The sequence below is a fragment of the Limanda limanda genome, chromosome 17 (genome assembly GCF_963576545.1).
Source record: "Limanda limanda chromosome 17, fLimLim1.1, whole genome shotgun sequence".
Lineage (NCBI taxonomy): Eukaryota > Metazoa > Chordata > Actinopteri > Pleuronectiformes > Pleuronectidae > Limanda > Limanda limanda.
The window spans coordinates 454,327-557,500 of record NC_083652.1 but is presented as its reverse complement, the minus strand read 5'-3'; the positions used below and the strand labels follow the sequence as shown (position 1 = coordinate 557,500).

The 103,174-nt window shown below is 41.6% G+C and overlaps 1 protein-coding gene across 1 annotated transcript; it reads left to right on the top strand.

The window, feature by feature from the left end:
- The first annotated feature begins 3,202 nt into the window (after positions 1 to 3,202).
- On the top strand, positions 3,203 to 102,894 carry smg1 (SMG1 nonsense mediated mRNA decay associated PI3K related kinase). The gene is made up of 64 exons (XM_061090893.1): positions 3,203 to 3,405; positions 10,689 to 10,837; positions 11,585 to 11,737; positions 19,040 to 19,173; positions 20,072 to 20,130; positions 20,863 to 21,076; positions 21,367 to 21,492; positions 21,609 to 21,681; positions 24,151 to 24,248; positions 26,466 to 26,639; positions 29,698 to 29,919; positions 30,186 to 30,287; positions 30,965 to 31,255; positions 36,006 to 36,136; positions 36,834 to 36,995; positions 37,848 to 37,966; positions 38,073 to 38,160; positions 38,420 to 38,521; positions 38,716 to 38,856; positions 44,061 to 44,287; positions 44,870 to 45,069; positions 51,566 to 51,727; positions 51,957 to 52,111; positions 52,242 to 52,375; positions 53,140 to 53,448; positions 53,686 to 53,827; positions 54,223 to 54,373; positions 54,977 to 55,097; positions 55,766 to 56,011; positions 56,285 to 56,436; positions 57,038 to 57,173; positions 62,396 to 62,540; positions 62,735 to 62,873; positions 64,457 to 64,675; positions 64,764 to 64,944; positions 66,245 to 66,406; positions 66,988 to 67,205; positions 67,682 to 67,836; positions 68,596 to 68,818; positions 71,229 to 71,475; positions 75,525 to 75,754; positions 75,954 to 76,199; positions 76,384 to 76,522; positions 77,995 to 78,104; positions 78,723 to 78,941; positions 79,451 to 79,644; positions 81,021 to 81,193; positions 85,329 to 85,608; positions 87,503 to 87,775; positions 88,032 to 88,266; positions 88,447 to 88,658; positions 89,728 to 89,884; positions 90,882 to 91,071; positions 91,329 to 91,609; positions 91,980 to 92,189; positions 92,594 to 92,731; positions 96,458 to 96,610; positions 96,731 to 96,910; positions 97,336 to 97,563; positions 97,852 to 98,063; positions 98,157 to 98,257; positions 100,619 to 100,795; positions 101,316 to 101,422; positions 101,688 to 102,894. The coding sequence occupies exons 1-64, from the start codon at positions 3,329 to 3,331 to the stop codon at positions 101,763 to 101,765; spliced, it is 10,962 nt and encodes a 3,653-aa protein (XP_060946876.1). The 5' UTR covers positions 3,203 to 3,328; the 3' UTR covers positions 101,766 to 102,894.
- The last annotated feature ends 280 nt before the right edge of the window (positions 102,895 to 103,174 follow it).

Below are 103,174 nucleotides of genomic sequence, written 5' to 3'. Positions count from 1 at the left end.
TGCAGTTGCCGAGGAAGAAACCTGTGTGTGGGACTGTGTGATTGTGAATGTGTGTATTTTGACATGTACCTGACTAGTTCACTGAATGGAATTAAACTAAGAGCAATTACAAAATTTTTCAGGTGCAATTGTTTTTCAGGGTAATTCTATATATATATATATATATATATATATATATATATATATGAGAGAGAGAGAGAGAGAGAGAGAGAGAGAGAGAGATTTGTTTGTTTGTTTGTTTTAGTTTTTTTACTTGAAAATATTGAATATATTGAATATGAATCTTGAGTGAGAGAGACTGAACAATGAAGAATCTTGTGTCTCTAGTCTATGGGTGATGTGATTATTGATGCAGTGGACTAAAAGATAAACTCCAAAGATAAAGTTGCTCATACTGTTATCAGTGGGCTGTTATGATGACCTTTCATTTCAAAGAAGAGCAGAATATTACAAATCCAGGAGTTCTTCACTACTGAAATCCATCACCACTTCCTTCATTTTGGAAACACTTCACTCAAGAAAACACATTTTCTCCAGGTATGAAACTGCACATAAAAAAAAGACTCCAATCAAATGAAATATTGACAAAAAAATCTTTACATATATCAGAATCGTATACCAGACTTTAGTGGAATGACAATGGAAGGTTACCACAGCTATCTGGTATGCTACTTCCTCTTTGTCCCCACTGCTGCCCCTCCCTCATTGCCTAGCATGCTCCATTCATGTGTTGTTTTTTTTTCATTCACTGTGCTCCCAAGCAAATCTAAGAGCAGGGATGCAGCAGCAAACAGGCCCAGATAACCCACCCACAGCAGGCTTCTCCTCCACACAGAGCCCTGTGTGTTTGGTTGCATTGACGTCACGGCTGACGCACAGCAGCCTTGAGTGGCCAGCTCCATCAAAGGCCTGTATACTCAGGCTTGAACAGAGGTATTATTAGCCAGTAGAGGGAGAGATACATGGAAAGAATGAGAAGGGCGGGAGGAATCGGGTGGGGGGTGGAGGATGCAGGGGGGAGTGTGGACGGGGTTGTTTAGAACAACAACAGCAACTAAACAGAAATATATTTTGTAGGAAAGTTGACCATTTCTATAAATGCAGTGGGGATAGGTTGTTAATTTACATATCTAGCATGTATGTATGTTTGCATGATATTGAACATGTAATGAACAGTTTGTATTCCTTCTGTTGTTAATCACAAATCATATGGTTTAGGGTTGTTGTGCTCTCATCCTAATTTCACCTCATGGTCCATTTAATCATTTTATTCTATCTAGGTAACCTTATATCAAAATATCAGTTTTTACTACATAGTAAATAGACGAGAAAAGATCTTGATGTTAGCCATTACAACCAGGACTTTGCTCCTGCATCATACACATGTCCAACATAGACACAATATAATTCTAGGAAAAGCCCCCCAGGTCCCTTATATTTATCTCAAAAAACAAATAAAAACAAAATCTATAAATAATTAATAATAAAGTTAAAAGTAGAATACTGAAACTAATAGGTGCGTTGATATAACATCACCATAACTGCAGCAATGATAGTAGCATCAATAATTAATATTAACAATAATTACAATAAATTATTGTTTAGTGACAGTTCCAGATCTGGATCCTGCAGCTCTGAAGGCAGATACCTGCAGAGCGAGAACAGTAAGACAGGATATCATATTATTCATTGAATGAAAATTTGATTTTTGATCGTTACATCAATCGTTTCATCACCCTGAGCCTACACTCATTTACCCATTACCTGAACAAACTTTTGTTTCTGTGAACACAGGGATTTACAAAATTATGTACTGAGAAATTGAAAATCACTTTTAGGAAAAGTGATGTTCCCAATGATATTAAGCAACAACAGAGAGTCCAGACATCAACAACCAAACCAGAAAATAGCTTTTCAGGGATAAACAAGAACCAACAAATAAATAAATCAGTTCACATCACTTTGTGTCTAAATCTTTCCAAAACTGCAAATGTTCTGAAGTTCAGCTTTTCCTCTACTAGTGATGCATCTTCCCAAACAGATCGATAGAAGATTTGTTATGAAGAAGGACACTCCTCTCCAGAGGTGGGCGCCATCATGAGTTTGACTCTTTCTGTTTAAAGTAAGGAAGGCTGGAGAAGGTCAGAATCTTAATGGCAGAACAAGAGCTGGTGTGGTTGGTCATTGGTGCAGTTGTGTCATTATTCAACTTAATATGCTACAGAAATTACTACAAATATAATATATATTCATAATCAGTCACAGCCGCCACATTTCAATTCATGCTTTATCATATTCATTGAGCGCAAGGACTGCAACTGAGAACAGGTGTCCTTTATATCTGCATAAATAAAGCCATAATTAAGACTAGAAAAGCCCTGTATAAATACAGATCATTTACAATTTAGCCATGTGATGGGTCATTGTTAGAATATTTTCCTAACCTAAAGTGGGTACCTCGAAAAGTTAATCCAAGTTCTTATTGTTTATATTGTTATTGTTATTATTATTATTATTATTATTATTATTATTATTATTATTATTATTATTATTATTATTATTATTATTATTATTGCCTGGCATCTTTCCTGCGGGACTGGTGGTGCTCCATACTAGCCTTCGTTTGGATGCACTTCCAGCAATCAGTTTATATATGTATATATATAATATCAGGACACAGTGTATCTAGATCTGAGGCACACAAGACACTTTCTACACCAGGTATTTTATATCTCAATGAAAATAAAAGAACATATAAACCATTTATTTATGTTGCATATGTATATATTCAATGACTCATGTATCAATTTAAGTATCTATTCGTCTATTTTTCTAATGTTACCATCCCATTCTCTTGGCTGTATTTTAAAATATTTACTTTAAGTTCCAGGACAAGTGTCTGCCTGTTTACTAGCATTAAAACAATATGGAAATTAAAAGAGGAGTGCCTTTTTTCGATTTTGTCATTATTAAAAAACTACTCAATTTCCCGTTTTATCATGAAAATATAACGTATTTTGTTTTTTTGATTAAAGATTATGTTTGATACCCGGGGCTTTATTTACGCCCAAAATTGGAATTTCGGATACTTGATAGATGTAGACAAACCAGACGCTGTAGTGTGACACTACCTCCACATGGTGTCAGTAATATAATGTCAAGGATGTCACATGCCGCACTAACTCATAGAAGAAGAGTACCTTCAGCTAGCGATAACGCCGAATTGCTAACCTTTTCGCTAGACTTGACTAAAAACAATAGTGAAAAGTCATCTTTAGGATAGACACGGTAACTGCTGCCAGCGGGTCATGCAGCTCTCTCAAAGGTAATGAGCCGTAAAACTCCAGGGTCTCGGCTCAGCGGCGCCCACAAACTGCAGCCACAGTGGAATGACTGGGAGGCCAGGTTGGTGTTGGGCTCCCGGGGAGGCGGTCTACTACTAAACGGTGACTCTGTGGGCCTGTGTCGTGTTGCTTTGTGAAGGTTCGGCCGCATGGGAAGAAATACTCTGTCTTTACATAGCATAACGTGCCCATGAATGTTCACCTGCACTCTCTTTAAATCGTAATATCGACGTAGCTCGTCACGAAGTATAATGGGAGCCGAGCACTGGTCCTTTATGGACCGTCTCGAACACAGCTAACTCTAGCTAGCCTATTAGCCTACATGTTAGCAGAGTGCTACTGTCTCAGTAAATGCTCAGGATCAACAAACCACACGACAGACATTACCAAAGCTGTGAAGACTTTCTGTGAGCCTCAAATTAATAAATCTGAAGGTGATACGGATACTTGGCGAACTGCTTTAGTCGTATGTGGGCTACGGTGCTAGTCTAGCCGTTTAGCTTGATCACAAAACAACCTGCGCTGGCTAACGAGAATTAGCAAGCACTTTTATCAATTTATCGAAAAAGGTCTATATTAGGTTTTACCAATATGCATTGTTAAAAATGACGCCACCGCTCGTGTCTAGTTCCGAGCTCACATCACACAATTACAAAAGTCGACACAGCAGGAACTGAAGTAATAGTGTCCAGAGTTAGCATCACGTGTTAGCCCATTTCATGACACTCAAACATCAGCTGTATGTCCAGTGTCCCTTTTTAACGGGGCAGCTGACCCAGGCTTGCTTTGTTTGAGGCAGTTTATTTCCCCAAAATTTGATACATTGATAATTCGTTTGACAACATTCTAAATGCCTCAGAGCCACGCTGCATCTCCAGGCCCTATAATGATAACTGGATGCTTGTGACAACAAAATTGCTTTTAATATCGAGTTGACATTATGGTCAAGTTTCGCTTGGCTATAATGTGAACCTGTGTAGGCCATTTTGACCGACTACCTGATGTAGGCAGCCACATGTACTGATTTTATATGTAATATTGGAATACTATTTGAAATCAAGGGCGTGGGTGCAGTCAAGGTAAAAGTGGAATCAAAATAAAAAGATTACGCACACCTTTTTAACTTGCATGCAATTTATTAAAAAATAGACAACGCTATGATCCAGCACTTTGGTAATCTGCTTATGCAAGTTAACACAATATGACTTTCAAAGTTGTTGGACCGCTTTGCAGTTAACAAGAGATGGTGACAGGGGGTCATACTGTACACAGTCTTTCAAGAGCTGTTTTTTAGAATTGTCTTCTGGAGGAGCTACAGAGAATTGGATCAGGACTTTCTTCAGAGATTTCCTTTCACACATTAACAACACAGCAGGAGTTTCTCTGCTCAAGACACGTTCATAACAGCAAATATCACCACAAACTCTCTTGACATCTTTGTAGGTGTCCCAGTGTCTGGCGCTGCTTTTTTGTGCGAAAATGTTTGTTTTCTATTAGTTATTTTCATGTTTGCATCTGTCACATGTTGTAAGTGTCATCAACATCCCACTTGCTGAATTTTGCAGAGGAACTCCTGCTGTGTTATCACATCGGATCCTCCTGACTTTCTGCAGACTTTATATTTGGTGTCCAGGCGGAGAAATTCTGCAGAAACTCAGATTCTCCCTTTGACATTAGTGTTTACACATACAACTTCTCTGGAGAATGTTTGGACTTCAGTATGTGTCTGAAAGCAGCTCAGGAGAAACCCTGACTAGAATGTCTGGCAACCAAGCTACATTTTATCATGAAAACACACGAGAGATATTTTAGCTGATTTCAGACATGCACTGAACTCTGGATATACTCCTGGAATTAGATTGCAGTTTAATTTTTCAAATGTGTCATTGGACATTCTCTGGAGCAAGTGTGTTTTTTTAACTCAAAACTGAAAATAAATAGATAAATACAAATCTCTGAGGATGAAAATGTGTAGCAATACACATAGAGGACAGCAACAAGGATTTTTTTGATAAGATTAATCAAAATTCCTCAATATTTCTACACAAAACTTTAATAAATGAAACTTAGAGAAAGTCATATCCATTATGTCAGGGTGTTAAAGTTTCATGTAAGGGCATGAATGCAGATTTGTGCATGTGAGATTTTTTTATATATGCTTCTGATATTCTGTGTTATCTGTGACATCTACTGTACTGTACCGAAATTTGGATCCATCATTTTGGTTTCTCTCTGATATTTTTGCGGGAAGAGGATAGTCACACCTTGTGGAGATTGTTGTTAAATGGATAGTTTACTATTACACTGTTAGCAGAATTAGCCATGCTTTTGTGCAAGAGCTTGAGTGCGGTGTGTGCGTGGCTCTTCTATTCTCAAGAAAAAAACAAAAAACCTCTACCTACCCCTCCGTCAGCATAGTGGTGAATAGATTATGAGGGAATTGAAATTTTCCTTTGAACTACCCCTTAGTCCTCTGTGGCACATTGGAATTTTTGAATGGGCTATTCGAATACAATGTTATTGATTGAATATAAATGCGCACGTCCCATGGCTATGCACAGTAATATTGTCCCTTGTGAGTTGATATTGTTAGAAAATGCAAAACTGGGTAGGGTTGTATTCGAGATGAACTTCTGGTAGTTAAATAATTTGCCAGGCTGATTGACTTGAGTATGTACTGCTTGCATACAATCTAAACAATCAAACAATGTCAACATTTAATCTACTGCATAATGTCGTTCAGTTCATGCTGCTCCTGTGCTTGTAGTCTGTTTTGGTATCTGTCGATTTGCAAATTCCAGTGTACTCTGTGCATGGACTGTTATGTTTATTCATACCATTTGCAATGCACGGTATATGGACTCTGAAAAGCAGCAATTTCTTTAAACTGTAACTGGTCAGAGACATTAGCTGAGTCAGTGTCAGTTTGTCTGTTAGTCAGTGAGAGTGAATGTAAGAAAGTGAGCGAGCGGCGCTGGGATGGACTGAGTAAATGAATATAATATAACATATTAGTATGTATAAGAACTACTAGTTCTTTAAAAAAAAAAATTAAATTAATTTTTAATGAACTCTCAAGGAGGTGACCATCAGTGAACTGAAATAAAATTTTAAAATGAGTAGAGCCCTTCGTGAAAGGGCTGGGGCGCGGCCTGATTTTTTTCCCCCCAACAAAACGTAATGAATGATTTAAATATGACCAACACAATATTAGATACATTAAGTGTTAAATAATATTTAAAATTATAGGTGCCTTACTGCTCCCAAGTCAGAAACATTTCACACAACTGAAACATAGAATTTGCCTCTACTATACTTTGAAAATATTTTGTAAAATCAAAGTAAATAAAGTTATAAATAAAAAACGGAGAAATTCACAGGCCACAGAGTCAAACAGTACAACTGCATGTATGAACAGTTTCCTGAAGCTAATGAAAGGGTCCCACTCCTCAGACTGTGATTTTTAACCCTTTCGAACACAAGTCACGTAACAGAGTGTGTGTGTGGAGCCACAACACAGCAGACATGAGGCGCTGTAAAGCCTTGAGCATCCCGTTCATGTCCGGGTGGTCGTGCAGCGGTACGGAGGCGCCGGGCCTCAGCAGGAAGACCCCCATGCTGAGCACCTCCGTCCCGCAGATGTGCGTGTAGGTGACCGGGGGGCTCCGGAGCCCCGGCGCTCGGCTCGCCGCCCCGGAGCTCGGCTTGCTTTTCTGGGGAGCGATTTTCAGGTCCGCCGCCCGCAACGCGATCACCAGCGAGATGAGCTCGCTCTATGTTTGCGCCACGTAGGTAACGCAGGCCTGCTTCGCTATCTTCTGGATCAGCGGAGTTGTGTTGTCCCGCGGCATTCTGGCTGCGGGTGCGGACGGCAGCCCGGTGCGCTACTCTCGTTCGCACGTGATAATCGCGCACGTTGCGATTAGGAAATCGCGTTTTATCATATCGCGATTAAATCGCAAATGTAATTAATCGTTCAGCCCTAACTGACATGCAGTTCAGCAGGTAGGTCGAATTTAACAACTGTCCTCTGTCCCTTGGTCTTAGAGGGTTTGCATGTTGCCATCTTTATGTAATCCCTTACAGCAGCCATTCCCAAACTTCAGAAGGCTATCCCAATTTGAAAACAGAAAAATTTGTGCGGCCCACCAACACCTTTTAATCAACTTTATGATCCACACACAGGACTAGAATCATACATATTATTAATTTGATAGGAAAAATAATTGTATATGAACGCAGGCATATGCGGTGCAAATCCAATAACATACACATTTAAGCGTAACAATTTGCAAAGCAACCAATGTAAAAAACATTAAGTGCAAATAGGGTATTGTTAAAAATATATTATTACTGTTTGTATAACAGAGCACAACGAGAATATCCGGGAGAAGAAAAACACATTTGAGGCATAACGGCGTTTCAGCCTTTCTGAATCCCCTTCCGCTCGAAACACAGCAGATAAGAAAGTTCTCCCTCACCTATGATTCCCAGCTAATGATGTGACTCAAGTGTTAACGTGACGGTCAGCAAATACGACACCTGCTGGGTAGGTCAAATGACATAAGAACAATTTAAATCTCATGTCTTTGTTTAATTATGTGACAACTTTTTTTTGAATCTATCATAAATGTTTGGTGGTATTAAACGCTTACTTACAAATCCGAAACTTTTATCTATTTATTTTCTGATTACCTCTCACGACCCACCTGCAGTGGCTTTACGGCCCACCAGGGGGCCGCAGCCCACACTCAATTTTCTTTCTACAACAAATCTGACCAATAAAAACTTAGCAGACAAACAACTCTTCTCTTCAATTTACAGTTTATTCAACTATAAGTCCAAAACAATTTTTAATAAGTTATAGAAAGCATCCAAGATCTATGGAGTGCTGCTGAATCATCAACAGTATAACCAGGTAAAGAACACTTTATCTCATCATTCTCATATGGAGGGATGGGTAAAGTGTTTGAGTCCACAAAACTCTTCTGGAGTCTCAGGGGTAAACTTTGTTGCAGCAGAATCCAATACAATTGAAGTCAAGCGACTTAATATAGCAACAGAAAAATAAATAAAATGCCTCCATACTGCTTGAGTGGTGTCATCCAAGTGTCCGCTAGCCCAAGTTTTAGCCTAAATGTTCACTGACTTCCTACTAGGTGCATTCACGGACCATCGGACACACCATCGTATGGCTACGTCTGCTAGCTTAGCCACTTTTAGTGGACTTTTGGGCTAAAACCACAGTGTAAATAACCTCGTTTCGAGTTCATGCACAACAATGCTCCTCTCGAGTGGCGAAATGATAGTTACGGCGTAATTGGACCAACAAGGTGCAAGTGCAACAGCTTACGTATGAGGAAAGCACATTAGTGTGTGCCCTCCCAGAAGTCTTAGAGATTGCATTGCAGTGCCTGCAGTTTGTAAAAGAAACTTCTTACAATGAAAATCTATGAGAGCGAGTGTGGGCGATTTTCAACCACGCTGAAATTTCTGACTCTATTGAACAGGGCTAAACGCTGCAGCTGATTGGACTATGATATTCAGAGGCAGCAGGCAGGACAAACTGTCTTTCAGAATTTGTATAATTTTATACATTTTAGAAATAATAATAACGATTATATTGGTAATTAACTAAATTCATCACTATAACCTATTTTTCCTTTTTTTCTTTGGGAGGGCGGCGCCCTATCGCCCCCTGATTGGCCAGCTACCCCGGTTTGAATTCAAAAGTGTGCATCATTTCCTGATTTCCACAATTGCACTCTTGACTTTGTTGCTTGGACACCTGTCCTTATTTATTTGAGCATCTCAGCAAGTTGTCACTCCCATTGCATCATGACCCTTTTTTTAACTGCCATCTTCACCACTCAAATCAAACTCCTTGAACTTCTTGGATCAAAGTTTTTCTGTAGTCAGAAAAAGAACTTGCGACTAACAAGTTCCAACTCTAGTTGACTATCTGACCACTATAAAAGCTTTAAAAAATCCTGAAGGTGTGGCTGCTTTGCTTTGATCGAACATGGATTGCACATCAGCCATGATTGGCAGAGGCTGCTTCCATGACAAAAGTCTTTAAAAGTGCTTGTCAGGTTTCATCCTTGCAGAAGCTGTTTAGTGAGTCTTTTTGAATTTTGCCCCACACTCAAACACAACTGGCACAATTTCCCGCTCAGATCACTACAGCTGATGCTCCTGACGTTTCCAATGTGTGCTAAGTCAGGCCATTACAGATGAGAAAAGTTTTCTGCATGTTTGTTGAATTTTTGGTTTGATGTTCTTAAGTTCATGTCATCTCACCTTGTTCACTATGCGACTGCTTTAATCACTGTGTGAGTGCGCGCTAGGGCAAGTTGAGTGACAGCTTTTATGTGTGTGTGTATGTGTACTTCTTTGTGTTTGCGGAGAAGGAGATGAAAATCGGGGCGAATGGGAGAATCGGATCATTGATGGGGATATATAATAATGAGAGGAAATTTCAAAGTTTTCAGTTACAAAGTGTTTTTTTGGAGCGTGTTAGTTGGCATCATTAAAGGGACTCTTACCTTTGTTGCATTTGAGAATTACAGCACATTCAAATCATCCCGCCTTCCTCCAATGCCCCACCCCCTCGTTCCCATCCGCGGTGTTTTTTTGAAGAAACTTTATTTACACTTAAAACCTACTGCCTCCGCGCACGCACGTGAGTTTTTGTTTACCAAAGCAATGGATTCGGATTCAGAAGCACCGGTAAATTACATACATTGCCTTGATGACGCGGGCCCGAATGCGGCACAAGAAGCAGACGGAAAACCTGCATGTCCATGCAGCAAACAGACAGGTCTGTCGGCCAATAAGGTCCTTCGGTCCGAAGAATTTTATTGGTTGAAGTTTTCACTAAATATTATGAGAGTGAAATAATTGTTTGTTTTTACTCCTGGTGGGTCTGTCTTGCATTTTAGAGTGTCATTACCTTATTAATACCAATTTAACCTTATCCAAAAAAAGTGTAAAAATGCAACAAAGGTAAGAGTCCCTTTAAGGGTTCCGGGCACCGATATCCCGGTTTCACGGAGGAATAAGACACGCAGCCGTCATCGGTGTTTACCTGAACCGGAAGTGATTCACTTTATTGCGCACGCTCCAGTCATTTAAAGAATAAAGCAGACTTCAGAATAAGGGCACATATTAATAATTGTTTGTTTAATCGTGATTTGATATTGTCCAAAATAATCGTGATTCAGATTTTTTCCATAAATGAGCATCCCTAGCACACATCTATATTTAGGGGCAAATGTTAGTAAAACCTTGCTGTGACTTTGGTTAAAAAAATGTTGCCTGTGTGTTTATCTATCATGTATTCAGAGTTGACAGCGTGTCATCCAGCCAGGACGGAGTGAAGTCCAAAGAACTTGGTTCAGAAGTGTTGTATGACGCATTACCCTCCAGCTTCCCTAAACTGCCTGCAGTGCCCAGTGATGCCTACAATGCTGAAGATCAATACCAGGAAGAAGGTGAGGCCTCTGGTAGCACCTTTGGCTCATGTAGAATTTCTTAGAAAATTAGTGCTTTCCATTCATTGCTTTATGAAAGGTTCTGAAGGAGAAGAAATTAAGAATGCTGCTTAAAGGTTCTTTCCACCTCGACATTCAAACAGTATCTACTCAGTAACAAAATCTACTCACCACTAAGCCGATGGAGGTGTGAGTGAAGAGTTTGAGTCAACAAAACACTTTTGAAGCGTTTTCAGCATTGCAGCCAAATGCTATACAATTAAAGTACCTGGTGACCCCTACTTCAGATCCAAAAAGACAATAGAAAAAAAACGAATATGCCTCCATACTGCCTCTTTGGTGTCATCCAAGTGTCTGTAAACCCCGTAACGAAAACGAAACGGTGCCATTTACACCATGTTCAGTCTAAATGTCCTATACTGGAAATCCCGGAGCTAGCAGAAGTAGTGATGCTACCACGCTCTCCAGAGGCAAATATCCTAGTACATTTAGGCTAAAAACATGGTATAAATGATGCCGTTTTGAGCCTAGCTGGCCTTCATGCAAGCTGAGAGTGTGCTGGTCTTCCGACCTCAAGAGTAAGCTTAGTCCGAAATAAGTTTTAAATAATTGCAACCAAAGCGTCTGAAACAGAGGCTCAGAAGTGAGACATTTTGCTCCTTTTTGCTTATTGGTATGTGAGACATGCTTATGTCTATCAAAACATTCTAACTCATGATTTAATCCAATGTGGTTTGTGTCCCTAAGGTGGATATGAAGCTGCTCAAGGTGTCTGTGATACTGCTTTTGGTTGGAAGTCGCTGGGGCAAGAGTTGAGGCCTAATGACGTGACAACGGATTTGACTCCTTTTCAGCATGGAAACCGTGCTTTAGCTTCAAAGGAAATGAGGAAATCACAGGGTAAGTTCTCTGACAAGAGGTCAACTTTATGAAATAATACATTAAGGGCAGCAGCACACATGGCATGGCATTAATTTGGAAAGTATTCATCTCACTCTTGTTAGGCCTCATTCATCAATATCTTTAGCTTTTTCTTTAATTTGATCAAATACCAGTGTTTCCCCAACCATTCTATTAGGGGGGCGCTGCGCCCCCCCAACGGGACCTCCCGCCCCCCCTGGAAGGTCAAGTTAATTATTTATTTTATTTTTTAATATAGCGCCAGATCTCTACATAAATCATTTTAAGGTTACATTTCCTATAAAACAGGTCTTTAGCTTGCATTTCTGTCTCGACATGATCGCGCGGTTAGATTTCTCCTCTGCTCTCTGTATCGCGCACGGCGGAGTTCCATCCAGATGTGCGCACACACAGACACGTGCGCGCACACACAGGTGAGCAACCTCCCACCAGCGGACAGAGAGCATCCATCTGAAAACATGTCGCATCAACCACCTGGCAGTTAAAAATATCCGCGCTCCCTGGTGGTAACAGCCACTCTGCTGCGAGGAGCAGCTCTCCTGCTCCGGGTCCGAGTTCAGAGAAGAGCCTGAGTGCTGCACGCCCTGCCCCAGACAAGCATCGGTTCAGTCACCACCGGATGACAGGTTCTGACCCAGCTTGGCTGTCAGAGGGGAAATCTCCCCCTGGTTGTACAAGACTGATCTTGATAACTTAAGTATTACACCGGACGCAATTCTCCAGCGCGCAGGCGCCTGGCTGTTAACACGGGACGCGCATTTCTCAGCGCCGGTCAGCCCGCGATTCTGCTTTCTCCGCTTGTTGTATTTAACTGTGAACGCACCTCGCCTCGCAACTTCAGCATGAACCATTATTAATCCCGCTGCGTCACTTCCTTCTATCACTGTTTAACAGGCAAATCTGACGTGAAAATATTTTTATTATAGACGGAAGTTTCAAAACGGTAACTTAACACAAACGAGGGTTATGGCGAAGTGCTCTATTCTAACTAGTCCTGTTTGATTGCTGTGGTAACAGTGGTTTCAGGTGCAAGTCGTTATGGGAAGATTGCTAGTAGGATCTCGACTTTTGTCTTCTTTCACTTAATGTGCATGCTCCATGACGTCTTTACAGCGATTTCAACCACTCCACTCCAGTGTTTCCGTGTTTTCGCGACAGGGCTTCGTGTAGACGCGATAAACATAAGTACCGGATCCAAAAAAAATTCCGGATTCTGGCAATCCAGGTTACGTATGGAAGTCAGTGAATACATATATTACATACATACATATATACATGCATGCATAGATAAATAAATAGATAGATAAATTACAGTTCATAGAGAATGAATAGGGGATTATTTCAGATTTCTTTTTGGTTTTAGGAATGTTCTGTCGAATACGTAGACAGCATAGACAGAAACACATTAACATCATGATTCCTTTAAGTTTTTGTGTCCCTGTCCCTGCCCCCCACCCCCCCCCCCCGCGACGCTCTGCCGCCACCGTCGCCCCCCCCCCAAGCTGTAAACCTAGGGGAAACACTGAATACCATTGCAATTTGTGGAATGTTACTTCCCTCCTGAGCCATCAACGGATAAGAACCGCCTGCCAATGCACCTTCATGTCTTTTTAGAGCTGACGTGAACATGGGACACTGTCTACCTGCGTCAAGGTGCCTGGCTATGGACAGGTTTCAGATTTGAATGAATCTGAGAAGACTTGGTTAGTCAACTCCTCACCTATGGAACCATCTCTAGCCACTTATTTGGCCCCATCCCACAACCAGGGTGCAGGCAGCCCCTCGCCCCTCTCCTCCAAGCACTTTTGGTTCTCTGATTTGCAGCTGAATAACATTTATCAAGTTCAGGCTGGCACTGCTTGCGTACTGACTACTGAGCAATGGATTTCAAGCATTTAATAACTTGATCAAATTGTTTGCACATCTGAAAAACGGCAGCAGAGAAATCTGGAAAAATTCTAACTGACCTCCCAGTTTTTCATTAGTTGACTGTTTATCTTCATCTCCCTCGCTGCATTCATCACACAATGTGTATCCACATACTTTGTCTGTGAGATTTTAAACACATGTGAAAGAGGAGCACACTAATTAAACAAACATTGTCATCATATTTAGGCTTTCCATACTGATGTGCATTTAAAATTTGTTCAAAGCTTTAGCTTTGAGTTCAAATTATCTGTCTAACGCCGGGTTTACACCGGGCGCTGAAGCGTCGCGTAAGCGCAGCGCCATGCCTTAAATAACAGCTGACTCCCATCCACTCTCATGTTAATCCTCTGTGCCGGTCGCACAGGACGCTGAAGTGCAGCGCTGCGCCAAGGCTGCCTCGCGCAGTGCAGCGATTGTTTCGGCGTCGAGTCTATTTTTTGCGCTTGACGCGAGCGTATCGCTGCAGGAAACACACTGAAAAATGATTTTAAACGATATTGATGACATATTTTATATGATATAAATGATCAAATATGCATCCCATGGTTTGTATTCCCCTTCTGTTGTCCTGGAGTTTTAAGTTTACCAATTTTACCAATGACATTATTAAATGTCCCCCTCTGCCCATCCATACAGACACACAAGCAGTCATAAAGATAAAAAGAGAGGGGTGTGTGTGTGTGTGTGTGTGTGTGTGTGTGTGTTCGTGTCTACGTACTCTCCACACAGGCTTGAGTGAAGAATACGTAATTTACACTCGACACCCGACATTGAACGGAGCAAACAGCGGAGAAGTTCTTGAAGATGGATGAAATTAATAATTTAAGTGGAGAAGAAGTACAGTGAGCTGTATGATCCTCGGCACATGTTGTATAAAGATAACATTAAAAAGGACAAATGCTGGGACGCCGTTGCAGTTAATGACAAATATCAGCTGTATGTGTGATCACGGAGAGGAATCGCAGGATGACCGCCGCGGAGAAAAGCGTGTCTGTTTTGACCAGCCTGGCGCCTGCGCACTAGGGATCTACGCGGCGCTTACGCGAGGCTTCAGCGTCCTGTGTGTCCAGCCCAGCGCCGGCGCCCTAGGGCGCTGCGCTTACGCAATGCTTCAGCGCCCGGTGTAAACCCGGCGTAATTGTCGCCTATTCATTCTGGAAACACAGTTTATATCTTATTCTGAGACGAGCGCTGACCCAGGTAATGCAACTACTCACACAACACCTAGGTTGTGTCCATTTTAGAGCGGCTTAGGTTGCATTTGTGTGTCTGAACCTTTCTGATCACAAGAGAAAACTATCATAGGCCCTTAAATGCTCGTGCTTCATACAAGTGCTTCTAAAATATCCTTTTCAGTTTCTGTGATTTCTCTCTGTTCACACAGAACTGCAGTCTTATTTCCTTTTATGGCCAGTGGCGTTTACCTATGCAAATTAGAAACTTACGAAGACCTGGTATTCATCACTATAAGAACACGGATTCAAACATTTCTGCAGTTTAAGAACGTGTCATGAATCTGATGTAGAGTTTTCTTGGGAAAATTCTTCAGAACAAATTAAAGGCAGGCATATATATTATGAAAATTCCACTTTTGTAGTGCTTCTACACGTTAATTTGGGTATCTGGCATGTCTACCGTCCCAAAAACTCAACCAGAACACGCGTCATTGTCACACCATACCCATGTAGGGAGTCTCGCTACATGGCCTTGGACCACCATCGCCATCATCACCACCGTAGCCAGCGTTAGCTCGCAAACTAACGCTAGCTGCGGGGGCTCCCCGGAGCCGGTGAGATGATGGTGGGGGGTCACCATCATCTCACCGGTGACCCCCCCCACCGGTGAGATGTTGAGTCAGGTGGGCCGAAGCCTAGCTGCGAGAGCCGCAGCACCCCCTTGTTAGCTGGGAAGCTAGCCGAGGGGGGAAGCTAATCAGCCGGGGCACGGGGTGAGAGGCGGAGGTCTGGCGGAGGAGCAGAGTTGGCGACCGGGGTAAGTTACGAGCCATAGCCCCCTTCTCAGCTCGGGTCGTTCCTGTCACGGTGCCCTGGCTCGCTGGGTGCTGTCCTAGGGCTGCTGGCTCCACGTCAGCGGCTCGCTGCTGGTGGACGTGTCGGTGTTTGATCCGGGGATGTGCCGGTGAGGGGACAGTGTCTCTGCCGCTGCGGCTACTTAGATGTCTTACGGGTAGCAGCAGCAAGCTAACGCTAGCATGCTGCTAGTTTGTGTTTAAAGTTGCAGCACTTTCTGGAATGGTTGCTTGTGCACGTGTTTACAGCAGTATTGCAGGGATATGTGGCACCCCACCCGGGAAGCATCGGACTGGGAGGTGGGGGGAGAGATCCCACTTTGGGTCCGGTGTGGACGAACAATGCTCTCGGAGGCTAACCCGAGTCGTAGCTTCTGTGTGTCCGTGTCGCCCCCGGTTGAAGCAGCAGGTATAAATAGAAAACAGCTGTTTGTGGGGAGCTTTGTTAGAAAATAGCACAGGAACATGTTCCATGAACCCCCCGGTCTCCGGCTGCATTGTACCCGTGCTTGGGCGCTCGCTCAGCAGACAGCCTCTCCTGCGATGCCCGTGCGGCGAAGCGGAGGAGGAGGAGGGAGGGGGGGGGCAAGGCACTCAAAACAAGTCAATATGAGTGTCATATCCATTAACTCTACAGAGGTAATTGATAGATACATTTTAGACAGGGTAAAAAGGGTGCTGTTTTAAATTATCCTTGTGGTAGTTTGACCAAACAAGTTAGACATATCATTAAGTCCCCAAGGAACCGTATCAACTGTGGTAAAATGGGTATAATATGTCCCCTTTAAGATATTGGTGAATGGGGCCCAATGTTTCTACTGACAAGCTACAGGCATTTTTGTCTGTCTGGGCTTCAGTTGCAACTCTATCAGTGTAAAAAACTGACGTTTGAAAGACTGAAGACTAGGGGAGAGGCGGTGGACTAGTGGCAGAAACTTGGACTATGGGCAGAAAAGGTCTCTGGTTCGTATCTGGTTCTCCGAGTACTCCACGGAGAAACAACAAAAAGACGAACCTGGATTGATCTGTCCAAAAATCCAAGAGGATTCTCCCTACCCTGTCTAGTGCCCCTGAGCCAGGCACCTTACTCCCCCAACATCTGCTCCCCGGACGCCGTACATGGCTGCCCACTGCTCTGTGTGTCCTGCACCAGATGGGTTAAAAGCAGAGGTTAAATTTCCCTCCTTGCATGAGTATGCTTGTGCATGGGTTTGGGACAAATAATTGAATCTTATAAATTATCTTAATCTTAATCGTAATGAACCAAATAGAAAGCTGACACCAGTGGATAAAGGTATGATCAAAGGAAAATTGTATTGTGCAGTTTTAAATGATGCGCTACAATTGAATGCTGCATTTTAACTATTTCAAGATTGGAACCAGAAAATTGGTTCCAAATTGGTTGATTAGTTTGTGGGTCAGTGGTAAAGCATTTAAATTTACCAGTAAGAATGTAAAGGCATTCAAATATAACAAGACTAGGGCTGCCGCGATTCGTCCATGTCATCAATTACGTCGATGCTGAAAATGCGTCGACGCCTATAATACGCCTAACTTTTTTATTTTGATAAGGGGTTAAATAGAAACTTTGATATCTTTTTGAGTTGCATTGCTGACTTATAAGCCCACAGGGTTTCCCCCAGAAAACTTGCTAAGCCTGGTGGTAGGGCTGCTAGAAGGCACCCGCGGGGGGGGGGGGGGGGGGGGTGTTGAGTCTTATACTCTAAACATGTTGCACTTTGTTTAATATGCACACCTAACTTTTTTATTTTGATAAGGGGTTAAATAGATACTTTGATATCTTTTTGAGTTGCACTGCTGACTTAACTTATAAGCCCTCTTTTTTATTTATTTTTATCACGTTGGAGTTGCTAGTTTAAACCTACAGTTTTGCACTTTAATATTTGAGCCTTTGTTTACATTTTGTTTTGTGCTGCATTATATGGTGACATACAGTTTGTTATCAAAATAAAATTAACTGAATTGAAATGGTCAATTTGATTTTTTGGGAGGAAAATTAATCGTTTAGATTAATCGATAAAATAGTCGTTAGTGGCAGCCCTACTTAATATTAAAAAAAATTCAAGTTTGCTGTGAACATAGCAGTCAGGCCTCTTATTTCAGAAACAATGAACCGTAACAGTTTGGTTACCAATAAAAGATAAGCGTACTACTTCTTTGCTTTCAGCCAGCTACTCAAACAGACAAGCAACAAAATAACAAACAAACAAAATACACAGGCAAGTGTCGGCCTACTTTGAAATAAAATAAACACAGAACTTTGTAGGGCTATTTGAGTCCTCCCCATATTTGTGGAAAATGTATGAAATAAGAAGTACCCTATTTTTAAATAAATAAAACCAAATAGCTGCAGCCTAATCGTGTAACGGACTAGGTTTATGTTTATGTTCGGTTTTGACTTATGTTCAGTAAAACACTGTGTTGAAGGAGCGTTCTGATGTCTGAGGATCAGTGAAGGCGACGTATGTTCAGTAAAACACTGTGTTAAAGGAGCATTCTGTTGTCCGAGGGTCAGTGAAGGCGTCTGGGTGGGACATGTGACTGTTTGGACCAATAGGATGGTTGCTTGGGGATCGGGGCCATGTCTGTGATCGGGGCTCAATGAGGAAGTGAAGTGTTGTTGATGTGCGCGAGTGACGGATTTTTTTTTTTTTTTTAAATAAAAAAACCATGCAACGCTTAGCCTGGCAGGGGGGGAGTAAGGCCTGGCGGCCCGCCAGGCCTTACTCCAGGTGGTTGTTCATATCCATTAGTGGCTTTAAACACAAACTTAAAATGATTGTGATCCTGGTTAATACATCTCTTTATGAAAAACATCAATAATACCCAGGTTGAATAGGAATTCAGGCTTGATTTCAACTACTGGTGAGACACAATAATAACATCATATTAATCAACTCATCTACTAACCACTGTACCGATGGAGGGGTGGGTGAAGTGTTTGAGTCCACTAAACACTATTGGAGTTTCAGGGATAAAAAGCATTGCAGCAAAATCCAACACAATTGAAGTATTGGTGACTCCTCCGAACGTTAAAAACAACATAAAAAAAACATAATATGCCTCCATGCTGCTTCTGTTGTCATCTAAGTGTCCATAAGCCCCGACATTCAAATTCAACTCAAAACAGCGTCATATACACCATGTTTTTAGCCTTGATGTACCCTGATATACATTTTTAGGATGAACTATCCCTTTTAATTCCTTGTACTGAAATCAAGATGAGGGCACTGGTCCTCATCATGGCTCAGGTGCGCCCAGATGATTGAAGTTGTTCCTGACATGCAGCATTGTTGTTACAGACAGAGGTGCTCACTCAGAGGAGTCTCGGCTGGCCAACATCCTGCGCCGCATCTCCAGGGAGGACGATCGGGACCGCAGGCTGGCCACCCTCAAACAGCTGAAGGAGTTCATCAACCATGGAGAGAGCAAAGTGGTCAGTCAGGAATCTGTACTTCAAAAACCCTCAAGTTAATTAACCAACTAGAAAAAAGTAAACTTCAAACATGCCCATAACAAACCCACATTGCATGCTGTGCCAGCAAGCCTGTGTGTGGGATACTGTTGCTCACTGCTATTGATACTGGACAATTTAGGCCATGAGCTCTACTCCATGGTAATCAACTGTGGTTACCGTGGTTAATTGTGAAACTGGTTACCCTTGCATCCCTTATCACTGTTGCAAATAATGTTCATGATCATTCATTGAAAATGCACACATTCTGCTAAATCTTTACCTTATTTATTGTATTGGGTTGTGCATTCCCAATTGACCAATTGCAAAATAAAACTGCTTAGTAATTGCATCAATACCTGTTGTCATTTCAACAAAAGACAACTGCAGCTGGTTTATCTGATAACACAAGTGAAGAGTTTCCAACCTAGTAGGGTGGCTGGTAATGTGTTTTTTATATGGGCTTACCTTTTTCTTAAGGAGAACAATTGCTCCTACGATTAAATATTATCAAAGCAGAAAGAACTTAGGTGCACAATGAACGCCAACTTGATCTGACCTAAGAGATGATGTCCCACTCAAATTGCATTTGTTGGAACTAAAGAAACACTCTCTAAAACCATTGTTCAACCATGACAAAACAAAGTAGAAGTTGCTCTCTCAGAAACCCTCTGACAAGTACTGACTATGGCGTGCATTTATAGAGAACACACTGTTTAGTATAAGGTTATTATGCAGGCTGGGAAAAAAAACAATACATTTAGCACCACTGTAAAATGACATCGTACGGCTGAAGATGATACAAATTAAATTGGTTGAATTAGAAGCAAAGTATTGCCAAACACTTCACTGTCCTAATTTTGTATTTTCTCACACACAGACCCTGGTCAAACAGTTGGACAACATCCTCAGCATCTTGAATGACATATTGAATGAGAGGTAAGAGGAAACTGTGTGCTGTTGGTTAACTGACTTGTGGAACACTCGCCGTCAAACTGGAAGGAAATGCCTGTTCAGAAGGTTCAACAGTCCATGCTTGGAAAGGTTAATACGTGCTTGAGTTGGGTGATATGCTACAATTTTCCATCAGCCACTGTCTTCTTTAAAAAAAAAATACATTCAACAATTTATTCGTAAAGGTGTGTGTGAGAAAGCTGAGCATGCATGGGTGCAAGCAACTATCAGGGAATGCATTGAAGAGCTTGTTGCAAAGACTACATATATTCTCACATACATGGGATACAAACATGTAGTGCGGCAAAAGATTCACACTGAATTTCCCACTCTTTGTATTTATAATGCAGGGGGGGGGTGTGAGCCTGTTCATGTGTGTTCGTGCGTGTTCGTGTGTGTGTGTGTTTGTGTGAGCGAGCCATTTAAGAGAAGTATCAGTCATTATGTGTTGACCGGTGTTGATGTTGTGGCAGATATTCACTTGGAATTCGATTTTGGTGGTCAAACGTCACAGTGACTTCTCAAAACACATTTTTAACCTTTTTTGAAGGTGATATCTTTGTCAAGGAATACTTTCACATTTGGCACAAACATTCAATTGGACAAAAGGATTTAATCACTTGATTAAAGGTAGCAAACGGTCAACCAAAACCTATATTGCCCACCACTGTCTGCCCTCTAACGTGGTCTCTTTGCCCATGTTCTCAATGTGTGTAGCAGTAAGCTCCTGTGGGAGTTGCGACAGGAAGCAGCAGCTTGCCTTGGGCTCCTCTGCACAGTGCTCAGCTACGAGGCTGAGCGCATCTTCAAGTGGCTCTTTATCAAGTTAACCTCAAGCGGCCGTGACGAGGTTAAGTTGTTGTACCTGGTGGCAGCACAGCATGCTTTGGAGGCTGCTGGAGAGAGGAAGGCCTTCTCTCATGTCATGCAGGTAACGTATACAGAGACTTACATTTTTGTACAACTCAGAACTGAGCTGTGTTGCAAAAGCATTTTTAGACTTGAGATCTCATTTTTCATAGACATATTTTATTATAAATAACTCATCCCATGGAAGGTTGTGTTTTGTAATGCTCCAACTCGTTTTACGAGGTTACAGGCACCAGATTCCCTAAAACCCATCTTGGTAGTGGAGAGAAAGGAAATTGGAAAGGGAAGGGTGTTCTGTATGGTGCCTGGTAGGTGGGTAATTTTCTGGACTGAGTGTGTCATGTGTTTCAGCTGGTGATGAGCAACCTGCAGTCCATCCTGGAAAATGTGGACACACCAGAGCTGCTTTGTCAAAGTGTAAAGTGTATTCTTCAGGTGGCTCGCTGCTACCCCCATGTCTTCAGCACCAACTTCAGGGTGAGTGTTTCAGCAGCGAGTAGTTATTGTTGAATATGTTTAAAGCTCACAGTTCAATAAAGGATGAACTTAGCCAATACCAGTTCCACGTCATTTGATGTTTGCTGCTTCCACAGGACACAGTGGACATCTTGGTGGGCTGGCATATTGACCACACACAGAGGCAGGCACTCACTCAGCAAGTCTCAGGTCAGTTTGATTTTATGTGGGCACTCTTAAGGTTTTCTAAATTTGTCTCTGGTGTTTGGATTGCATGCTAGAAATTGTCTTCTAATTCAGTGGTAAATATTTGTTTGCCACAAACATCTTCCGCTTCACATTTCACAAACTTGTTTATGCCTAAGGTGCCGAATTAAAACCTACTCTAAAACCTAAGCATTGTGTGAAAACAACCACGTAAAAACTGAGGGTTGCGGGAGACTCTGGAGATTATGAGACATGTAACGTATCGTGACTCACAAAGTGAGGATGTCAGTATTAAATTGAGCAGAACAATCTGGAGTCATAATAACATTAACGATTACTAACTAGATACAAGTGATTATCAGTTTGTGTGAAGAGTAACGAAGATGAGCAGACAGACACACACACTCCTGAGGACAGAAGTTGTTTTCCTTAGATTACGAAGCATCGCAGTTTTTTAACTTCATTGTTGCAGAACAAGCGATGCCCCAGAACATAAAAATGAATTCAGCCGGTTTTTATAAAAATTATTCCTAAGTGTGAGTGATTAGAATACCCTAAGAGTCACTTGTTGAACTGTGGAGTAATGCGCTTCAGTCCAGTGGCCCTGCTCAGGGGGACCAGGCGGGGCCACCTTGATACAGTAAAGGCTATAATCTGAGTTTGTCATTTTAAACCCAAATGGAGCACACAAATCTAAACTGAATGATTGTTAAATCAGTGTGGCGAGAGCACTGACCACTGACATAGACCTACTGTTGTAGCCTGATTTTTTAATTGTCGAAACCTTATTACGAAAATTCCGGCACAATTGTAATAACCATAACAGTCGATAATATTTTTAAGGCAGTTCTAAATAAAAACAGAGTTCATGCTTGTTTGACGAATTGTATTAATTGATGAAAAAGCAGCAATGTGCAGTAATATAGAAAATTGTGTATGTGATTCATCGGAATGCATCGAATCAGCTCTGGCTCATAAAACAAATTAGTGCTGAACAGTCTTAATTTCGTTTTTTCCCATGACTATGACGAGACGAAGACGTTACGAAAACGGATCTCTTAACTATTTAAACTCTCGTTGACGTGACGAAAATGTTGGTGGTTGACTAAGTCACAATAATTTTGTCATGAAGTATCAGGAGCGTGTGTGTGCACGGGTGGGTGCGTGCGTGCGTGCGTGCTCCCAGTTAGCACCACACACTGGTCTCGGGGCTCCGCCCCGCGCACTTGCTCAGAGACGCAGTGAGATCAGAGCTCGTTCTTGTGAAGCAGCTGGTCACTGACTCACTGGCTGCTTCTTAACAATGGAAACAGTAAAAACACTGAGTTTCTACCGAGCTTCTGTTTCTGTGTCTGCCTCCAGTCTTCCGTTGCGCCACCTACTGTTTGGAGGTTAATTGTTTTCAAACGTACAGTTGTTGGAAAAGCAAAAATCAAAAAGAGTCCGTGGGATCCGTCCATCTCTCCGCGCGCCACGGACACGGAGAAGCATAATGGAGCTTTTATGCTAGTAGGGATATCTCATAGACAACCTAAGTACTGCAAGCTAGACTAGTATGCAGTTGTAGACACAACACAGGGGGTCCCTGGGTTTGAGAAGGGAAGAAAGAAAGTTTAATGTGGCTATTAAATGTGACTAAAACTAGACTAAAATGTAATTACTTTTCATCGACTAAAACTAGACTAAAATGTTCTGAGTTTTCGTCAACGAAAACTAGACTAAAACTAAGAAGGATAAAAATGACTAAATGTGACTAAAACTACGCATTTTTGTCCTAAGACTAAATCGAAAATAGCTGCCAAAATCAACACTGGTGCTGAAAAATAAACAAGCCCATCCATTCACTCACCTGTCAGTTCACAGAAAGTCAGCTGTTATATGGTTCTGTTAATGTACAGGATTCTTCTTACTGTCAGCAAGTTATCCAATAGACCTCTGTAAATGGCGATATATCAACATCTTGTTTCTCTATGGTGATGAGGGACATACTATTAAAGTTGCTTTAGTTCATGTTGTTTGGGTTATTGGGATTCAAAGTGTCAACTTACCACCTTTTTCCTTTTTTTTTACCTTTATCTTGTAAAAGCAAGTCTTGTCTCATGTCTTTGCAAACGTCTGATTTATATTGAGTGAACTCGTAATATGAGATGAAAGTGTAATTTCAGTCAGTGTGTATATGCAGTGGTAATTGGATGTTAAAATTAAAGAAGGATGCATAAGGACAACACAGCAATGAGTATACATCTAACCAACCCAACCTTGTCACCATCACCACCATTTTTCAATTTAAAAAAAAAAACTTTTGTCAAGTTTTATTTTGTTACTGTTCTCCCATGTATGCTGCCTATGGATACCAGACTTTAAACCATTGATATATCATCTTAGGGGTACCAATACCTCCGATTTAATCTTAAGAGCATTAGGACAGTGGAGAGGTTTTCATCTGCCATTCTTCTCTTCCTGTCTGTTTAGGCTGGTTACAAAGTCTGGAGCAATTCTGGGTGGCAGACTTGACCTTTTCCACCACCTTGCTGGGACAGTTCTTGGAGGACATGGAGGCATATGCAGAGGTGAAGTTAGTCTTAAAGCAAAGTCCACAGTGAATTGCAGCCATTCCAAAGCATGCTAATGATAGATTAGATAGATAGATAGATGGATACTTTATTAATCCCGAGGGAAATTCAGATTTATCAAATAGTAATACAATATATGTACTATATGATTCAATCAGACGAGATTGTGATTAAAATGCCCATATCAAGCTTATAGTAGTTTTCACTTTCCTTTAGGATGTAAAAGCTTTTATGTGCATGTGGTAGCTCTGTCAAGTTACTGAGTTCAATGTCTGCTGCAATTTAATTCTGTTGAATTGAATCATTCAATTGCTTGTCAACACAAATAGCTAGCCAATCACATGGCAGCAACTCAATGCATTTAGGCATCTAGACGGGGTGAAGACGACTTGCTGAGACTTGAAGTTCAAACCGAGCATCAGAATGGGGAAGAAAGGGGATTTTGGTGACTTTGAACGTGGTTGTTGGTGCCAGACGGGCCGGTCTGAGTATTTCAGAAAGTGTTGATCTACTGGGATTTTCACACACAACCATCTCTAGAGTTTACAGAGAATTGTCCAAAAAAGAGAAAATATCCAGTCAGCGGCACGGTGCCAATCCTGTCAGCCAAGAAAAGGACACTGAGACTACAATTCGCACAGGCTCACCAAAATTGGACCATATAATATTGGAAAAAACGTTGCCTGGTCTGATGAGTGTCGATTTCAGCTGTGACATTCAGATGGTAGGGTCAGAATTTGGCATAAACGACATGAAAGCATGGATCCATCCTGCCTTGTATCCATCCTGCCTTGTATCAACGGTTCAGGCTGGGGGTGGTGGTGTAATCGTGTGGGAGATTGTTTCTTGGCACACTTTGGGCCCCTTAAGGCCAATTTATGCTTCAGCGTATTCTGTAAAACGGATAGATAAGACAGCCCTATCCGTCGTGAAACGCCTTCTCCGAGTGCTTCGGACAGCTTTTCGTACAGGTCTGATTTTTCTAACTTCTCCGTGTTGTGTCGGAGACCCGACGGACAGCTCTTGGCTGTGATTGGTCCGCGAACGACATCATTTCCGTATGACGTCATTTCCGTACGACGTCATTTCTGTTCGACGTCATTTCCGGACCTCTAACTTCCTGATTCACAATAAACACATACACAGCTATGATTCTACGATTAGAACGTGACGTGTGTGTTAAGCCAGCGGAGTTGTCCGGCTGACGGTGGCTCGTTCGAGCACTGACGACATGTGTGCACGGTCACAGACGGTTATAACGAGCTTTCAAAACGGCGCTAGCATGCTAGGCTAGCCACCATGCTAACTGCGGTGGTAACAGTGCATAACCCCGCCGTCACGACTTTAATTCCACTTCTATCATGACACTGTTTCTACAATACCGTCAGGTTAGAAGCAAACACTGGGTAGTAGTTAGTGTCGGGAGTCCCTGCTGACTGTGTGTGGAAGCTGGGGGAAGCTAGCTGGGAGGGAGCTAGCTGGGAGGGGAGCTAGTGTGGCTACACGGAGCTTCAAGCTGTGGAATCAGCAACACAGTTCGGAAACAAGACCTGTGAACCGCTGCGCTAAGAAACGATAACATCAGCATCTTGACCCGCTGGGTGACACTTTATTTAATTCTGTTAGTTGCCATGGTTCAGTGTGTGGGAGGCAGGCTGACAGAGAAATATAAACACAAGTGGACTTCTTCTTCCGATAATTGGGGTAGGCTTCTCTGAGCTCGTCTTCCGTTGCGCCACCAATTAGTTTGGCAGTGAATTTTATTCGACGTACGTAGTCGGACAAGTAAAAATCAAAAAGACACTTCGTCTCCCGCTGAGCCCTCTCCGAGAAACGGACACGTAGTAGTATATAAGAGCCTTTAGTACCAATTGAGCATCGTTTAAACGCCACGCCTTGTTGAATCTATGCTACGAAGAATTAAGGCAGTTCTGAAGGGAAAAGGGGGTCCAACCCGGTACTAGCAAGGTGTACCTAATAAAATGGCTGAGTGTATGTCACCAAGTTAAATATAATATGACAACCTACCAGCTAGTTTGACACATAAACCTATTCTAGATCCCAATCCAAAAGGATGAATATTGAAATAGCAAAAAATTACACTACAAAAAGATTTTCAAGGAATCGTTTTTTAAACTATGTTCTTTAAGAAATTAAATGTGGCAGTATATAATGTGTAAGTGCTTGACTGAGTTGACTGATTCTCCTGTTTAGGATTTGAGCCATGTGGTGTCAGGCGAGGTACTGGATGAAGACATCCCCCCTCCCTCAGTGTCTCTACCTAAGCTGGCAGCACTACTCAGGGTTTTCAGCACAGTGGTCCGCAGCATCGGAGAGCGATTCAGCACCTTCCGAGGTCCACCCATCACTGAAGTCTACGTCACAGATGTAAGAGGCACGCAAAGAGAACCAGACGGAGGGCTGAGCAGTGTTTCTTCTTTGTAATTTAATTTTTATTCATTTTTTAATATGTACAGACATAATTAAGCAAAAACGTTTTACTCAATGAAAAATATGTAACACATTGAAGTGAATAAAGGTAAACAAAGTGGAGAGATATACAAAATATTGGTACAAAATTATTAGGTTCAGTGGAAAAAAAATATGGTAAATGTAGAGACAAATGAAGTGTAAAAATAATAGGACACCATGAATCAATAATTGGGGTAGGACAAACACAAAAACAACCGAAACAGTCTCCCCATAGGATCAAGCAGTGTATTAGTGACTGTAATCTGAGACACACACACTCATACTGTGTTCTGGACAAGATGTAATAATAAGTTCAGCTCAATGGAAAGCTACGAGAGTTGCACACTATCACAACATATACCAAAAAAATTTACCTTGTTTTAAGGGTGTTGTCTTGGGTGATTAATTGTAATCGAATTTCTCTTCCCAGCTCCATATGCAAATAAACACAACAGGGCTTAATCCTGCTCAGAATTTTGTCATATTAAACTCCTGTATCAGCACCACTTTTCACCTCCACTGTCAGCAGCTGCATGAGTGACGCTTTGCAGGTTTTTATAACTGAACAATGTGAGCAGGACACAAGTTAACCTCTTTCATATCACATTTTCAGGATTAGTTCTTGTAAAAAAACAAACTACCTAAGTTAGAATACCAACTTTTTACTGGAAAAAATTATGAGTGAGCTATCTCAATTCCCTCCGATCTCTGTTGAGAATTGCCCTTCATTTGTTTTGCCTCATCTGATTGGCTCCTCTGATCGGCGTTTATAGAGATCGCGGATCAAACTAATTAGAGGAATTATTGGCGGCCGATCAATGACATTAATCACATCATTATTGCAGAACAGGGTTGTCGCACTGCAACAAGGTAAAAAAACAAGGTAAAGCTGTATCAAATCAACCAGACCTAAAATAAAGTGACACTGCCTAATTAACCTGTACTGGCTCTACGGGTGTGCTAATAAAAGTTTGGGGTGACATGAAACACAAACAATAATTGGACATTTCAGTCACCTTTGCTTATTGACCAAAAATAAATCATCATCCTAATGGTGTCCTTAATTCACACATTTCACATCAATTACATTGTTTATTTTCACCTGAAATTAAACTAACCTAGGGCTGCAAACAGCGTTGCAAAATTCCGAGAATATTCAAAGTTGGAAACTTTCCATTGATATACGGGAATTAACAGGAATAAACTGGAAATGTTGTGGGTAATTATACTAACTATTAACCTTGTCATATACAGACATACATATGAACATTTTGTTTTGTCATAGGCTGATTTGAGCCCTGAGGAAACTTTGGGCACTTGAATATATGCTTCTGCATCTTTGTGTCATTCTTAACATCGGTCTTTCCACAGTATTTGCAAATGTACACAGCCTTTCCTTCTACATTGGCTGGGGTGAAATGTCTCCACGCTGCGAGTGCACGTGGCATTGTGTGTAGAATAAGATGAGAAAAAAGCTTGTAAAAAAACACTAATGCAACGCCAGAGATATAAATAGTTAGCCAAACCATTGGAATCGTCTGTAAAAATATTTTACAATTGATGGATAAATTAAAAGAAATGGGCTAGATGAACAGATGAACAATCCTCAATCAGCATCCGAATATATTTTCCCCATTTATATCATAGAAACTTACCTGACTTGTCCTGCACACTACAGCAGGCCTCAATAGCCCTGCTGTAGTGTGCAGGATGCTGGGAATTATCTGTGCATGTGATGGAAGAATGCACTGTACATGTGATGGAGAAATGCACAGTGGAGGGTTGAAATTCAACGTGCAGCGTGTGCTGCATTCGATACATCTTTAAAATAGAGTTTTGAATGACGTTTTTATTGCTCAGCGTTTAATTTGCGTAATTTTTTTTTCTTCAAAATTCCCCAAATTCCCGAGCTTAATTTCCCATGGAAAGTTTCTGGAAAGTTTCCGGAAATTTACTGGAAATTTTCCACCCCTTTGCAACCCTAGCTGCTAAGCAGCACTGTGTGGGCCCGAGAACTTGCAACTCGGGACGTGATACAGCGGTGGGGGAGGGCGGCCGGGGACTGGGTGAAAAGGTTCTGTGTTGCGTACTCAGTTTCCATATGCCTACATCATCAATGTCTTGAGGCCCTTCTGACAAAGTTTTACATGGTTTTGGTCAATGGACGAGGAGTACATCATAGTGTAAGACATCCAAAAAAGACATTTCCTTCTGCCACCAGGGGGCGCAGTGATTTTAAGTCATGATTTTGCGTAGATGTCATCAGGACGGGACTTTAGTCAAACATATCCAATTTGGAGTATATTGGAGCATGTATATCCTAGATACAACAACCTCATGTTTGGATGGCGAGTAATAAATACTTGACACCGTGTTGCGAAAACTCACTATTTGAGTTAGTTTGAATTACCATCTTGTTAAAATGACACCCACAGAATTTGAAGTTGATTGGATGAAAGCTCTAGGATGAGTTTGTTAATATACAAAATATTTAATTTCAATAATTATCCTAATTATCAACTTTTTAATATTTAAAATTTGAATTTATGTAAAAATGCTTACATATTAATTCCTTGGGTTTCTACCCTTTGTTTTGGGTCAATGCCTGTTTAAACACACAGACATGTAGACAGACAGCTTAGGAATTAGAGAGAATGTAAGTGACTACAATATATTGTCGACAAAGTGACATCCTCAATCACTCTCCTGCATCAACTCACTGTCTCCTTTAAATCCTCAGCTTTCATGTTTGAAGCAATTGTTAAGTCTTATTAGCCATGTAACTCAAAATCAAATGTGAAAATGATTAATACATGAGAGTCATGGTGTGGGGAAGGGGCAGTTTCCCACCTACCTTAATGCCACTTAGACGTCATTGGAATGTGCATTTCTGTACATTCCAGATAGTGACTTTAAATGCCATACCAGAACTTTGTGTCATTGGAATCATTTTTCTATGTTCTTTTTTCCGAAGGTTCTGAATCGGGTTCTGGCCTGCGTGACCATGGCTAAGCAGGTGCAATTCTCTGAGGCAGTTCTCACAGCAGGAAACGAATGTGTGGGTGTGCTGCTGGCCAGTGTGGAACCCTGTGGTCAGCTGATGGAGGCAGTCCTAACTTATGGGCTAGACCAGCTGGACTGCTGCCATGCCTGTGGAACAGACTATAGTCTGGCTGTGCTTAGCCTTCTCACTCTGGTACAGTCACTCAGTATTTCTGACAGTATTCGATTGTGTGTCCATGGGTTGAAGAGTTTTGATAATTGTGACTTGCAAGAAAGCAGAGGTCCCTGCACCTTTACTGATGATTGGTACCCTGAAGAATTCACTGTCAAGCTGGGCTCTTACTCTTTCCCTGAGAATTTCTACCAGAAGTCAGGACATTTATCATGTGAGCTTTAATGCTGTAAAAAACGAATTCTGTAACATGTTAAAGTCATTGTTGTCTCTGCATATTCTTTCAGATTGTGGACCAAATCAACACTAAGTTGCCTGTGTTCTTTGTTGAGAAGTTGTTGGCACCTGACTCCCATTTGCTGAATCTGCGCTTTCACCAAGAGAAAGAGGTGTGTGTGGACTCTTGCGTTTGTGTCGATATATGTTCATGTTTTCTTTTCTCCAAAAGAAAACTACAGAACAGGCTTTTCAGCAGTTCTGGGAAGCTCTACAAACTCACACGTCTGCATTTACTGTCGTCATATGACATCTGAGCTATTTCTGAGTTGATGGTGATGACAGCACGACCACTTTTATGTCTTGTCACTTTTATGTCCTGTCTTACACCTGTAAGTTTAAGTATTTGTGTTTGTGAGAAAGGAGAGCCTGCCCACCGCCTATTAGCCTAAGTCCTTCACGTTAAATTTTTAATATAACTGCACCGTTTGTGAGATTTCTGGTATGACGACTGTATTTCCTTGATAAGAAGTAGTCCTAGGTCCAAGTAGTTGGTGGGGTTGGGCCGGGAGACGAGTTGCGTTCCATTCAATCTGTTTGAGAATTGTTACAGCTCCAATTATTATATGTGGTAGTTGAAGATTTAGTATTTAGTAGTTCAAATTATTAATATGCTGCCAAAGCAACCCCACTCTTCTGGATATGTTTGAACTTAGCTGCAGGAATTTGCGCATTTGTGAGACCAACTTGTTGGGGTGAAGCATGCCATCTGCTACAATTGAGGTTAACTCCATAAGAATAAAACACATGATATCAAGCGTGAATATTTCTGTGTTTCTGCGCTTTACAGGTGATGTCAGCTGTTCATGGTGTGTACCAGGTACTGCTTGGCCTGAAAAACATTCCAACACTGGAGGCAGCTTATAAAATGGTATTGGGTGAGATGGCATGTGCCCTATCCAACCTGATGGTAAGCCTGGGACCCACTGGTTGGGACCAGGTGCAAGATAACCCATGTCCCACCATCCAGCACCCCGCTTTTGCTTCCCTCGCCCTACCGCTGGAAAAGGCAGAGTTCTCCCTCATCTTCAACCTCAGCACCCTCACCACCATTGGCAACACCAAGAACTCGCTCATTGGGGTGAGCCACTATGCTTTTCTGTACTACTAATAATTAAATATAATCTTTAAGCAGTACCCCTTTGTGATGTAAAAACAAATATAGTATTTAAATGATTTTTTACCTTTAGTACCTATACCAGCTCCTAGCAGACAACGTCTAAATCTCTCTTCTCCTTTCTGTCTTTTTAGTGACATAAACATCAAAATGTTTCATTGCCAATACGAACACACCTCCGTCCTCATTGTTTAAAGAATGCTTAAGTAGGTTAATTATTCTTGTGCAACCTTGCAAATGTAACAAAAGGAGCATAAGTACCAACTTAAATACAAGGTTGGTCTGAGATTGAGTCAGAAGAAACACTTCCTACCTAGAGCCAAACTAGGTGCCATCATAGGAAATGCAGCAGGTGTGATCACAAACGGTTGTGAGTAAATTGTCGGAATTGTTGTTTTCTTTACTCTAGAATGGCACCTTTATATTTTCACATCGGGAGAGGGTCCTCTCTGCGGAGGCCGCCATGTTTTTTACAGTAGCCCAACTAGGACAAACTAAGCACCTTCTCTGTCATGTTTAGAAGGGAAAGGGAAGGTGAGGGGTATTCAGCTGCAACTTGCAAACTACACCACTAGATGTCACTAAATTCTACACACTGAACCTTTAAAGCTTCAAAGACAACCTCTGCAAAGCTGATTTCACATAGCACAAGGTATGAACCTGAATGTTGTTTGCAATCTACCAGTGAACATAGAGAATAAGAAGTCCCCTTCACCCATGGCCCCAACATTTTTGCTCTTCAGCTGCTTGCGAAGTGATGGAGTGCAGCTGTGCAATGTGAAATTAACTTTGTGCATTATACAGGCTTCTTTGAAGGCAACTTTTTATATTTTATTTTAATCGGTTATCTTTTGCAGCTCTAGTGTGCTTACCTCTGAAATTAGGTCAAACTGTAGTAAGCACTGATTGGCCAACCTAATAAACTCGCTGTAGTTGTCACAGCTGAGACACAAAAGGTTCCACTTACGGTGGGAATCTCTAGGCACCTCACGATCCGATTCTGATTGAGGGCAACGATTTTATGATAAAACGATTATCGATGTATCTCAGTGAATTCTATTTTTATACATGATTTATTTTGTATCTTGTCTCCAGAGTTGCCTGTAACTTCATGAAATGTACTTTAAAAAGTAGTTTTTTAAAAGATTTACCGTTATTACAAGTGTGTTTCAATTTACAAAAGAGGGGTTTCTATTAGGGCTGGGCAAGTTAACTCGTTTTAATCGAGTTAACTCAAGTGATGAGTTAACTCGATTGTTTATCCGCCAATTATTTTCTTTTTTCCTGTTCTGCAGCATTATTTTCTTTTTTCCTGTTCTGCAGCAGTCAGCAACAGACTTTCACAAAATAAAAGCCTGACTTTCACAATAAAACAATAAATAATCAAACCTGAGTGAATGCGAGATAAAATAATTAATCGAGTTAACTCATCACTTGAGTAAACTCGAGTTAACTCCATTGAAACGAGTTAACTTGCCCAGCCCTAGTTTCTATATAAAAGTCAGTCTGTAACAGTGGTCAGTGCTCTCCGCATTGATTTGACATTAAACCCTTTGCTGTATCAGGTGGCCCCTCCAGGCCCCCCTTAGCAGCATTGAGGCGCATCCACTGGCAGTGGTGTATTAAGTACTTGAAAGCCATACTTGAGTAAAAGTACAGATGTCTTACCTGAAAATGACTTCGGTAAAAGTAAAAGTCACCCGTCAGAAAATGACTTGAGTAAAAGTCTTTAAGTATCTCATATTAAATGTAATTAAGTATCAAAAGTATCTGGTGTTGAAATGTACTTAAGTATCAAAAGTAAAAGTACAAGTAACAAAATTAAAATTGCGCAGTGCTTTTTATAGTAGGCCTATACAGACACAAAACAACCCAAAATGTTTCTCCTCAAGATGTATTTCAACTGACAACAACAAAATTATAACAACAATATACATATAATGTATAATTTTACAAGTTTGGAACCCCAGAGGATGAGGTTCAAATAGTAATGGACTAGTGCATCTGAACTTCCAGAGACAACAAAGAATCAACTACAAACAAGTGCCTCTTGTGTCTGCCTAAGATCACTAATATACCACAGTATAACCACTAAAACATTCTGTAAATATCACTAAACATGGACCTCTCATCAGAAGCAGGAATGATACACAATGCCCCTTATGATAACTCAGCAAAGGGAAACAAGGTCTAGGCACACAAAATAAGATAGTTTCTCTTTTGTTAGCATGCACTTTGCTAGTACAGAGAAGAAAAACTCACTGGACACAGTCTAGTTTTGCTGCCAAATTTCAGACTGAATACTAAAGACTGAACTAAACGGAGCTCCTGTCTGAGCACCTGGATCATTCTAAAGGGAATAAATTGATGTGGAATGTGCTCGCGTTGATGAAGTCCCTGCCCTTTGTACACACATCGCTACTACCCATTGGATGGTTTAGGGAGGTCCTCGGATCGGCCCTGCCAGAGTCGGTCACGGCCCTGGCGGGGCGCCGAGAAGACGATCAAACTGGACTCTATAGGAAGTCAAACTCGTAACAAGGTTTCTGATGGTGACATCCACGGAAGATTTAGAAGAACGAATATGGACCAAATAGAAGAGCGCTTGGCAGAAGAGATCCTAAAGTACGATCACTTGTCACTGAAATCCGCCAGAAAAAGGCTGCGAGGAGCCGCAGTGGCAATGTAAATAAACAGTCGACGACGGCCACACACAAAGAAGGCGTCTCTATGGCCGTCTTCGACAAAACACGTTACTCTGCCTAGTGGCGGGGAATTGCTTTGCAACACGCGCAACCCTTGGGAAACCATAAACCAAAGAGAGGCAGTCGATGCAACTGCGTGGCCAGCTGCAGTCGCAGTACTATAATTCGGCCTAGAGAGAGAGAGCGGTGCGCCGTGCGTTAAGGTGCATGTTGTGCCAACCTCCGCTGCTAAAGTAACGAGACAGCTTTGAGAATATACGAAGTAGAAAGTACAGATATTTGTGTTCAAATGTAACGAGTAAAAGTAAAAAGTTGTCTACTTGAGTACAGTAATGAAGTATTTCTACTTCGTTACTTCCCACCACTGTCCACTGGTCAAGAGATTCTGCTCCTCTGCTTTTTTGTAATCACTTCCACTTAGAGCTGATTTACTAAAGCCTGTTGAATTCATATTTGTGTTCCTGCACAAGCAAGGCATCACAACTTTTTTCCAAAAATTGAGTTAACAAAACTCAGTCTTCTGTGATAATCTGTGGGTAGAACTCTCCTGTCTGCAGCCTGTTTGTTTGTGTTTGTCTTCCCGCCTCTGTTGGTCTTCACACAAAAACCTATAACCACACGTATTTAGTTATTAATCAATGATGTCAGAAAAATAATCCAGATTGTTCCGGTCCCTCAAATCCTGATGTTCTGGCTGTGCAGGTCTTGTGTTGTGTGAGACAGCTTAACTACGTGCACACAGTGCACCCATGTTTAGATACGTGCCTAAAACTCTAAAGGGAATCTAACAAACAAAAAATTCTGATTAGTGTTGGTGTTTGTTGTTAAAGTGTAAGGTGTGCAAGGTGTGAATATTTACTAATTTCCACGCAAACTCTGACCCGTGTGTACGAACATTTTTGGAGACGGAAAAGTGGCGTTGCAGGCGTGAGGTGGTGAACTGAAGACAGATTATTGATCCACTTCATCATTTACATTAAACCATCAGCTTTAGTTGTGCTCACTCAACATATCTGATCCACAGGAGCCTTTTTATTGACAAAATATATAAAACAACTTGCAGCAAATTACGTTTCGGATTCCATTGAAGAGCGGATTTGCCGAATCAACAGTTTTTAACAATATCTTCTAACACTGCGTGTATCATCAAATCACTGCAGTGAACGTGACTGTGCCATGAGGCCAAAGAGCACACAGAGCGCACTAACAAAACATGAAGAAAAACGATTCACTTTCAAAATAATATCCTAGAGCGGAGGTCCGGTTGCTCTAAATAAATACTGCCGTGACACTGGTGCGTGATCCTGTGTGATGGATTTACACGATGGAAGGATGAGGACGAAATGAGGGTTCAGCAATGTCTGGTCAGCTAATAAAGATTCTATTGATTTGTTCTCATTGCTTGATGCCGTGACTCTGTCATGACTCACCGTGGAAACCCATTGGCAAAATTGAATATTAATGAGGTGCTTTGCTTTGACCATTTATGGTTGAAAAGGGGCGTGTAGAGGACAGAGTATGAGGCAGATTTATAAAGCGAAAATTGCATTCAGGTGTGCGTGCGCATGGTTTTATATATCAGAATTTGATTTTGCGTACGCCATTTTGGCTTTTGTGCGCACGTACACTTTTAATAAATGAGACCCCTGATCCTTAAGCACCGGTAGTTACGATTATGCAGTGGTGGGACATCGCTTAAAACATTTCCATAGCGGAAAACTTTAATTGTTTATGTTCTGTTTCTGCATTTATATAAAGTCATCTGCATAACGATGAATCAATACATTTCTGACACCAACTTAAGGGTTCCAAGGATGTAGCTGTTTAGTAAGCTGTGTGTCTGTCACTGAGGTCACAGGAAAGGAAAGCTGGCTCACATCAGTTTGCTGGTGAAAAGCTTTAAATGTCTATCAGCATCAGGATGTTTTGGATGATGGCACTGACTGAAGATGAACTGCTTTTCTATGTGGCCATGTGTGTTCATGTTGTTATTTGTTTTATCTCGATAGATGTGGGCTTTGTCCCCTACTGTCTTCGCTCTTCTCAGTCACAATCTGATGCTGGTTCACTCTGAGTTAGCTGTCTACTACCCTGCAATCCAGTATGCTGTACTCTACACCCTCTTCTCCCACTGCACAAGGTAATACACACACCTATACTGTGTATTGTAAAATATAACAGGTAACTTATGTACTAACTGTCCATTGATAATATTAACATGTACTGTTTATTATATATAACTTTATTTGTATTTTGTCAGAATATTATTGATACAAATGCTAGCACAGATCACACTGTAACTATTGAATCTTAGTTTTGTGAGTTTTTGTTATGCTTCTATTGGCAAATGAGGAATTGCCAGTTTATTGATGTTGATTGTTGTGTTTGTGAAGCTCTGTACTATGAATCTCTTTAATTTCTTATCTTGGTAAATAACCATGGCAACTTATGCTGAGCATTTTACCTCCTCCAGAGTAGGTTAAGTTGAAGATAAAATACTGATATCATTTTATAATAGAAATTGAATAAAAGTGAGATGTGTAATCTGTTGAATTCTTCAACCTTCTTCTTTAGACTAAATCTTTTAGTTTTTTTCTTTAGTCCCAGGTGTAATTGAGCCCACAATGATTACATCTGAAAGAATAAGGCTAAAACTGCCATATACACAATGAAAATATATGTAAATTAGCTTAATGTGTAATATCAGTGGATTGGTACTTTATTATCCCTTATCTTAGTTCAAACAAGTATTTTTGTAAGTAACAGTCATATGTTGATGTTATTTCCCTGTTCTGTGGTTGCTCTTAACCCATGTTGTTTGGTTTGTTTTTATACAGACACGACCATTTCATCTCATCCAGCCTGTCATCATCTTCTCCCTCCCTGTTCGATGGCGCCGTCATCAGTACCGTGACAACAGCGACTAAGAAACATTTCAGCACACTGCTAACCCTTCTGGGAGGTCTACTGTCAAAGGAGCACCTCTACCACGAGGCCAGGTTCATGTTTTTTTATGATGTCCAAAATAGTTCAATTGTGAAAAGGGGTTTTACGTATCTCCAGTTGTGTTGAATTGGTATGAAGACACATGGCCCCACGAACATTCCTTTTGTGATTCTTACGCACCTTTTTTTCCTCGTGTACATAAGCCTTCCCAATAATTTAAATATTCAGTTAACAGTCATATTAACGAAAAGGTACTATAACATGGTAACTAAACACAATTTTCAAAAAGCATTTTGGTTGGAGCTTAGAAAAAATATATTTTAGAAACTTTGAGAAGCCAGAAAGTTGCTATTCAAACCTGTGTGACAAGTACATTAAGGTAAAAAGTCTTTAATGAGTCATGGTTGCCATCTGTATGTGGATAAAGTCACAGCTGAAATCTCATTTTGAGGTGGTCTGAAAGGCATGTTTCCACATGCTTTTCACTATGTGAATGCAAATCCGATGCTTTTAATCGCTTCCTAGTGACCATAAATTGATTTGTTAGTGGCCAAAATATCAACACAGACCACAAAATGATTAATATTTTCCCTAAATTGGTCAAATCTTTCTTCATAGCACAGCTTCAGAAGATTTTTAGCTCCCCCTGATTTCTCTCTCTATACCCTTCTTGCTTGCTTGTGACAGCACAAAGATAAACACAGTGACTTCAGACACATCTGTGTACTCAGACTGGGTCAAAACAACATAATTATGAGTTCGAGTAACATTGAGAATTGTAAAAAGTACATAAAAGGGCCAAGACCTATGAATGTGTGACAAAATTTCTTCAGCAAAACTAGATTTGAGCACGACCCAAAGGTGGCAGATACAGTTGCTGTGACGCTTTTGTGTTTGTGTGTTAGGAGGCTACTACTGACCTGGGCTCAGGAAATCTCTGTGCTGATGAAGAAGTCAGACACTAACAGCCCCCTTTTCTCCCTGCCCTCCTTCAACAAGTTCTGCAGGGGCCTACTGGCTAACGGTGAGCACAATATGTCCGCCATTTCCAACATCGAATTTTCAAGTCAAGTCAACTTCAAAGGTATCTATTATTCATCAGTTTCACTCCTTTTTTCTCCTCTCGATAGCTCTTAATGAAGACCAAAGTATTTGCCTTCAGACCTGCCACAGTTTACAGGTCCTTTCTTCGTCTCTATCCACTGAGATGCTGCAGAGGTGAACATCTCACACACACTTTGGACGTGGGATAAAACTATAATGGCACATGCCTGTTTTTAACGTGTGTGTGTGTGTGTGTGTGTGTGTGTGTGTGTGTGTGTGTGTGTGTGTGTGTGTGTGTGTGTGTGTGTGTGTGTGTGTGTGTGTGTGTGTGTGTGTGTGTGTGTGTGTGTGTGTGTGTGTGTGTGTGTGTGTGTGTGTGTGTGTGTGTGTGTGTGTGTGTGTGTGTGTGTGTGTGTGTGTTCTCATCCATTAGATGTGTGGATGTGTGCAGAGTGCAGTTGGTCCACTCAGCTGTTAGGGTGAGGCAGGCCTATGGAAAGCTGCTCAGGACAATCCCCCTTGATGTAGCTCTTAGGTAAGACCTCTACTGTACAAAGGCTCTGTTGCCCTTAAAACAAATCTAACTGTACATAATATCTTGACATAGTATTCACATTTGGGCAAGAAGTCAGTCGTCCTTACATATTTCAGATTTTGGTTTAACACATTGTCGACTCCAGTAAATTAATTCCTTATTGTTGAAATGTATATTGTTTTATTTTTTCACAGTAACCACAGCCAATCTGAGATGAGGGAAATTTCACTGGCAATCCGCCAGCACATGAGCCAAGCCCCAAGCAGCACCTTCCACCCCCAGGACTTCAGCGACCTCATCAGCTTCATCTTATATGGAGTTCTGCACCGTGGAGGGTACATGGCACAGTGACACGGGAATCAATTGCAAAGATTTTACATAAGCTCTGTAGATGGGGTTTTTGCTTTTACAGTTGTTGTTACAGAGACTGATGCAGCAGGGGCCAGACTTTGTGTAGCAGCTTATGCTTCCCAAATTTTCTGGCTGTATTATGTATTTCTGAAATTAACAGTGAATTAGTAATAATACTGATATCTTCAATTGACATTTACTTCTCTAAATCTGAAACATTGTTAGAAAGCCAGTGGCCATTGTTTTCATGTTGTCTGGCCATCCCATTCTTGTGAACATGTCTCATGACCTTTAGAGAGTTTCTTCAAATTTGATAAATATGTTTAGTTCGACTCAAGGATGAACTGATTAGTATTTGGTGGTCATCGGTTACCATGACCTCAGAAAACTCAGTTTTGCCATGCTATCTAAAGAACGTCTTGAGGGAATCCTTTCAAATTTGGATTAGAATCGATTTCAGTGATCAAATGTAAAGGTTACAGTGACCTTATATGAAGAACGTATGCAGAAACTGGTTGGTGGAGACATATAATCACGGGGCAGTAATTCTGTTCAAATCTGTTAGTGAAATTAGAGTATTACACACATGGTTTCACAGTAGACAGAAAAGATAGATGTGATATTTAGGCTGTAGGGATGTCACGATATGAAATTTTGGTGCCACGATTATTGTCAGAGGAAATATCCCAGTTTCAAGGTTTTCACGATTATCAATACTATAGAGTAAGGGGTGAGTGTCAGCAGGTCAGCTGCTGGTTAGAAACTAAATGTAGAAAAAGGATTTCTCCTCTAGCCATGACATCTGCTGATGGAGTTTTCTTGGCCAGCGTTGAGGGCTGTCACGTTAGTTCAGTTAAGTGGCTAGGGCACACACACTTCAATCACGAGAGGAGATCAAACAGAGCAGTGCACACACAAACGACGTGACTCACAAGTGATTTCACCCTGCGGCGCACATGCAAACACCATAGTTGGATATCGTAGTTTAGGTTTTTACAATTCTTGCGGTTATGAAACTGCGGTTATGGCAAAAACAGTTATTCCTGACATCCCGAGTAGGGTTCAATAGCTAGTTCTGAATAAAGCTGCTTTCAGACATGCACTGAGCTCCGGAGATGCTTTGTAGGTTCTCCGAAGGATATGGAAATTTTCAAGTAAGAGCCCCTGGACTTACTGCAGACTTTCTCTGCCTGGCCCCTTTGTAAAGATACTGATGAAGACGTCAAGAGGGAGAGTTTTTGGTGATAAGGGTCAACACTGTGATCTCTGCCGCGGAGTTGTTGCATTACCTCATGTCTCTGTCTGCTGTACCACCCCTTGCTTGAATCCTGCGGCTGATTTGTTGCTATTGTGAACAAGTTTTGAGTGAAAGGAAAACTCAGGAGAAAGTCCAGACCCAAATCTTTGGAGTTCCTCTGGAGGACATGTCTGAATATGTCTCATGTGTGTCAGGAAAATATATTCTAGCTACAGTTTCAATCAGAAATATTCAGCCCCCTCACCTCAAAAGACATTATAGTGATGTGGATGAAAGATAATGACTTATTTTGACAACAGAAGTTGAGTTAACTTTGAAGTTCAAAGGAAAAATGTAACTTAATTAGGGATGCACCGATCCGATATTTGTGTCGGTACCTATATTGAAGACATTTCTAGATCGGGTATCGGTGACAATGGGCCGATCCATATTGGCTGATCTATTCAGTGTAATTCTATGCTGTGCGCTGTGAGTGACGTCATACGCAAGCAACACGCCGTGCGGAGCCTACAGTGTTTACAAAATGGAGCGAGCGAAAGGATTGGCAACCCCGTGTCACTTTTGAGTTTAACAGCACACGCGTGTCGGGCCCTTCTCGCGGATCACCTCAGCTACGGCGCCCGCTGGGGGAACCCTCCGTTCGCGCGGGGCCTACTCCAGCAATGCGCCTCGGCTGGCGCCTAGCAGCTGACTTACAACTAGTGCGGACCAGGGGAATCCGACTGTTTAATTAGTATCGGTATCGGATCGGTATTGGCCGATACTAAACCTCAGATATCGGTATCAGGGGTGAAAAAAGCGTATTGGTGCATCCCTAAACTTAATACAGTTTTCATGTGCAGTATTATTCAACAACCAGCTTCAGTAGTTTGTTGTGCATCCTCTAGCCTTTATAACTTCTTATAGGGCTGCTCGATTATGGAAAAAATCATAATCACCATTATTTTGGACAATATCGAAATCGAGATTATTCAAACAATTATTATGTGCCCTTATTATGAAGTCTATGCTTTATTCTTTAAATGACTAACCAAAAGTGTCACTCGCTTCCGGTTCCGGTAAATAGGGGTAAACATCGGCTTATTCCTCTTTGAAACCAGGATATATCGGTGCCCGGTTATTCAAACCCTTAGTGATGGCTACCCTAACACTCTCCAAGCAGAGAATCGCGGGCTGACCGGCGGGTGCGCGCTAGATTACGGACGCTGCACAGCGCCTTTGTGTGGGGCTGCTCCTCGTCAGATTCTTCGAATCCGAAGTGTTCCCATACAAGAGAACTTTTTCTACCCTTTGTGTCAATCTAACGGGGCTGCTTTCCTTCTGCCATTTTCCACTCGCGCTGTTTTTTAAATACCGCCGGTCACCACACACACAACTCGCCTCCTTCACTTCACAGCTGCTTGAGAATGAGTGCCAGTCAGCTGGGTCGCGTTGAATGCTGTGAGGGAAGGACTGAATTGCGAATGCCAACTCTTTCGAAAAAAATGCCAAAAATTGTTTCAACTCGATTATAGTAGTTTGGAGATCGTTTGACCCCATAATCGAAATCACGATTAATCAAGAAGCCCTAACTTCTTACAAACATTTCCAGTAAGTGCTGACAATCTTCTTACACCACTTGATTGGAATCTTTGCCCATTTTTCACATGCAAAAGCCTCTAGCTCAGTGATGTTTGATGGCTTCCGTGCTGCAACTGCCTTCTTTAAATCCCACCAAAGATTTTCAAACTGATATAAATCTGGTGGCTGAGAAGGCCCCTCCAGGACATTCCAAGATCTTTTTCTCAACCAAGCTTTGGTTGACTTTGAGGTGTGCTTGGGATCATTGTCTTTGGAACATTCCTCTTTAAAATGGCCTGGTATTTCTGGGAATCCATGATGCCAGGTACACGATCAAGATTGCCAGTTCATGCCGCAAAAAAACAGCCCCACATCATCAATGACCCACCTCCAGGCTTGACTGTGGGGATGGTATTCTTCTGGTCATAAGCTTGGCCTTTCGCACGCTAGACATACCGCTGGTCCATATGTCCAAACAGTTCCAGTTTGGTTTCATCAGTCCATAGACTGTCACTCAAAACTCTGTAGTCTTATCCAAATTCCTCCTGGCATATTCTAGTCAACTTTTGATGTTCCTTGTGGTCAAGAGTGGAGTGCGTCTTAGAGTCCTGCCATGAAGTCCTTGTTTATTCAGTACACGTCTTATAGTTGCCACTGAAGCACTTGTACCAGCCTTCATCAGGTCATCCTTAAGGTGTCTTGCAGTTACACAGGGGTTTCTCTAAGTTGTTCTGACTAAGTTGCTAACGGCCCTTGATGAAATGTTGGGCTTTCTACCACGTCCAGGCAGGTTTGCAGCTATTCCATTAGTTTTAAACTTCCTTTTAATGCTCCCAATGGTGTTTCTTGGAATATTACATTTTTTGGAAATCTTTTTATACCCAAGTTCCTGTGATGAATACCTTCATGGGTGGGGTTTATATACAGTGCTGTGAAAAAGTATTTGTCCCCTTCCGGGTTTCTAATTTTTGTGCATGGCCTACCAGAATTACTCCAAGAGCACATCGACGACTCCTCCAAAACAACATCTAAGGAACTGCAGGCCTCACTTGCCTCAATGTTCATGATTCAACAATAAGAGAGACACTGGGCAAAAATGGCATCCATGGGAGAGTTCCAAAGCGAAAGTAACTGCTGACCAAAAATAACACAAAGGCTCGTCAAAAAACATCTTGATGATCCCCAAGACTTTTGGGCAAATATTCTGTGGACTGATGAAAAAAAAGTTGAACTTTTTGAAAGGTGTGCGTCCCGTTCTATCTGGCGTTATACTGACACAGCATTTCATAAAAACATCATACAAACATGATGGTGGTAGTGTGATGGTCTTGGGCTGCTTTGCAGCTTCAGGACCTGGACGACTTACCATATTGATGGAACCATGAATTCTGCTCTCTACCAGAAAATCCTGAAGGAGAATGTCCTGCCATCAGTTCGTGACCTCAAGCTCAAGCGCACTTGGGTTATGCAGCAGGACAATGATCCGAAACACACCAGCAAGTCCACCTCTGAATGGCTCAAAAAAAAGCAGGTTTTGGAGTGGCCTAGTCAAAGTCCTGACTTAAATCAGATTGAGATGCTGTGGCATGACCTTTAACACGCCATTTATGATCGAAAACCATTCAATGTGTCTGAATTAAAACAATTCTGCAAAGAAGAGTGGGCCACAATTCCTCCATAGCGATGTGAAAGACTCATTGCCAGTTATCTCTGACGCTTGATTGCAGTTATTAGGTTTAGGGGGCAATTACTTTTTCACATAGGGCCAGGTAGGTTTGGATAGCTTTTTTCCCTTAATAAATTAAATCATTATTTAAAACTGCCTTTTGTATTTAATTGGGTTATCTTTGTCTAATATTAAAATTTGTTTAATGATCTGAATCATTTAGGTGTGACAAATATGCAAAAAAATCAGGAAGGGTGAAAATACTTTTTCATAGCACTGTATGCATCACAGCTGAAACAAATGAAAGATCATTATAGAGTTCCCAAGGGCTTAATTATGTTTCAACCCCACTTAAGGTCATAAAAACTGTTAGACAGCTTTAAAAACAACAATATTATATAGGGGTTGAATGATTGCTATCTTAAAAAAATTAACTGTTACACACAAATACTACATCATTTTCTGTGTTGATTAATTGATAAATCCTTTAAATCTTTGAGGGGTTGAATATTTCTGATTATAACTGTAGTCCTCCTGCAGATAAATGACCCCCTACATTGACCTTGGGTGTGTGTTTGTATGTCTGTGTGCACCATTACAGAATTGTATTATCCCGTCAGTCTGTACCCATTCTCTGCCTATCTAATAATGACTATCAGGCATCACTGTAATGCAACTCTAAGCTTCACATTTCTTCCTCCCAGGAAAGATCCCTGGATGGAACGTCTATACTACAGCTGTCAACGGCTTGAGAAACGGGATGCCAGAGGAGGTGTGAATGGCAGTAGGCCAGGTGTACTGCCACGGGCACTGCTGAAATCTGAGGTGGTGCTGTGGCAATGGGCAGTGTGGGAGGCTGCGCAGTTCACTGTACTTTCTAAACTTCGAACGCCGCTGGGCCGAGCTCAGGACACTTTTCAGACCATTGAAGGTACAGGGACAAGATCCAATTTGTGTTGTTAATGAATGGAACATTTCACCTGGGTTTTAAGCCTCTTCTGCCACTTTTTTGTAAGATTAAGTAGTGGACATCGTAGCATACATTTTACGTTATCCATTTTTTCAATATGGGGACCCTTCAGAACGCATTTGCTGTGGTCTAGTTTTAATTTTATTTGCTATTTTAAGACTTTGTTGTTGTCTTTGTCCTGAGACAAAAGTCCGCTAGATTTCGTACATTGTTTTATCCTCAATTTATCTGCTGTTGTGCTACATTCTGTTGCACCATTATATGAGGTTGTAAACCAGCATTTATGTAAATCTGTAAAGAAACGATTGGAGCCTCTTGGCAATTCTGAATTTTTTTTCTACATGACATACTGTGCACTTTGATAACCAGTACTGGTTGCATATAGACCACATTTACCTGTCACAGACCCATTCCTGAAATGTTGAAGTTGTGTGCATTAGCATTGATTGCATGTGTAATACACCAAAACAAACATAAGTAAAACATAAGCCAACATTGCTGACTTTAATTACCTTGTTTTTCTTCTGCATCTCTGGGTTTCAGGTATGATCCGGAGCCTGGCTGCCCACAGTCTGAACCCAGAGCAGGACATTGGAGCATGGGCTGCTGCCGGAAGTGATGGCGATGGTCACCACTCCAATCAGTTACGCCTCGCTTTGCTGCTTCAGTACCTGGAGAACCTGGAGAAGCTAATGTACAATGCTTATGAGGGCTGTGCCAATGCTCTCACGGCCCCACCAAAGGTATGCAAGTAAAAGTATAAGTCCCCACAACTAGTTGATAATTTGAGCATCTAACATTATGACAATGAAGAAGTGCTGAGTCCAGGGGAAATAAGATGGGCTAAGAATGATCCCAAACCGGCAGAAATTCACTTGTTACAGCAGCAGATTGTAGGAACGCGGTAGACACCCTCATCTAGTTTTGCATCCACCAAGTAGGGAGCCTTGCAAATCTCCACTAAGCACACTTACAGTGTTAATTTGGAGTTTTTTCATCTTTTGCAAGATATATTTATCGCGCACGTTGATATCGCGGTGATGATATATCGTGCAGCCCTACTATTTAAGATACATGATTACTGTTTCAGACTGGACAGTCTACAATGCACATTATATTTAGGGATGGACGATATAGATTTTTCAGGGCCGATATGATAACCAACATGCTTCACACAATTATTTCACGTACAAAGAAGTTCATAGCCTGTAGTTTATGCACACCTGAGGGTAAAATTGCTAAATATAGTAAGTAATTGAAGGAGTGGTGCCCAATGTGGGGCTCCACGCCACAAGAGATGCGGACTGGCAAGCGGAGACAGTGCTGGTACGGTCCACGGAGGACTGGGAGCAGGCAGACGAAAGCAGATGGTGGTTGGAGGCGCTCCAGAGGCATGCGGAGAGAAAGATGGCTCTAATGGTGCGTCTGCTGGCCCAGTCGGGGCGCGCTCCTGCCTAACACACCGAGCTGAAGTCTGATTCTGCTTCCCCTCGCTGCACTGCTGCACTGACACTCTCTTTGACCCTTTGTTTCCTCAGTAGCACTGGCTGCAAGTGCCTCGTATTCTCGCCATACATTGTCATCGCGATGACGGACTCTAAGGTTCAGGGTCAAATTTGTCCATCGTCTTCGACAAAAAACGTTACTCCGCCTAGTGTTCTGGTGGTGATTTGCTTTGCAACACGTGCAACCCTTGGAGAACCATAAATTAAAATGAGTCCATCTACACAACTGTGTGAAAAGTACCAGTACCACGCGCTGGCCTTAAGTTGCTTGTTTTCCCTCCCAGTGAGGGATTGGCAGATGCGGAGTGGGCAGGCTGGTGTGTAAGATTTTACCATGTCCTGGATGTACGGCAGCTGTGGCTGAGGGGTAGAGCGGTCGTCCTCCAACCTGAAGGTCGGTTGTTCGATCCCCAGTCTTTCCCATCTGCATGCCGAAGTGTCCTTGGGCAAGATGCTTAACCCTGATTTGACCCTCATAGAACAACAAAAGTGCTGCTAATAGATGCACTGTATGAATATGTGAGTGTATGGGTGAATGTAAAACTGTACTGTAAAGCGCTTTGAGTGGTCATCAAGACTAGAAAACGCTATATAAATACAAAACCATTTACCATTATGTAGACTGGGCTCGTTCCGTTCACAGCAAGGTACGCAAGTACTAGTGTGTTGAAGCGAATGTGAGCAGCCACCATTAACCAGTGTAGGAAGTGGAGGAGTAGTGTGAGTGAACTTAGGTAGGTTGAAGACCAGTCTAGCTCCTGCATTCTGAATGCATCAGCATGTATCTACACAAGCGGGTTGTTGCAGTGATCTTGGCGTTCGGTCTTGTCAAGGTTGATTTTCAGGTGGTGTGCGGACTACCACTGAGAGATGTTAGTCAGACAGGCAGAGATTTGTGCTGCTACCTGCGTTTCAGCTTGGGTAAAAAAAAAAAATTGTTGGGTGTCATCTGCGTAGCTGTGGTAGGAAAAGCCATGTGAGTGAATGACAAAGCCGAGAGAGTTGGTGTACAGAGTGAAGAGGAGAGAACCCAGGACGGAACCTTTAGGGACCCCAGTAGTGAGAGAGCAAGGTTCGGACACAGATCCTCTCAAAGTAACCTCTTAAGTGCGGTCTTTGAGGTAGGTTGAGAGCAAGAAGAGTGCAGAACCTGAGATACCCAGATCCTGAAGGGGGGAAATTAATGTCTGGTGATTCACCATGTAAAATGCAGCAGAACGGTCTAGAACAGAGGTCTTCAACGTTTTTCAGGCCAAGGACCCCCAAACAGGTGGAGAGATGGAGCAGGGACCCCCTACTATATATATTGCATAAAATTGTGTTTTATATTAAACTGGACCTAGTGCCATGTTCAACATAACTACCCTGATATTGTGCATTCAATACTAAGCTATTCAAATATTACACGGGTTCATATATTCATGTTTTTAATTTAAACATGTGCAAGGTACAGGGTGGCCATGCCACTGCCATTTATAAACATACAGTGGGTACGGAAAGTATTCAGACCCCTTTAAACTTTTCACTCTGTTTCATTGCAGCCATTTGCTAAAATCTAAAAAAGTTCATTTTATTTCTCATCAATGTACACTTAGCACCCCATCTTGACAGAAAAAAAACAGAAATTTAGAAATTTTTGCAAATTTATTAAAAAAGAAAAACTGAAATATCACATGGTCATAAGTATTCAGACCCTTTGCTCAGTATTGAGTAGAAGCACCCTTTTGAGCTAGTACAGCCATGAGTCTTCTTGGGAATGATGTAACAAGTTTTTCACACCTGGATTTGGGGATCCTCTGCCATTCTTCCTTGCAGATCCTCTCCAGTTCCGTCAGGTTGGATGGTGAACGTTGGTGGACAGCCATTTTCAGGTCTCTCCAGAGATGCTCAATTGGGTTTAGGTCAGGGCTCTGGCTGGGCCAGTCAAGAATGGTCACAGATTTGTTCCGAAGCCACTCCTTTGTTATTTTAGCTGTCTGCTTAGGGTCATTGCCTTGTTGGAAGGTGAACCTTCGGCCCAGTCTGAGGTCCAGAGCAGTCTGAAAGAGGTTTTCTTCCAGGATATCTCTGTACTTGGCCGCATTCATCTTTCCTTCAATTGCAACCAGTCGTCCTGTCCCTGCAGCTGAAAAACACCCCCATAGCATGATGCTGCCACCACCATGTTTCACTGTTGGGATTGTATTGGGCAGGTGATGAGCAGTGGCTGGTTTTCTCCACACATACCGCTTAGAATTAACGCCAACAAGTTCAATCTTGGTCTCATAAGACCAGAGAATCTTATTTCTCATAGTCTGGGAGTGTTCTCCATGTGTTTTTTGGCAAACTCTCTGCGGGCTTTCATATGTCTTGCACTGAGGAGAGGCTTCCGTCGGGCCACTCTGCCATAAAGCCCCGACTGGTGGAGGGCTGCAGTGATAGTTGACTTTGTGGAACTTTCTCCAATCTCCCTACTGCATCTCTGGAGCTCAGCCACAGGGATCTTTGGGTTCTTCTTTACCTCACTCACCAAGACTCTTCTCCCACGATTGCTCAGTTTGGCTGGACGGCCAGGTCTAGGAAGACTTCTGGTCGTCCCAAACTTCTTCCATTTAAAGATTATGGAGGCCACTGTGCTCTTAAGAACCTTGAGTGCTGGAGAAATTCTTTTGTAACCTTGGCCAGATCTGTGCCTTGCCACAATTCTGTCTCTGAGCTCTTTGGGCAGTTCCTTCGACCTCATGATTCTCATTTGCTCTGACATGCACTGTGAGCTGTATGGTCTTATATAGACAGGTGTGTGCCTTTCCTAATCGAGTCCAATCAGTTTAATTAAACACAGCTGGACTCCAATGAAGGTGTAGAACCATCTCAAGGAGGATCAGAAGAAATGGACAGAATGTGAGTTAAATATGAGTGTCGCAGCAAAAGGTCTGAATACTTATGACCATGTGATATTTCAGTTTTTCTTTTTTAAGAAATTTGCAAAAATTTCTACATTTCTGTTTTTTTCTTTCAAGATGGGGTGCTGAGAGTACATTAATGAGAAATAAAATGAACATTTTTGATTTTTTAGCAAATTGCTGCAATGAAACAGAGTGAAATATTTATAGGGGTCTGAATACTTCCCGCACCCACTGTACATCTTGCATACAACACTGAGCTATTAAAGTAATTCACAGATTCAGGTTTTTATTTTAAACATACATGTAGAAGAGACAGTGAATCCTCATCTGTGGATGGCACACATACTCCCACATTAGTGAGATGTCGGACCCTGATGGGTAGCACACAACTTATCTAATCTTGGATGGATGGAGGTTGTCCGGCAGACGGTCAAATCAGCCTTACAATATGTTGGATGCATGTTAATGTGTATTGAAAGACAATTAAATTTGTGAAAAAAAAAAAAAAAAATTATAAAAAATTAAAAAAATTGTCTAATCAACCAAAGATTTCGCGGACCCCCTTCAGTACCTCCGCGGACCCCCTAGGGGCTGCAGACCCCCTGTTGAAGACCTCTGGTCTAGAAGGATGAGGACAGAGGAGACAGAGGCTGCTCTAGCAGTGTGAAGTTGCTCAGAGACAGCAAGGAGGGCAGTCGAAGTTGACTGGCCTGCTTTGAAACCAGTCTGGTGAGGATCAAGAAGGTTGTTCTGGTGAAGATAGAGGACAGTTGATTAGAAATAGCATGCTCGAGTGCTTGTATCCTAGCTCATACAATTCAAGGTAAGAAAAAACAGCCCAAGCTAGTTAACCTATGTCAGCAGATACAGTAGTATTCTATCAGAGAAGCTTACTGTTTGTGCTTAATGTACTCAGGCTAAATCCAAGCAGTCTGGTAGTCTGAACCCCCCCCCCCCCCGCCACCAAAATAGTGCAAATACTGTAGTAGGAGATTTTCTGCTCAGACGCATTCAAAACGTCAATAAAGCAGCGACTGAGCCGCGCTGCTCACGCCGTCAGTTTGGACGCCTGGCACTGAAATGAAAACCAAGATGATCATGCTGCCAGTGTGACCAGGCGCATTCACTGCTGGTTGATGTTCAATTGCAAAGTGACATACTGGTGAAAGTGGCGACTGAAAATGACACAGGGCTGAAGAAAACACGTCCAGGGCTACCAGCCAGGCGATGCCCATGATTACACCTATGGTCTTTAGGCTATAACTTCATCAGTAACAGCTCAGCACTGCTGCAACCAGAGGTTAATGTCTACAGACCACTCACATATAGTTCCCATTCATTTTATAGGGATGGTTAACCCACAATAAAAATTCGCTTAGCATATACTCAGCACTATGCCTATGTAGGGATGGTTGAAGTGTTTGAGTCAAGAAAACACTCTTGGTGTGCATTGCAGCCAAATCTACTACAAGTAAATGGCAACTACTCAAAAGAACACAAAATGCATCCATACTGCTCATGTAGTCATCCAAGTGTCTGTAAAGACTTGAACCGGCTTAATTTACACCATGTTTTTAGCCTAAATGTCCGTTGTTTTCCTTGTCCTAGTTACTTCTGCATCTCTCATGAGAACTTCCAAGTATCCATGCTATTGCCACAGTATGCACTGACAGTCTGACAGCAGTGTTGAAGTGTTTCTTCTAAAGGCTGATATATGCTTCTCCGTTTTTACTGAAACAGAAACGGACAGAGAAACGCCCTCTCCGAGCGCCTCGGAGAGCTTTTCGTGCCCCTTTGATTTTTCTAACTATCCGTGGGCATTTCGGAGAGCCTAGGGACAGCCCTTGGCTGTGATTGGTCCGCTAACGACAGCATTTCGGAACGACATAATTTCCAGACCTCAAACTTCCTGTTTAATCCCTATATCACAATAAACCCAAACACAACTATGATTCTACGATTTAAGGTGGCAAGTGTGTTAACAGAGTTGTCGGGCTGACGGTGGCTGGTTAGAGCACCCTCGGCACATACAGTTAAAACGAACTTTCATAACGGCACTAGCGTGCTAGCCACCATGCTAACGGCAGTGGTAGCAGCGCAAAAACCTGCTGTCACGACATTAATTCCACCGCTATCATGACACTGTTTCTCAAATACCGTCAGGTTAGAAGCAAACACTGGGTAGTAGTTAGTATCGGGAGTCCCTGCTGACTGTGTGGAAGCTGGGGGGAAGCTAGCTGCCTCCGTCTAGCCTCAAGCAGTCTTGAAGCTACACAGGGGAAGCTAGCTGCCTCCGTGTAGCCTCAAGCAGTCTTGAAGCTACACGGGGGAATCTTGCTGCCTCATTGTAGCTTCAAGCTGTGGAATTAGCAACGCAGTTCAGAAACAAGACAGGGGAACGCTGCGCTAAGAAACGATAACATCAGCATTTTGACCTGCTGGGTGTCTCTTTATTTAGTTCTGTTAGTTTCCATCGTTCACTGTGTGTGACGAAAGCCGGGAGAAAGTAAATCAAACGTGGACTTATTCTACGCACAAATGGGGTAGGCTTCTCTGAACTCGTCTTCCGTTGCGCCACCTACTGTTTGGCGGTGTATTGTTTTCTCCACGTACAGTTGTTTTGCAGTTTGCTGCTGAAAGAGCTACTTGGGGCTACCACAGTTTCATGAAAGTGGTGAGAGCTATTGTCCATGATGGATTTCAACTTCGCCAACATACTCCTCTCACCTTCTTCAGTGGCGTCCACAGGTCACTCTAAAACCAAGCTTTCCCTCTTAACTAGTTTAATTGCCCCCTTAACTAGTATTATCTACATAATATGATGAATCCATCTTTTTTTTATGTCTAAGGGTATTAGGACATTCTTCTACACCAACCGTCAGACCTGCCAAGATTGGCTGACAAGGATTCGCTTGGCACTGATGAGGGTTGGTCTCCTGTCTGGTCAACCGGCAGTTACCATTCGTCATGGCTTTGACCTGCTTACAGAGATCAAAAACAGTAGCACCCAGGTCAGTAAATATACATTGCTACATGAAGCTTTCAAATGATTCACATATGCTCTACTTTAAAATGTTCTGTGTAGCAAACATTTTGATAAGCAGCAGGCAATGGACACTGGCTGGAGCCTCTCTTGCCTCTATGTGCCTTTCTCTTGTATATAATTGGTACCCAATTATACTGCATTATTTGACAGTATCATCTCATTCCATGTTAAGCATGTTTTTGTGTGCTTTCCAGGGTCCAGAGGTGGAGATTCCTCTGACATTATTGGTGGAGGCTCTGTGTGAGTTGCGATGTCCTGAGGCCATCCAGGGCCTGGCAGCCTGGAGCCTCTTCACCAATGGCAGGAGTCTGAGTTGGCTATCGTCAGTCGCTCTGCAGGCTGAGGGACGGTAAGCATCACCATCTTTACCAAACATTTTTGTAGCTCAGCAGAATACAATGCTACATCCTTTCCATTCACATGTTATCTGTTCATTTATTTGGTTGTCCTCTGCTAAATAATAACTTTGTGTGTTTTAGATTTGAGAAGGCAGCTCTGGAGTATCAGGATCAGCTTTCGGCGGCTACAGGGATGGACTGCAGCATAAAAAGCTCTGAATGCTGCCTGCTCAAACTTTCCAGCGACACAAGCAGCCCCAAGCACAGCAGCAATGGTAACTATCTCTTATAATACAGTCCAGCTGCCATAAGATTTGATAAATTCAATTTGTATGTGCACCTAAGTCATGTCTTAATTCTAATTGAGGTTCTCAAAACATCTCTATTTAATTCAAAAATCAATCTTTGAGAACAGGCTTGTGCTCAAAGTTTGCACTGCTTATAGAGAGGTAATTGATAACTTAAAATGTATCCATGTGTCGCTAAAAAACAGTGATATTCATCATGAATATCTACAAAGCAATGTACATATGCATATCTAAATTGAGAATGAATCTTTAATATCTCCATCACATCAGTTGGTTCAGCAGTTGTTGGCAGGTTCTAATGTCTAATGTTTTGCTCTCAACAGAAGGGAAAAATGTGAAGAAAAAAAACAAAACAAGCAGCAACAAGCGAGTGTCAGGCTCGACAAATCTGAGCAAAGCCAGATCAGCTAGTTTGAATCTGTTAAAAGTCATTATCAAACATATCACATTTTTTAAATGAGTTTAACAATTATTAACAGTAAATATTTTATGTGGAGTTAATGAGTTGTGAGGCATACAGTTTTGTGTGTGTTCAGCCATTTGCAAAGTTTTTTAATTGAAGACCATCTTCTTGTGTAATCATATAGTTGTTTTATAGAACACTTTGTTAGTCTTGTGCGACAAGAAATCTCAAAACTTGCTCTAAGTTTGCCCAGTTCATTCATAATGTAGTGCAGAATCGTACATGTCCTAATTTAAATGCTTCTGTTTGGGGGCGGGGCTGCGAAAAGGTGACAGCAGGAAGACTGTATTGCTGAAATCCAGTGAGTGTTCTCCTGAGGTGATCAACTTCCTGGCCAACAAAATGTGTCAGTGTTATGTGGCTCTCAGTGATTGGACCTCGGTTAAGGAGTGGCAGGCCACTGTCAATGCCCTCAAACAGAACTCCACCAACCCCATCAGCATCAACCTTAGGACAGATTTCAACTACATTCAGGCTCTGTGCCGCTTTGAGGAGGGAGATCTGGCGCAGTGTGGGGCTCAATTGGAGCTGCTGCCTGGAGAGGACTACAGTTCACTCGGCAACAAGGATAAGCTGGGTAACATTTACTATATACTATCTTCTACTTTTCTTCACCTCTACTAGAGTGTTAGAATGACTTATGTTTTTAATTTAATAAAATACTCAAAATTTAAAGTTTTTAAAAGCTTTAAGCATTGTCCACAAAGACAGAATATCACAATCACCATATTCTAATGCAATTTAATTTACCACTGAACTACTTTTTTGATAGCAAACAAATATTGTAAGGTTAAAGTTTGTGTGTGTGTGTCAGATTTGAAGAGGCTTCTGCCCTCCATGAGTCCAGATCCAACTGAGCTGCAGAGAGCAATTGAGGTGCAGCTTCTTCGAAGTGCTGTAAGTGCCATGTCAAAAGCCAATCAACAGCAGGAGCAGAGAACAACAGCCAGTCCAGAGTGAGTACAGCCCTCAAATATTGGAAACAGAAACCACTGTCAGGTCCTGAAGGGTTTTGGGAGCCACAAAGAGCTTTTTGTCATTGTTGCTGTGTAAATACTTTTGGGAAATTTAGCTCAGGTTGGGGAAATACGACAATCTGAATTATCCTGCAGAACCGCTTGAACTATTCGACCAGTATAATAATTAGTCAGCATGATAAAAATAACTATCTCATCGTGGTCTGTCATTATTGTCTATAAAGCACAATTTAACTTAAAGAAAGGACGAAATTGAACATGTAAGAAATCTGATTCATAACGTGACAAAACTATAACAAAAGTACAGATGTGTTAATCATGCTTTTGTCAACCCAATGTCAAATCTCTTGTCCTGTGAAACACTTTTGTTGTAGCACATTGGTGCGCTGCCTGAAACAGACCGGACGAATCTGCTTGGGTCCTCTTCGCCTGTCCACCCTCACTCTGTCTGATGCCCTGCCTACGCTACCCACCCTACAACTGCACTGCACTGCCACCCTGGAGAACACCCTCACTGGACAAGAAGTATGTTCACCGACACTTCTCATTTGACCTATGTCATCTGAATTTAATGCATTAACAATAAGAATGCTTAGAGAAGCCTGGTTAGTTGATTCCTTTAGGTAAACACTGGTTTGGACATCACAAAATAAAGAGGTATATTATGAAAGAGAGCACAAACAAATATCCTTAATTCGTCACTAAATATGAAATGACAGTGTTGAATTAATGTCTCCCATGGTTGGCTTGTTTAGAGGTAGTAGTAAGTAGTCTAAACTCGGGCGGCTGTGGCTGAGGGGTAGAGTGGTCTTACTCCAACCTGAAGGTCGGCAGTTCGATCCCCAGTCTGACCCATCTGCATGCCGAAGTGTCCGTTGGCAAGATGCTGAACCCTAAATTGCCCCCTTAGAATAACAAAGTGCTGCAAATAGATGCACTGTATGAATGTGTGTGTGAATGGGTGAATAAAAAACTGTACTGTAAAGTGCTTTGAGTGGTCATCGAGACTAGAAAAGCGCTATATAAATACAAAACCATTTACCATTTAAACTAGATGGATGCAAAAAGAGCTACGAAGTAAACTTCATGATTGTGCTTATAAGCTGGGAGCTGGTGTGTTCTTTGCAGGACTGTGTAATTCCTCTATGCAGTGAGGTTCTGAGCTCCTGTAAGCAACAGGACATCCAGCCTTTCCTTCAGGCCCTCCGATACACCACGTTCCAGAGACAACTCCTCCAGAAACTCAAAGGTAAATATCTGGGACTGAAGTAGGTGTATTGGCTATATTTTCTGATCAAATTTGTCATATTGTATGTTGGCATCTGCTACCAGTTTATTCCTCTGCACCGGCGAAATCCACTTTTAGTTGCTTGTACGCAGTACTGTGACCTTACCACACACACTTTTTATGTGTCTTAGTCTGTTTCAGAGGACTAAAGCCTCATCTTATTTTCGTCTTGTTTTAAAAAAAGATGAGGAAAGTCCTTCAGTCCTTCATCACAAACACTTGAAATGCTTTATGAATCTTATAACCAGTGTGAACTGGAAGATTGATCACAGAAACAAAGTTTTATTATGAGTAGGGGCATTTGACTATTGTTTTAAAGTGGTTGAAGCATTGGTTTTTTCCAATAACTTCTTCACAATAAAAGCCAGTTGTTGAAACACCAATGGAAAGCAATGAAAAAGGCAGCAGTACCTTTACACTGTCTTAAAATGATGGTGAACAGAAAAATAAGTAGCATTACATTTCATTTAGCTTTAATCCAAAGCAACTTACAATAAGTGCATTCAACCATGAGGGTACAGACCTGAACAATAAGAGTCTGAGGTAGGACAGGGATTTATCTTGGCCTTTGGCAGAAATCACTTTGTCTTTGTAAAGCTCAGAGATGTCTCTATTTCTCCATTCTTCAGGTTACTCTTCCTCTATAGATGGCCACCTTGTGGAGCTTTGGCTGACAGCTGTAAAATTTGCCCGGAAGAAAGGTAACATTTCCCTGGCGTCCCGTCTGCTGAGCCAGTGCGCTGGTGGAACACGAGAGGAGAAGCCACAGGATGAATTGAGCCAGACCTTCAGGCGCCTTACTCTTGAGGGCACTCTAGGAGAAAAATGGGGAGCAGAGCTGCAGATTGAAAAAGCCAAAGTCCTGAGAACTGCAGGTGAGCAGCAAGAGACATCCAAAAGCTGTCATCTGAATTTGAAGCAATAGAAGTTTTTATTGACTGACTTAATTTTTTTAGGCTAAATATGACTAGCTTTTATGATGACACGCATTCGTCCCAAAGGGTCAGCTAAAACCGCCATAAAGGCTGATCTGACACATTCATTTCATTGTGCTAGTTGCCACAACCAACTATATCTCTGCGGTGTGTTTTATAATGTGGCTCAGGATACAGTCTGAAGCTTCTTCTAAGCCCTCTGTGTCTCTGCAGGACAGTCCATGACAGCCATGGAGATGCTGAGCGGGGCTGCTCTGTCCTACTGTCATGTAGAGAAGAATGAAGGTGCTGCGTGCCGCTCACTACTGACACTCTGCAAATGGCTGTTGGCCGACTGGAAGGACATGACACCTCAGCTTAAACAGGCATGCTTACCAATCAGTAAAACTGCAACTTGACTTTGGTTTAATTTCCCCAAAAATGCTTGTTTCAAGTGGTACAGTCATGCTTTTTGGGATTGTCCCCTTTCCTACAGTTTATCATTGGTCTTTCATACATGTAGAAGTTCTGCTTAGGGTTAGGGTTAGAAAGGGTTAGAGGATACAAAGACCAACGTCACTCTCTACAGCAAAAACTCAGCTCCCAAACAGCGTGAAATACCTAATTTGTAATGTTTGCTTTATTTTTGAAAAGATTCAGTACTTTTAAAATGTAACTTAAACTTGCGTTTACTTTGACTTAAATTGATACAGCAGAACCGACACCATTTTTACTCTGGCTACAAGGTTGTTTGAAGCTCATCAGCAAGCCTCTGGGTAAGGGGTACGATATGTCCAACATGTTCTCTAAGCAGCTGATCAATCTGAATTAACATTACAGCATGTAAACCTGTTCTATTAGGCATTCAAGGATATATTTTGAACCTGTAAATTATCTAAATCAAGTCTCCCTTTGCACTAGTTATGCGCAGGATGGTAATATTCAAGAAAATAATACAATTTAAGGCCTTGTTATGCTTCTGTGTAGGTGGTAAAGAAGTCAGGAACAGTAAACTCATCCAATGCTGTCAGCAGCATGTCACTTCTGAGCCGGAATATCTCTGCTCTGCTTGAACTTCCCCTCGAGGACCAAGGCATTCCCCACATCATCACTGAGACCTCAGGTAACAATAAGACTATGTTGAATAATACGACACATCTGTGGTCTAGTATCCACACATCCTACAGCTCGCCAAGACATATTCAGGTATGTCCATATTAGGAATGGTTGAAGAAATCTTATACATAATGAACACAACTCTCACTTTTGCGATTCTGAATTGGTTCATAAATGTCAATCTTAAGGTTGTTGTTTTTTAGAAATGCAGGTTAATTACTGACGCCACGTTTCAGTTCACAACACAAACTCATGAGCTTCTGCTTACTACCCCCTTTCCACCAAAGTAAACTGAACGCTTGTTCCGGACTGGTGCTAGTTCTGGTTCAGAGATTGTTCAACCTGCAAACCTCTTTAAGAACCAGTTTTCTTTTTCATGGGCTAGAGCATCTTCCTATATTCAATGCACAATATTCACATGAATATCAACTCATATTTACGGCATTTGTTCAATGCACAATATTTAGCTTTTTCATTTAAAAAGTATGAGCTGCTACAGCAGCACAATTTTTTTGCATAGGCTTTGCCTTGAATATCACCATAAATTTACGATGATTTACTAATGTATGCCGGTGATTGCACATGAGTGCTGCTCCTTGACCCCACTGCCGCATTTGACACAATTGATCATAACATTCTGACCAATAGACTGACGCAATGCGTCAGCATATCCAGCACTGCCCTTAGTTGGTTCAAGTCATATCTTTCAGATAGACAAATATCCATTTCCATTGGAAATAACACCTCATCCTTGGCTCGACTGTTGTGTGGAGTGCCACAAGGTTCCTTTCTTGGTCCCATTCTATTTTAACTCTACATGCTCCCATTAGGAAATGTCATCAGTAGGGCTGCTCGATTATGGAAAAAATCATAATCACGATTATTTGACAAAAATGAAATCACGATTATTCAAACGATTATTAATGTGCCCTTATTTTGTTTAATGACTAACCGGAAGTACCAGTCACTTCCGGTTCCGGTAAACACCGATTACGGCTGCGTGTCTTATTCCTCCGTGAAACCATGCAGGATATCGGTGCGTGGTTATTCAAACCCTTAAGGATGGCAACATTCTCCATAAAACACTTTGTAACTGAGAACTTTGAATTCCCCCCCCCCCCCACTACAAGAACACACAGAGAGAGAGAAAAAGAGGGGTGGGGGGGCGGCTATGAGGACCATCATCATTTACCCCGGAACCCCGACATTGAACAGGTTCCATACAACAACAAGCGGAGAATCGCGAGCTGACCCGTGCGGGTCCGGTGTGAACAGCCGGCGGCTGCGCGCTGGAGAATGGACGCTGCGCGGCCACTACACTGTGTGGTGCTGCTGCTCGTCCGATTCGAAGAGTCGATCAGACGGGGCTGCCCCCCCTCTGCCTTTTTCCACTCGCGCTGTTTTTTTAAATACCTCTGGTCCCCAAACACACAACCTTCTCTTCACAGCTGCTTGTGAGTGAGTGCCAGTCAGCGGGGCCGTGCTGAATGCTCCAGGGGAGGGACTGAATTGCGCATGCGCGTCTCTTTAGAAAAAACTGCCAAATTATCGTTTCAACTCGATTATAGTAGTTTGGAGATCGTTTGACCCAATAATCGTAATCACGATTATATTTCGATTAATTGAGCAGCCCTAGCCATCAGCCATCTTAATGGGATTTCTTCTGGCTAATGTTCAGTCTCTGGTTAATAAGGTGGATTAACTTCGGAGCAGAATGGTTTTTCAACGGGATATTAAGTTTTGTAACGTTATGGTTTTCACTGAGACTTGGCTCGACCCCTCGATCCCGGACTCCGCCATTGAGACCTCACGGCTGGAGGCTGCGTTTATTGTGGCCGGTGATTTTAACAACGCCAAGATGAGGAATGACCTACAGAGATACCATCAACATAAGCTTTCCTTCGCGTGGTGAGAACACACTCAACCATGTTTACACTCCCTTCCGGGATGCATATAAGGCCCTCCTTCGCCCCCCATTCGGCAAATCAGATCACGTCTCAGTTCTGCTGCTGCCTTCCTATAGGCAGAAATTCAAACCAGACAGACCGGTGACTCGGACCATTCAGCGGTCGTCCGACCAATCAGACTCTGCTCTACAGGTCTGCTTTTCTGCTCTCTGGTGTGTGTTCCAGGATGACAATATCAACACATACACGGACACAGTCATCTGCTACATCAGCAAATACATCCATGACGCCGAGGATTACTGTACGAGCATTCTCTTACCAAAAGCCCTGGAATCATCATAATCATTCCCGGCTGTGGAGATCCAAGAGGCCCAGGAGGGCCGCTGCCCCCTTGTAATACAAGATACAAGATACATTTATTAACCCCACAGACATGCACAGACACACGCGAATGAGGGAAATTTGTCCTCTGCTTTTAACCCATCTGGTGAACACAGCAGGACACACAGAGCAGGGCAATATCCAGGGCAGATGTGTGGAGATCACTTAAACGGAATAACACATGAAAGGCACCTGGACTTGATGGCATCTCTGGCCGGGCTCTCAAGGTGTGTGCAGATCAGCTGGCAGATGTGTTCACAGACATTTTCAGACTTTCACTCCTCCAGTCTATAGTCCCCACATGCTTCAAGGAGACCATCATTGTCCCTGTTCCCAAGAAAACAAAAACCCTCTGCCTGAACGACCTCTACCCAGTAGCACTCACCTTCACAATCATGAAGGGTTTTGAGCGGTTAGTCAAATCCTTCATCACCTTCTGCCTCCCTGACTCACTGGACCCACTTCAGTTTGCCTACAGGCCAAATATGTCGACTGCAGATGCCATCTCCCTCACCCTTCACACTGCCCTCTCTCTCCTGGACCAGAGGGACACATATGTGAGAATGCTGCTCATTGACTACAGTTCAGCATTCAATACCATGGTGCCCCTGAAGCTTGTCACCAAGCTCAGAGACCTTGGGATGAACATCGCCTTTCGTGATAGGATCCTGAACTTCCTGATGGGCAGACAACAGGCTGTGCGGATAGGCAGCCCCATGTCCTCCAGCCTGACTCAACACCAGTGTCCCCCAGGGCTGCATGCTCAGTCCTCTCCAGTAATCCCTGTTCATGCATGACTTCGTGGCCACCCACAGCTGCAACACCATCCTTCTACATTGATCTACAGAGAGGTCAGAGCCCTGACATCTGACTTGATGATCTGACCTGACCTGGACCCACCACACAGACTCCATGAGGAAGACGGCCAGCTGGCGGCTCTTCTTCCTCCACAGGCTGCGGAGGCTCAACATGGATGCCCGGATTCTCTGCAATTTCTACAGGTGGACCTTAGAGGGTATTCTGACTGGCTGCATCACCGCCTGCAATCCCCTTAGCCGTAAGGCATTACAGAGGGCGGTTAAATCTGCTCAGCATATCACCTGGGGTCTCATTTATAAAAGAGTGCGTAGGATTCATACTGAAAGAGCACGTACGTACAAAAGCCGGAAATGGCGTACACCAAAGATAATTACGATTTATGAAACCGTGCGCACGCTCACCTGAACGCAATGTTCGCTTAATAAATCACAGTCCACCTGGAAACGTTCGTACGTGAATCTGCCTCCAAATCCGCCCTCCACACGCTACCTTTCCACCATAAATGGTCAATGCAAAGCATGGCGTAAATATTAAATTATGCTGCTGACCAATGCGTTTCAACCGTGAGTCCTGACGGAGTCACGGCATCAAGCGATGTGAAGAGGAAGTGAAACTTTCTGACACTGACATCGAGGTGTCTGTTAGTGAGGTGGAGGTGAAGAGCGACTTTATGGGACAGCATTGATGTCACTTATAAAGACAATACACTGACACTCTGCTGCCGCTGCTGTGGATAACACACTGTGTGAGATCAGAAATCGCTGAACCCTCGCTTCCTCCTCGTTCTCCCATTCACGTGCACACATCGAGCAGAACCCCGCACCGGTGTCACGGCAGTATTTATTTATTTAGAGCATCGGACCGATTCCCTCACATCGGTGGATCCTCAACTCCTCTGGGATATTATTTGGAAAGTTTCTTCATTTCTTATAAGTAATCTCCAGTGCGCTCTGTGCGCCTGATGGCACAGTCCCGTTCACTGCAGCGATTTGATGATACACGCACAGTGTTAGAAGATATTATTAAAACCTGTTAATGACTCGGCTCCGTAACTCGGCTCTTAAGTCCAATCTGAACCTAATTTGCTTTAAGTTGTTTTATATTTTTTAAATTAAAAGGCTCGTGTCTGGAGCAGATACTTGGCGCAAGCAAAACTAAGCTGCTGGTTTCAATGTAAAATATGAAACGTCCAAAAATGTCAAACGGTCGTAAGCATGGGTCTAAGTTTGCGTAGAAATACGCACATTTTCCCGTCAAGTTTGTTTTTATAAATCCCAACGTTGGCGTGAGAGGTGGCTTACGCACGTTTCAGGCCCGTTTTGTGAGTACGCAACGATTATAAATGAGACCCCTGGACAGAGCTGCCATCCCTGGAGGACCTCTATACCCAGTGGTGTAGGAAGAAGGCCAACCAGATCAGAAGACAGCCTGTGACCCAAGCATTTCATTGCCACCGCTGCAAATTGAATTGGTGTGCACATGACAATAAACTCTTTAATCTTGAATCAGACACCGTCAGCCGCATGAGTGTCCTAACAGAGTGCCTATCCACCATCAAGGAATGGATGTCACTTAACTTCCTTCAGTTAAATTAAAAAAAAAAACTGAAATAATCTTCGTCCCGACCAGCTAGCCGGTAGACCCATCATCATCTGGCAGCCAATATTAAACTACAGCTAAAAATCTAGGTGTTACATTCGATTCTCATCTGAACTTCAAAACACAAGTTAATCAAATCATGAAATCTTGTTACTTTCACCTACGAAACATTTCTAAAATCAAATTGGTTCTATCTCTCCCGGACGAATACATGCCTTTGTTTTCTACCGCTTGGATTATTGCAACACCCAGTATACAGGCCTCAGACAATCCATAGTATTATGGATCCATAGTTATATGTCCGAGAGACAGTTCTTGGCTGTCTTACACAAATAACTGGTTCCAGATTAGGCACTGGCTCCAAACTGGCCTAGGAATTGGCTTGGTGGATAAGGCCCCATGAACCCCATATACTTTTACCATTTATGAGTCTAGTACTGCTTAGCACATTAGGGCTTTGCTTTTCAATCAAAAGGATTAGTCGAGTTGTCAATTGATTCTCGCTTCATGTTAATCTTTGCAGTGAGTGTGGGTGTTGGTGAGGCAGACTTTGTGTTGGGCCAACTCTACCAGCTCTCTACCAGCCTGGCTCCAGAGGTGGCCAAGTCCTGGGCAGCCCTGGCTAGCTGGGCTTACCGTTGGGGCAGGAAGGTGGTGGATAATGCCAGGTTAGTGGACCCTCTGGCAAACATGTCTTGGTACCAGTTTGAAGCTTCTCTTGTGTAATGTAATACAATTCTTCCGCTGTGAAGTTATGTTAATGTATTGTGGTTCTACGCTGTTTTCAAAGATGCCACTTTATTGCATTTTCATGCTCATCAGAACTATAAACCGTCTATTATTTCTTCTTATTTTCTCTCAGCCAAGGGGAAGGATTGCCTCTCTTATCAGAGGAAAAGAAGGAGGTAGAAGAGCTGCTACCAGAAACCACTAGCGAAGAAGACAAGGAAACCATCTTTGGTATTCTGGGACAGGCTATGTGTCGTCCTACAGGCATACAGGTAGACATTTTTTGTGCCTCTACGCCGTTGACAGCCAGTGGCAAGAGGCATTATGGTTTGGTTTTGTCCATTTCAAATATCAAGGTCAATGTGACCGCAATATCTCAGGAACACTTCCAGGGAATCCTTTTAAATTTAGTACAAAAGTTTACTTGGACTCCTGGATTAGGGATTTGGGCCAAAACTTGTTGCTTCATTTGGCCTCATGAAGTGGGTTTCCCTTTAGGGAATTTCTTCAAATTTGTCTCAGTTATCGCTTGGACTTAAAGATTAGCTGATTAGATTTTTTTTGTCAAAGGTCACATGTGTCCTGAAAAAAATAAGGTACACAGATACTGACCATCACACAGAAACAAGCTAAAACGTGATCCGTTCAATCCTTTACTGTGTAGATAAACAATAGGTAAACCTTTTTGTTCTTAATTCGATTTTGAATAGTTAGGTGTTGCGAGTATCACTTACCCAACTCAGTGGGTGTTTTGGTGTTGTTCACAGGGTTCGTACGGTCATGGAAAACCTGGAAAAGTCATGGAATTTTAAAATGTGTTTTTCCAGGCTTGGAAAAGTCATGGAAATTTGTTATATTCTTATTTTCATGTCGTTCGTTTTAGGGATGGGCATAAATACTCGACTATTGATTAATTGATCATTAAGAATTTCATTGATGACACATTGATTTTCATCGATAAACTATTGCATGTTCGCTATGTGGCAGGAGGTCGGAATATCCGAGTTGCCCTGAACGCAGAACAGCGTGTCTGTACGAGCTGGAGGAAGCAGCCCGGAGCTAAGCCTCTGCTGCTCGGCTTCATGTCCGCACACGGACCCTCAGTCCACGCGGAGGGTAACCCGGACAGACCCGGGTCTGGGTGAGGGGTTCCGGGAGTGAGGGCATTACGACGACCGGACTGAGAGGTCGAGAGCCGTCAGATCGAGCTAGCTCTCAGCGGCTAGCTGCTCTCTCAGCGTGGCTTAGGAGGACAGCAGCGCTTATTTACAAGTGTAACATTGAACGGATCCTGTTTAACTGCCACAAGAGTTGTTCATCTTGTAATAAAGATCTCAATGAGGAAACACGCTGTTTTTTCTATTTTCACTGCATTTTAATATAGGCTATAAATAGTGAATTTTAATATAAAAATATGAATGATTAATCGAAAAATCGATCGTTAATTCTTCCGACGATCGATTAAGACAATTTAATCGAATGCCCATCCCTAGTTAATTTACGCTGAGTTTTAAATAATTCATACATTTTTAAAGAAATATGCGCAAAATATAAGCAGGCATACTTTGGTTTGTGTCATTTAAGGTGTGCTGTATGCCTTGGAATTCTCATTGTTAGTTTGAATACTACATTTTGTCACTTTTTCGCGTATACACCGAGATTTCACGCAATGTTCGGTCATGGAAATTTGGTTTAAAGTCATGGAAAAGTCATGGAAATCCATTGGTCAAAATGTGTATGAACCCTGTGTTCAATTACTATTCCAGATTGTGTTTTTTTAAGTATCTCATTTCTCTATGTGCATATGTTACTGCAGTGCAGATTGTTCTGAATCTACTGTGCTGTTGTGTGTCAGGACGAGGACATGGCTCTACAGCAGGAGGACAATGAGGACGACATGGTAGATGTAATCTGGCGGCAGCTGACTGCTTCATGTCCCTGGCTTGGGGAGGTGGGCCAACCTGTCACAGATGGTCTGATCCGTGTTTGGAGACGGGTTGTGGACCGCATCTTTGGCCTGTATCGGGTCTCCTGCCAAGCCTATTTCACCTTCCTGAAGCTGAATGCTGGACAGGTCAGATTCAGAGACGCAGTTTGCAGCAGCTGAAGTCAATGACTTGTTGAAAGGGCAACCTTTATTGTGTCTGTCTTGTTTTTTTTAGATCCATATAGATGAGGATAACCCTAAACTCCTGCTGTCCTATCACAACAGCAAACAGAGCAATGACGATGTGATTGTCATGGCAACCCTGCGTCTCCTTCGTCTGCTGGTGAAACATGCTGGTGAACTGAGGGAAGGGCTTGAGCTTGGCTTGGCCTCTACCCCTACAGCTCCCTGGAGGGGTATGTTACACGGCAAAATATATATCCACACCTTAATTCTTTACAGCTTTTTTGTTTTCATTTGACTATGGTCAGTCACCTTTGCAGTTGGCTGCAGTAGTTGTTACAGTAATGTACATTAATGAGTGGAGTGCCTTTCTAAACATGCTTGTTTTCAGTGTACTGTTTGCTTGGCCTATGGTAATGCTCCACTTTGTGTTTATTATACCAGGTTTATCTACAATGAAGATTTTCAAATCAATTTTTTTCATAAAATGAATTTTCTTTACTATTCACGTGTGGGATGAATGATTGGTAGTATTTTTTCATAAATTGCATGGTGACTATTTCTGAGGTCTGTTAAACAAAAGACACAATAAGACCCAGGTTCACAGCCTCAGAAAATTTGTGACTTTATTAACGTTGTTGATGTGACGGATATCAGTACCAACGACTCCTATGAATGTCTGTGATCAAATAATAAAAACTAGAGTATCAAAATTATGTGATGCCAATTTTGACCGAGTTACTTTCCACTGCTGTAGTTTATCCAAGGACATTGACAAATACATGTTCAACATGTCCACAGACATTTATTTGTTGACTGTTTATTCAATTTTTTATTAATATTGAATGCATCAAGTGTTCAAAACACACCAAATGCAGCACTGCACTTCCTTAGGGAAATTACAATAGATATTTATGAAGTCGATAAGGGTATGGTTCATGAGCTTTGCGTTTCAGGTGCGTAGACAGGTAGGCAGAGGATAGTGGAATTAGTAGGTAGATATAACCAGCAAAAGAGCAAGAGAACAGTTTTATATATGAATTGATTGGCTTGTGGTCAGGCAGTGGAATCACTACTGAGTAACTGAGTTGGAATATGAGAACAGCAGGAACATATTTCAGGTTCATTCATGTTTATCGTCTTAAGACTTCATCTTCTACCATAGACAGCAGCTGGTGTTAAATGCATTTAATTGTGAATTCCATTTTTCTGGTTTCTTGCTGGAGGATAGTTGTTGTAATATCTCTGTTACAGTTGAGTTACTGCAGAGTGAGTTGCTTAATGATGTAACTCTTCCTCTGCCTTAGTCCTACTCAACAGATATATATATAGAATTTTCTATCATTTGAACTGCTCTTCTGAACAGCCATTTTGAGTGCACTGATACAACTAAATAAAACTATTTAGAACAAATGTCTGCTGATAATCTGTGGCAGATGGATTGGAGCACCGTATGGCTTTTATATACTGATACATATGCCTAAATTCCCCTCGGGATCAATAAAGTATCTATCTAATGTGTATCCTCCTTAGGTATCATCCCCCAGCTGTTTTCCCGTCTCAACCATCCAGAGACATACATCCGACAGAGTATTTGCAGCCTGCTATGTCGAGTGGCCAAGGACTCCCCACATCTTATCCTCTACCCAGCTATTGTGGGCTCACTATCCCTCGGAGGCGAGGGTCAGAGTGCAGGTATTTGTTTAATTCGGTTGCAATGTGCAGCTCCTTAATGTCAATGAGCCAAAGTTATTAATCATCAGTTGAAGACCCCTCAGTTCACTGAGTTTCTTCAAGTCACCATTCTTTTTTTTGTTTTGTCAGCAGGCAGTGTACTTCAGGGGACACTTGTGTGTGGGTGTGGGAGGGTTGGGTGTGGGTGCGAGAGTGACAGTCAGTCATACTCTATTCGTAATGGACAGCCAAGTTTGATTTCGACTATTAAAATTTTTGTTGGGTACAGCAAACTTAATTCGACTACCACCAATGTTTATGTAAAGAGTTTCTCTACTCTCTGGAACATTTACAGCCTAACATGTGTATGTCTCACTCATCCATTCACACACATTGGCACACTTATGACACAGCACAAGTAATAGTTAGGGATTCAGTATCTTACGTGGAAGAGCCAAGGGATCAAACCAGGTACCTCCTGAACACTAGATGACTGCTCTGCCGCCTGAGCCATGTTGCTCACATTACAATGACAATTATCAGGAATACCAATACCAATGTCTAAACTGTTAATCTATTTGTTGATAATGATGTGTTGGCAGGGAGCAAATTACCATCAGCGCTGCCGACTTTCCTGGGAAGCATGCCGGGAGAGGGCCTGGGTGGTGAGGAGGAGGAGCAGCCAGAGGGTGTTGGACAAGGGGGAGATCCAGACGAGCTGGCGACCTTTTGCTCCAGTCAAGATCAAGCCATGATGCAAGACTGTTACAGCAAGATCGTGGAAAAGCTGTCCTTTGCCAACCCTACCATGGTGCTTCAGGTAGGAGGTAAACTGTTACATGGACAGAGTTTGTACCTGACACCATGTAAGAACCAGCATTACACAATATGTTCTTGTACACAGTCAGTGATAAACCTTGTTTAATGAAAGTTTAGTTTCTTTAAGTCAAGCTGAATTAACGAGAAAGGAGCGGACCAATAAAGCAGGGGATTTTATAGTTGAACTATTAACAATGGCAGCATTTGAGTTAACACTTCTAATCTCATACCTTTTTAAGTACACCTAAAGTACAGGAAGATGTGTGTTCATATTTGTTAGCTGTGGCTGTGTGGTCTGGCTCAGTGCGACCATCTCCTATAATACAAATGCTCACATTTGTGCTTTAGCCCTAACCCTTGAAACAGATTGCAGTTCAGAAAAGAAAATATCTGTGTTGGTGCATCCTGTAGAGCCTTTGAAAAAAATACAGTGGTAATCTGATTCAAAGCTGGTAATGAGTCCTTTGTGCTGAACAGGTCCAGCAGCTGGTGGCTGAACTGCGGAGAGTTACGTTACTGTGGGATGAATTGTGGCTGGGTGTGTTACAACAGCAACACATGCATGTCCTGCGCAGAATCCAACAGCTGGAGGATGAGGTCAAGAGGGTGCAGAACAACAACACACTACGCAGGTGAGGATCACCAATTTAAATGTTTAGAAGCTGAGCTCCCTCCTAGACTTCAGTCTATTCTTCATGAACAGACACATCTTCTGCTGTCAACCTTTTTCAAAATTGGGTAACTTTGTACATTTTGGGAGGGGTTCTAACATTGCTTTTTTAACTATACAAGTAATTGTACTTTATTTTGTCTTTCTTAAAATCTAATTCAAAACTCTTTGGACAAAGACTCTTTTGTCATCTGACTGTTCTTAAACACTGCTAATTTCTTTTTATCTCTGTGACTACGTCCACACTTAATTGTTTTTGTTTGAAAATTTAATTTTTATGGGCATTCATTGCCACGTACAAATACCTTGGTTTGTTTCCAGCTTGGGATTTTATGCTGCTGGGTACTGTTACAGTTTTTGGTAAATGGACTGCATTTCTAAATCTCTTTTATTTTGTATTTTTGCCTAATTTACCGCATTGTTCTTATTCAGTATAACTGCAGTTCCTTGTTCTAACATTACCATCTTTTGCTCTATTTTCTACTCTCAAGGCATCAATCTCTCATAAATGACATTAAAAAACACTCAATACTCATCTGTGCAGACAGAACCAAGCTTACAGACCAGTGTTAGACCAGTAATCTAACAAAACCCTATTCAGTGATGCTCTTGGCTTCTCAGTCTCTTTGGGTCAGTTGGACTTGGGGTTCAAATCGCTAAATTGCATGGACCCACGTTATTGTTGCTTCCAAGTCTATTTACAGTCTTTGTTGTGCTGCAGGGATGAAAAGATTGCCATTATGCGTGAGAAGCACTCTGCTCTGATGCGTCCCGTGGTTTTTGCCCTGGATCACGTCTGCAGCATAACAGCAGCTCCAGCCGAGACACCACATGAGACCTGGTTCCAGCAGACTTACGGTGATGCCATCACTTCTGCCCTGGAGCGCCTGAGAAACCCTGCCAACCCTGCAAACCCTGCCAGCAGCTGGATTCCCTTCAAACAGGTGTGTGTGTGTGTGTGTGTGTGTGTGTGTGTGTGTGTGTGTGTGTGTGTGTGTGTGTGTGTGTGTGTGTGTGTGTGTGTGTGTGTGTGTGTGTGTGTGTGTGTGTGTGTGTGTGTGTGTGTGTGTGTGTGTGTGTGTGTGTGTGTGTGTGTGTGTGTGTGTGTGTGTGTGTGCGCGCGCGTGCGTGCCTTAATGCATTTAACACTCCGAAGGGGGTGGTCCCTAACTGGTCGCAGGAGATTGTATATTATGAAAGGGGCAGATTAAAGCATTAATTTTGTGACAAAAACATGTAATCGCTTGTATATTTCAATTTATAACACAAGTGTGCCACTTTTACAATTAACTTTTTTATTTACTGACATAACCCTTGATTTTAGGTTGTGCAGAGCAGGGGTTCCCAAACTTTTCAGCCGGCGACCCCGAAAACAACGGTGCCAGAGACTAGCGACCCACATTGACCCTTGATGTGTTATATAATGTTGCGCACAGCCACGCACACGCACTATTAGGCCTATGCAAACACGGGCATTAATATCAAATATGAATTAAATCACAGCCATTGAGTCTCAAGGGCCGAACAGGGTGGATACCGTTTTACTATATTCATCTCATTTCTTCAAGACAGTGTTTACCGGAAGTCATTACACACAAAAGTCCTTACACCTGATTATCCACAGTCTTTTGTGCAGTGATGTATAAAGTACTTGAAAGCCATACTTGAGTAAAAGTACAGATATCTTGCCTTAAAGTGACTCCGATAAAAGTTAAAGTCACCCGTAAGAAAATTACTTGAGTGAAAGACTTAAAGTCGCTCATATTAATTGTACTTTAGTATCAAAAGTATCTGGTGTTGAAATGCACTTAAGTACCAAAAATTTAAATGCAAAGTGCTTATTATAGTAGGCCTATACAGACACAAAACAACCCAAAATTGTTCTCTTCAGGTTTTATTTCAGCTGACTGAAAATTATAAAAAAAATATACATATACTGTATAATTTTACAAATTTTTAACCCTAGATGCTGAGGTTCAAATAGTAATGGACTAGTGCATAAGAATTTCTAAGCACAACAAAGAAGCAACACAACAGAATAAACAACTGCCTCTTGTATCTGCCTAAGAACACTAATAAACCACAGTATAACCACTAAAACATTCTGTAAATATCACTAAACATAGACCTTTCACGTTCTAATCAGTAGCAGGAGTGATGCACAATGCCCCTTATGATAATTCAGCAAAAGGAAACAAGTTCTAGGCACACAAAATAGGACAGATTTCCTCTTTTGTTAACAGCCTGCACAGTCTGAGAACAGAGAAGAACAAATCTCTGGACACAGTCTAGTTTTGCTGCAGGCCAAATTTCATACATATTAATAAAGACTGAACTGAACCGAGCTCCTGCATGAGCACCTGGATAATTCTAAAGGGAATAAATGGATGGGGAATGTGCTTGCGTTGATTAAGTCCCTGCCCTTTGTACACACATCGCTACTCCCCATTGGATGGTTTCGTGAGGTCCCTGGATCTGCCCCGCCGGAGGTAGTCACAGCCCTGGCAGAGCGCCGAGAAGACGACTAAACTTGACTATCTAGAGGAAGTCAAACTCGTAACAAAGTTTCTGAAGGTGAACCTGCGGAGGGATCATTACCAGTACAGGCTGCTCGACCCCGGTCGACCAAGGCAGCCCGACCAGCCTCCGGAGGCTTACGGTCTCATGCTGTCCCCCCGACGCCAAACACGAAGCCGAGCCTGCGTATCTCTCAAGAGAGAGAGAGATGCGCCGCTGCTCAAGGAACGAGACAGTTTTGAGTATATAAGAAGTAGAAAGTACCGAAATTTGTGTTCAAATGTATCGCTAGAAAGTAAAAAGTCGTCAGGAAAATAGATACTCAGGTAAAGTACAGATATGTGAAAAATCTACCTGAGTACAGTAATTAAGTATTTGTACTTCGTTACTTCCCACCTCTGCTTTTATGCACTGTTTGTGTTCTAGTTAAACCGAAATTTACAGATCTTCTTTGAGCCTCTCATGAAAGTGAAAATTAGTATAACCAGTCTGTGATTAAGTGAACATTTTATAACGCTAGACGTTAGTCTAGAATCCATCGTACATTTTGATTTACACGCACAAACACAGTATTAATATGTATGTAAGACTCCTACTTTTTTCACTGTGCTCCTCAATACATTTTTGTGTTCCTATCTTTTTTGCATTGAGTGCATTGAGTGCATTAAGTGTCAAATAAAGGCATTTTTGATTCTTGATGGTTTATAAGCATTTTGCCAAGTCCTATCAAATTACTTACGCGGTTCTCAGCCCTTTTTACTGTTAAGGCTAATGTCTATATGACCTTCTTGCAATCATTTTGCATAGCTGACCCCAAATGATGTGTGTATTGGACAGATCATGATGAGCCTCCAGCAGCGTGCTCAGAAGAGATCCAGTTATCTGCTTCATCTGGATGAGATCAGTCCTCGCCTGTTGTCTATGACCACAACAGAGATGGCGCTGCCGGGCGAGGTGTCTGCATCAGATGCTGTCACCATACAGAGCGTAGGCAACACCATTACCATCCTGCCCACCAAGACAAAGCCAAAAAAACTCTACTTCCTTGGATCAGATGGAAACAACTACCCTTACCTTTTTAAAGGTAAGATATATAATAAACATGGGTTAGATTAATGAATGAATTTGAATATAAGCTATACATAGTTACTGCTTATCTGTGAAGATTTTCAGTCATCCAGGTCATGCTATCTTCATCAGTTGTATACTGTATGTGTATATAGGCAACTAGACTTGTGTTTCTTGAAGATGTTTGATCTGTCATCCTGAGTCAAGGTGTGTATGGCTGTTGATACCTGTAATGCCGGGTTCACACCGGAAGCGCCGCGACAAGAAAAGCCGAGCGCCTCCTTTTCGCCCTCCTGTTACTCAATTGTGCTGTTCACATTGGCTGCGATGCGCCAAGCAGCGCAGAGGGTACCCAGCGCCCTTCACCAATGGTTTTGGCAGAAACCATCAAGAAAAAAATATTTTTAACGAAATACATGACATATTTAATATGATATAAATAATCAAATATGCATCCCATACTTTGGATTGCCCTCCGGATGTCCTGGAGTTTCAATTTCCCCGATTTTCGCCCTCACAGTATCAAATTTCCACATCTGCCCATCCACTACAAGCAGACAGACCGAGAGATAAAGAGAGGGGGGGGGGCTATGAAGACGTCATCATTTACCCCCTAGCCCCTACATTGAGCGGGCTACATACAACAACAAGCGGAGAAAGCAGAATCGCGGGCTGACCGGCGTTGAGAAATGCGCGTCCGGTGTGAACAGCCAGGCAGCTGCGCGCGTGAGACTGGCGCGGTGCTTCCACGTCCAGTGTGAACCCGCCGTAATGTGTGAACACAAATACATCCTCAGCCAAATCTGAAGGCCTACTCCGCTGAAGTCCTCTGACTTAAGAGTTTCACATATTTTTTTTGTCGGTACATATTTGCTTGTACCGACAGTAAGAAGCACACATATACAAACAAGGGTCACATCTGTAAACTCAAACTGAGTAAAATCAACTTTGGGTTGGTCACCTTGGGTGTTGAGTATCCTGTATCCCCACTACCCCAGTGAACAATACACACCAACACTAGTCAGTAATTATTCAAAGAACTTGTACACTATCTAAAGTTTACTTTGTTTGTTTAATTCGCTCGTATATATGTGGCACGCATTTAAAAACACACCACGCGCGCAGCCAGGATATCAGGGTTTAAGTCATTGGAATGATCCAAATTCATGAACCGACCCCATTGATTTATAACCAAATAAATAAGATTACGTTTGTGTGTGAAGAGCATCAGATTCAAACGCACATACAGGCTGCAGATATGGGAGTAGGTCTTGCTGCTTTTGTGGTCTTTAAATTGAAAACCTTATTTTGAGAATTACAGTACAAATGTGCAATAACAGTGACAGTCTATGATACTTTTGGAATAACTCTCTTGATAAAAAGGAGTTTAGGTTTATCTGACTGATTGTATCATTTGATGAAAAAGGATCCATGTGCAGTAGGGCTGCAACAACTAATCAAATTACGCCGAACACGAAACAGTGAAACAAAGACACTAAATGTAATTTTCTAATTGTTTTACAGCGATTATGTTCTAAAGCAAAAAACAACCTGCTGGAAGACTTAAGTGTAAATACAGACATGAATTTCAGCTCAGTGCAGTTGGTCTTCTGTATGTGACAGACAGCCCTCTGTATCAGGCACATTCAGCACGACAAGTAGTTTAAACATTTTTTAATGTGTGTTAAACGAGATTATCCACAATTAACAGATATTAGCAACGTCATTGTGACTACCGTAGTCATACTTTCTGACGGGTATGAATTTTTATATAGGATTTATATAATATACTTCTAAATATTCAAAGCAATATCTTTGATACTGTTAACTACTCAAAATTGTCAAAATGTAATTACATAAGATTACGTAAGATTAAAACCACTTTGGTTATTTCATTATAGAAATCTAAAATTCAGTAGAATTATATTTTAGTATACTATAATCTTTCATTCCAGTTTCCAATATAGACAATTTAATTCTGACTAGTCATGAATACAACACCATACCAACTAGTTCAAAAATAATTTAAGGCAGTGTTCACAAACCTTTTCGAGCCCAAGATCACTTTTTAATTCCAAGTGCAAACCGAGATCTACCACCTGAATATCTTCCAAAAAACCCACTTAAGAGGGTCATATTTATAATTTTTGCAATTTCTGTTTAATTTTCCATGTACGAGCATAAATATACACAAAGAAATGCAGTTGTGCAACGTTAATTAACAGTAACCTAAGTTCAATATTGATCACCTACTATCAATCAATCAATCAATCAAGTTTTATTTGTATAGCCCACATTCACAAATAACAATTCGTCTCATGGGGCTTTAACATTGTGTGACATCCTCTGTCCTTAACCCTCAACAAGAGTAAGGAAAAACTACTAAAAACCCTTTTCACAGGTAAAAATATGTAGAAACCTCAGAGAGAGCCACATGTGAGGGATCCCTCTCTCAGGACGGACAGAAGTGCAATAGATGTCAGGTGTAAGAAAACATCATCAGGATTTTTAGCAGCATCCATTAGGCTAAACATTTTTCAATACTATGTGTCAGGCAGTCCCGCTGCAATCACAGTCTCTGGCCAGCAGCAAGACCACGATCCAGCATCAGGATGGGATCCACTATAATCCACAGTCATTGTCCACCGCCGCCAGTTAGAATCCATTATCAGCTGCCGCCTCGGTCGTGGTCCCTCATCATCCGATGCCAACGCGACAAAGGATCCTCCATTACAACGACGATCAGCTGGCACGATACAGAATCCACCGAACTGGATCCACCATTGCGACCTCCGACACGCGATCCACAATCATAATCCATGGTGCGGCCACAGCTGTGGCCCTGCATCCGCGGGCGCTAAGGCACAGAAACTCCGGGAAAAGGGGTCAAGTTAGTAACATGTACTGATCAGATAAGAATTATCTTGATGTGATAAATATGGAGAAAAGGAAGGAGAAGCAGGAAAGAGAAGCTCCGTGTGTCTTGTGTCATAAATTCCCTGTGCGTCTTAGCATCATCAGGGGTTTTTGCCATTTAATCAAATTTGGAACATCGCACTAATTAGCTCTAACTATAAGCTTTATAAAAAAGGAAGGTTTTGAGTCTACTTTTAAACGAACAGAGCGTGTCTGCCTCCCTAACTGAAAGTGAGAGATTATTCCACAGCAGTGGGGCTTGATGGCTAAAAGCTCTGGCTCCTACTCTACTTTTAGAGACTTTAGGGACAACAAGTAAACCTGAGTTCTGGGATCGGAGTGCTCTAGTAGGTTGATATGGAACTAACATCTCTTTAAGGTAAAGAGGTGCCATATCATTAAGGGCCTTGAAGGTGAGGAGGAGAATTTTAAATTCTATTCTAGATTTAACAGGAAGCCAGTGTAGCGATGCTAATACTGGAGAAATGTGCTCTCTTTTCTTAGTTCTCGTCAGGACACGTGCTGCGGCATTTTGGACCAGCTGCAGAGTCTTTAACGACTTGCTGCTGGAGCCTGATCATAATGAATTACAATAGTCCAGTCTCGATGTAACAAAGGCGTGGACTAGTTTTTCTGCATCTTTTTGCGAAAGGACATGTCTGATTTTTGAGATATTACGCAAGTGGAAAAACGCGGTCCTAGAAATTACTTTTAAGTGACTATTAAAGGACAAATCAGGATCGAAGATCACTCCCAAGTTCCTGACTGTGTCATTGGAAGCAAGGGCAATGTCATCTAGCGCAGCTATATCATTAGATAATGTATCTCTAAGGTGTTTAGGGCCGAGTATTATAACCTCTGTTTTATCTGAGTTTAATAAGAGAAAATTGCGGGTCATCCAGGTTTTTATGTCCTTGAGACATGCTCGAAGTTTAGTTAATTGATTACTTTGATCAGGTTTTATTGACAAATATAACTGGGTGTCATCCGCATAACAGTGAAAATTTACCGAGTGTGTCCTGATAATGTTTCCTAGTGGAAGCATATATAATGAGAATACATCACTTTATGAATATTTGATACCATATGTACTAACAAATCAATGAGTCAGTAGTATTGAAGTAGTGATTAGAATCTTGTTTGTCTTAGGATTGGAGGATTTGCATTTGGATGAGCGCATCATGCAGTTCTTGTCGATTGTCAACACAATGTTCACCAAGATCAACCAGCAGGAGCAGCCGCACTTCCATGCCTGCCACTACTCCGTCACCCCCCTTGGAACCCGATCAGGACTAATCCAGTGGGTGGATGGAGCCACACCACTCTTTGGCCTCTACAAGCGCTGGCAGCAGAGGGAGGCCGTGCTGCAAGCTCAGAAGGTTACATTCTTTCATGTGCTATAATGTAACAAGTAGATGCACGCTGGGCAATGTAAACAGCTAGAATTTTAAGTGAAACTGCACCAGGCCATCTTCCCACCAGTTCTTCTGCGACAACCCCACATTATGGTTAAATGCTCCAGTTAAATTTAAATGTTTTTTTGTTGAAGCTAACTGGACACATTTTCTTTTTGTCTAGACCCATGACTCATTTCAGCAGCAGCCAGTGCCTCCGGTTCCCCGCCCCAGTGAGCTGTACTACAGCCGCATTGGGCCAGCACTGAAGGCAGTGGGGCTCAGTCTAGATGTGACACGACGAGAATGGCCTCTTAGCGTCATGAAGGAGGTGCTGAAAGAGTTAATGGAGGCCACACCCTCAAACTTGCTGGCCAAGGAGTTGTGGTGTTCTTGCACCACACCCAGTGAGTGGTGGAGGGTCACTCAGGTAACCATGGCTGTCAGTTATCATTTTAAAACCAATAACATATGTGAGGGGAATTAAAAAATACTTCTCATCTTTTCATTTAATTTATCAGTGGGATGGGTGATTCAGAGACGTGTTTAATTGAAGTTGAGGCTGACATCAACAGTTTTCGGTTTGATTGATAATCCTTTTCTTTATCCTGCAGTCCTACGCCAGATCTACTGCTGTCATGTCAATGGTAGGATACATCATTGGCCTGGGGGACCGTCACCTTGACAATGTGTTGATTGACATGACCACTGGAGAGGTGGTCCACATTGACTACAATGTATGCTTTGAAAAAGGTCAGTTACTAAGAATGACATTGAAACCACAAATTATAGACATGCCTATATAAGAGCTACTGTGTCATTCATGTCTAACTTGCTGAGTAGAATATATGCAGTATTTGCCTTGAGTGAGTGTTGATAAAATGGAACACACGGCATGCTTAATACATGTGTTAGCTGCACTGTTTCATAGTTCATTGATAGTTTCAGTGGGTAAATTATAATAACAATATTAGAAAAGAGGGCTAGATTGTTAAAACCCCATGTGATTATCAGTTGGTGTGTGAAGAGGGACAGAGACAAGCTGGGACAAACACACAGGCGCACACACAAACTCACACACTCCTTCAGATAGAGGTTCCTCCCGCAGATTTCAATTATCGCAGTGTTACCTTCTTTGTTGCAGTAGAAGCGACACCCCGTTTATCCAGGAATATAAATATGCATTCCAGATGCTTTTCTAATGATCAGTTATAAGAGTGATGATTAGAGAACATCAGAGGATCAGAGTCACTTGTTGATCAGTGGAGTAATGTGCCTCAGTGCAGTGGTGCTGATTTAAATTAAGATTAAGATAAAACTTTAAAGATCCGCACACCAGGAAAATTCACTTGTTACAACAGCAGGCACGTCAGACTGAGGTAGACAAGACAATAAAGTAATAGAAATCATTTAATTTAAAAGAAATGTTGAGTATGTACATTATATATACCTTTTCACTTTAGTTGTTTGTATGAAATGGTAAATGGTTTTGTATTTATATAGCGCTTTTCTAGTCTTGATGACCACTCAAAGCGCTTTACAGTACAGTTTTACATTCACCCAATCAATCAATCAAATTTTATTTGTATAGCCCATATTCACAAATCACAATTTGTCTCATAGGGCTTTAACATTGTGAGATATCCTCTGTCCTTAACCCTCAACAAGAGTAAGGAAAGACTACTAAAAACCCTTTTAACAGGGTAAAAATACGTAGAAACCTCAGCGAGAGCCACATGTGAGGGATCCCTCTCCCAGGACGGACAGAAGTGCAATAGATGTCAAATGTAGGAAAACATCAAGATAAAGGCTTTTAGCAGCATTGATCTTGATGAGGGTAAACATTTTGAAGGATAACTTCAACACTATATGTCAAGCAGTCCCGCTGCAATTACAGTCCATGGTCAGTAGCCAGCAAGATCATGATCCACCATCGATTCACAAGAAATGTTTGTACGAACATTGTACATAAACACATAGTTTCATGTGTGCAAAACAGTTGACTTATATCGCGATATATATATCAATATCGACTGATATCTTGTGAATATTGTGATAAGATATTCTTCCATATTGCCCAGCTATAATTTCATGTATTGTTCTTATGTGTGTGGGTTGTATGTGAATACTGTTTGCAAACCAAATGGCCTCTCGTGGACAATATAAACTACTTTAACTGGTTTATAGATTAGTACGGTGTCAAGTTTGTGTTTTTGTGTCACTAGGAAAGAGCCTGCGGGTGCCAGAGAAGGTCCCATTTCGGATGACCCACAACATTGAGACTGCCTTGGGAGTCACTGGGGTGGAGGGTATCTTCAGGCTGTCCTGTGAACAGGTTACTCCCATATCATACAACAAATATAAGCCACCAACTAGCTTTACTGGATTTGCAATAGAGGACAAGGAATAACTTCAAGGCAATTATTGTGCAGGATAGGGATGGTCTGTTGGATGAATATAACATCTATCAACGATTGGCTGAGTCCTTTGTCTAGGTTTTTATCTGCCTGACTTTTTTGTGGCAATTTGTCATTGTATTTTGCTTATATAATGGTGTTCATCCTCGAGAATTCCCCGACCCATTTATATACCAGGTGTAACCTGATAAATTTAAAGCTTTTAATTTGCTCTCTCAGGATGGATTATAATACCAGGTCTGAACAGGCCCTTGGACTTGTCCTATGATTATGTACATTTCATTTGTACCTAAATGGAACAAAACATTACACATAATGCTCCGCAGGATAATGTATTCCTAAATGCTCATGCAGACTTGTCATGTCAGAATCTTTTGCACACATGGTATGGCAATTTGGCTGACCGTGATCAATTGGAAAAGTCCTGCCAAACCTTAGTGGAGGACTTGGTTTTGATCTTGATCTTGAATACAAATGTCAGCTGTGTCTGATAGTTGCAACAGCTGAATAAGTGCTGAAGTGAGATGTTATTTCAGGTAGTTCAAATGATGCGTCGTGGCAGAGAGACCCTACTGACACTGCTGGAGGCCTTCGTCTATGATCCTCTTGTTGACTGGACTGCTGGGGGTGAAGTAGGCTTTGCTGGTGCAGTTTATGGAGGAGGAGGACAACAGGCTGACAGCAAGCAAAGCAAGAGGGAGATGGAGCGAGACATCACACGCTCTCTTTTCTCCTCCAGGGTGGCTGAGATTAAGGTGAGGTCAAGGAATAGAGGAGACTCAACCATGTATTTATTTTGCATTTCAATCATGAAGTAAAAGTTGAATACTGGCGATTGTTAATTCTTAAGGTTTTATAACATCTTGTTTATTTCTCTCACACTTAGTTTAGTTAAATTAGTCAACAAGTTTCTTAGCAATGCATTTTCGTTTTCTCTAATAGAATGAATGATCAGATTAATGACCTCAGTCTGATTAGAATACATTTTAGGGGTCACAGAGAATGGTTCATGTTTTGTTTTAAGAGTATTAGTGTAGAGACACTGGACCCCAGATTCCCCCTAGACAGCTGTACTGGCAGAGTATGAATGATGTGGGATAGAAAAAAGCGCTGCATACAGAAGCACAGTATGAAAGTGTGCCAGAATGACACTGATCAGACTGGAAAAGCTGATCAAATAAATAATTGGATGCCATTTACAAGTGTTTCACAAGCAAAGCAAATATTATATGTGTGATTAGTTCACTGTGTGGACTGTGAACAGGTCAACTGGTTTAAGAATCGAGACGAGATGCTGGCAGTGCTGCCACAAGTGGAAGAAGCTGTGGAGGAGTATTTGGTCCTGCAGGACTTACTCTGCCAGGGTGAAAAACTACAAACTAAACTGCGGGAGGAGATTGCCTTCCTTGAGGGAGCAGAGAACCATCCGGACCATCTCATCCTCACCCTGGAGAAAAGGTCTGAGAGAGCACAACACTTGTTTACACCAAAGCCACATGTTAATCATGGGGCAATTATATTTAATTTTAGGCAAAGAATGAGCTGTCTACGTTAACACATTTGTAGTGATCAGTTAGTGTTACTGCTTGGTAAACCTTCAAAATTGTTAAGTCAATGCAATGGCAGCAGCTTTATTGTCCAGATTCTCAGATATGTATTTTAGGTATAGTTACTAAATATGTGGCAGGACGGCATAATTCATCTTTTACTTCTTTGTATTGTAACACATAATAATGGATGGATCTTGATGAAAACAATTAGGTATATTTACGAGATTTAGTGTGGCTTGATTGAATTGAATTGAAAGCAACTTTGTCATGGCTCTACTGAGTGCAATTCTTATTTTGTTAAAAACTTTCAAATGTGGTAGTATTAAATATAATTTTTTACTAATACTACTCATAATACTAGTTTAAGAAAACCATTTATATCGTGTCATTGGAATTTCTCAATAGTCAAGCACAAGTCATTACAATTGTTCTTTCTGGAAGTTTAATTCTACATCTGCAGATGGGCATCACCGTACAAAACCATGGCATAGATTTTATACAACGAGCAATGACATACAGGACATACAGCACTTTTATACATTTCCAAGCTCCTCCTGGAGAGGAAACAAATGTTATTGATCAGCCTCTTTGATCTTTAGAAATAGGTGACCAATATCCTGTCTCCTACTCTGTCTCAGACCCCTTAAGTGAAACATCTGTTTTCAAAGATCTCTTATCAATGTTTTACAACCCACTCACATCCCCTGTACTGTGAAGTATATGTTAGGTGACCCTGTGAGTGAGGAAGTCATATAACATCAGTTGCTTGAGCAACACCCTGATATGTAAGGGATTCTATTTGCTCATCTTTCTATACATCAAAGTGGTTCCTTCCTTCAATCATTACCCAAATGGTAAAATTGCTGTCACAATTGTAGGAAACATTTTCAAATAATTTGAGCTGTTATTGCTGTTTTGGATTAAGGCTGTGCTATAGGGCCAATGTTCATATTGGTCAATGTTGGAAATTATTATGATAAATGTCAAAGTATTTCTTTAAGGGTGTAAATTAAAGAAACAAAAGTTAGTTTTAACATTTGCTAAACAGCAAAACAAAATAAAAAGTCTGAAGTAAACCGTTGTTTGACCTATCAATGTGTATTCGGTTCAAGGATTTTAGAATCAAATGTGTATTGAGCTATTATATTTAAATTTAAGAAAGTTATATCGTAATAATTATCATCAAACAGTTCCTGTTTTTGAGGTTCAGATTTCCTCTCTTTACTGTATATGCAAGGTGAGCCTGTATCAAAACATTCTGAAAACCAAATCTCCTTGTCATAGATATTCTGAACACAATCAGCTGCAGTCACGGCAGCGGACTGTGCAGGAGGCCATTCAGAGCAAGCTGGCAGACCTGGACCAGTGGATCTCACAGTACCAAGCAGCATTCAACAACCTAGAGGCCACCCAACTAGCCAGCCTGCTGCAGGACATCAGCAATCCCATAGATCTCGGTGAGGCCCACTGCAAATACTGCAAGCAGAATGAGTGAATTGACTGGTTTTAAAAAAATAAAAAAACACACAATTAAAAAAAATATATAAATATATTTTTGAACTTGATTGGGTTTTATGTAAAACTTTGTTACTGCCAATTTTGTATGCCACTGCGCTTGCAACAGCCAGTGGCTGGAGATATTATGTTTTCGGGTTGTTCATCTGTCTGTCCCATTCTCGTGAACGTAGTATCTCATGAACACTATATTTGGTACAAACATTCTCTATGACTCGGAGATGCACAGATTTGAATGGTCAATGTTCATGGTGACCTCACATTCATGTGAATGTGATATATCAGGACTGCCTGTTGGTAATTTTATTACATCTGGCATAATTCACTTGCACACAAGGATGACTTGATTAGAATTTGATGGGCAAAAGACGAGGTTAGGGCTGGGGCGACGTGATAGATGTCATGGATTACGTAAGCATCATAAGTAAGGTGGCTTCGCACAGTCAAAGCATGGACTCGCCTGAAGTGTAAGCTGAAGCGAAAAAGATCGCCCACGATCATCAAGCATAGGTTCCCAATAGTCGGGCCGCGGACCGGATACAGAAGCCGCTCTACACGGACCATTTCTATTTTAACCTGCGCACTTTGTTACGCACTTATGGTGGTCTTATTTTAATCTGACCGGCTTTTCAGAATCAGAAGGTATTAATTGCCAAGTAGGTTTACACCTACCTGGAATTTGCTCTGGTTATTGGTGCATACAATGAACATAGTGACATAATAACATAATAAATACACCACACATAAGAAAAACAATAATAATAATAAAAAAACAATATATATTTACTCACTATTTACTTCTTATTTACTCACTTTTTCTAATAGTTATACAAGGTAGCATTATTTAGACAAAGTTACTTGAATATTACTTTGGATTTCATTTATTTTGTTGTTGTACAGCTTAATGCAGATTGATATATTCCTTTTACTTGAATGGAACAAGCTCTTCAAGTTATTTTATTTTGGAGAGATATAGGACCATAAAAAGTACATTAGCAATTTCTTGTTGTGAAATAATGCCTTGCAGTGCATACTTTGTCTTTATAAAATTTGTTCGCATTCAAGAGAAGATTATTAAATCTAAATTATTTTATTTTATTTTTGATAAATTCATTATCAAATTAATTGAGTAATAAAAAATAATCATTAGATTAACCGAATTTTTTTTTACGTTAATCGATAAAAAAATGATAGGCCCTAGTCTTGAATGTGATATCTCAATACCACCTTCTGGGAATTTCTTCAACTTTTGATCAGTTGTCACTTGGACTCAAAGATTAATTGATTAGATTACAGTGGTCAAAGGTCATATGCAGGGACGTGCACAGACATTTTGTGGAGCAGGTGAGAGTGAGCAAAAAGGGCTCTTAATAATTATTTATCTAAAAAATGTTTTAAAGCAAACGTTAAATGTAGTATCACATATCTGACTTGCTTATCAATTTATTTGAATACCCTCAAACAATTGTTAAATATTAAACAGTACACACAGACAATGGTCTCCTTAAGTATTCACTATGTTTATAACAAGAGGAGGCAAGAAAACTATGCCAATGTGCATGTTTGTGTCTGTGTGAGGGTTTGGGTGGGAAAAAGATATGGAAAGAGGAAAAAAGTGAGTGGCTGATGAATGCGCTGCTCTGAATAAAGATTTAACTCATTAATGAAAGTATCGATCATTGTTGATATTGTGGCGACATTTCAAATTGTAGCGAGTCAGAGATGTCATCAGAGAGAGACACACAGAGTGAGAGAGAGAGACACACAGCAGCAGATGTGTTTTTCTCTGTGCGGGGTGTTACTTTACCTCAGGTCCTGGGATCATAAATAAGCTTCACAATTATTTTATACTATCAACCGCTCATAGTGATTAGTGATAGTGATAGTGATTTGACGGAGCTCCATCAAATCTCTGTTTTCGCTCTATTCTCTTCTTATTCTCCTCTTCTGAGAATGATTCATTTACAGAAAACCCTGTCAATGATCTGAATGTCTAAACATATTATCCAGGGCAGCAGGGCTCCATCTGATTGGCCATATATATTGACAAGCGTGGTGAATGAAACGTATCACGTTCACAATGTCCTATATTACTACACATAACTGCTTTTTCATCAGTTAATACAATCAGTCAGACAAATATAAACTCCATTTTTAATTAGGAAGTGCTTATTACAATTGTGCTGTACTTTACAAAATAAGGTTTTCAATTCAAAAATATGACTGTAAATCAGTGGTCAGTGCTCTCCACACTGATTTGATATTCATTCAGCTTAGACTTGTGTGCTGCACCTAAGGCTTAAAAGGACAAATTCTGATTATAGCCTTTACTGTATCATGGTGGCAGTGCTGCTGCACTGAGATGAATTACTTCCCAGGTCAAAAAGTGACTCTGCTCCTCTGGTGTTTTCTAATCATTAACTTTTAGGACTGATCTTTCTAAAAACCTGGGTTTTTGATTCTTAAATAACAATAAAGTTAAAACACAGTATTGCGTCATTATCTGTGGGAGGAACTTTGCAGTGTGTGTCTGCTCGTCTCAGTTACTCTTCAAACACAAACTGATGATCACAAGGTATAATCTAGTCTTATATTCTGAAATAGTAAGTAATTGATGATGTCGGAAGATGAATCTGGACAGTCTGGTCACTTTAACCCTGATGTCCTCACTGTGTGTCACGTTATGTCTCGTGTTGTGTGGCCGGTTTAAACGTGTGTCTCATAAACTCCAGCGAGAATTAGAACAAACTCAAAGTAAACGTCAGTCCTGTAAGTGTCCTAAATACTGCTGAACATTGTTTATTGTTAAAGTGTAAATTGAGCGCAGGTCAGAGGGGGAATGAGAGGGAAGCAGACTCTGAATTATATAATTTAAATGTATTTAATGACCTTCTCCTAAATACAATCAAATATGGACAAAAAATAGCCTGAACTGATAATCTGCCTTTTATACTCTCTCCAAAATTCAAGTTAAGCAATTTATCCCAAAAATTATTTTAGGGTCAAATTTGTTCAATTTGAGTAACACTGAAACTTTGAACTGAAGTTACGCTGAACTTTTTTAACAGGAATAATTCAACTCTCAATAACTTATGAATTAATGGTCTTTTCTCGTTTCAAATAAAACAAGGCTTGCATTTAATAACTAAATAAAGAGCTTTTGAAAAAGGCATCTTGAAATAAGGTGGTTAATTTTAGAAAAAAAATATAAAAAGATGGAGTTTGACTTTTCCCTCTTATTGTTTCTTAGTATATAACTACATTACACATAGAAACAATCAACAAATATATACAACCAAACAGCTTTAACACTCCTTTTCTCTTTGTTCCCCACTTTCTCTTGTTCAGTGAGAGAAGTAAACTCTACCGTGTGCTGAAAGGATTTAATACAATAAATGCGAGAAAAGTTGTTCAGGTTAAAATGGAAGCAATAATAGGTCTTGGTCTGTAGAGGAAACGACATCTGGGTCCGGGCCGCAGTCCACCTATTGGTGATCTATGCCTCAGATGATATTTGCTCTTTGGGTGAATCCATGCTCTGACTAGGCACAGCAGCCTTCCTCACGACACGTCAATGCATGTAGCGCATATCAACATATTTATGTAATTGATGATGTAGACACGTTGACCCAGCCACCGCTCTTGTGCTCACCACTGTGCAGGAGACATGGAGAGGGGATGGTAGGGACTAAGTCTAATTCCGACCTTATATTAAGATGTTTTTATTCAATCAGTATTTGTTTGACAAGGAAGCTGTGCACTAACAGGTATATAATATTCATTCATGTGAAGAAAAGAAAAAACACCCCAGAAAAAGGGCAGTGGTTCAAGCCCCATTTGATGACAGGTGACCTTGAATGAATCTGCAGGGACACAATTGCACAGGTTGGCTGAGGCATTGAACTGCAGTTCAGTAATTCTAGTTGGATGTGATGTATGAGGACTGTGACAACATTTGACTCCCAGCAGTGTAGAAGGTCATATAAGCCTGCTATTATGTCAAGAAATGAGGGTTGTTATATTTTAGGTTATTTCAGCTATTTTACACCTTGTCTCTTTGTTGTCCAATTCTTCCAGGTCCTCCTAGCTATGTGCCAGCTACAGCCTTCCTACAGAATGCAGGCCAGGCCCACCTGATCAGCCAGTGTGAGAGCCTTGAGGCAGAGTTGAGCTCCTTCCTGCAGCAACGCCGTGTGGCACTTCGTGGCTGTCTGGAGCAGCTGCACAGCTATGCTACAGTGGCTTTGTTGTACCCACGGGCTACCCTTTTGCGCCATCGGGTCCATCAGTGGAAGACCTGGTTAGAGGAGCTACTAAGAGACATGACAGTGGAGGACTGCCAACACGTATATAGACAGTAAGTAACTGCAGCAGGCTTTTCATTCACTGTCATTGTGTTTTACTGTCAGAAACAAATAGAGCTTCAACTTTGTGCTGATATCTAGATTTTACACTGCAGAATAAGCCTACAATAGTAGTGTGCAGTGAGTAACTCCCTGAAATATCTAATAGATTTGCTTCAGATGATCTTTGTGTTCTAGAGGGGACATAGTTAATTAGAGAGTCTGCTAAATAACTCGGAACAAGCCCATTCGGAGCCTTGTATTTAAGTAAGAGAACCTTAAAGTCAATCCTGTTTGTTACAGGCCACCAGTGCAAATCAACTAGAACTGGACTAATGTGTTCTCCCCTCTTGGTATTAACAGCTGGAGTCTATTATTTTCTTTGGAAGGCCTGTAAAATGTTCCTTACAGTACTCTAGTCGGCTAGAAAGTAATGCATTAATTAGCTCTTCAGCATCTGTCTGCTTTATTAATGGCCGAACTTTTGCTATTTTTCTAAGGTGGAAAAATTTGGTATTGGTTACCTTGTAAACGTGGGCCCTAAAACTCAGATCTGAGTCTAAGACAGGGGTAGGCAACCTTTACTATCGAAAGAGCCAGTTTGCCCCCTCTACCCCAAAATTAAATCTGTCAGGAGCCGCAAAACATATTTGATAACACAGCTTATAACGTTATATATAAAGTTATACAATATATATAAAAACTATAGTTTGTTGCATTTATTAAATTATAGAGCAACAATAAAACAAACTTGACATTTTATTGCTATTTTTACCTGTTACAACAAGTGAAAACCCCAAATGCTTATGAAGAGGAGAACAAAATGTATTGGCATGTGTAGGCTTCTTTGAAATAAATGAAACACAGAACTATGCTTTGTTCGCTCATCTCCAGCTTGGTACTTTTCAGCAAATGCTGTGTGCTTGCTCTGGAATCGCTTTCAACATTACATTTTTTGTTGTTTGCTAATTCCTCATATCAAGCATACAAGTAAACTGGCGTTGTTGGCAGTGAAAGAAAATGAATCTGTCCACGCAGAATTAAACTCTATATTCCTCCTAGACTTTTCTTTTTTGGGATTTATCCATGGTTAGTTTACCGCGGCCGGGGGTCGGAAACTCTAGATGAGCCACCTGCAGAGAAGAGCGCCGGGCCGTAGACGTGAGAGCAGGTCAGACTGGAGGCGGACACAGAAACTGAAGCTCGGTACAAACCAGCTGCAGCATCTGCTCTGATCAAGAAGCTGCGGCGCTGATCTCTGAGCAGCTGAGACCAGAGAAACTGTGTTATTACTGTTTCCACTTTTAAGAAGCAGCGAGTAGGTCAGTGACCTGCTGCTTCACATGAAGCGGAGTACCGGGGGCGGAGTACCGGGGCCTGTGTGTGTGCGCTATCTGGGAGCACACACACATTCGCCCGCTCCTGTTATTTCATGACGGCCTGATACGATGATGATTTAAAAAATGAATGTAAACGTGACGTTCAGTCATGTTCATCAAATGAAAAGTAATTTGTTTAGTTCACCGTTCATGAAAAATATGCGCAACTGCACAACACTGTACAGGGAGCCACTGCAGAAGGGCTGAAGAGCCGCAAGCGGCTCCAGAGCGGCGGGTTGCCGACCCCTGGTCTAAGATGACACCTAGACTTGTCAGCTCTGATTTTATCGAAGGTGTTGATAGACCTGGATTATTTTCCAGCATATATTTGATTTTGGGCTGACAAAGTTAAATTTAATCTTTCTGTTTTGCCCTCATTCAGTTTTTAGGAAACTATTAATCTCCATTACTGACATAGAACTTCCTCCCTTTAATGTACAATTAAGATGATTGATACTGATGTTGTGGTCAATTGTATCAAACATTGTCTCATGCTTGTTATGCTATGGTTTCCCCCCTCCCTCTACAGATATGAGGTGTTGTTTGCTCCTCAGCCTCCTGCAGCCTCCTGCCAGTTTCTGTCCAATGTAGAGTTGACTTTGCAGCACCAAGTGGCTGACACCAATGAATGTGTGATACACCAAGCAGAGCAACTGAAGGCTGATGGGACAACTGCAGCAGACTGTGAGGAGCAGCTACAGGAAATTGAACACTGTATCACAGTCTTCCTTCTGGAGAATGGAGAGCCAGGTTCCCTCAGCTTGGCTGGAATCATCACCTCTGCCCTCTGTACACTCTGCAGGTTATAAACATTTTTCTGCACATTTTTTACTATGCTGTTTCACTGTTCCGGCTAATGGAAAATAGGGTAGTGGTATGATGCTGTTTTGATTTAAGTTTTAGTAATGACTGTATTTATACAACTTGAAATTCCACAAGTAAACCTAATCCAGCTCATGGGGTTTTAGAAATGTGTTTTTTCTGTCTATGAGAAAATAAAGAGCAATAATAAAAGTTTCAGTTTAACAGAGAGATGTTTTACTTTATCCTTTTTCTAGGCGGAACCTGGTGATGGAGGGAGCAGCAGCCAGTGCTGGAGAGCAGCTGATAGACTTGACATCTCGGGATGGGGCATGGTTTTTGGAGGAGCTCTGCAGTATGATTGGAAATGTCAGTGCCCTAATAACACTGCTACAGCGCTGCCCACTCCTGCCCCATGACCTGGAACTGCCTGCACCTTCAGCTACCACGCAGGCTGTGTACCTGGCCAACTCTGTGTACACCTGCTTACAGGTAGGAGCAAACAACAACCCATTGGAATCAACTGGATACAATCAAAAGCAGCCTACCCTCTGAATAATAATGAGAAACTTTTCGTAATTCATGAATTGTTTTTATAGATTTGCAAATAATAGGAAGTTCCGTTGTAAGGAAAAAAGGAATTCCTGTCACTGATGTGTCTGTTCCCTGCAGGAACTGAACACCAACTTCCATCAGATTATCTTTCCAGAGGCTCTGCACTGTATGATCAAAGGGGAGCCCACTCTGGAGTCCATGTTGGCAGAACTGGAGCAACTGGTTGAGCAGAGCTCTGATGGTCTTGGCCTGCAGGGTTTGGCAGACAGTCTTCAGGCCACCACAAGCATCGGCCATGATGGGCACAACCACTGCTTCCACATCTCCAGGTAAGTAGCTCCATTGATTGTAGATTTAATTCTTCTTGTCAAGGATTTTATCAGACTAAGCATTTTTTTTTCTAATTTCAAGTAAACAATGATAAAATCCCTGCAGTTTATTTCAACCTAATGTATTTTACATTAATCTGACTGTGGTTTATGCTAACTTTGCCTCGTACAAAAGATTTTGGATAAACAAGGACTCATCCCGACATAAAAGTAAGCAACTGCCTGGTGTGACCATTAGGCTGATTTGAAGGGATTAAAGGGATAGTTCACCGAAAAAATGAAAATGATCTCATTATATACTTGCCACTATGTGGATGGAGGGGTGGGTGAATTGTTTGAGTCCCCAAAACACTTTTGGAGGTTCAGCGGTAAACAGTGTTGCAGCCAAATCTAATACAATCAAAGTATGGTGACCACTTCTTCTAACGTAAAGAAACATAAAATGCCAGCATACAGCTCCTCTTGTGTCATCCGATTGTCATTAGAGAATTAAGCAAATTCAACTTGAAATGGCGTAATTAATCCATGTTTTTAGCCTAAATGTCCACTGTTTTCCTGAGCCTGTAGCCGCATTTGTGCGCCAACACACCGCACAAGCTTGCCCCTCTATGCTCTCACCCAAGGGGCTTGTGAAGTCTTGAAGGCTTTTTCAACTGAATGAAAATGTGAACATTTGTCCAGCCAATTTTTCTTTTTAAGAGTTGGTTTTAGGGAGAGGATGTAACTACACAGGATGACTATGTTGATAACGCCACAACATTTCTTAATGTTAGAATCTACAGGTTCTGCTCTATGCAGCAATAATACTTTTCCTCTCAAAATCTGCTGTGGTAAGCAGCAGACTGTGAATAAAACACCAGTTCTCAATGTGCATTGTCACTGTCATTATATTCTAAACATAATCCAGCATTGCATTCAAACAATGTTTTCCTTGAGTCTCCTTTATGGAGATTTTAATGTGAGCGCAGAGTTACCATGACCTAAAAAAACACAATGCCACACTTGTGCATAATATGCTAAATTGAAGGTGAAATTAACCTTTGAAATTTACAACATGTTTTGTTCTCAGAATGTTGCGTGCTCAGTACTCTGAGCTGATTCAGCCTCGTAGTATGGATGGAGCAGGCCAGGAGACACCAAAGATGTCAGCGGGTCAAATGTTGTTGGTGGCCTTTGATGGCATGTTCACCCAGCTAGAGACTGCCTTTGGACAACTCACAGAGAAGGTAACACCCACGTTTTTCCTCAGAAAAATTGAATGAAGAAGCCCGTAAATCACATACAGCGAGATCTTCCCTGAGTTCAGCCCTGCCTCCAGTAATGCCAGTACAGTGATCCACAAGACATCAATTAGGTGTTGTAGACTGAATAAACACAAGTTCTCATATTTTGCCCCTATTGCTGCTCTGATGTACTTTAATTTTTCTTGAACATGACTTGGTTGATTTCTCTGTTGATTTTCTATAAATACGACATACTACAGCAAGCAGTTCAAAATGGTTATGCTAATGGTTCTTTTAATATATTCCTGGGCCTCCACTTTTTTCATTTTGCAACAGTGGTAAACACTGCCAAACACTTTTTGGCCCCATCATCACAGATCTTCATGAAACTTTCACGCCGATTTGGTTACGAGAAGAACTCATGAAACCAAAAGCCATATCTCCTTTCAAAAAGAGAAATGGTTTTCAAATTGTTTTTAATTATTTTCCAGCTCCATATTTATATAAACAGTATGCTATCCTCAATAAAAATAATAACAGCAGTATGGAGTGAATAAAGCAGTTGAAGATGAATTGCCCCAAAAAAGTCTTATCCAATTTTTTACCAAAGTTTGCTTATCATTTCTGCAAGAACTCCTGAAAGTTTGGTCTTTGGTTTTTCGAGTCACTGCTGAGATATGATCACTTATCTTAATAGGCATTACATGACTAATTCTTAACAATATACATAATAGGATTAAGTGATCAGTGCATGGTCAGACACATGTAACAATGCACTACTTGATCCCATGTCACTGGATAGTATTTTCAAAGAAATGCAACATGTGTGGAATAATTTATAACCATTTATAACTACATGCTGATTAAAAAGGAAAACCACCAATGTAAAGTGAATGAGGGCAGCCATAATACTCATTATAAAGAAACGAGAGGGAGGGCATCAAATAAAAAATGTAAAGGACATCTCACCCCAATTTTCTTTTCTCCTCATTTCTCTCAGCTGAGTTCTTTTGAAGTTCCGTCAGCTTGGAGGAAGGTGGATGTTCTGAGGGAGGCTCGTACCACACAGCTCCAATTCTTTGATAGCCTGAATCAGCGGCAGCTGATGGAAGAGATGTTCTTCCTCAAGAGACTACAAACCATCATGGATTTCTTCAGGCTGTGTTCCTCCTTTGCTCAGACTCTGTCTGGTAAGAAATCTTCATTTCCACATAAAAGCCTTCAGGATGAACACATCAATCAAGCTCACAAGAGCTGTGCAAGACATCCCGAAAACAATATGTTAATATTAATGATCAGGCAACAGAATATGTATCACTATATTTTTGTTCTTCTAGTCTAAATCACAGAAGCTTATAGGGTGTTTGCAAGGCAGAGAATATGAAGCTGGGCCGCTTTTTTTAAAGCCTGCTGTCTGACAAGTGTGTGACAAATCTTTTGTGTTTAGGTACATGTCCCTCAGCTGAGGACCTTTTGCCTACAAATGGACCAGTTGGTTTGGGTAATCAACTTTACCAGCTGCTCGGTTCAAGAGGGTCAGGTTTGGCAGTGATGAGTGAGGAACAGATGACCCGCCCCATCAAAGCCTTCACAGCGGAGTTTGTTCGGCATATGCTCATGGGTCTGCCCAGTCAAGCCCTCGGTCTGGCCCTGTGTAGCACTGTGTCTGCCCTCGGCCTAGACGTTGTCACTCAGGTGGAGGCAAAAGACTTTGGCACAGAGAACATGGTATGACGTGTGTGTGTCCTATCTACTTACCTTTGTTTGTGCGTGTGTGTTGGAGCTTAGTCTCACCCTGCTGAATACAGAAAACAATGGAGAGGTAGCACGTGCCACCATAAATTAAACTCAACCCATATTTTCTGTAATCAGTAATCTCACTTACTGGTTGAATGAAAAAGCTGCTAATAAAATGCTCTGTGCTCTTACCCATTCAGTAACTGGGTTTAAAACAAATCCTTTGGAAGTCAATCATTTGCAGTATACATTTTTGCCAGATACAGACACTTTTACTCTTGACTTTCAAGTGTATAAAGAGCTCACTAGATAGGGGTCTATAGTACGTTCTCTTGATCCAGTGTCTGTCCTGGCTCTTAAGGTGTCTCTAGATGAGCTGTGTAAGAAGGCAGTGGAGCAGAACCTATCCTCAGGCCGAGTCTCCCAGCTGCTGCTGAACAGATCCACAGTACTGGCCTCCTCCTACGACACAGCTTGGAAAAAAGTGGACCTGCTGAGGAGATTAGATGCTAACCTGGAGGCCGCCAAGGCCAGCCTGCAGAGGAGCCAGCTGCACATTGCCATGTTCCAGGTACACATAAGTTTGTGAGGCTGCTGATGAACCTCATTCACATTCTATCAAAAAAACAAATGTAAAGCATAACGTTTAACTTCACCAACCCTGAAAGTATTAGTTATATTATGAAGAGTACCGACTGGATTTTTTGCAATACATTGTTCAACTGTTACTATGGATTGCCAATATTAATGTTCCACAGCATACACCTACAAACAAGTGTACAGTAGATAGCTAGCACCCAGAAACCTTTCACGTCAGTGCATACAAGTACTATTTGAGGGTTATGGATTTTTATATATTTGTAAGTTGTTATTGTTCATCTCATTAGCTCATCATCTCTGCAACTTGGGTTAGTATACATTGTCCAGCATGTCCCTAACCACATGGAATGAGTTTGTTCTTGTTTCTATTTCCAGTGGCAGCATGAAGATGTTCTGAGCCCCAATAATCAGCCAATTAGTGTCAGCATTCCTCCCCGTTCTATCATCCTCAGCAATATGAAGAAGAAGCTGTACAAGCTCAGTCAGGACGAGGGAGCAACCCTCACCATTCAGGTCAGTGTTACACTAACCTGTGTTTAATCCATTGTGTTTAACCCATCAAGATGCCTCTTAATATCTCCTTAAACCTAAGCATTGTTTGAAAATAACCTAAAACCTTTTGTTTGTTTCTGGGACACAGCCTTGGGTTTAGAAAGAATTGTGTCATGAATTCCCCAATGTACCTCTCAGATCATTGTTAAACATGCATTTAAAAAAGATATTGATGCTTTTAATTACTTATTCATTATCTGTTTAGTTAACTGTTCATTCTTTTTATTTACATGCATACATACATTCATTTGGTGAATGCTTTTGTACAAAATAGGGAAACAACAAATATATATGCATCAGTTTGTGTTTTTTGATGGTGTCCATGAATTTCTGACCAATCTTTCCCATTTTAAATGGAATTGCGTATCTCTTTCCGATGAGACCTAATACGGAATTTGGTATAAGAAACCGAGCCCCTATCTTATGGCAAAACATAAACAGTTGCAATCAGAAATATTCAACCCCCTCACCTCAAAAGACATTATAGTGATGTAGATGAAAGATAATGACAACAAATTACAAACTTTATTAAACAACATCAAATATTTATTGATACATATTTGAGTGTTTTTGACAACAGAAGTTGCCTTAACTTTGAAGTTCAAATGAAAACTGTAACTCTTTTAACACATGTGCATGTGCAGTATCATTCAACCCCCAGCTTCAGTACTTTGTGGCGTATCCTTTAGCTTTTATAACTTCTAACAAACGTTTCCGGTGCTGACAAGCTTCTTACACCTCTCGATCACAATCTATGCCCATTTTTCACTTGCAAAAGCCTCTAGCTCAGTGATGTTAGATGGCTTCTGTGCTGCAACTGCCTTCTTTAAATCCCACCAAAGATTTTCAATCAGATTTAAATCTGGTGACTGAGAAGGCCACTCCAAGACGAATCCATGATGCCAGGTACACGATCAAGATTGCCAGTTCCTGCCGCAGAAAAACAGCCCCACATTATCAATGACCTACCTCCAGTCTTGACCGTGGGGATGGTATTCTTCTGGTCATAAACCTGGCCTTTCGCACGCCAGATATACCGCTGTTCCATATGTCCAAACAGTTCCAGTTTGGTTTCATAGAACTGTCACCTAAAACTCTGTTGTCTTATCCAAATTCCTCCTGGCATATTCTAGTCGACTTTTGATGTTCCTTGTGGTCAAGAGCTGGGTTGCATGGAATCCGGCCATAATGTCTTTGTTTATTCAGTGCATGTCTTATAGTTGCCACTGAAGCACTTGTACCAGCCAGGTCATTCTGTAGGTGTCTTGCAGTCACACAGGGTTTTTTTCCACGGGGGGCGAAGAGTCTTTTTGATTTTTACTAATCCGACCACTGTGCGTAGAAAAAAATTCACCGCCAAACCCATAGGTGGCGCAACGGAAGACGAGCTCAGAGAAGCCTACCCCATTTGGGAAGAAGAAGTCCACGTGTCTCTGTTTACATCTGTTAGCTTGCGTCCCACACACTGAACCATGGCAACTAACAGAACTAAATAAAGTGACACCCAGTGACATCCGAACTGTGTTGCTGATTCCACAGCTTGAAGCTCTGTGTAGCTTGAAGCTAGCTCCCCTCCCAGCTTCCACACACAGTCAGCAGGGACTCCCGGCACTAACTACTACCCAGTGTTTGCTTCTAACCTGGCGGTATTATAGAAACAGTGTCATGATAGAAGTGGAATTAAAGTAGTGACGGCGGGTTCTTGCACTGTTACCACCGCAGTTAGCATGGTGGCTAGCCTAGCCCTCTAGCCTAGCCTGCTAGCGCCGTTTTGAAAGCTCGTTATAACCGTCTGTGACCATACACACATGCCCTCAGTGCTCGAACGAGCCACCGTCAGCCGGACAACTCCGCTGGCTTAACACACACGTCACATTAATTGTAGAATCGTAGTTGTGTTTATTGTGAATCAGGAAGTTACAGGTCCGGAAATGACGTCGAACAGAAATGACGTCGTACGGAAATGACGTCATACGAAAATGATGTCGTTCGCGGACCAATCACAGCCAAGAGCTGTTGGTCGGGTCTCCGACACAACACGGAGAAGTTAGAAAAATCAGACCTGTACGAAAAGCTCTCCGTAGCGCTCGGAGAGGGCGTTTCACGACGGATAGGGTGGTCTTATCTGTCCGTTTTTTCAAAAACGCAGAACCGTAAATTGGCCTTAAGTTGCTGAGGGCCCTTGATTAAATGCTGGGCTTTCTTCAACAGCCATGCAGGTTTGCAGCTGCCCCATACATTTTAAACTTCCTTAAAATGCTCCAAATGGTGTCTCTTGGAATATTAAATTTTTTGGAAATCTTCTTATACCCAAGGCCCTTCTGGTGTGATGAAATAATCTCCTGTCAGCTTTTATGGAAACTCCATTGTCTTTCCCATGATTGCAACTCACCTTGAATACCTTCATGGGTGGGGTTTATATACGCCTCACAGCTGAAGCCAATGAAGGATCATTAAAGAGTTCCCAAGGGCTTAATTATGTTTCAACTCCACTTTAGGCCATAAAAACTGTCAGTCAGCTTTAAAAACAACTATCATATAGGTGAATATTTGTGACATGGCTATCTTAACAAAATATACTGTTACACACAAATACTACATCATGCATTTTCTGTGTTGATTTTGTGTATCACTCAACTCATAAAGAAGTCATCCGAAGCAGAATCTTGCTATCTGAAAAAACTTTTAATTGATAAATCCTTAAAATCTTTGGGGGGTTGAATATTTCTGATGTGCCAAATTTCAACTTATGCATACTTACATTTATGACTATAAATCATAACTCTGCTGTCACGCCGGAAGTGTTGTGCATGAACGCGTTCATTGAACACGTTCATTTTTATGAGAACGATGAACTGAACGCTTAATGACAAATAATGATCTTGAACGGTGAACACGTTCATATTGTAGCATCATCCCCGGCTGAATGATGGTTCACAATCCTTTATTTCTTTTCCATACATGCCGTGATATATGAACACACCATAAGAACTTGTGCCTTTCTCAGCCTGGTGCTAAAAAAACCAAATGGGAATACTTTTCATGCAACAGCGAGGCACACCTGCCAGTAGCAATCTTTTCCTTATTTTTCAGGAAGTGCCTTTTCAAAATAAAAGTAACCATTATATGTATAATGTATCAAAACTTTGATTTGTTGTGCCTTTTGTTTGCAGGGTATGAATAAATAATCTGGCAAAATTAGCAATAATATATAAAAAAAAATATTTCAGGAATTGATACATATGAAGTACAGTTTAAGGCAAGGGGTAGTGATCGATAAAGTTTTCTTTAAAAAACAAGTTAAGTCTTTCATTCTCACTTTACACCTTAAAACTATGAAATTAACTGAACTATGAACTAGTTCGGAATTTAAATGGTGAACTATGAACGTGAACTATTCATGTTTACTTGTATGAACTGAACTTTGAACTAGTTCATGAAAGATGTGAACTTGCGCAACACTGCATGCCGGTAGGGATTCTGTTTTTGTGAATTATTTGCAGAGAACTTCTCGGGATTGTTGCCAGTTTTAAGTATTTTAATCTTCCACCAAATACAGCAAATATAATTGCATATAATGATGAATAGACCAAGTTCACATGCGCCAATCAATATGACATTTCGATTTCTGATTTAATACTTGCTCCCATCCAAATCCTGTGTTTTCTTTGCTGCTGGTGTTCTCAGGACAAGCTGGCATCTCTGGAGGCTAGCATTGAGCAGCGTCTGAAATGGGCTGGTGGAGCCAACCCAGCATTAGCCCCTGTTCTGCAGGACTTTGAGATGACCATCCGGGAGAAACGTGGCATTGTTGCCAGAGAGAACCAGCGCACCAGCCAGGTAGCACAGCTTACATGTTCATGACCAAGTCCTTTGACTGAAGTGGCTGAACTCAGCTTTGGCACTTGATTGATGACCAATGTAAAGAAAAAGCCACGTTTTCTTGCTGTCTGTTTCCAGGTCACCTTCCTGTGCTCTACCATCCTGAACTTTGAAGGCCTTAGGATTCGATCTCCCGAGGCCCTAAACATGGATGCAGCGCTGTTTGAGCTGCTGAAGCGCTGCCAACAAACCTGCTCCTATGCTGCTCAGTTTAGCAATGCAGTGTCTCCTCTAGAGCTCCATCTGCTACACAGACTGGTGGGTTGACCTCCTTCCTTACAGTTTAGAAGCATTTATTGTCAGCATGTGCATTACAAGTTAGGTAATACATTTTTGGATTAATAATACATTTGTTTTATTTAGATGACTCAGATGTATAGAAGTCATTTGTCACATTCATTTATTTTAGCAGTTAATGCTCTGCTTCTTACAATGTTATTAAAGAAAAATAAAAAACTCTTTAAATCATCTTTTAGAACATCATGCTGGGAGATTCTTATTAGCAAGTTATATTGGCATTTTACATCAGTCTTCCAATCAGAGACCCTGTTTGTGTCATAAGAATCTAAAAGCTATGGACTAATATGCATTTCTGGTGTTATGTCTTCCCAGTATAATAACAGGCTCCGAAAATGTCAGTTTGATTTTATTCAGTAACTTATATATTATTTGTCAATTACTAGAATCCACCGCTGGACCTGCCCATAGGCAGTTCTGATTGGCTGAGCTGTGCCCAGAGGCAGCTGGAGGAGGAGCTGAGCGTTCAGCAGAGAACTCAAGAGGAGCGAGACCAGCAGCTAGAGTCCTGTGGAGATGCACTGCAGCTCCTGATTGACTCCATTAAAACCATTCTGTCCAACCACAACCGCCAACTAGCTGATGTCAAACACCTGTTGAGAGCCATGGCTAAGGTATACTCGCGCCTAATTTACATATGCACTCTTTTTTTCAGGAATTTTCCAAAAAACATCCAGCTATGGGTTTTGTGTTTGTTGTTGGGTCTTTGTATTTGCTATGCAAAAGTAAAATGCAAACATTTAAAATAAAACATGTTACTCACTGCAAAAAATGTAGAGTTCTGAATACTTACTGAACCGCATATGTGCCTTTTTTTGATTCTCATACGTTTCTTGCTGAGCCATGTGTCTGTTATAGCTGTTACCTTTAGCATTAACCCCTGTGATACTTCTGTTGTATAGGATGAAGAGGCAGCATTGGCAGAAGGGGAAGAGGTGACATATGAGGGAAGTGTGCGTCACTTCCTTTTAGAGTACAAAGCGTGGCAGGACAACATCCAGCTGGTTTTATTCACAGTGGTCCAGGCCAGTGGGCAGCCTCGCAACCAGGAGCAGCTTGAACTGCTGGAGGAGATCCCTGCTACCCTGAAGGAACTGCACTCCCAGAGCCAGAGGTACCGCCAGTCACTTATATGAGGACTCTTAAGTCTGACTTTTATTTCCCCTTACATATTTTATATTAATCCTCTGTTTGTGCATCCCTGTAGTGTGTATAACGGCTTGGTGGGCTTTGCTTCCCCACTGGTGACGGATAGAGACAGTGAATGTGCCAGTCCTGTTTCTGCAGCACAGACGAGCTTTGCAGCAGGTATGACCTCAAAAATATTTGCACATTTCACCCCCTCACTCTTACACTGTGGTCTTGACAGGTGGCTATAAAGACACTATTAGGGATGGGGGGGGGGAAATCGATTCAGTTACTAAACACAATTCTTGTGAATGACGATTTTTAAATCGCCAACCTGCCTCCCAAATTGAAATTTTGTTTGTAGCCTACTTTTAATTATTTTATTCAAGATGGAAAAAAATGTTGCCTCTTATAATCCTACAGATGGCGCAATGCAATCTATTCCTTCATGATTTCATTCCACTTTTATAGTGATTCTACATGTTCATTTGGGTATCTAGCATGTCTACCGTCCAAAAAACTCTGGAAAAAAACAACTCCCGCCAGCAAACCGGGCCAGTGGAGCCAGCCGGTTAGTTAGCTAACGCTAGTCAGGGAGCTGGGCTCCCGCCAGTCAGCTCACAAGCTAACCGGGCCGGTGGAGACTATAGTTACTCAGGATAGTAGTGGTGTTTTCAAAAGAAATATGATAGTAAGAGTGACCTGCAGTAATTGAGCCACAGAAAGTCAAGATCAGCTGTACAACTCTGGATCCTGAAATGGCACCACCGCTGCAATACAAAGAGCTGTTTACATGTTCAAAGTTCAGTCAGGCTTGACTTAGTACACAGAATCCTGAATGGTAGAACCAGTCGCGTTACCATTATCATGAATGTGCTGCTGTTCATTGTTGATGAGTCCTAACCATCACTGCTACAGTGCACTGTTGGCTACTTAGCACTTTCTTTGGGCCCTTAACACATGGATTAAAGTTTTCCGTCGCTATGACGGATTTCCGTCAACTCCGCTCGCATAAGGCGTAAAAAGCCGAGTATAAATCGGCCTTCCGGAGTCGCATTTCCGGTTTCATACCCGGAAACTGCGGAAACCACGGAAGATTTAGAAGAACGAATATAGACCAAAATAGAAGAGCACTTGGCAGAAAAGATCCGAAACTATGAACACTAGTATAACCCGTCACTGACCGGCGGATTTGTCCGCCAGAAAAAGGCTCTGAGGAGCCGCCGTGGCGATGTATATAAACGTATGCCACACACGAAGAAGAGCCGACTTCAACAAAAAACATTACTCCGGCTAGTGGTATGGCGGTGAATTGCGTTGCAACACGCGCCACTGTAGGGGAACTATAAACCAAAACGAGTCGATGCAGATCCGAAGAGAAAAAAAATAGGGGGGGGGGGTGTAACACTGATATGATTTGCAATAACTTCACCAATCAGCTGTGATTTTTTTAACCTTTTGTTTGTGAACCATGCCTTGCGTCTTTCTCATGTTTGAATGGATAAGTTGACGCGGCATTTAAAAAAAAAAATCCATGCGTTGGCATATAATTGTTCTTGAAAGCATTGTGGAAATAAATGCTTGCTCTGACAACTTGTGCAGACGTTTTGTCATTTATAGCCCATTAACACGAATGGTGAAGTCTTGCAAAAAAATATTGGTTTTATGCCCTAGCTTTAAACTAGTAAGTGATAATGGACCACGTGAAGTTCAAATATCGAGGCGGTAAGCAGCCACGACCCAAAGTGAGTGCTGATTTGTGAAGCCAATGATCTGCTGTTTCTCGAGATATGCAGGCCACTAATGTAAAGACGTCCAGAGCTTTCTGGATTTAGAAGTTCAATGCTCGATGTAAACATACCTGTTTCGAATCTGCAGTTTGCTTGGCCTTTGTTAATGCTGCAAAGTCTACTTTTATTCCATGTCATTACCAGGTCCTCCTCAAACAGTTCTACAATATACTGTCACTTTCTTATTGTTTGCCTCATTATTTATATATATATATATATATATATATATATATATATATATATATATATATATATATATACATACAATCTATGGTGCAGTGTTAAATTAGAGAACTTTGTGTTTAACCTACCTGCTTTACCTGCAATTAAGCTAAAATAAGAATACAGTGTTTGGGCGTCCATGCTGTATTCTTATTTTTTATGTTAATGTAGGGTCAATGTATATCATAGAATCAATAATTAGCTTAATTTCTTTTCGTATGTGGCAAGTGTTACTTTGAATGATTTACTTAACTGTTGTCATTTTTTCAAACACTGTATGTCAGACCCAATCTTACAACTACAATTCAGCTCGATATAAAGGATTGCAGCACAACAAAGGTTGTGCTTTTACTGTGTAGACAAATTGCTAAAGAGGAAGTCATTCTGTCAATGTTGTTGCCATGATGAAGATCTGAAAAAATGCAGTCCACGTACAGGCAGATTTTTGGAATTAGCAGAGAGATCCATGAAGGAAACTCGATAGAGCAAATTACCTCTAAATGTCTACTAATCAAGTCATGTGCTTCAGCTGTTAGGTGCAGTGTGGTGAAGACCCAGCCAGACTCAATGTCCCAGAATGCACGTAAGGGTCTGCCACGCAACCTTGGAACCCCCACTGACACCCCACCCAGCACTCTGCTAATGAACTGCAAAGGCCTCAATCCCAGCCCCAAGAGAGCTGTACGAGACCCGAAAACAGGACGAGGTACTGATCTTTACTCTTTACACTGACTCTGCTCATTGATCTGAGGTCATTTTAATAAGTCTTATTTTTAACCTTGCATGCAAAATACATGTAAGGCAATACATCTTAATTAACAAAAGTTACAGAGACATACCTTGTTCATATGTAACACCCTCAATATATACCAGCAAACTTTGTGATCTTAAAATTATATATAAAGTTAATTTTATGCTTGATTCAGGTGCGATCTTAGTATTATTACAGATGTCTGAAATAGTTTTGGTCAAATCTTAGCCAATGACATGTTTGTCAAAATGTTGTCATGTTTTTCTTTATTTTTATGCCCATTCATCATTTTGGTGCTACAGATGTATGTTAGTGACAGGTGTATATCACATATAGGTATGTTGGAATAGAAGCAGTCTCTTTATTTCATCTAGTACAGATGTTCCTGCTACATTTACTGCATTATGGGATTTTAGACTTGAATTTGATTGAAGGTCTTTGCACTGCTGTGAACCTATGGATATCTGTGTTGCAGCTGTCCAGGAGAGGAACTCTTATGCAGTCAGTGTGTGGAAGAGAGTGAAAGCCAAGCTGGAAGGCAGAGACATCGATCCCAACAGGAGGATGAGCGCCACAGAGCAGGTTCATGCACACACTGAGTGACGCAGCAAATAATAATCCAAATCTGTTTCCATCTTTAAATATAAACATATCAGTCTGTCCATCCTTCCTGCATTTTGTTATTGCACAGTTGCCTTTTAGCAAATTATATAGAAAATACCGCCCCCTCTCTTTGGTCAAGAATATACCGCAATTAACAAACAGTATACAGAACAGAAGAGAGTCAAGTTACCGAATGAATGTCACACACAGTTGGTTGATCAATGGTCCTGTTGTACGGTTGCAGGTGGACTTTATCATCAGAGAAGCCACAAACATGGACAACCTGGCTCAGCTGTATGAGGGCTGGACTGCTTGGGTGTGAACGCTGCACTGCTTCATGTCTTTGGTCCAGCGAAGGCTTGGAGATCCACCAGAGTCCAGCGGGTCTAGGGTGTTGGAACAGCAGCACCGGGCCACACGGGGGAGGAAATGGGAAGTGGATGATTAGTCTGCCCTCCCAAACTCCTGGGCACCCTAACTGGGGAAGCGACCTCGTAGCACTGCTGCAACCACACTCCCCCAACCATCGGCGATCGGGCTACCACAATGCTTAGTGGGCCTGCAGCCCCACCTTCCTTTCTGGGGTTTGACAGAGCAAAGCAGTGCTGAATGGGGGAGGGGGGAAGGAGGGAAAAGGCCTCCTTACCCTCGACCTGGAGATACCTTCCCCCCTCACCTGCATAGCTCACTATCAAGTTGTACCCATAAACATCACTACATCCTGTGGAGCCAATCAAACACCAACTGATGGCAGGATGAAGCAGGAAGTGAGTTGTTTCCCTCTGAAGCACACAGCTGATGCGCTGTGGGTGGGACTTTACCGGGACTAAAGCTCAGATGGATGGGGCATTTGATTTTCTCGTATCTTTTCATCAATGGCAGTGGGATTCTGATTGGTCAGTGGGTGATACAGAACGGTATAAATTATGAGAATGTAGGTTGAACAGCATCCCCAAGGCTACATGGGAACCCACCTGAAATCAGCAGAAATTTAAGTAGAAAACAATAATCAAACCATACTTTGATTGAACAGTGAAGACTTTGACACATCTCTGAATGTCACTGATTTAAAGATGAACTGGAATTGTTTTCTCAGGAGAATTATTTGAACTATGGGTGAAAGAGAGCATCCTGTCATTTGAAATGTTTCTGGATGACTCATCTGAGTCTGGAAGGGACACGTAAAAGGTGAAGGACCTTGATCTGACACTTTTTCAGTATGCATCTTTGGTCTTTTGTAACTATCTTCAGTCATCTTTAGACCTATAGTAGACTCTGGCCGTTGCTGACCTCATGTATTCACTCCCCACCCCTCATGCTTGCGTTTTTAGTAACTTTCTAATTTTACATTTTTAGTGGGAGAAATTATGTTTTTGGTGATGGTACAAATTGTTAATTCTTAAAGCTTTTAGTCAATTTTGTTGGATGCCAAATAAACATGGAACTGAGAAGAGATGACTTATTTAGCTGTTCTTCCTCACTTTAGCTTCTAGTAAATTTAGGTTCTATTTAATATACATGTTTTGAATGTCATAGAATACAATAATACTCACCAATGATGGTCACCTCCAACAATCTGCCACCACTTACCTCAACTCTTATGAAAATAAAAATTTCAAGGTAATAGGGGTAACATTAGTTTAGAGCTCCGTTTGCCTTGACTGTCCGTTTTCTCCAGAGCAATTACAGTAGACGCAAGATGGTTGTTACTGTCGGTTCAATAAATGGTTA

Bases quoted from the DNA above. Each gene is read 5' to 3' on its own strand.
- smg1 (XM_061090893.1), top strand. From the start codon at position 3,329: ATGAGCCGTAAAACTCCAGGGTCTCGGCTCAGCGGCGCCCACAAACTG. The intron at 21,077-21,366 runs GTAACGTATACA...CATGTGTTTCAG, and splicing joins CCTTCTCTCATGTCATGCAG to CTGGTGATGAGCAACCTGCA. The intron at 21,682-24,150 runs GTCAGTTTGATT...CTGTCTGTTTAG, and splicing joins ACTCACTCAGCAAGTCTCAG to GCTGGTTACAAAGTCTGGAG.